Here is a 144,179-nt window from a genome sequence, read left to right as displayed (position 1 = left end):
GGGCATACCAGGAGAGGCGGTCCCGTAGGTACAAGGGTCCCAAGGCGCATAGCACTTTAAAGGTAAGGTGTGAATGTAGCCTGAAAAAGTGTGTCAAATAGTCCACAGCCTGAAACCCAAAAGTTCAGAACTGGTGCACTGGCCCTCTTCCCAGGAGTGGGTGTCACTATCTCTCTTTTATTCCTAATGAATGGAAGGGAAAAAAGATTGAACAGTTTCCCATTGCCACTAATTGCATCCTTAATGAACTTTGATTGCCCACTTCCACCCCCATCTTTGGGAGGCAAGTACCGAACCAAAGCAAGAGGACTTCTCAGGACAGATCTGGATTCGCAGTGGTAATCTTAATAACAAGCAGACTGTCAGGGTAGGGGAGACCTTAAGATCACCCTACTGATACTCCTTCCTTCCTGTACAGCCTGCAATATCCATATTAATGCACCTTAGCAACGTGCTCCTTTTCTTAATTGCTGCTGACAACTTCATCAAGTTGTCCACAGCGAAGTCGGTATTATTTTCCTGAGAGGCTACAATTAATTCAGAAGCCATCAGGGTGTGTGAATAGTTTAATTGTTCCTCCCACTGTGCATTCCCTTTCACTTGTCTGTGTTGAATAACATCTTCTAACATCACACAATTACAGTGCATAACTTGGTTAGCCCTCCCCCTGGGTTTCTCCCAAGTCTCCCATGGTTTGAATAACCTAAATGCATGTAGCTCCTCAGAAAGCTTTCCTTTTTCGTGTGCCTTTCTCCCTTCATCCTCGCTGGCTTGAGCTTTACCAAGAAATAAGGGCATGGGATGATTTAGAGATGAGGGAGGATTCCGATTCAGTTCATATCGAATTTGCTTTTTCCAAAACTATGTGGATCGAAGCACGGCCATCCTTTGCAATTCTCACTTCTCCAAACTTTGCAGTGCGGTTCTCCAGCCAAGTATTGTGTGGAATAATGAAGGCACTAGGGTAAAATGTGTTTAAAAATGCATATATCAATGAAAGTAAAATGCAGAAATGCAGAAAATACAGAAAGGGGCAATTACTTTGCATAGGTGTCAGGGACTGGCAGGGCATCAAGGATTGGGTGGCAGAGGCCATGGGACCAGGGGCTGACCCAGGGGAAGAGGGCAGCAATTTATGGGATTTTGTGCCTCTCGTGAGGCAGAAGCCAGGGTTGAAGGTAGGGCAAGATGCACCAGGAGTGGAGGAATAGACAATGCCTGGGGGGAGGGAGTGGTGTGCAGAATCCCCTCCATTGCCTCCTCCGCTGTCCCCCAGGACAAAGAGCGTATTAAAGAGACAGGCACGATGACAAGTTCCATATAGGAGAAGTCACAGATTGCTTGTGTCAGGAGTATGAGCAGGAGCCAGGCTCTGCGGCCTGCAGCGCTTTGCAGGACTGGGGCCTTCCTCAGCTTGTTCTGGGAAAGCAAGGTGTGGCCGCACAGGTGATGCCACTTGGTATTCGCTGCACCTGGTGGCAAGGGCCGGCAGGGGATATAAGGCCAGCATTTTCCCTCAGCTCTTTGCCAGAGCAACGCACTCCCTGCCTCGCAGTGTGCCTCCTTACCTTTTGACTGTGACTTCGTGCCCTCACCCCCGGACTGTGACTTTGTGCTTAGACCCTCGGACTGTGACTTTGTGCTTTGACCTTCGGACTGTGCTTGTGCCTACCATCTTGCCCCTGGTCCCGACGCTCCTTGCTGGGACTTCGCTCGTAAGCTTGTGTGCGGCCCATAAGACGAGGGTACTTAAGTTTGGGTGGAGACGCAGTCATGCTGTTGCTCCAACAGTCCAGCTCAGAGCAACAAGCCCAGGAAGAGAAGGCCAGCTACTTAGTCACCAGAAGCATGTGTGCATGTTTGCCACCGTAGGAGCCACCATAAGGGTATGCCAGTAAAGTCTTAAACTACCAGCTGCTTTGTCCTCCTTGGGCTTAGTGTGCTTAGGAGGGACTCAGGCTTTGGACCTATTGAGTAAAGTCAAGCGCATATTTCTACATGTTGGCCCAGGGCAATGCATGACTGTCAAGGGTGGGGCATCAGACACGATAGAGAGGTTGGCAATGGGCAGGAAACACCTGCAAAAAGGTGAAGACTCACCCTGACTACCAGGAACAGGTAGAAGTCCCCAGCCTGGTTCACCTTTCTATCTGTTGTGAAGGAGCAGAATCGGCACCTCCACTGAGCAGCAGGGGAGGCACCAATCCTGTGTTGTGCAGGATGCTCCTTTGCAAGCATCTTCCATTCAGAGAAGCCACGTGCAAAGGGTCAGGATCAGTGTCTCTGATGAGCAGAGGTCCTGCATCCTTTGTTTGCCTGCAGAGAAGCTGCTTCCAAAGGAGCCCTATGCAGCTGTTCAGCAGAGGTGCTGATCCTCCTTGGTGCAAAGGGCTTCTTTGGAAGCAGTTTCTCAAAGAAGCATCTAGCAAAATCCACCCCTGTATAATTAAATAGGTTTTAAAAAACAAAAACAAAACTCTCCTAAATTACTTTAGGAATGGATCCAGGACAGGGCGGTTGTCTCCAGGTTGGCCCAGGATGAGTCTCTATGATTTGAGACCCCCATATCAAGGTCACAGGGAGGAAGGGGGGCTTGTTATATTTATTTCTATCCAAACTCTCTGCTTCCTGCCTTTGCCCCAACAGCCGCCTTTGCCTTCCCACATCTAACCTGCATCTTCCCCAGGCTTTCTATGTGTTTAGATGAAAGCAGCAAGCCTCTGTGCCTCACTCTAGGTTCTTGACACTTACCTTTCAAACGTCGCATTCCCTGCTGAGTAATGAGCAGGTGGATCCTGCTGTGTTGAAAAGATTGAGGCCCTACCACCCGCCCATCCAAACCTTCCATGCCCTCAGAGAAACCAGGGTGAGGATGGCAGGATCAAAGACGGGAACAGGCCCTTTATCATCCTCGGGTGCAGAAAGGTGGAGGTGGGCTGGATCTGCTTGTACCCATAGCGCAAGGTGCACATAATGAGGAGGCTGCTTTAAGAAGCTGCTCTTTAAATAGAGACAACGGAAGAGACATGAGTGACACCTGAGCATCTAAAGCTGCCGGTGTCGCCACATTACATTACAAAGATAAGGAAGACCCATCAGAAATGGCTGCCCATTTTCAATTAAGTAATAATGACAGCAGTTGCTGCCATAATTGTAGTGAATATTATTACTGTTTATGAAGTGCCTTAAGAAACTGATCCTATAAAACATGAGTGGAGGGTATGCATACATTTTTAAACATATTCTCTCAAAATATGCATTTCTGAACTATCTTATATCAAAATACACTTTCTGAGATATAGGCCACATCTGCACTATACATTTAAAGCTGCATCATGCCACTTTAAACAGCCATGGCTTCACCCAAATAATCCTAGGTACTGTCATTTGTTAGGGGCGCTGAGAGTTGTTAGGAGGGTGATATTTATTAGGGGGGTCCTATTTCCCCTCACAGAGCTACAGTTCCCTAGGAAGAGGGATTGACTGCTTAACCATGCTGAGAACTCTAGCTCTGTAAGGGCCCCCCTAACAAATATCAGCACCCTTCACAAACTACAGTTCCCAGAGTTCTTCGGGGGAACCTGAGATAGTTTAAACTGCAGCTGGGACCCTTAGGAGGTAGGTAGATACTGCTATATGTCACACCATTCAGAGGACTGCAAAATTGGATGTTGCATTCCAATGTACTAGTCTCGGAGGTGCAGATCAAGTCAGTTCTTCTTATAATTTACAAATACCAAATACCTCAAGCAGCCCTGTAAACACAATCACTCCTGGGTCTCATCTCAAGCAAACGATATTTCTTCAAATCTGCTGCCTGACTGTTAAACGGAGACACCACCAGTGATCAAAACTGCCACCTTCTGAGTATTCACTCAGATCTGTGAATACAAATACAAATGTGAACAAGTTTGCAAAGCTAGCACTCAGAAGTGAAGAAAATCCATGTATATTTTATAGGGCTACTAGAGTTGTTGTCCAACTCTTCCTACAGCAATTATTATTGTTTGGCTAAACATTTGAGTTACTTCAAACAGTAAAAGTGCTCTGAAATCAAAAGTATACCCACCCAAACTCACTTTGCTTTCGGGCATGCTCATTCAGGTAATGAGCTATTGATTTCAACACGCAAACCCTTTCACAGGAAGCCAAGAAACATCAATGAAGTTCCTCCCACCCCACAAGTAATTGTTCTTAGTTTCAGAAACCAACTCCCTTTGCTCCTTCCTAAAATGCAGTGGAACCATGGGGAATGCACACATGCTTGAAAAAGTGCTGTTTGAGATTATGAAACTCATGGTGAAATGTAACTATGTAATATATACATGGAGTGGGGGAGATGATATATTACCAAAGCAAGCAATTGAAATTATAGTTTCTATAGCTGTTATATGTTGATCAGCATTTCAAAAGTGTTTTGTTTTTTTTGCTTTTTTTTGGAAAGGAGCAAGTTCAAGTTCAAGGAACAGTTCACAAGCACCCCTTTACAAAATGAACTAACTAGGTTGGTTCACATTCAGGTCAATCCAAGTTCATCAGAATTTTTATTGGCAAATTTTCTTCGGCATTTAGTTACAAGCTTCTGTGCTGAAGCATAAAATATACCCCCCAAAACAAAGGAAACATAAAAAAAACAGTGGAATGTGGGTTGTTTTATTTATTTTTTCAAAAATTATGGCCCTGAAGAGTCTAAAGGGTTTCCTTAAAATTAAAGCCCTGAAGAGTCTAAAGAGTTGTTGTTGTTTTTTTAAAAGTAAGAGAAAGCCCATTGTGCTCATAGAGTGCAGTGGGGATTGCGGATGAGCTCAAAAGAAATCTGGGAGGGGGTGGGCTGTAGTTAGGCTGAATGATGGGGCGTGCCATTGATTTTGATTGACAGCACTTTTCTATTTAAAGCCTATGTTACTTTCACTTTTCTTACTCTTGGAAAAAGCCTTCGAATCTCCCGCCCGCCCGCCGCTGCATTTAGGCTTAGTCGACACTGCTTGCCCGTTCGCGGGGGGCGCCTGTATTCAGGGGCCTAGTAGGAATTTTGCCACTTGGCTGATTGGCTCTTGCCATTTGGTTTTTGCCTACTGTCAAGCAAATTGTCACAACTTGTTAGGTTGGCCGTTAGGCTTTGGTTAAAAATTGGTATAGGTGGGGCATGGCATAAAAATGCCTACCCCCCTTACTTGCTCCTTATAGAAGTATTCTGTTAAAGGAATCCTGGGGCTCAGGGACTCTAGTCCATTCATCCTGCCATAGGCAAGGATGGTGCGGCCATTACAGAGCCGAGCCTTGGGGAACACTCCTTGGGGGAGGAGAGTGCCTGAGAACAGTACCTCCAATCCCTTGGGGTGTTCACTTGACTTACCTACCATTAGGTAAGTCGGAGCTGGTCCTGACCCAAAGGGGGTCAGATGGAATTGGTCCTGCCCAACCAGGGCAGATGGAATGGTCCTGACCCAACGGGGGTCAGATGGAAATGGTCATGTCCCTTAGAGGGGACAGATGGATTAACCAAAGCCTAAGCCAACACTCAGAATTAATATGTATTTTTTAATAAAGTTGTGGCCAAAATAATGCCAAAAACCCAAACCTAAAATATCGTGTCAGTTGTGAGTTATTTTGGGATTTCTGGGAGCTTTGTCACGCAACGAACCTGAAGATGAACTGGAACCCATTCAAAGTTCTACCCTGATTAATTTACATTCAGTTCACTTGGCAATTATGGGAACTACTTTCAGGTGTGGTTTAGAGATTTTCGGACTAAATCGGTGAACTTTGTTAAATCGAATTAGTTCGTTCCAAGCACTGGATTTGACCTATGTGTAAGATTTGGGATGCCAACTTTGGGTATTTTATTTTATTTTTTACATATTGCTATAGTAATGGAAAAGAAAGGCAACCCACTTGAACATCTTTCTCCTTTTCTCTATGATATTTGGAGCAGCTCTCAGATGAAATAGAATACACAGTACTAGCAGTAACAGAGCATTGGAATTTTTGTTTTTTTAAAAAAGTATTATGCATGTTTTCTGGAAAGATTCAAGCTCTTCAACAGGTCTTTCAACAAGTGGACTCCACAATACAGACATGGCCCTTGATCTCAAGTGTCCTTTATGGCTGTTGCTGCTTTGGAGTTTTTTACAAGAGAAGGAAAAAGAGAAGGGAGGAAGCGAGAAGGAGAAGTGGGAGGCAAAGACAGTGAAAGAATAAAACTGAGAGAGAGGATGAATTTTAGGTTGCTGGTTTATCCAGGGACTGAAAGGATTGAAGACTGCCTATAGAAAAACTCAGACTGTTTGCAAAACTTTTGTCACCCCCCCTCACCCTAAAAAAAAACCCAAACCAATAGTGTATTTATTCTCCAAGAGACTGGGGGAAAGAGTCAGATTTTTGTGTTATTTGATTATTATTTTTCAGGAAACACTAGCAAACTTGGAAGAGATATAAATGCAACAGTCAAGTCAAATTACTCGCATTACAGCTGTAATGCTTTCTCCATGATTTGTGTGGTCATGGAGAAGATGGCGGAATGCCACCGTTTGGCACTAAGAAAACACTCTTATAATGCTACCAACTGCATATCTAGGCAGGGGGTAAGTTGGCTTTGGCGAGGTTTGCTCAAAAACTGTTTTGATCACACATGTTTTGCAGAGAGAACGGTTCCAAAATACAGTACCTTCACCAAGCCATCTCTCAGCATGCAACGATATAATATGAAGACATTTGGGCAGAGATACTGCAACAGCTCCCTAGATTAGAAATTTATATGGGGCTAATTGATTTTCCTGATGATGTCTAATAAAAATAATAATGAAAGTCTCTTTCCCTTTGTGGAGTATTTGCAAAGCACATTATTCATGATGTTATTCTTGCGGCGTAATGGGCAGAGGGTTCTCTCTGAACCGAGGGAGTCATCGGTGCAAATTGCCATGCAGAGCTGCTTTTCACTTAATGTAGCAAGCACTGTCAGTCCTTACCCACCACAGTAGTAAACCTATAAATAATTGTGTCCAGAGTAGGCCCACAGAAATGAATCGATATGACTAACTTCACTCAATCCACTTCAATGTGTCTGCTCTGAGGAGAACTTAACTGAATGCCACCCAAAGTGTCAAAGCCAAGCGCCCATTCTTGATGAGTAGACACAGGGCAAACACAGCAGCATGAGAATTGGCACAAATGAGCATTCAACATCTTTTTATTAAAAAACAAACAAAAAACCTTTCTTTCTTTTTTTTAAAAAACAAACAAACCCAAATGTTAAACGTGGCTAAAATAAAAACTGATTGAGCAACCCATCTAAATTTTAGAAGGGCTAGTCCCCTCTGTAGGGGCTACCATGTTTCCAAATTATATGCATCTATATTTTAAAAACTATATTAAAAGGGACTCAGGTGGTGCTGTGGGTTAAACCACAGAGTCTAGGGCTTGCTGATCAGAAGGTCGGCGGTTCGAATCCCTGCAATGGGGTGAGCTCCCATTGCTTGGTCCCAGCTCCTGCCCACCTAGCAGTTCGAAAGCACATCAAAGTGCAAGTAGAAAAATAGGGACTGCTCTGGCAGGAAGGTAAACGGTGTTTCCGTGTGCTGCTCTGGTTTGCCAGAAGCAGCATTGTCATGCTGGCCACATGACCCGGAAGCTGTCTGCGGACAAACGCTGGCTCCCTCGGCCTATAGAGCGAGATGAGTGCCGCAACCCCAGAGTCGGACATGACTGGACCTGATGGTCAGGGGCCCCTTTACCTTTTTATATTAAAAAACAAACCCCCACACAGTGAAATTATGGCAATTTTTCGTTTCTCAGTGCAAGTCAATGGGATTTCCAAAGATTTGTAATTTGGGTTGGAAGAGGTCCAAATTGGTCTGGACTGAGCCGAGTCTCATACAGATTTGCAAATCAGGATCACAAATCGGATGGGGTGGGGGTGGGGGTTCTGTGCACAGGCCTGCAAATTAAAAATTGGCTGCATTACAATTGGGAAAAGAAAACAGTGGTGGAATTTTATGTCACGACTCCCAGAGAGAGAGAGAATCATTTTGTGGTTTTTGCTATTTTGTTTTTTTTACAGAAACTGTAATACGTTCTAAGCCTGCCCTATGCCTGAGTGGGGAACAACAATGGTTGTGAAATAGTCCACTAAATTTCCCCTGAGGCGGAATCAACCTCTTTGTATTTTTCTTCCCAATGAGAAGAATTACACAACAGCAAAACTTTTTTAGTTCTTGTTGATATGATTTAATAAGTGTCAGTCATCCAAAAGCCCCTGGTGGAGCACTCTCTATTTCATATGTTATAGTCCTTAGTCTTCTGGGTATGTAAATGTTTTGTTTGTTTTCTCCTCTTCATACTGAACAAAAATGTGGTTTTTTAGATGGGGAATTTGAACTATAGGCTGGCCGCTTCTATAATCCTACTAGGAATACATAATCAGAAAAGTATTTGTACTCCTATTTACATAAAAAGGGGCTTCTGCAGACATGAGAGTTATTGGTAATGCAGTGGGGACAGAATTTCCCTCTGCTGAGGGCACAAGGGACAATATCAGTAATCAAAAGAAGCATTGGTGTGGGGCGCTCATGTAAACCACATTGGGCAAACAGAAAGCGGAGCACTATGTGTGTACTTCAGGAAGAATGGAGTTAATAATATAAAAAATTGCAACTTATGATTGTGCCTGGTAGGTCTTCCTAATTATTATTTTTCTAGAACCTTTTGTTCTGTATTACTGGAATTGTTTGATATTTCTTGATTACTGGGGGAAATGCTTTTATCTGTTCATTTTTCTATAATGAAAATGGACGGGAACTGAGGATGGGATAGTATCCTCCATCACAAGAGGTGGCAGGCTAGTTTAGGGCTCCAGGACCAGGGCCAGCTCTAGGTAGACTCCCGGTGGCGCGGTGCGCCGGGCTGGTAGGCTGGGCACTGCATGGCGAAGCCGTGCGGAAACCATGCTGCACCCTGCGAGGGCGGGGGCGCCGGAGCGATCTCCTTTCTCAGCGCTAGGGCGCCCGACCTGCTCGAGACTGCCCTGTCCAGGACAAGCTGTGTGGCATATACAGCTCTATCCTTCAGTGTAGGTTAATGGCTAGGGGCTCAGAAGTTGCACTGCTGCCCTGGACTCAGCATCTATCACTTGGAATGGTCATCTCACTCTGCCCAGTGGTAGGGCCAGGAGAGGGCTAATGTCAAGATGTAATCTAGCAGATTGTGAGGTAAAGCAGAGTTGGAAGCTAGTAGATCATGGCTGTAGCAGGATAGAATGCAGTTTGTCCTACCACTTTTAACAGCATCCTGATTTTGAGGCTGGCATAATGCCCATGCACAGAAGGAACAGCATCGTGCTCAACTATTTCTAAAAAAAAACAAAAAAAAAACAGGAAACTCTTCTCAGCTCTAACACTGACCTCCTCAAGCCCCGTTTTGACAAGCTGCTAGCAGATTTGGGATCTCACTTTTAATCCAAGCAGGTTTCCTTAAATTAATTTTCATTGCGCCGCACAATTCATTAGCCCCGCTCTTGGAATGAAGTGCTAACGTTTCCTGTCACCTCCTGCTCTTCTCTGGCTGCAGTTTCTTAAAGCTGTTGCAATCAGGAACATCAAAAGCTAATCAAATAAGACAAAATGTATGCCGAGTTTGGGAGCTTGCAAGTGCCCTGTGAAGATTCAAATTCCTCATTATTGCTCTCACCAAGCTCCTGCTGTTGAGGGGGGAGGCAGGGACACCCCCTCTGCCTGAACCTTTTTTTGCAAGTGACTTGTGATCCTATTAACTAGAGCAGCTTTGTTATTCTGAAACAATTCTCCATCATCTTTGGACTTTATAGAAGTCTGTGGAACATAAAGGACATCCTTTATTCCAGGGCATGTAAAGTCAGAATGTTTCAAAGGCAGCCACTTGAGAGATCTGATGTGGTGAGGATTACCAAGAAGTCAGTATTTTACCTTTTTATTTCCAATATTTATAGGCTGTTTAGTGGCACAAATGGTCACAAAGCAGTTCACACAACCATCAGTAAAACAAATGATGACGGTGATGATGATGACGACGATGTTTGCCCATCTTTTTCCCTGACAGGGACTCAAGACATCTTACAGATAAAACAAGAACAGGTGTGTGTGTGTGTGTGTGTGTGTGTGTGTGTGTGTGTGTGACACAGGTGCTGCTGTGGTCTAAACCACAGAGCCTAGAGCTTGCCCATCAGAAGGTCGGTGGTTCGAATCCCTGAAACGGGGAGAGCTCCCGTTGATTGGTCCCAGCTCCTGCCCACTTAGCAGTTTGAAACCATCCCCAAAAGTGCAAGTAGATTAATACCGTAGGTACTGCTCTGGCAGGAAGGTAAACGGCATTTCAGTGCGCTGCTCTGGCTCACCAGAAGCGGCTTAGCCATGCTAGCCACATGATCTGGAAGCTGTACACCGGCTCCCTCGGCCAGTAAAACAAGATGAGTGCTGCAACCCTAGAGTTGTTTGCGACTGGACCTAACGGTCATGGGTCCCTTTACACACACACACACACACACACACACACACACACACACACACACAATGAATTGAAAACATAGAAATATATGAGATCTATGGAAAAAACACACATAATTACAATAAAAACAGCAAGGCTCCAGCCCTTTCATTAAAAATGGTCATTTTGCAATTATATGGTGTTCAACAGAAACAAAAGCACTACTGAAAACATGCATGTTCCATAAATAGGTATAACATGACCTGTATTCCATCAGGAAACCAGATAAGAGAATCCCCAGAGGTTTTCCACAGTGCCTGGCCCCAATAAATGCATTTTGAACTGTGAAGCAACCCAGTCCCATTCTAAAGGCTGAATTATATCGCAGGATCTGGTAGGGGTTTTGCAGGCGGTGAACTAAAACTCCAATCACCTCCAGACCTCTTAGCCACCACTGGGCAGAGGTGATGGATATTGTATTACAGCAACATCTGGAGGGGCAACAGCTGAAAATCACTGCACAGAGAAGAAAAGTGCCAGCTGTGAGGCAAGACGTCCCAAGTTTAAATAACATCTCAGCCACAAATTCACTAGGTTAGTTAAACCAGAAACTAAAGAAAAGGCACTATCTCTCACTTTCACATACAATAAAAAGGTAAAGGGACCCCTGACCATTAGGTCCAGTCGTGACCGACTCTGGGGTTGCACACTCATCTCGCATTATTGGCCGAGTGAGCCGGCGTATAGCTTCCAGGTCATGTGGCCAGCATGATAAAGCCACTTCTGGCAAACCAGAGCAGCACATGGAAACGCCGTTTACCTTCCCGCTGTAGCGGTTCCTATTTATCTACTTGCATTTTGACATGCTTTCGAACTGCTAGGTTGGCAGGAGCTGGGACCAAGCAATGGGAGCTCACCCCGTCACAGGGATTCGAACCACCGACCTTCTGATCAGCAAGCCCTAGGCTCAGTGGTTTAACCACAGTGCCACCTGGGTCCCTTCACATACAATATGAGGGCAAAATTACTGGTCTGAAGCAGGGCTGACTCCAGCAGATGGCAAGACTGGGCATTTGGCAGGCATCCAAGACTAGCATAGGGCCCACTGTCCTCAGAGGTCTACCATTTTCACCTAGCACAGAGTACCCCAGGAGGTCAGATACAGCCTAAGAGAATGCTTGTATGTTTCACTTCTTCTGGGACAGGGTGCAGAAATGGTCAGCATGCTTGGGGGGCGGGTTGCACCTTGACTCCTGGAAATGGTGTGACTGTGTGCCCCTCTTTTAACCCAACTGCTGGAACTCACACCTTCATTCCAGGCTACAAAAGACACAGGACAACTGGGCAGTTGAACAAAAACAAATAAATATGGCATTGTTACTTGCTGATAGAAATATTGACATTGTAAAGAGAGCCGTGCCAAAATTGCAACCATAGCACTTTGGAAATTTGAAGCAGAACATGTAATTGATTGTTTTTTATGATGCATGATACTGCAATTTATGGAATTTTCCATTTATTTTATACTTTTACATATTTATGGATGCTTGGGGATTTGAAATATATATTTTTCAGTCTATCTCTGGGCAAGAGAAGAACAGAAGAATCCAGAATTATCATTCAGTGTCAAGGAGCTTCACATTTTTTAGTTAGTTGGAGCTTTGGGGGGTCTCGTAAAAGCCCCACCTCAAAGGAGAGGGAAGCTTTACAAGAACTCGGCTTCTTTTGTTGCCACAGGACTGGCATCAGCGTTGCTTCTTCAGCAGTTGCTAAGGGTCCCAAGGTGCTATGCCTGGCCAGGATCATGCTCACTTACTCCCTTACTCAGTTTTCACCTGGTGCTTTGGTGCTGTGAGCTTCCTGTGTAAAATTTCCAGCAATGCCCCACAGCAATGCTCAAGCTCAGTGGCAGATCATCTGCTTTACACGAAGAAGGTCCTAGGTTCAATCCCTGGCATCTCCTGGTATGACTGAGAGACATCTGAATCATTGGAGAACCACTACCAGTCAGAGTTGGCAATACTGATGTCAGGGACTGGACTGGACTGGAGAGTAAGGCTGAGAATCACCCCCTCCTTCTCCTCTGCTTCCCTCGGAGGGGGAGGGGGAGTGGGGGGATCACACACCCTTCTCCAGTCGTTTCAAGAGAAGAGGGAGACAGGATTGAATTGCAGCAGAACTCAGAGCTGCCAAGTTATGAGGTGTTAGGAGAAGGAGTGGGAGAATTGCCAGCAGAGATGTCCTTGGAAAGCACAGAAGAGCCACCATCCCCGCATACTCGCCATTCGCTTATAATTCAAGAGCAAAGGGCTCAAAGGTGTTAGACTCCTGAGACCACCCATAGGGTCACAGGCTGTTGCTGGGGAAGGAAGGGGAGGATATCAGAGTAAGCAACGTCAATATGGAGTTAAGGACTGGATTCTTTGTCTTGCACCACTGAATAAAATCATAAATATGAACTTTCTTGTTCCTTCCTTGATCCTTGATGCTGCCGGGGGAGGATAGAATCCCCCAAGCCTTACAACTGAGAGAGACAGTCCACTGGTTTGACTTCCTATGTCCGTAAGATCATGACACTGCTGCTGCCCACCATCAAAACCAGCAAGTCAAGTGCAAAAGAGGGCTCCCAGCTGATGCCAGAGGACCCCATCAGATGGCCGTTTACCAGAGACCCTCTTGAACAGGGAGCCACCTCAGATTTATTTCTTTTTGTTGTTGTCAATAGCTCTATTCTCATGTCACTTTTCCTTTAGTAAAATGCTTCGAGCTGCTAGGAAAAATGGTGAAGAAGTCATTCAAATACGTATAGCAAGTGTGTGCTCTCAAAGGCTAGAATGACCAGGTGGACAGGAATACTGTGTTCCTGCAGAGCAAGTGTAGGGAACCTTTGGCTGGCCAAATGCTGTTGAACCACAATTCCCATCAGCTCCAGAAACCATAGTTAATAGCCATGTGTGAGTTCAGCAGTGCCTGGAGGGCCATAGGTCCCCTACACCTGACATACAGGATGTATTGGAAACTTGGCTCTTGCCCCATACTTGGCTGAGAAAAATGCATCACCCTCCTTGTCTTCATCTCTCTTATTATGGCAGTATTTTTCTATGATTTGAGCCCACCATCAAGGAATGAATTGCCCTGATGATTCCCGCTGGAACGCTGGATTTCACAGAGCAAGTCAGCATGGAGTCAGCCTCGTCTCTACCTGACATCTCTGAGATTTAGAGCTATCTTGGAAAGCCTTTGCTTTATACATACATAACCCACCCCATTTTATGTACTGATGTTACTTATGTTCTCCTCTGCCACATCGCTCCGCATCTGGAAGCCTCAAATTCTCAGAATGGCCATTGAGAGTTTCAAAATGTCATTTTATTTCCCCCTGACATCTTTATTTCCCTCTACAACCCAGGTTATGTTCCCGAGCCGCGCTTTGCAATGAAAGCAAGTGCTTCTCTAAAATATAGCTTTGAAGTCCGTTTATTATTATTCACTGCAGAGTTAACTGGAGCAGGATGTTACCTTCCCTCTGTACCTTACAGGAGGAAAAGAGCAGCAGGAAAGCTGCAGCAACAGCTGAATTCCAGAGTTTTGTAATGATGAGATGCAGGCATGAATAGCCCTGTCCTCTAAATTACCAATATACTAGGGAAAGGAGAGTTTTGTTTCAATTACATTTCAAAGCCACTGGGCTCAGCAACCCCTGGCCTGCCACAATTAAATATTAATATTCTGCCAAGTCTCAAGTAATTCTGGGGCTGTTTTCTCTGTTGGTCTGGTGTTTTCAGAGACTGTCAAGGAAAGCTGTCCCCTAGACCATTTTATGGAGGAAATCAAATCAATTTGGGGACCTCCTGAAAGTGTACTGAGGGAGCTTAATTGTGTGTGAAATAACTGGGGCAGGGGAGTTGTGTGCATACCTAAGAAAAGCATAAATACAAGAGACAAATAGCCACCTTTCCCCAGGCTCGATTCCTGTGCTTTTTGAACAACTCTTGTGGTAGGCAGAAACCAAACAGGATAAGCATTTCATCACTTGGGCCTCTGTTGTAGGAAAGAGCCAGATTTCTATTTTCTACTGAGCAGCATGACATGACCCTGGCATCCTGTTCCTATCTTTCAGAACAGGGGTGAAACTTATAGAGCTGCATGAGCTCTATGCGGCTTGGGACCCTCGTACCTACGGGACCGCCTCTCCTGGTATGCCCCGCGGAGGACCTTAAGATCCACAAACAACAATATTCTGGAGATCCCGAGCCATAAGGTGGCTAGATTGGCCTCAACTAGGGCCAGGGCCTTTTTGGTATTGGCCTCAACTTGGTGGAACACTCTTTCACAGGAGACCAGGGCCCTGCGGGATTTGTCATCTTTCCGCAGGGCCTGCAAGACAGAGCTGTTCCGCCTGGCCTTTGGGTTGGATTCAGTCTGACCCCTGCGTTTTCCTCCCTCATGGTTTTGATTTATGGACTACTTAAAATGAGGCTGCATTTTAAATTTTAATATTGTATTTTAATCTGTATTTTAATTAATTCTTTTCTTTTCTTTTATGTCTTATTGTAATTTTATTGTTGTTAGCCGCCCTGAGCCCGGTTTTGACTGGGGAGGGCGGGGTATAAATAAAATTATTATTATTATTATTATTATTATTATTATTATTATTATTATTATTACCACCACTAAAGGGGGTGGCTATGTTGGGGAGCTTGTATTGCTTCCTTTGACCCTGAGGACCCCTGTCCAGAAGCTCCAGTGGAAGTATGGTGAGACAAGATTCCAAGGTCCCCAGACTGCTTAGAGCCCCAGACTGTATCATATCTCCTGACACCCCTGGGTTAGCTTCTTACTATGAAAGTTTAGGTACTCTTTTCATCACCAGATCTTGTGTTTGTAATACTATACAGTACCCCCACTCCCAAGTCTCCCCCTCCCCTACACTGCTCTTAGCTCACCACCAGAGTTGCAAGCCCCAGATCCTACTTTTTGCCTTACCTTGGCCTCAAACCACCAACTTATTTGTACTCAAGCTACTCTCCTTATTTCTCCCTTCTCTTCCTGCCTTCTGTCCCCGCAGCTCCAGGTCCCATCCTCTTTGACCAGGACTTGACTTAGCTATGTGAGCAGCTTACCTTTTCTTCTGCTGACCGTCTTGAGTCTCCTCCACCACAACCCATCAGTTTCTGGTCCATTCAGCTTTTTATCTAGTAGTGTTACTAGAGGGCAGCTGCTATCTCCTGACACATGGTCTCCCCTGCACTGTCAGAGTCAATGGCTGTTGAACCACATTATGCCCCATTAACTGGGGGTGGTGCTAGCCTCCCAGACTGAGCTTCAGCTCTACTTAAAGCTCATTTTGGGAGTTATGTGTTCTTGCAGCATTATTTAAGCTTTGTTTTTATGAGTAAGTACAGTCATACCTTGGAAGTCAAATGGAATCTGTTCCGGAAGTCCATTCAATTTCCAAAATGTTCGGAAACCAAATCATGGCTTCTGATTGGCTGCAGGAAGCTCCTGTAGCTGATCGGAAGCTGCAGAAGCCCCGTCGGATGTTTGGGTTCTAAAGAACATTCACAAACCGGAACAATCACTTCCAGGTATGCGGCGTATGGGAGCCAAAACGTCCGAGTACTAAAGCATTCAGGATCCAAGGTAGGACTGTATTTTGCTTGAGTGCCACAGGGAGCTGTCCAGGGTGCTACCCACATCCTGAAGCTTTGCCTTGCAAGAACCTGGAGTTTATTTTACCTTGCATTCCTTTGCTTTAACCTGTTCTGCCTTGTTGAAACCTGGACTTTGCTCTGCTTTGCCTCACCTGATTCTGGTTTGCAGGACCCTGCACTCTTACTGTGTACCCTTGCTTGGGCCAGAACCTTCACACCTTCACACCAACCCCATCACTTTGAACAGAACAAGAAGCTTCCTACCTGCAAAGAACCTCTTTAAGGCAACTCAGGAAGGTGTCCCTCTCATTACTGTTCTGGTAAGAATAAAAAGGGATGTGTATTTAGAAGCACATGGAGATTATAATTAAATCCCAAAATAAACAGAATCTTAAATTAGAATTTTAATTAAGGCTGCAATCCTAAAATACTTACTTAGATATACATCTTATTGAAATCCAATGGAACTTATTTGTGAGAAAAACAAGCTTAGGAAAGAGTGTTAATATAGGTTGTGTACAAAACATTTAATTTTTAAATCAAAACGGGATTTTTCAGTACTTACTTTGATTGACCTACAGTCTAGGTAAAAGGTAGAGGGGCTTTGCAGGGTGAAAAATCCCTCCCATTGTTCCACAAATAAACACCCTTGCCTGTGGGTTGCTAGCCAGGGATAATGTCAGTGAAACCTGTGCTTAAAGGGTTCAAACACCTACCCAGATGCATACACCTACACAGTGCTGTTAGCACAGTAAGGCTCTGACACTCCCCCACCCCTCTTTTTAAAACACTGAATGGAAACTTGATCAAATAAATATGCCAGACCTTCGCACATGAATTAAAATATGAACAACTCATCTGAAGTGGTGTGGGGGAGCGGGGGAGACAGATAGAGATACTGAAAATTTACTCCACAGCCTGTATGTGTGTCTTCACAGAAGCAAAAGGGAACCAGAGCACTGCTAAAACTGTTTAGATGGAGGAAATGAGTAGTGTTTGTTGGTCCCAATGCAGCCAGTTCTCTTCAAAGGTGCATGCTTGAAATCTCATGCTGGAGAGAAACAGCAGTGCTAGGGGGTTGTTGAGAACTGGAGAATTTAATGCACAGACTCCTCAGTGGAGCGATTAGACACCAGCCCCCAATTCTGTTAATGTCTGGTTGATGGCTTACTAGGGTGCCCTGCTGCTAATCTCCTATGCAGCTGCAGTATTAATGGGCCAAGTGTGTTATCACACATTTGCCTGTTAGAGACAATAATGCCCAGATGAACTGTGGTGGTAGTGGAATGTGTGTGTTTGATATTGATAGAGGAACCAGGGAAACATGGCCACAGGTTGGCAGCTGTCTGTTTGGATAGTGCTGAAGTGTGTCCTCTTGGTTATCACTTTGCTTACAGCTGCTGCATCCTGGCTGTCTTGGCTCAGGGGATGAATGGGGAAAGATGGAAAGAGCCTTTCTGGCACAGTTAATTGGGAAGAAGGGTCAGTGAAGATTTCTCACTGGACAGTAGTTAGCGTACAAGGCATAGGTTGGCTAAAACATTATGGAAGCAATCCATAAAAGGTCAACTTTTATAGGAGTGTGTACCATTAAATGATATGCTCTGTAACCCACCCTATTATCTGTATAGATGAAGGATGAGCTATACATATTTCAAATCAGGTGTGGGGAGCTTTTGGCCCTCCAGATGTTGCTGGACTGCAATTCCCATAATCCCTGCCTATTGGCCATCAACATCTGGCAGGCCAAAGGTTCCCTACACTGATTTTAAATAAATATTCAAAAGAATACGGAAGCATCAAAGCAGTGTCAATTTTTTTTCACAACACAGGGGACAGAACAAGGGAAAAGAAGTCCTTTGCAACGCCATGCTTTTCACAAAGCCATGTTCTCTGCTAAGCCATAGTCCCACATGCTACCCTTTCATGTCTGGCTCTGCCCCTCCACCACCCTTCCTTTGTTGAGTGGGAAGATCTGAAAGAGGACTGTTAATGTTTTCAGCATACAACCCTCCTTCATGCTTAGAAGCCCTGATTACTCTGGATTCCCTCTGTAGGGAGACTTCTAAGTGTGCTCAGTTGAAGAGACTTAGAATTCCACTTCAGACTTTTCTGCCCAATGCAGGAAAGACAAGATGGAGGTAGTAGAACCAGCACTTATGTCCCTGCAACTCCTCTACTAATAGATTAAACAAATGCCTGCATGGAGTTAGTGAGGTATAACTCCAAATATTGAATGATGTTATATATTATGACTGGTAAGAGCATAGGAATGTGTGAAACCACTCTAAGAAATTTCAGTAGTATTGACAAATCACAACTGGCTTCCTTGACAATTCCTCTGAAGTTTCTCCTTTGGAGGAACCGGCAATTTAGCTTTGAATGTTGCTTTAGTCTGGGGATGTCCAGATGTCATTGGACTCCAGTATCCACTATACCTATTCCATTGGCCATACTACCTGGGGCTGGTTGGAGCTAGGGTCCAAAGATATTGGAGGGGGGCACAGTTTTTCTATCTTTGCTTTAGTCAAAATGTAAGGTAGCTGGATCTGCAGCATTGGCTCTAATGTTCGAGTGCACCTGTGACATGTGCTAAACTGCTCACTATGCTACACTATCTAAAACACACATGCCTTGTGGTAACTATTGTGCATATAACTCTAAGAGGTTTCCTAAATTAGTAGGGCACAGGAGTAATGGATTGCCCTGGTCATAAAGTTGCTAATTTGCTGGACAGAGAAGCATGTGGAGCTTGGGGGGGGGGGGTTAAAAAGACTCATCATTCATAAGAGTTTTCCCATTTTCTTTCTCTCATCTCCTCCCTCCCCCCCAAAAAAATATCGACTCCTGTATCATTTTTCTGGACCTGAAACTCATTTGCTTAGAGTTGCCAGCTCTCCAGGGGTTACCTGAAATCTTCAGCTTTGCCTGCCAACCCCCAAATGGCAGAGGTAGGGCTTGAATCTTCAGGGGAGTGACTGCATCTACTGCTGAAGGTGGCATGCCTAATAATAATAATACTACTACTAATAATAATAATAATAATAATAATAATTTATTATTTATACCCCACCCATCTGGCTGGGTTTCCCCAGCCACTCGGGGCGGCTTCCAACAGAATATTAAAATACTGTACAATAATCTATTAAACATTAAAAGCTTCCCTAAACATGGCTGCCTTCAGATGTCTTCTAAAAGCCTGGTAGTTGTTTTTCTCTTTGGCATCTTGTGGGAGGGCATTCCACAGGGCGGGTGCCACTACCAAGAAGGCCCTCTGCCTGGTTCCCTGTAACTTGGCTTCTCGCAGCGAGGGAACCGCCAGAAGGCCCTCGGCACTGGACCTCAGTGTCCGGGTAGAATGGGGGTGGGGTGGGGTGGAGACGCTCCTTCAAGTATACTGGACTGAGGCTGTTTAGGGTCCTTCCTGCTGTGACATCACCTGTGCTCATCCCATTACATCACATGGGGCTGCCCCTCAGTCTCAGGTTTCAGCCCTGATATCTCAGGGTCTGTGGTGTTCCTCTCCTGACAACCCTCATTTAGCTCTAAATTGTTGTTGTTGTTACTAATTAGATTCCTTTCCCACTCTTTAGCATTGGGCCATATTCTGAGGCCCAGTCTATGCATCAGCTTGTTTCCTCCTTCAGTTTGAAGAATTGGTAAGCCTGTGACACCACCAGACTCTGCCTCATGACATTGCCAAGCCTAGCTGTTAGATGCCAGAAATCTGACAAGCCTGCTGAAATCTTTGTGGCAACCCTAATCTGGCCTAAGACAAAGAAGGCAATATACATGAAAAGCAAGCCCAGGGGAGGTTGTGTGAATCAGTCCTTAAATGATAGTCTTTGGTTCTTGCCTGCCTTTCTGCAAATTGTCTCTCAAACCTCATCTCCATTCGTCCAAGTAATTTAATTTTAATGGACCACTCATATCCTTTGGGACAGCATTCTGTTAAATGAAAATGGGTCAGGAGTGGGATTCAGCCCACAAGTGCCCCATCTAGGCCCTGGAAAGAAAATGCTGCTTGCATCCCACTTTATTCAGTTGCTAATTAAAGGCAAGGAATTCATTAATGCGAGTGCTTTCTTCCAATGAGTGCTTTAAAAAAGGGGGAAAAGAATGCTGATTTCTAAAAAAAAAAACTTAAGAGACAAAAATACAAGTGTCAATTAATGCAATCAGCTATAATGAGGAAAGGGAAGATGACTCTGAGAGAGAGTATTCCTGTTTGGATTTATTTCTGTGACATGTTTGCCTGGTGTTCATGGAGTCCCATGAAAAGTTGACTGTTTACAGAGTTTACACTAGTGCACTGCTTGAACAATTGTTATGGACACTTGAATGGTCCTGGTTTACAGTCCGTATTACCTGGTACCTGTGCCAAGTAAAATTCTGTGGGTTGTCTCCAGTTAAGGTCTACTCAGAGTTGACCTATTAAAATGAATTAACTTCACTGGATCTACTCTGAGCAGGGCTAGCATTGTATACAACCCTGTGGGCTGTATTCAATTGCCTGTGCTAGGACTCCCACTAGTGGAATAGAGCTTCCTCCCTTCTCCTCCCCTCGTGCTTCCCCCCAGATCTACTCTGGAGGGTTGGTAAAAACCCCAGAACCCCACATAGTGGGTGGAAAGGGAACATCATTCTGACGGGTGAGCAGAAATGCTTGCACTGACAGAATGATCTCCTGATCATTGAATTCCACTGTGTATTTCCATTCTGTGAATGCTTCTTCTTCCCAGTGCACATTAAGGATTGGCCAAAAATTCAAATCAGGAGTGCTTGACTGTGTTACTGAGAACCCTGAAATTAATCCCTGCAAACAGAATCGAGGGGACCACACCTTGCTGTTAGTAGCCACCCTCCCCACCTTGATTCTGCTTCTAACCCTGGAGCATCCTCCTCTTATCCCCCACTGCAGAAGATCATAACCCCAGGCAGAGGCAGATTTAGGGGAGCACAACCGGTTCACCAGCACTGGGTGGTATGCTGCAGGGGGCACCGTAACAATGAAAGGTGAGAGACGGGGGCACCAAATTTTGGCATTGCATAGATTGCTGCTGAAATGTTTAAGCCTAAGATCTGCCACTGCCTCAGGGGATGGGTTAGGAGATGGTGCACCATCCTCCCCTACCAGGGACCCAAGAGTTGGCCACAGAAGATGCTCAGTGTGGCTGTTCTGTTGGTAAATGATTACAGAGCCTCCTGAAACTTGTAGTCAAGCCCCAGATCACCAATAGATACCATTCTTCTTGTCAATGGGGGTGCATGCTGCCTCCACCTTCCCCAGCATGAGTTTCTTTTGCCTTGGAGGAAGGAAGTGAGGAAGTTGGCTCAGGCCAATAGCCTATCTAGTGCAGCATCCTAGTGTAGCCTTCTAGAAGTCTGCAAGTAGCACCTGTGATCCCCAGCAATTAGCAGTAGAGGTAGAACATAGCCATTGGTTGGATTCCTTCCAAGCAATCATTCACAGACTGCTGAGCATCTCTAGTGCATGGGTGTATAGATGAGGCAGTGCATGAACATGAAGGCACCAGGCAGTGGTGAAATTTTGGCGAGCAGACAATATCAGCCTGAGATGCCCCCCTAGGCATGCGCTAAGGAGAATTCAAACACCCAAGCAGGTGTGCAATGCAATGCAGCCATGTACTTACTTTCATATGTGAAATGTTGGGAATGCAATGTTCCTAACTCTGGGTTTCCCTTGGGAGCCAAGGCTTCCTATCACATAAGCACAGTTTCTATTTGGGGTGGAGGGTGGGATTCAGTTGGTGGCAAATCTCTCATTCCTGGTAATAGATGCAAAACAACCTACAATTCTTCCCCATCACACCTCTTTCTCACATGATCCTCATACTGCAACCTTTGTATTATGAAGCATGGATGGGGGGGGGTTGTCTTCCTTTCTATTTGGCACAACAACAACAACAACAACAACAACAACAACAACAACAACAACAACTTCTTTTATGGTGATGACAACAACAACAAATCAGTTTCCCCTTCCTTTGCATTTCTGAGTTTCTCTGTCTGCTTATTAATCATTTGGATGTGGGGAATGCAAAGCATTTGACTTGAGCTCAAGCTGTTGTAAAACAAATATCCCTGCAGCACATTTGGTATTAAAACCATTTTTCACGGATTAAAATCTTCCAAGTGGAACCCTCCATGTCGCAGTTCCTCTGGGGCTGGGGAAGCTCTAAAAAAATAGAGTCTGAGAATTCTTTTCCTTCCCCCAGGTCTTTGTTGGTATGCTATGATTCAGAATGGGGTGGGGGGACAAATTACAGGACTTAAATGCCCCTGGTGCATAAAATATTGGTCCTGACACCTCAATTGCTGACCAGGGCAAGATGTATGTTGTTAGTACTTTTCTGTGAGCTGCTGGTTATGGAACATGGCTGTATCTGGCTCTTATTAACTTTGGCTTGTATCCAACTTGGCATAGATCAGGCATCCCCAAACTGCGGCCCTCCAGATGTTTTCGCCTACAACTCCCTTGATCCCTAGCTAACAGGACCAGTGGTCGGGGAAGATGGGAATTGTAGTCCAAAACATCTGGAGGGCTGAAGTTTGGGGGTGCCTGGCATAGATCCATTGAAATTAATGAACCTCACTTAATCATGCCCTTTAACTTCAATGTGTCTACTCTGAGTAGGACTAACATTGGATACAACCCTTCATTCCCAGTCTTGACAAACTAAATAAGGTGTCATTGCTGGAGGTATTTATGCAAAGGCTGGAGAGACAGGAGGGCTCCAGTTGCCTCTTCCAAGTGGAACCATATGCGAGAAAGGAACATGGATCAGTGGTAGAGTATCTGCCTTGCATGCAGAAGGACCCAGGTTCAATCCCTGGCATATCTGGGGTAGGACAAGAGAGACTCTTGTCTGAAACAAAGGAGAGCCTCTGCCAATCAGTGTAGATGAGCAAGACAGACTGATGGTCTGACTCAGCATTAGATAGCTTCCAATGTCCCCACAACTTGCCCTGAAGATCCAGCCCTGAGCAGGGGGGTTGACCAGTTGACCTTGAAGATACCGTCCAGATTTATTGATTCTATAATTCAAAGATCCTAGATCAGAAGCAATGATTTCCAGGCAGATTTTAAGCTGTGTTTAATTGTTCCATTGCCACAATAACTTTGGTTATGGGGCTGACTTACTGCGCAATCTAACAAGGGATAGGATGGTAGACCCAAAGGTAAAAGAAATAATTTTTCCATTGCTCTGAAGGGCTCATGCCAGCAAGGTAGAAAGTGTGCATGGGAGAGATTGTTTTCCCATTTCCTCCCTGCGCTGGGTGCAAACCTTTCTGCAGCCTTCCAGCAGTTGGTCACAAGGTCAGGTCTCTCTCTCAAAGTGAATCTTTCTCTCCACCCTCAGAGTTGAGGATCCAAAAAATACTCTTTCCCCTGGGACACTCCCTGCTCTTGGACTATAACAGGGAACTTGTGGCCCTCCAGATGTTGCTGCACTGTGTCCCCAGTCAGCATGGCCAGTGGTCAGAGATGATGGGAATGGGGTTCAAAAGTGCAGGCTAGCTGCTCCTGACCTGTGCAAGCGCCCCTCCCATGTGCATAAGTGAAATTGCATAAAGTGGGGGGCACCCTCTACAAAGTCTCTAAATGCCTATTTCCCCTGCTCTCCAACTCTCTCTCCTGCTCTCTCTCCACACAACTCTTCCTTCAGCTAAACATGAAACTCTGGGGTTGACTGGAGGCTGGAGGGAACATAAGAAAGTGGCTGTGGCTGCTGTGCTACCCTGCACATCAGCTGTTAGGCAGGGAGGCTGAGCCCTGCTGCACCTGACGTCTCTTTGGGGCTTCCTCCACCCTCACTGACGTCCTTGTGAGCCAGGGGAGGATGCCTGTACTACTACCATAGCTGTCAAGTTCTCCCTTTTTTAAGGGAAATTCCATTATGCTGAATAGGCTTCCTCGCGAGAAAAGGGAAAAATTGGCAGCTTTGACTACTACAGCTTAAAAAAATTAATAAATAAAGCAAGGAAGCATTTAATAAATCATTAATGTTGGAATGCCTCTGAACTACTAGATCTGGCTATTTAGGTTTCTCCTTGTTCCTATCTTACATTCGGCTCTCCACATTTCTGCAGCAATTTACAAATGTATGCATGTATGTATATGTATATATAATGAACATTTATCAACATTCTGTTGCAAATTTCTACCGAATACACATTTTTGGATGGAGTTTTGCCTAATATTCACATTTCTGCAAGAAATTCCCCCCTCACATAATTCATTTTTGTCTGTTATCTTCACTACTGTGTGCCTTATATGCACACTTTCCCCTAGTTGATGCATTTCTGAATACATTTGAAGAACTGCATTGCAAAATCTGAAGAGGTGTGCATTTCTAAGAATGGCTGTGTTTCCGTTTCAAGAAGTGCAAATTAGGTAGTTCCTCATTAAAATGCAAACAGAATAATTTTTTCCCATCCCTAGCCTCTACTAAGTGAGCCTAAAACACAGGCAGTCAATATTTTGCCCTCCAGGTGCTGTAGGCTACAGCTCCCATCATCCCTTACCATTGATTATACTGGATGGGACTAATGGGAGTTGTAGTCTGCAATGTTTGGATGCCCCGAGTCTAAAGATTTAATTGTTTCTATAACAGATATACTCTCTCCACCTCTATGTTTTAGGAGCTGGTAATTTTGAGACATGTAAAGTCAACCAAGGATGTATCCTATCTGACAATGATGGATGCTAATTTATGAAGGATGAGGGTGAGGATGGGGACATCCAAAGGAAACTCCCTATTTACAGCTACCTGAACAGCACAAGAAATCCATCATAATTAATGCTGTTCCTTTGAACACTGTGGCAAGGATGAGGGTCTTTCATTTGCTGTCCGTGCTGAGTCAGTTATTTCTCCTCACGTAATAATTACCCTGTCTACTCAGGATAATAGATGCCAGCTGGGGATGCAGGGAAATATGCAAACACCTGTGTGTAGGCTGCAACTCCCCAGAGGCAGCTCAGAATGGCTTGGAGCGACGCATGCATCTCGCTGTGATCCAAAGCCTGTGGAAGATAATGAGAAACTGTCCATTAACTTTCAAGGGCATTGTGGCCAAGTCCCTTAAGCAATGTAGAGCTTGGAAATGGTCAGGTAAGGGGTGAGGGGAGAGAAGGAAAGAAAGTGATTCCTTCTTGGTCAAAATGAAATTAGAGCTGAATGAATATTCAAAGCAATGTTTGAATATTCAAAGCAATGTTTGGATTCAGCGCATATAATGAGCTGGTGCTGTCCATCAACTGTAGCCTCCGGAGGAACAGGTTGCTAGCTACCCCAGGCAATCTGTTTCTTGGTCCAATCGGGTTTAGGGGGGGGGTGTACCACCAGGACTCTCTCTGCCCCTGAACTGCAAGGGAAAGGAAAGCTTTAAAAAGCAGGGGAAAGGAAGGCTCTACTCTTGCAATTCCTCCTTGAGCAGTCATTTCCCCACCTGACTCCCAATCTATAGTGAACACAGGATGGAGCCAACAAGGGCTAGAGATCAGTGCAGTGAAGGCTGTAACTATGAGATCCTGCTTGCCTATTTAACCCCTCTGTACCTGTTAAAGTTCATTTCAGCCCTATAGAGCATTATGCAATTGGACCACCCCAGTTGCATTTTATCCATGCAGGCTGGATAAAAAAGAACAACTATGCAATGAGTGGTAAATGCCTCCCTTGGCGGGATGTTGATGTTCTTCCTCCACCCTGAAGTGAGAGCAGTGGGAGTCAAATACAGGATAAACTTTTGGCACAGCACTTCTGAATTCCAGTGCAATGGCTAGGTTGTGATCTGGAGATATCACCAGTTTGTTTTACAGCTCCAAAGCTTGAAGGGTCCCCACCCTATTCCCATTTAGCAACTGACAGTTGCCATCGCCTAGACTATAGGTGGGTGGGTGGGGGAGAACTCTGAAGAACAATGCAGTAGAGCAGAGGTTTTCAACCTTTTTGAGTCCATAGCTCCCTTTACCAACTACATTCTTTTGGTGGTACCCCTCTGGGGCTCAGGAGCCCAGTTATGTCACTCCTTGCCTGCAGAGCCAACAGCCTCTCACCCTTTTTTGAACACCCTCCCTTGTGGACTGTTCCCTCAGCCTCCTCCTCTCCCCTCTTATTGGGAGTCCTCTGGGCAGCCACTGCTGCTGCTCCTGGCCTCTGATCTGCCCCCCCCCCCGCCCCAAAGAGAGGTGCCTCCTCACACTGCCACACAGGGGCCTGGGACTTATCTGTCCATTCCCAACAGCAAGGGCTGACAGACTGGCTGTCTGGGCTCTCTTGTTTGCTAGCTAGCTTGCTTGCTCCATGGCCACCTCAGCTTCTGGCAACCAGCACCCCCTGGCCAGCCCCAGAGGCACCATTCACCTGCGGAGCTTGTAGCCAGGGCTGCTGCAAGAAACAGCTGTGCAAGCCTTTGGGAGGCAGAGATGCAAGGGGGCATCAGAGGATGGAGAGAAGGAAAGATGGACAGAGGCTAGTGTTGCCTGCAGCACCCCATACCATCATTCAAGGCATCCTAGGGTGCCACGGCACACTGGTTGAAAACCACTTCAGTTGAGTGTCATCAGGTTGCAGTCTGGAGATCCTGACTTCCTTTTACCATCATAAGCAGATGCAGCCATGGGTTCTCCCATCCTGTTTCTTCTTGTCCCTGCTATGGGATGGAAGGATGGGCACTGGAATTCAAGGAGGAGGGATACAGCAGAAGTCATGGCTTTCTTAGCTGTTCAATGGTTGGTGACCCACAGTGACTTTTTATCAATGAGGTGTATACTATAAGAAATAATGGTGTGCATAGTGATTAACTAAACCAAACACTGTTGTTTACTAGCAAAATATATAAATCCCCTCTTTATACAAGGGTGATTAATCATTTAAATCTGAAATCTATTCCCTGTTTCCAAGGACATTCTTCTATGAGCAAGTCTGTGGGAATTGGGAAAGATCCCAGAGCAATCTCAATTTCAATGGAAATTATTGCTAGCCTGGACTTAGGGATGGATGGATGGCTAGATGGATAGACCTGTCAATTTTGGTTCCTCTTTATTTCGTTCTTGCCAACTGCTACGAGGTGCAACCCATCTCTTCCCAGAAGTCCTTCCTCAAGGGAACAGAGATCATGATCCAAGAAGCCAAACCTTTCCTGATGACACCACCTGCACAGCCAGTGGTTTACTTCCAGCATTTTCCTTCCTTCCTGGGCCACAGGAAGGAGTGATGAAAAAACCACCTGTGCCCTCAAGGCCCTTCAGCTTCCTGGCCAGAGTCTTATAGTCCCTTGCTATACGTCAAAGGCTGTGTCTGGAAGTATTGTTTGTACCCACATGAATCAGAAAGAAGGGGTTGTGGTCTGTGGCAACAACTTGGCAACAACATGAATGTAGAGGCTTTGCCACATGACTAGGAAATCTAGTCATGGAGGAGAAGGCCGTTGATGGCCTCCATTAGGCACACTGCTGAAGAATTCCCTTTACTTTGGGACAGGGGAATCTGTGGAAGGCTGAAGCATATGCTTTGTATGGATGCAATCTCTGGTTCAATCCTGGTATCTCCAGTGAAAAAGGATCACAGGTAAGGATCACCCACTTGCTTTGGGTTATGGGAATCTGCTGCCAGCCATATTAGATCATCCCAGTCTAGGTACAGCAATGATTAGCTAGATAGCTCAGGTGGTTAGAGTGTGGTGCTGAGAATGCCAAGGTTGCAGGTCCAATCCCTGTAAGGGACAGCTGCATATTCCTGCATTGCAAGGGGTTGGACTAGATGATCCCCAGGCTCCCTTCCAACTGTGTGATTCTATTATTCTATTAAATGAAAGCATCTTCAGGTATTTGCCCTAGCTAACTAGTTCCTCACATACCTGCATCCATTTAGAAATATCTACACTCTTCTCCCTACTTACAGTCCCCCCCCCAACTCCCCTTTGCAATTATAGTGGCCATTGATTTGGGGGGGGAAGGGGCAATATTGAAAATGGTTGGAGTTTGTTTGCCCATAAACCTTTTTTAAACCAATATCCACTAAAGGATATTGATCGATGCGTAATTTATCATGTTGTCTCCCACACAGAAACATTGATTGTTTAAGGCTTACATTTAATACAAGTGAGAACAGATACTTGTCCTTGCAGTTATCAGCTATTTAAGTAGCACGCTCTATTGAGCTCCACTATGAGCCAGGGACTTTGCAACCCCAACAGCACTTGCTCTGTCGTTAACTTGGTTCCTTGACTCTTAGCTTCTTCTTTTTCTTTCTCGTACCAGGGGAATAAGAAGAAAAGATGGAATTGCCCTGCACACAATCAGGCTTGGGAGATTCACAAATGATTGGTTGTAAAGTGTGGAGCCTTGGAGCAAAAGGGTTTGGGAAAGCAAGTATGGATTTGAAAAATACAAAAGAGGAATACCGGTACCTATCAACCCAAGAACTGCATCCTAATCTGGTGTAAAAAGAAAGATTGGTGAATCAGCCTGCTTCCAGCCTATGTCTCTTTTGTATGTGTTCAACATAAATCTGTCCTGTCCTGTTTCTGCGTTCATCTGCAGTTTTCTTACACACACACACACACACACACACTTCATTTAAATACACATTTTCTAACACTGCAGTCTTCACTGTGATTATTCAGAAATAAGTCCTCTTTAATTCAATGAGGCTTACTCCCAAATTAGTGGGGTTAGGATTTCAGCCTGAATATATTTCCTGTTCTAAATAAACATGCACTTTTCAAATGATTTTTTGTACAGCGTTTTTTTGAGCCAAGAAACATGTTGACAAATTCAGGAGGTATGAAAGCCAGTAGATAATTATGTCCTGGCCCACACATTAGTCCAGGAGATTTGGTCAGTTCATAACAGAATTTGCAACAATTGCATCCCTATTTTAAAGCTCCATTTTTTACTTTGGCATTAATGTCATGCTAGTATACGAGAATGTGCTATTTTGTTGCCCAAACATTTAGCCTAGAGCAAAATATTCCTGAGACATATAAAGGTAAAGGTAAAGGGACCCCTGATCATTAGGTCCAGTCGTGACCGACTCTGGGGTTGAGCGCTCATCTCGCATTATTGGCCGAGGGAGCCGGCGTATAGCTTCCAGGTCATGTGACCAGCATGACAAAGCCATTTCTGGCAAACCAGAGCAGCACATGGAAACACCGTTTACCTTCCCGCAATACATAGCTGCCAAGTTTTCCCTTTTCTCACGAGGAAGCCTATTCAACATAAGAGAATTTCCCTTTAAAAAAGGGAGAACTTGGCAGCTATGCCGCTATAGCGGTTCCTATTTATCTACTTGCATTTTGACGTGCTTTCGAACTGCTAGGTTGGCAGGAGCTGGGACCAAGCAACGGGAGTTCACCCCGTCACAGGGATTCGAACCGCCGACCTTCTGATCAGCAAGCCCTAGGCTCAGTGGTTTAGCCCACAGTGCCACCTGGGTCCCTTCCTGAGATATATAGTCCCTCCTAATTCAATTTTATGAAAATACATGTTTTGCTTTCATCCATATTCCTCTGAAAATTTCTCCAAGCGGGAATCTTCGGACTTGCCTTGAATTCTCGGTTGATGCAAAATTCAGTGGTGACTCAAGCCAGAGAAGTCTAATCAACTGCATGGTGAGTTTCTTTCTTCAAAACCCTACCAGAGGCAAATTCTGAGTAAAGATTATGGACTGGTTTTGTTTTTTAAGGCAAGTGTTTCCTTTTACCTTTAAAGAGAAACAAAAAACTTTTACCCTGAGGTGAAAGAAAGAAAGAAAGAGAAAGAGAGAGAGAGAGAGAGAGAGAGAGAGAGAGAGAGAGAGAGAGAGGAAACAGACCGTCAGGCACATGGTATGGTGCCCCCCCCACCCCACCCCACTGTTCCTGTGATTACAGGGAACTCCAACTGAGGTCATCATGGGGCTTTCAGGAAGTTCAGGCACCTGGAAAGCCAGCAGGATGCAGACCACTGGAGAGATGACTTGAAGCATGAATGACCAAGTCCTTGGCCACCTTGAAAGCAAGATAAGCACAACAAAAGCCTTATATCCCATCCAAAAAGTTCTCTCCCCTTTGATAATATTGGAATACAATTCTTTTTCTCATCAATTGATGGGGAAGGGTAACAAAGACATGGGTGAAAACTTTGGCACAGCACTAGTTGCTGTTGTTGTTTTTTGACTCCCCTAGCTCTGATGAGCTGGAAAGTGAGACAGCTTAAAGAAACCAATGCCCAAGGAAACAGATGCTTCATATTTAATTAAAATATATATAGTTATCTTTCTGCAAAAAAATATTAGAAGTGATATGGACTATGCAAAAAAAAAAAAGCAAGAAGATCAAATCAGACAACAGAACAGCAAGCAGCCCTGAAATCTTCAACCAAAGGCCCACAGAAATATGTCATGCAGTTCTTATGGAAAAGAGACACCTCCACCCCATATCTAAAGGAAAGTTGTTCAAAAACCTGTTGGCCACCATGGAAAAAAGCCCTTCTTCTGGGTTTTGGCTTGGTTTGGGAATGATTCTTATGATAAGAACTTCTCACAATAAGGGCACATATACAGGGCACAAACTATACATTCTGCTGCCAGAGGCAAAGGACAAGATGGCACCATTACCCATTCCATGTACAAAAGCTGACTGGGATTTTTATTTTAGATCTCGTGGTTTATGTGGAAATTGTTCAGTCCTGGTTGCTGATGATCATGCCTTCTTTTCAGTGTAGAAGAAGCAAATAAATATTCATCCTGGTAGCTCAGATGGAAGCAGCCAGAAATTAAGCATTTCATTTTGGGTTTTCTGTTGCTGTATTTTACCAGCAAAACAATATTTCATTTGGCCTTTATGAACTAGCTCAGGGACTGTCCCCTTGTTCTCATGCCTCAGGAGGTTTCCCTTAGCACATGTATCCCGGTGGGATAGCACAGAGACCGCATAACTCCCCAGAGTTTAAAGAAAATGTTTTGTTAAACCCTTGGGGGTATCTCTTACAGCTTGTTTTTTTGAGCACTGCAATGTCTCCAGGATTGGGGTGAACAACAGCAAAACAAGTTTCAATTTGTCACATTGGGAGTACACATGCTCAATGGAATATTGAAATAAATTTAAAAAATGCAAACTTAAGGCACTATGGTCCTATTTCAGAACCATTGGCTTTTTTATTTGTTGGCTGCTGGCATGAAAACTTACCAACTTCAGGTACAGTGAATTAAAAAACATCGTCATCATATTGATTCTGTCAACAACCATAGTGCATCGTAGGCAAACACAATGTACGATAGGAAGTACTTCCTGTTAGGAGGGCATAGCACTGGGATATAGCACCCCTGCAGGCCCAGGGATCCAAACCTCTTTGTTTGAACTTTGGGAGTCTCCCCAAACCACAAAGGCACACTCTGGCCTTGCTTTGCATCCAGAGCACTTTTGCCTTGCTGGAATCATAGAATCATAGAGTTTGGAAGAGACCACAAGGGCCATCCAGTCCAACCCCCTGCCAAGCAGGAAACACCATCAAAGCATTCCTGACAGATGGCTGTCCAGCCTCTGCTTAAAGACCTCCAAAGAAGGAGAGTCCACCACACTCCTTGGCAGCAAATTCCACTGCCGAACAGCTCTTACTGTCAGGAAGTTCTTCCTAATGTTCAGGTGGAATCTTCTTTCTTGTAGCTTGAATCCATTGCTCCGTGTCCGCTTCTCTGGAGCAGCAGAAAACAATCTTTCTCCCTCCTCTATATGGCATTCTTTAATATGTTTGAACATGGCTATCACATCACCCTTTAACCTTCTCTTCTCCAGGCTAAACATATGCCCTTGTACTCTGATAATGCTTTGTACTTGCCTGGAAGGAGGATAGACAGAAATGATCCTACTGTACAGAGGCAAAACTTACATTTCTTGCTCCACCCACCTTTGCCTCTAAGCCCTGCCCACCACTGTCATGTGGCCCTGGAAGATTTTCCAGAAAGGAATGCATCCCTCAGGAGAAAAGTGGTTCCACAGCCAGGGGTGCCAACTTGAATAAAATATTGGGGAGACAGGTAAGCCCCACACTGCATAATATGACACGGCATGCACACACATCATTTGAATGGCAATGCCCATTAACTTTGGTGGGGCCTGGCCCCTCAATTTTTTTTGGGGGGGGCGAAGGGGCCTCTGTCCCTAGGAGTTGGTTCCTATGTCCACACCCCAGGCATAGCACCTGGTGCTTTTTTGTTTGTGATGACGGTCATGTTTCCCAATCCCATTCCTAGAAGTTTATCTAGAGTAGTGATGATCAAACAAGGATCACCTTCTTGAATTAGAATTGTAAGTGATATTGGAAATGGTCTACTCCTTCATTTGATAAATGTGGAGTACATCAATTCCTGGTCAAATACCATGACACATAAGACCTCTTCGATAGGTCATTCACCATTCTTTCTTATCCACCTGGGGTATGATATTGCACTCAAAACTGTGAAACAGAGGTAATGGGATGTTGCCCTCAATGATTTATGATCTCGCTCATATGTGACCTGTAGCCCATCTGTGTTAGAAATACAATATCTGCAGGGGTTTTTGTTTTGTTTTCTCCCTACCTTAAGAATCTGACTTCATCAAACTATTGCCGTCTGTTTTCTAAAGCCAAATTAAAAGTCTTTCCATCTGAAGGGTTGAGTGGAAGATTGGCTGGCATTGCATACCATGATAGGCTGTGCCCATGTTCCCAGGATGTTGAATGTATGCAACACATTTTATTATATTGTAGTCTGTATAAACGGGTTAGACAGCATCTAATCAAACCAATTACAGTATTAGCAAAACAACCTGGAATTGCTTACTTCTTTTATGTTAAGCTTCTCCTTGAGAATAAGACTAATACTATTAACTGGCTGTAGCAAAATTTCTCTTGGAGGCAGTAAGAACAGAAATCAGTATATACTGGCTAAAGCTCCTCTTTTGGCTAGCAAGTCTGCTCTTATGCCTTAATAACTGTTGATATATACCATTGCTGCACTGTGTGTTTTGGGTCTATGGACCACAATAAAGCTCTGTTTGTGTAAGTGATGGGTACACTTGAAGCAAAATGCCAAGCCCTTTCAAACCCATCCTGACCTCTTGAAATGAGTTTGCATGGAAAGAACCTTCCAAACACCACCTCAGAGCAGTGTGACAGTTCAAGGATTTGTTCTTCATCCTTCCATGGCCAAGCCCGTCTTACTAACCAGTGCATAATGCAAAGAATGGGAGATGTTTCAATCTCCTACAAGCTCTCTTCTTTGCCCCAATAGCCGCGGATAGTGAATAGCTGAAGATTTATCCTGTGCATTTTCCGTTAATTTCTCCTCTCTTTTTTTAGCTCCTCTCCTAAGTACAAATAAGTATCTTTGGATTTTCTCCTTTAATGCCCTTGTTCAAAAAATGTTAATAACTGGTCAGTGACAGCCTGATTAAGCCTTCCCTTCTCCCTTATTTAGATTGGTGTCACTGCGCCAGCTTTAACAGAGCCGTAAAGAACATTAACACCCAGGCCGCAATGACAGGGCAAACCATTCCCTGAAAATTGATAAGGGCTTTTTCTGGAAACGAATTTGGCACTGGCAAAACAAACGGATGCCTTGGGCTTCATTCATCTCCCTTTCCTTTAATAACTTTCATTTGTTTGGCGCTATCTCCAGCACCGATGGGTGTAACAAATGCCTTTGTCTCTGAAGGATGTTTTGTATGGAGTTTGGAGTCACTCAGGTGAATCTCTTCTGGCTTGCTTCTCACTACTTCTCCTCTTTAACTTCTGCATTATGTTATGGGTGTTTCACATTTTTTACCAATTGGAGGTCTCAAACAGTTCCCTGTTTATTAGGATCTGGACTGCCATGGAATGAAAAGGGATATACTGCTTTAGAAAAGAAGGAAGGGATCTTAACCAGTGGCCTAGTAATGGGGGGCGGGGGGGTGCCGCCCCAGGCGGCAGGCTGGACGGGAGGCAGCAGGCTGGACGGGGCTGACCACCTCTGGCGGCCACTGCCACCACTGCTGTGCGATGCGGCCGCCGCCATCGAGGAGAAGCCCCGATGCAAGCGAGACTGCCTCACTCCGTGGCTTGTTCATGGGGTTTGCCGCGCCACCACGTCGTTATGCCTCCTGTGCGTGCATGCATTGTGCGTTGTGGCATGTGCATCGTGACGTGCGATGCATGCACGTGACGGACACCCCACCCCACCCCAGCAGGGTGCCTTCGGGTCTGCCGACCCGGGCAGCCAGGTGGCTAGCTACGCCACTGATCTTAATCATGCATATTAGAATTGTGTGCCCTTTCCCTTCTGGTTCAGAGTCCTCAGCTCCATCACCTGGAGAGAAATATGGCTCCTAGTTCCTGGCACGCTTATTGTCTTTTTGTCTTTCATCCAGGAACTCAACTTTGCATCTCTCATGTTAGCATCATACATGACCAATAAACAGTGTACAGGATGGATAGGCTTTATTTAAGAGAGCACACACATCAAGCACACACACACACACACACACAGTTTTAACAACTTTTAATAGTTTTGTATAAAAGTGATTTCCCAACTTTCTATCAAATTATTCCACCAGCCTGTCCCAGGATGGGTCCATGCACAGAGGAAAGGAGTAGGGTTGATTCTCAAAGACTGCATTGGAGCATCAACAGGGGTAGGAAGGCAGCAGAACTTCCCATAACAATGCCCCCAAATGCACTCTCTGTCATATCACAAAATGTCTGCTGCTCATACCTATGGAGAGAAGCTAAGTACTATGTCTGAGGTCAAACTAGAAGAGAAGCGAGAGATCCCCAAAATTTATGGAGGTTTTGGCAAAGGTGGAAGAGCAATGTAATCTCTACATTGCTATTTATCTGATCTAAATCCCCACCCCACCCCCATGGTATCTGCACTGCTTGGAAAAACAGTACATGCATCACTGTAAGTTTCCCTCACTGGGCAAATAACAGCTTTGTGAGATTATTCAGATAAGGGAAATGACGCATGTGGAATGTAATGTACAGTGGTGCCTTGCAAGACAAATTTAATTCATTCCGCGAGTCAATTCGTTTTGTGAAAAATTCGTCTTGCCAATCGCGGTTTCCCATAGGAATGCATTTGAATTTCTTTTCTTGCCCATAGGAACACATTAATTAAATTCCAATGCATTCCTATGGGAAACTGTGATTTGCAAGACGAATTTTTCACAAAATTAATTCGTCTTGCGAGTCACCATCAGATCGCAAGATGCATTCATCTTGCGAAAAATTCGTCTTGCAGGGCATTCATCTTGCGAGGTCCCACTGTAATTCAAAGAGAACTCCATGACAATTCCTTTTAAAGTTAGCAATGGCAGATCTCATCATGGATCTGTTCCATCTCATTGATGTGTAGGGGAAATATTTAGGTTCAATAACCAATGCCCTGTGGATTCAGTCTGGACAGCCAATAAGATCCAGATGCCAACTGCCAGTCAAACAGTACATTTCACAACCTCCACCAGCAAATAGTTGAGGGATAGCACACCAAATATGAAAAAAGCACAAGCATTTATACACTTGCAAGGAAAGGGAGAGTTATATACAAATATGACAATACTTGCTTCTACTAGCTTCTACTAGTTGATTCATGAGGCATAGCAACTTTCTAATCTTTCCCTCCTTCCTTTGTCCTTAACAGTTATAGTCATACCTCGGGTTAAGTATGCTTCAGGTTGAGTACTTTCAATATAAGTACTCTGCAGACCCATCTGGAAAGGATTAATCCATTTTCCATTACTTTCAATGGGAAAGTTTGCTTCAGGTTAAGTATGCTTCAGGTTAAGTACGGACTTCCAGAACCAATTACAGTCATACCTCGGGTTAAGTACACTTTGGTTTGAGTACTTTCAATTTAAGTACTCCACGGACCCATCTGGAACGGATTAATCCACTTTCCATTACTTTCAATGGGAAAGTTCGCTTCAGGTTAAGTACAGACTTCCAGAACCAATTAAGTACTTAACCTGAGGTACCACTGTATAGCAATAGCTCCTGCAAACATGCTATTCCATCCATAGGAGCCAACTCCTAGGGGCCAAGGTTCCTTTGACCTACCAATAAAATATTTGAGGGGGTCACCCTCCCCCAAGTTGATGGACATTGCCATTCAAATGCTGTACATGTGCCATCTTGTCATCGATTATGTGGGGTGAGGCTTACCTGGTGCCCCTCCAATATTTTATTCATGTTGGCACCCCTGATTCCATTCTTCTCTCATGGTTCTCTTCCAAACACAACCTTCGTATTCCAACCTTCACTTGCTCAGCCTTTCTCACAAGCACGTCAACTTTTAATGTTATTATTTCTATAGTTTCTATGACAGGTGCTTGGGGACACACTTTGAAATCAGTAGAGCCTGGTGTCCACCAGTAATGCCAAGTAGCTGGGTCATGTCCTTGCTCTCACAATGAAGAACTATAACTCATTGCAGGCTCCATGGCCAGCATCTCCTGTTTAGAGAGTCAGACAGAAGGTGGTTTGAAAGACTTCTGCTTGAGACCCTGGTGAGCCATTGCCAGGCAGAAGAGGCCAGGGATGGAGAGCTTGTCATCCTCCAGATGATGTTAGACTCCAGTCCCCACCTGACCCAGCCACCCCAGCCAATGATTAGGGATGATGGCAGTTATAGTCTGGAGGGTCAATAATTCTCCATCCCTAGAATAATGGGGTGGATGGGCAAATACTCTGAACTGGTATAAAACTGCACTCTATATTCTTGTGATTTGCAGGCTTTTCTTTCCTGCCCACTCTACCCATCATTTGGATGGCAACGATGGTGATGCAATTATGATAGTGCTATTTAATTGCATCTTTCCTTTTCCTTAAGTTCAACATCAGCCACAACCTTCTCCTCAAAGAGCTCCATTTAATTTCTTTATCCTGTCACTGCTTCTTTTCCTTGTCCTCTCCGATGATTTCCACTTTGCCTACTTGGGCTGTAACACCTTTAACAGATGAGGAATTTATTCCACGAGGCAATAGGGAGCTTTTAGTTTTATGGGTTTTATCATACTGTTTGAAAATAATCTCCTATTTAATGAGAAATAAATGTCACCATGAGACAAACTCTGATGAGCTTTTTCTTTTATGGTGCCTGATCATATGCTCTTAGAATGTCTCCTTGCCTTAAGCCAACATTTCTTCTAACCTAGTGCAGCAAAGAGAATCTCAGAGCCTCTAGAGTGGCCTTCTGAAGCTGGGTGGCCATGGTAACTGCTTTTGCTGACCAAAGTTGGAGGGCATGTGTAGATGGGAGATTTTGTTTGCATTTTAATGAGAGGGTACCTAGTGTGCATTCAGGGTGGCCAATAAAACACCAATAAAATTACAATAAAACATAAAAAGCAATTAATTAAAATACAGATTAAAATACAATATTAAAATTTAAAATGCAGCCTCATTTTAAGTAGTCCATAAATCCAAGCCACGAATGGGGTCACGAAGAGTCGGACACGACTAAACGACTAAACAACAACAAATCCAAGCCACGAGGGAGGAAAACACAGGGGTCAGACTAAGGCCAGCCCAAAGGCCAGGCGGAACAGCTCTGTCTTGCAGGCCCTGCGGAAAGATGACAAATCCCGAAGGGCCCTGGTCTCCTGTGAAAGAGCGTTCCACCAAGTTGGGGCCAATACTGAAAAGGCCCTGGCCCAAGTAGAGGCCAATCTAGCCACCTTATGGCTCGGGATCTCCAGAGTATTGTTGTTTGTGGACCTTAAGGTCCTCCGCGGGGCATACCAGGAGAGGTGGTCCCGTAGGTACGAGGGCTTTAAAGGTCAAAACCAGCACCTTAAACCTGATTCTGTACTCCACCGGGAGCCAGTGCAGCTGGTAAAGCACTAGATGAATATGATCCCACAGCCGGGACCTCATAAGGAGCCTCGCCGCTGCATTCTGCACCCGCTGGAGTTTCTGGGTCAGCTTCAAGGGCAGCCCCACGTAGAGTGAGTTACAATAATTAAGCCTGGAGGTGACCGCCACATGGATCACTATGGCCAGATCAGGGCGAGAGAGGTAAGGGACCAACTGCTTGATACAGCGGTGATGGAAAAATGCCACCTTAGCTGTGGCTGCAACCTGCGCCTCCATGGAGTCGTGATGATGCTAGCACCGCCGTCCAGTTTTCTAACATTCCTTTCACACTGCAGTATCTGTTGTGTTATGGAAATGTGGGCTTTTGATGGATGGACCAGCTTGTTGTGCTAAATTTCACTCACACGAATGGGTGTGGTGTGACACAACAGCAAACATCTCCGGACAACTGTGCATGCTTCTGTTCCCACTCATGAAACAGTAGAAAAGAACTATATGCCAGTATGTCACCCTAAATTTAATCACTTTACTCCCATGATTTTCCAGGTGAAGGTGACTGCAAAGAGATTTTTTTTCTTTAATCAAATGGAAATGAGTGTTATACATGAGCTATATTAACAGTTAGGGAAACATCAGGGAAATGGGATAAACTGTTGTGTGAATGCAACCCTAATTTCCATTATTAAACCACTGTGTGAACCAAGACGGCTATCCTTCAAAATTTGCACTGCTTTGAATTTTGTGATGCAGTTCTTCAACCAAGCAACGTGTACATTAAAATACAGTTGTACCTCGGGTTACGAACACCTCGGGTTACGAGCACCTCGGATTGCGAACTGCACAAACCCGGAAGTATTTTTCGTCGCACGCACGTTCTGCGCGTGCGCAAAATGGCGGATTCGGGTTACGAACTTTTCGGGTTACGAACTGCGACCCGGAACGGATCGCGTTCGTAACCTGAGGTACCACTGTACATATATTGGGGAAAAGTATACATTAAATGCATGTATTAGTAAAAAGAACATACAGAAATGCATCACATATGGGGAAATTGCTTGCTAAAAGATGGTTATTACAAGAAAGCAGCACTAAAAATTCTGATGAGTAAGAGAGAGGGTGGGGTGGGGGGGAGAGAGAAAATGCTGCAGAAATTTGGAGAACTAAATTTAAGATTGCAAAAATGAGAAAAAGAAAGAAACCCAAATTGAGAGATTTTCCCACCCCTACTCTCTGCCAGGATGGTTGCATGCCAGTGAGAAGAACATGAAGGACAAGTGGGATCTGAAAAAAATCAAAACATGTGGGGTGGGGAGTGTTGCTGCTCTGGATTCCATCCATCCATGCATCCATCCATCCATCCATCCATCCATGCCCCATTCCAGGTTGGTGCATTCCATATCCAGGTTTTCCCTCCCACATCCTCAACCGTCAGCCAACATTTTCACCCACTGAGTATGCTCAGTTTTCATTGGGCTATTCTGATCATACTTACCTTTGTGCCATGAGAAAGCTTCATTGGTTAATGCCACAAGTGAAGTACAGGCACACATACTGTACACACAGCAAATTAGTGGACCTACATTAGGTAGAATTAGGCAGACAACCCACCTTTTCAGTGGGGCTAATTATTGCAGTACCATATTCCTGGGTTATCCCTTCCCTTTCCCCCATGGGGTCATTCTACCACAAACTGTCCTGTAGGAAAGATATTAATGACTTATATGTTGATATTGGGTTATATTCAATGCTAGCCCTACTCAGAGCAGACCCATTGACGTTAATGGGCACAGCTAGTTTGGGATTGTCAATTTCAATGGGTCTACTCTGGTTCAATTCAACCCACATTTATTGTAGCTTTTAAAAATAGTTACCTGTGGGGGTTGGGGGTGAGCTGTCTTGGAAGGATTTTTCTCCTGAACGGCAGGATATAAATAATTAAAATAGATAGATATTAGAGTTATACCAATGAAGTTGGTGGGAAGTTGACAGTATCTGAATTGTTTTTGCTCCAGGCACCAAAATATCTTGGACCTGCTGTGGACTCCCACGCAGGAAAGGATCAAAGAACATTTGCGGATTTGAGGGTTAGTTTGGTGTAAACCTTTTGTTTTGTTTTCCCCTTAAAAGAAATGGAGACTGTCACTCTCCAGACTTCTTAATGTAATCAGATGCCAAGGCAGGCAATTTTCTCTCCCTCCAGGTCCTGCACTTGTTTAATGTCAATCCCTCTTCATTTGAAGGGGGTGACTGACAGGTTGCTCAAAAAGTTCATTAGCTTGGGAGACGTGGACCTTTGAGACAGACCCAACGAAATGCATTGTGTTTCGAATGGAGAGTGCATGTGAATTGCAAGGAATTTGAGGGAAATGACAATCAAAGAGGTTGTGGGGGAAGGCCTAGTCTCCACACAAACAGTCCCATCATGTGGGGAAATGGTTCTTAGCCTGTGCCATTTGCTACAAGGAGCTGCATGAATAATGCTTATCGGTGGAACTTTGGTCCTCGAGGTCTGTCTGCCTGGCCCTTGGAATTCTCTTCAGGCCACACTCCTCACCAGTCCTGCTCCTGGTTGTGCTGGGTTATTAAATCACAGTATAATCCAGGGGTCCCCAAACTAAGGCCCGGGGGCTGGAAGCAGCCCAATCGCCTTCTAAATCTGGCCCGTGGACGGTCCGGGAATCAGCATGTTTTTACATGAGTAGAATGTGTCCTTTTATTTAAAATGCATCTCTGGGTTATTTGGGGGCATAGGAATTCATTCATTTCCCCCCCAAAATATAGTCTGCCCCCCCACAAGGTCTGAGGGACAGTGGACCGGCCCCCTGCTGAAAAAGTTTGCTGACCCCTGCTATTATCTTTTGCTTATCTGGGTGGAAGTTGGGGAGGGCATACCCTCCAACATTTCTGCAATGGAAATAGAGATGTCCTATTCCACGACCACAACGATGACAACAACGATGATATTTATACACCACCCATCTGACTGGGTTGCTCCAGCTACTCTGGGTGGCTTCCAACACATAAAGGTAAAGAGACCCCTGACCATTAGGTCCAGTCGTGACTGACTCTGGGGTTGCGGCGCTCATCTCGCGTTATTGGCCAAGGGAGCCGGTGTACAGCTTCCAGGTCATGTGGCCAGCATGACAAAGCCGCTTCTGCCGAACCAGAGCAGCACATGGAAACGCCGTTTACCTTCCCGCTGTAGTGGTACCTATTTATCTACTTGCACTTTGACGTGCTTTCAAACTGCTAGGTGGGCAGGAGCTGGGACCGAGCAACGGGAGCTCACCCTGTCTTGGGGATTCGAACCACTGACCTTCTGATCGGCAAGCCCTAGGCTAAAAACATAATAAAATATATTTAAAAAATTAAAAACCCTTCCCTATACAAGGCTGCCTTCAGATGCCTTGGGGGTCAGATAACTCCATACCCTCCAACATTTTCCCAATGAAAATAGGGACATCCTAAGGAAAATCAGGACATTCCATGATCAGATCAGAAACTGGGGTGTGTTTTTTTTGTAAATCTGAGACTGTCCCTGGAAAATAGGGACACTTGGACGGTCTGGGAGGGGTGTGTAGAAAGCTCTGCCTTTTGCATGGCCTGAATGTAGCCTACTGTACAAAGGCTAGAGTTACCCTCTTTTCTGTCCCCACCCACTACCTACATGTGGCCCCTGGAAGGCCATCCACAAGGGAATATGACCCTCAGGTTCAGAAAGCTTCCTCACCCGGGTTGACACCTTACATAGGTGTAAGTAATGAAGTAATGAAGAGCCCATCTTCCTGATCCAGTTCCTTTTCAACATAAAAGTTTTTGTTTTGTTTTGTTTCTTTCTTTCCCTCCCTCCCACCCACCACCTCTCCTCTCCTCTCCTTATTTGGCTGTTCTTCAAAGGCTCTATCCCAGCTCTGGCTCCCCAACCCTTGTCAAAATTTTATGTGCTAACTAGGGGCTGATAGGAGTTGTATTCCACATCTGGAGGGTGCCAGCTTGAAGAAGCCTGGCTTAGACGATCAAGTGGAGGAGGGACTGGAAAGGTAAGGAAGAATTTCAGGTCAGTAATAAGGCAGAGGAAGGTTCAAGAGGCTCTTTGCAGAAATAAATCCCATATTCTAAACACAATCCTCCAGGAAGTGCCTGAGCCTGGAGAAAGGGAAGTGTCTGAAAGAAAGCCTTTAAGGCAGAGGAGTCCTGAAGATAGAAATCTCCCATCCATAACAGAGACGAAAATCAACTGCTAGCTCAACTGATACTCCAAAGGAAAGGAAGTGGCTACTTGATCTCTCTGTGTCACCTTTCTGTGACCTCATTTTCCCCGTTGTGGTTGAAAGACTTTTGTTGTCCTCTCTCCCCTCCCCACACACTGTGGTTTCACAGTTCAGGCACATAAAGAATCAGGTTTTGAACCTACCAGAGAAACAAATGGAACTTGTTAACTATGTATGAAAGATGGTCACACAGTTTTCCTCATTCACACATTTTTAAATCTCAGGGGTCCAACTTACATTTCCCAGTCTTGGTGTCCTATGGAACAGCCATCTAAACCTGCAGCAGCAAAATATATAAGTAAGTAAGTAAGTAAGTAAGTAAGTAAGTAAATAAATAGGCAAAGATCCGTAAGATCTTGTGCTACATGCCCTGAAATGAAATGAAAATTTAAACAGGAAAAATTTGTATAAATAAGCAGAAGGATGTACCATTAGACATGTGCCAAAACCATATTTTCAACCATTCTACATCAATTAAATTAGAAAAGTAATTGCATTTGAAAATTATTACTCACCAGTTAATGAGAAAATAAATGACATTTGAAAATTATCAAGCGGGGAGGAGATTGTGACAAAACTCTCATTGGGAGGGTGTCAGGATTTTTTTTTACATTTTTGTCTTACTTTTTAGGTGATGTTTCAATGAACTCCCAGGGAAGGAAAGCATGAGATAACTCTTTCCATGTGGCTTTCCATGTGATCAGGAAGTGCAGGCAGATAGGGAGGTTGCAGAGTGCTGGAGAAATGTTTACTGGGAAGGAAAATATATGCACCATCCTTGGCAACGACTTGGCAATAAGGTAAACTCAAAACAACACACCCAGTGAACTTCTAAAGTGCCCTTAGAATGAGGCAAATACATATTTTAGGCTTCCCAGTGCCACAGGAACTCTTCAGGGCTACCTCATTCACAATGCCTCACTCTGATCCTTCCTCAGAGAATTAAGAATATAGGAAGCTGCCTTATACTGAGTGAGACCATTGACCCATCTGATTCACTGACTGGCAGCAATCATGGTTTCACAAAGGGGTCTCCCCCAGCATTTTCTGGAACTTGACCTTGGACCTTCTGCATGCAAACTAGAGGATTGACCTACAGCCATATTTGGAGGCTAGACGGCCCTGGGAAGTGTAGTAATGTTTGTGATGCTGTCTCGAATGTAGCAGCAGCAATTACCAGAATGAAAACTCAGGGGCGGAAGACACAGCGCCAACTGCTGTAGGTCCATTTGACTCAGGAAACACAATGTCTTGTACTGGCCCTTTCTGCAGGTGGCTGACAGGGTTAACCATAGACTCTGACCATGGCAATAGGCACAGAAGACTGCAACAACTTTTTTTAAAATAAAATTATGCATGGCATGGAGAAAGTGGATAGAGAAAAGTCTTCACTGTCCCACTCCCATGGACGTCCAAAGCTCATGGACGTCCAAAGAAACTTTATGTTGGAAGATTCAGGACAGATAAAAGAAAGTACTTCTTTTAACATAGTTAAGCTATGGAACTTGCTCCCATAGGAAGCAATGATGTCCACCAACCAAGATGGCTCTAAAAGAGCATTAGACAAATTCCTGGAAGGGAGGGCTTTCAAAGGCTACTAGCTATGATGGTTATGCTCTGCCGCCACAGTTGGAAGCAGTAATGCTTCTGAATGCCAATTTGCTGGAAACCACAGGAAGGAAGAGTGGTCTTGACCTTGAATCCTGCTTGTGGGTTTCCCACAGGCATCTGGTCAACCACTGTGAGAACAGGATGCTGGACTAGATGGGCCACTGGCTGATCCAACAGGCTCTTGTGTTGAGAACCAGTGTGGTGTAGTGGTTAAGAGCGGTAGACTCCTAATCTGGGGAATCGGGTTCGCATCTCCGCTCCTCCACATGCAGCTGCTTGGGCTAGTCACACTTCTCTGAAGTCTCTCAGCCCCACCCACAGGGTGTCTGTTGTGGGGGAGAAGGGGAAAGGAGACTGTTAGCCGCTTTGAGACTCCTTCGGATAGTGATAAAGCAGGATATCAAATCCAAACTCTTCTCTTCTTATGTTCTTAAGACTGTCTGTTTTGAAACTACACAGAAGACAATTTTGTTCTTAATTGTTGTCTCTGGCTTTGCTGACGGTATGTAAAAAAGATGAAAGCAAAGGAAAAAGCTAACATGAAGTTGAATCCTTGATACAGGTAGGTAGCCGTGTTGGTCTGCCGTAGTCGAAACAAAATAAAATAAAAATAATTTTTTAAAAATTCTTCCAGTAGCACCTTAGAGACCAACTAAGTTTGTCATTGGTATTTTTCTGAAGAAGTGTGCATGCACACGAAAGCTCATACCAATGACAAACTTAGTTGGTCTTTAAGGTGCTACTGGAAGGAATTTTTTTATTTTATTTTTTTGAATCCCTGAGTGCTTGAGAAAATGCTCCTTTACCCAAAAAAGGAGTCTTTCCCATCCACCTGTTCATCAGTCAACCCTCTTTGGAGCAGCATCCTCTGAGGGATGCTTCTCACCTGAAGACTCCTTAATGATGCCGCATGCAAGCTCCTTTTCTCTGATTAAGTGCAAAGAGGAGCACCTAAGATCGTTCCTTTAGGCTGCTGGCAGAGGAAATGAATAAGCAAATGTGTCTCATCCCATCGCCCTGTCACCACAGAGTGACAGGAGCAGGGATGTCAGAAGCAAGCAAAGAGATGATGCACTGATGGGCTATTTCGGTCCCAGTGATTTGTGTTTCCTGAGCCCCGGAGCACACAATTGGACTGATTGAATTGGGGGGGGGACTGGGCACTTTCCTCTCAGCAAAAGGAGAGATGGGAAGGCATTAGAGGGTGTATTATACTGTGTTCATTGAGTCCAGTACAGCCTGCTCTGGCAGGCAGTGGTTCTCCGGGGTCTTTGGCAGAGGTTGTTGCCATATGTGTCATTATAGATCTTTTCACTGAAGGTACTGCAGATAGATTGAGGATTGTGAGCATATACTTCAAATTAATGAATTATGCATGTTTTATAGGGATATATGATATGAACTGGGACGCAGGTGGCGCTGTGGGTTAAACCACAGAGCCTAGGGCTTGCTGATCAAAAAGTCGGTGGTTCGAATCCCTGCAACAGGGTGAGCTCCCATTGCTTGGTCCCATCTCCTGCCAACCTAGCAGTTCAAAAGCACGTCAAAGTGCAAGTAGATAAATAGGAACCGCTACAGACAGCGGGAAGGTAAACGGCGTTTCCGTGCGCTGCTCTGGTTTGCCAGAAGCGGCTTTGTCATGCTGGCCACATGACCTGGAAGATGTACACCGGCTCCGTTGGCCAATAACGTGAGATGAGCGTCACAACCCCAGAGTCGGTCACGACTGGACCTAATGGTCAGGGGTCCCTTTACTTTTATGATATGAACTGCTTCATAACAAATGAAGTGAAGGATCCATCCAGCGGAGTGTTATAATCAAATTGTGCAAGCAACAATTTGGGGTTTCAGCATACAGTATTGCAGAACTGTGAAATCTGTGATGCCAGGGGTGGGGATATTAGTGTGACATGGGAGGCGGGGCTAACAATAGCTCAAAAGATCGCAGAACAGGAATTTGAAATGATGAAGGAGTTGGGACAGCTTCCCAACAATGAAAGACCTAAAATATTTAGGGGCATTTTTAGATTTTACTTTATTTACGAGTTCTGTATTTAAAAGGGGGGAGGTTTGGATATATTCATCCCACTGCATATCCCCAAAATATTATTTTTTCACTAAAAAGTGGCTATGTTTTCTGATACTTTCTTTGGCAGCAGTGGGAGAGAAATTCCTTAGAAATTTTGGGAGGAGTTTCCACTTAGAATCATAGAATTGGAAGATTTATCATCAGGAAGTGCAGCCTGCAGAAAGCTGTGGAGAAATGCCTTGCGCTGCTCTCCACAGACCCATGCTTCCCATAATGCCTTAATGTAGGCATTGCTTGTGTGTAAAGTGTAATTGTATATACAGGAGCAGCAGGGTTTCCCGTTTCACCACCTGAAGCAAAATGGGAACATGTTGCTGCACCACTGCACCCTCCAACTAAGCCCTCCAATGTTTCCACAATGCAACATCCAATCTTCTCCAGTTCTCCATCTGTGGCTAAGCTATTCCATTTGCAGAATGTTTTCAGAATTTGGCTTTCTCTAGCTTGCAGAATCTTTAATTTTTTTGGCAATAAATCAGTCTGTAACCCTGCTAATGAGCTTGTGTCAAGCATTCAGCATGTTGAAATGAGTGAGAATTTGTTAATTCAAGGCATATGCGCAGGGACCTTGTCACCCTGTGGTCTAGAGAAACTTTTCCTGGGCCACCCAAAGAGCTGCTAATTATATGCCCAAACTGGTTGGTAAACGAAGGAACAACAGCAGATCTGTAAATAATATGCAATGCAAAGCAGGGACAAAAGTCACCACAATTATTGTTAGCAAATAAACAGTTTGACCATGCTTAGTAACCAGAAACAGCAAGCAGCACTGCATCTCCAGAGGACTGGCAGCGATAAGCATAACACAGCCTACACAAAATTGTAGCATGTCTGCTACATACCAATGTTCCAGCTCCACACCCAGCCTGGTAACATGGCCCCCATCCCAATTAGTCAGGCAAAAGTCTATACCAGCATCACTCTAATAATGTCACACACCCCACACTAACAACCCCTTGGGGATGTCCCACACAAACACCAAGCCTTCTGCCCAGAAATCTTGCTTCTGCTGGCATCCAATTTGCATTAGCCCTTTTCCATGTTCGGGCTCAAACTCACCGGGAGGGTTTCTTAAACACATATCTGACAATATTAAGTGAATTATTCTGACAGCTGAGTGACTTCCACCAACTGAGTGGGAAAGAAAAATCCACAGAGATAAGTTGCCTGCAGCAACTTATTGCTATTATTAAGCTTGTGTGTGTGTTTGTGTGTAAGAGAGCTGGAATAATATGTACAGTTGCACCTAGCTACATAGGTTGCTGTTATGTAGAAGCATATGGGCTTGTTCAGGATGCATGGGCATATGTATAGAGAAATAAGCACTTTAATATTGCAGTCAAGACAAGCAGGATTTCAGTTAGTATACATTGTGAATATGAGTGCCTCATATTCCAGCACTAGAAAAGGAAAAGCTTTAAAGATGTCATTTTCAGAAAACCTCCATTATCTTGCATCAAAAACCAAAACATTGTTTGGTCTACTGGATCAAACCAAAGACCCGTCTAGTCTAGCATTCCATTTTCAGAGTGCCCAACTGTGCTCACAAGCAGGACATGAATGCAGCAGCACTTTCTCCATTCTCCTTAGAATCATAGAATTGTAGAGTTGAAAGGGACCATAAGCATCATCTAGTAGTCCAACCGCCTGCAATGCAGGAATCTCAACTAAAGCATCCATGACCGATGACCATCCAACCCCTGCTTAAAGACCTCCAAGGAAGGAGAGTCCACAACCTCCAGAGGAAGACTGTTCCACTGTTGAACAGCTCTGTCAGTAAGTTCTTCCTCGTGTTTAGTTGAAATATCCTTTCTTGTAACTTGAATCCATTGGCTTGAGTCCTACACACCAGAACAGGAGAAAACAAGTATGTTCCATCTCCCATGTGACAGCCCTTGAGATATTTGAAAAAAGGCTATCATATCAGTCTCCTGTTTCCCAGACTAAACATACCCAGCTCCTTCAACCGTTCCTCATAAGGCTTGGTTTCCAGACCCTTGATCATATTGGTTGCCCTCCATCTTTGGTTGCCAGATGTGACCCTCCAGGCCTCTCAGCCTAGCCCCTGTGACCAATGCCACAGTCCTTCTTTCCAAGCATCCACCTTAAGAGATTTTTGCATGGCTGGAATGTGTCTTTGAACTCTGATGATGTTCTTTGTTTGAGAGGTGTGTGTCAGAGTGTGTACTAACTAGCACACTTTGCATTGGTAAAGTTTGCTGCATTCAAACAGGAAGAGTTCCAAATGCAATATTTTGCAGTGGCAAGTTTCTCCTGGCTCCCTTTCAACCTGCAGCTGTGAATCTTTTAGCAACCTGTTGAAACAATGCTTGTGCCTCTGCTCAGCACCAAGCAGGTTTGAGGCTGCAGGCTGTTGACAAAAGGCCTCACATCGGAAAGTAGGCCTTTTCTACCTCAGGCTCTAAAGCCTTTTGTAATAAGTAGCTGTCCACAATGATGCCCCGCACTGAGAGTTACCGACCGGTTGTGCTTGCTGTCAACTACCAGACGCTTTGAACATTTCATACTGGATAAGGCTACCCATGGTTACTAGTCATAATGACTATGTTCTGTCTCCACTGTTGAAGGCAGCATTCCTCTGAATGCCAGTTGTTGGGACTCACATGTGCGGAGGGAACAGTTGCATTCATGTTCTGTTTGCAGGTCCCATAGGCAACTGGTTGGCTACTGTGATAACCTGATGGTATACGAGATGGGCCTTTGGCCTGATCCAGCACGACTCCTACCTTTTCTTATCTTTTGCTCTTACGGTAAGGTGGGCCATGGAAATGTACCAAGATGAATTTTCAACCTCCAACTTCAATCAATCAATCTCCTTTATTGGCATAGAAAAAGTGGATCGTATACAGTGGTACCTCAACTTACGAACGACTCAACAACCGAATTTTTCGACTTACAAATGGGGGTAATGGCCACGCGCTTATGAATGTCTCGACATCCGGAAAAAACACGACGGTTTTAGATAGGGATTTTTCAACTTACGAATTTTTCGGTTTCCAATGCATTCCTATGGGAAATCAAGCTTCCAATGGCGTTTTTCGACTTAGGAATTTTTCAACTTACGAAGGTGCCTTCGGAAACGGATTAAATTCGTAAGTCGAGGCACCACTGTACATGGATCAGAACACAAGGCAGTTAACGAAACATAGTAGGAAATACTTTAGTATGAAACTGTCGAGGTATCGTGAGGTACCAAAATGGCTCTTAGGACCTATGGTGATGTAATTTGATAGCATCACTCAAAAATCTTGCCACATTCTCCACAACATCACTACTACAATTGTTTACCAGATAAAACACATTGGAAGAGTCAGTGCGATAAATCCCCACCTTCAAAAAGAAGTCCAAACACTTACCATATATTTTTGCACAAAAAGGGGCAATAAAATGTGTGTGATGGATTTGACCAGTTTTGTGTCACAAGGACAGCATCTTTCAGAGTAGGGGATTTTGAAGAATCCACCTTGCAAAACTGCAGATGGCAAGACGTTAAATCTTGCTCTGCGTAGGTGGGGATCGTAAAGCTGGTGTAAATAGGCAGTGTCCTGGCCACATGAGGGTGGAATTCCCAACCCCAATGGGGAACAGGTTTTATTGGCTGCACCGCAAAGGGTTTGGAATCCAGTCTCTAGGATTCTGCACTTGATTGTCTGGAATGCTTCCGATTGTGGAAGCATAGGCAGCAGCTTGAGTAATAGGCCACAGGTTCTGATTTTGCTCTCAATGCAAGCTAGCCACTTTGAGTGGTGGGATTCTGCCAACATGTGGAAAGTTAAAAAACTTACAATGCAAGCACAAGGTTTCTCACCATAGTAGGAAAGATGGTGACCTGGTGACTAGTGTGACAGCTCAGTGTGCTGTCCAGGTGCTTATGGGCCCCTGACACTCTCCCTTCTTAGCATACTTTATCTTTTACCTGGACCTGGCCCAGACAGTTCTTCAAGTGGAGATTTGTCTTCTATAAAGTAGGACACCTGGCCACCCTACGCTCTAACCTCGATGTGAGACTGTTGATGTAGGGCTATGCTTCCCAAACTTGGGTCTCCAGCTGTTTTTGGACTACAACTCCCATCATCCCTAGCTAGCAGGACCAGTGGTCAGAGATGATGGGCACTGTAGTCCAAAAACAGCTGGAGACCCAAGTTTGGGAAACACTGCTGTAGAGCAAGAGTGGGCAAATTTTCTCAGCTCAAGGACTGCACTCTCTTTTAGATAACTCATACTAGTGGTGAGTGGGGCCAGATGTAGAAGTGGGTGGATAAAGTCATGCAAATGTTACATTTGTACAAGACATTAAAGGTAAAGGTAAAGGGACCCCTGACCATTAGGTCCAGTCGTGACCGACTCTGGGGTTGCACGCTCATCTCGCATTATTGGCCGAGGGAGCCGGCGTATAGCTTCCAGGTTATGTGGCCAGCATGACAAAGCCGCTTCTGGCAAACCAGAGCAGCACATGGAAACGCCGTTTACCTTCCCGCTGTAGCGGTTCCTATTTATCTACTTGCATTTTGACGTGCTTTCGAACTGCTAGGTTGGCAGGAGCTGGGACCAAGCAACGGGAGCTCACCCCGTCACAGGGATTCGAACCGCCGACCTTCTGATCAGCAAGCCCTAGGCTCAGTGGTTTAACCACAGCGCCACCTGGGTCCCTGTACAAGACATTAGCTTCTGCCAAAGTTGGATGGCCACCTGTCATGGATGCTTTAGTTGAGATTCCTGCATTGGAGGAAGTTGGACAAGATGGCCGTCAGGGTCTCTCCCAACTCTACAATTCTATGATTCTGCACACATACTCACACATTCCTCCCTACCCTGTATGCAGCCAAGCAAGCCAGTCATAATTCAAGGATACTTTCCATCCAGGCAAAAACATACAAAGAGCCAGTGAGGGGTGTGGCCTGAGGAAAGAGGGGGTGGGTGAACTGAAAAGAGTCCCAAAGTCCAGAAAATGAATAAAGGGTTGCATTTTGCCCCTGGGCCTGACTTAAAACTATATATAAATACAAAAAGCTATTAAAAACCTACACATAATTGCAATAAAGAACAGCACAGCACTAGCCCTTTCATTAAAAGCCACTTAAGTTTGAATCAAAATGATTTCTGTTTTCATCCTCCTTCTTGTCTTATCCTTTCACTCCTTTACGTTAATAAAGTTCTCAAGTGCAGTTTGTATGCCTTCAGTTGCTTCTTGGGCTTCAATAGATATTGGTTCATTCACATCATCAGTCAGAAACAACCTCTTTCAAGCCTAAAATTGTATTCAGCAATTCGACTGAGGGTAGGGAGGAGGGGACACACACACACACACACACACACACACACACCCTGGACTGCAGTTGTTGCATTTGAAGGCGACCAGAGATTAATTCCTACTTCGTTCATTCCGGGAAACACAGCATCAAGATCACCTCGATATGACATTTCTTAAATTAGAAAATGGCAACACTGCATCTGACAAGTTGATGATGTGTGTGTGCGTGCGTGCGTGCGTGCGTGCGTGCATGCGCGCTGCTCGGAGAATTTAGAGGTGAGCCTTTGGCCAGTAAGAAGCAGCACTGAGATTATGTATGCTGAGATATCTCCAAATGTGTTCACTGAATATAAGCTTCACCTGAGGTTGCAGGGTTAACAGAATTATGTACAGCAGGAGTTGGCAGGTAGAAGGTGGGAATCTACTGGAAAATGTGGGTAATTTGCAGTAGATCCAGCAAATGTTTCTGACTCTCTGTTGGTTAGCAATAATGAAAACAAAACGACTTTTCTCCAGCTAAATTAGAAGACCCTCCAAGTGTCCCTATTTTCCAGGTACGTCCGTGATTTAATGAAGCAAATTTGGTTTTTGTCTGATCCCAGAATGTCTCACTTTTCCTTAGGGTGGGTAACCCTATTTTCATTGGAGAAATATTGGAGGGTATGGAGTTATTTGACCCCTGAGCAGTCGGAAGGCAATCCTGTATAGGGAAGTTGTTTTTTTAATTTTTACTGGGACAACCATGTAAGATGTGTATAAATAGCAAAATTATCGTTATGGAATGGGGCGTCTCTATTTTCATTGGAGAAATGTTGGAGGGTGTGAATTAAGCCACTGGAATGAAGAAAGCTAAGCAGTTGAAGACTTTTGTGTGAAGGGACCAGGAGGTCAGCTCCCGTACTGCTGCTGCAAACAGATGTGCTCGGGATATGCTCAGAGGCACTCTGTTATTTAGTTCTTTAAAATGGGACGTATTTGGAACTCTTTGTAGTAGTGGAAGCTCTAATAAGTCTCACTCTGCCCCCTCCTTGCTGTAGGGATGGGAAAAATTGCGCCCACCTGTCCACCGTGCTGGGAAATGGGGCGGGAAGGCGCCCCTCCCGTACTGCTGCTGCAAACAGATGTGCTCGGGATATGCTCAGAGGCACTCTGTTATTTAGTTCTTTAAAATGGGACGTATTTGGAACTCTTTGTAGTAGTGGAAGCTCTAATAAGTCTCACTCTGCCCCCTCCTTGCTGTAGGGATGGGAAAAATTGTGCCCACCTGTCCACCGTGCTGGGAAATGGGGCGGGAGGGCGCCAGGGGCGCTTAAGACGGCCCTGCAGGAAATTGCATTTTTGTATGTGGGTGGTTTGTTTGTTTTTAACATAAAATATGGGTTGTATCTAATGTAGTATTCAGGCCTCATTCAAACTTCATTTTGTGTTTTGTTTCTAGGCACAGGTCCACACTTTAAAGCAGGCATCCCCAAACATCGGCCCTCCAGATGTTTTGGACTACAGTTTGGGGATGCCTGCTTTAAAGCCCTGTGTTATCTGAGAGTTCTTTTGTTTTTTTGGGTTTTTTTTTTTGGGGGGGGGGTTATGCCCTGGCACTTTCCCCTCAAAAAAAGCTGCCCTTTACCACTGAAAATGATTCCAGGAGAAACTCAATTTGCCATTTGTTCCAGTTCAGCATTAAAGAGTGGATTTTCCTGGGTAAAGTAGTGGGGCAAAATAAATAAATAAAATGCTCAGGCACAGACCTGGAAAGAGCAGACCCGTGGTTAGAAAGTGTGGGGCATTGTCCAGAATGTATAATTTGTTGCTAGAATGGCATTTGAAAGATGAGCAAACAAAATCAGTTATGATTGAATGGGCCAAGGATTTGGGTCATAATGTGATGATGTCGGAGTGGGAAAAATTGTGGAAGAAGGGTATGAAATTTACGGCTTGTACTGTGTTGAAGGAAAATTTGATGAAAATGATGTATAGATCTTATTTGACGCCGGTCAAGTTAGCTAAAATGTACCACAAAAGTGACAACAAATGTTGGAAATGTAAGCAGGATGTTGGCTCATTCTATCACATGTGGTGGACATGCCCTAAGATGAAAGGCTTCTGGGAAATGATTTATAATGAATTGAAAAAGATGTTTAAAAACACATTTTTGAAAAAACCGGAAGCCTTTTTGCTTGGAATAATCGGGGAAGAAATTCCTAAGGACGATGTTAATTTGTTTATGTATGCCACCACAGCTGCTAGGATCTTAATAGCAAAATACTGGAAAAAAGAAGAATTGCCTTCGATGCAGGAATGGCAAATGAAAATGATGGACTATATGGAATTGGCAGAATTGACAGGAAGACTCCGGGACCAAACAAATGATAAAGTTTTAAAAGATTGGAAGAAATTTAAAATATATATAGGGAATGTATTTGATAATTAGACTTTGAATATCCAGGAATATAAAGAAGTTAAGGCAATAGGGAGATAATAGGAGATTGAAAGGGAGAAATTTTGGTAGATGATATGAAGATGAAATTTTGAAGTGTTAAAGGGATTATATGATGGGTAAGAAAGATGATTTAGAAACTGCTACAGAAGTTCATAAAAATGAAAATCAGATAGTAGGGAATTGGGGAAGCCAGAAGACAATGAATATTAAAACGGATTGGAGATGATATATTTTTTATGTTGTATTTTTGTATTTTTGTATTTTTATGTTTTTTTTTGTATTTGTATTCTTGTATTTTGTATTGTGTATTTTTTCTTTGATGTGTGTTGATAAAATGTTCAATAAAAAATATAATGAAAAAAAAGAAAGAAAGTGTGGGGCATTACCATTGTTCCACTAGCAAAATGTTTTTCACAATGTTGTTTCACAAGTGAATGCATAAGCAGGTTTCTGGTAGCGTTCTCGCACATTGGATTGCACGATCTGATGCACAATGAGTTTATGCAAGAACGTATGTGGTGATGGATTCTTCTGTTGTGCCACCTTAGAACTCTCTTGCCAGCGCAAGTCCTTGCGTACAGTCCTATGTACTCTGAGCAGGGGCGAAGGAAGCTTAACCACTTCCTTCGGGGTGCAGGGTGTCAGGGTGTAGGGCAAACCGCCTGGAGGTTCATGCATGTGTGCCGTATGTACAGCCCATGCGCAGTGCATGGCGGTGTCACAGTTTGCCGATGGCACCACTCAAGTGCCGTATTGGCGGCAGCGGGATCCTCTGAATGTGGCTTCGGTGGCGCAATGGCAGCAGCTCGTGCCTCCATGTCCAGGGGCAGCAGGGTGAGCCCCCTGTGAGGTGCCTTCTTGTCACCCCCCTTAGAGATGGCATCCACTGTCATCCACCACTGACTGTGCACATTTGAGGGACCAAACCTGTATCCAGAGGTGCATAAATCTGCAGTCCATTCCTCATGCAAGGTGTGAGGGAGGGAGGGAGGGAGGGAGGGAGGGATGGTGGGCGAGAGGGAAGGAGAGAAGGAGAGAGAGAGAGAGAGAGAGAGAGAGAGAGAGAGAGAGAGAGAGAGAGAGAGAGAGAGAGAGAGAGAGAGAGAGAATAATGCCAAAGCAAGGTATGCTTTGAATAATCTATGTCTACATGAGTGTTTGTTCATCCATAATTGGGGCTTGTTGCTTCTTGTCATGCTAACCATTCCACCACCACCTCTTCAGTCCTGGATAGTCCATCTGTCCTCTGCCTCTTGCTGCGGCTAATTTTTCATTCAAGCTGGTGGTATAAAAGAGAAAGTGTGGGATACATACAGTTGGGAGCAGGGGGGTGGGGAATGTGCACTTGCTATCTTTTGTCCCATGCTGAATAGTGATCATTACACGAACAAAGGATGTTTAAATAGACCATTGTACATAGAGGATACAATTGTCGTTTCTGTCTAATTGTTCCACCTGTATTTAAAACCATTGATTATGCCTGCTACTTGTATGATGGAGGGAGGACAGCAGCGGACTGTAAAAAATAAAATAAAAGTACAAAGCCATCATAAAAACTGTTTCTTTTTAAAAAAGCAAAATGTACATGGGGAAGAAAATAATAAAAACACTTTGGATTAGGGTACAATCTGCTAATCAGTTCTACCTTCAGAAGAGACAGACTTGATTGTTGTATTGAAGCCTGTATGAAATGAGTTCATTGTCAAAATTTGGAATTCAAAGGCTTCAAGAACCTGAAGTCCACCCTTTCCAGTTCCCTCCTCAGTCAGGATTGTACATATCAGCCTGTTTTGGTATGCAGATATTTTGTACTATACCTGTTTCGTGCCAATATCCAGACAAATATGGAGTAAAGCAGGGATAGGGGAGCCTATAGCCTTACAGATTTTGTCAGACTCTTAATTCCCATCAATCCCAGACAGCAGTGTCAATGGTCAAGGTGATGGAAGTTCTAGTCCAGCAACATCAGGAAGGGCAGAATTTCACCAGACCTGCTTTCAGGGAAAGAGAAAGGACAAAGTGCTTCATAGCAGAAAAAAGTTTGCAATATTCAGTGCATCTTCACTGCATCGCAATAGAATCAATGCAAAATCTCCCATTTACTGAAATCTTTAAGGTTTGCATCAATGCCTAATAAATCAATCTAGAAGTCTGAAAGAAGTGTCAAATCACACAGTCAAGAGAATAATACTTTCTTGCTCCACCCTATAAGTCATTAGCTACAAGGAGAAAATGCCTTCTTGACTGCAGATATAGTCACCAAAGATCACTGCTATACCCCCCTTTATATTTCAGAGCGGTAGCCATGTTAGAATACTGCAGCAAAAAACAACAAAAACACTTGACTTGGGATAGATTAGCTGATTTATTATGGCATAAGCTTTCAATAACCCACTTTGTGCATATTACTATATAATAAAATTGTAAGGTTGTCATCATGCTGTTGTTTGCATGTCTCCCAGTAAGTAGCCCTGGCAACTCCAGTGTGATGATAGAACAGCAGGCAAGCAGGCAGGCAAGTAGCACAGGTGGCCCAGGCAAGCTGCTTTAAGAAGGGTGGAGGCATTTCAGAGAGCCATAAACATCACTGGAGTGGCATTTCAAGAAAGGGAAGGTGTTTCAGAGAGTGGTTTGCCAAACCACTCTCCGAAGCTCCCCCCACCCACCGTTAAACACCATTGCATTTGTTTTTAAAGGAGGATGGGAGGTGTTTCAGAGAAGAAAGAGGATTTTTTCTTCTGCAATCGTCAGTGAAGTCCCTTCAAACATAAGTTTACAATGATATAATCTACTATGGGATGCTGGATGTACAAACTGTCACAGCTGGATGTGAAATATCCCAGTCAGTCAAGCTCTGCACTTTCTTTACCTTTCTTATCGGTGAAGAGGGTGGCAGTTTTGATGTCACCCACCGACAGCTGTTCTCATTTGTTAACAGATTGTTCCATATGCTGGCTCAGATTGTTCACCGAACTGTTATCGTGTTGCTCACACATATCTGGCACCATCAAATCCAGTGGCAATAGCCCTCACCTATTATAATATCCGTGTAATAAAACTGTAGATTTTATGCCAAACTCTGTTATGTCGTTAAGTGTGCCCATTATTAGATAAATCTGGCAGAAATCAGAATCTTAGCATAAATGCAGCGCTTCACAAACAATATTTGCAGGTAATTCTCTCCTGAGAAACTAATTGGTGTTTATGTGTGCGTGGGGGGGGGGGGAGAGAGAAAGAGAGACCATACTAGATTCTAGCTGTAAGAGATAATTATTCTGACATGCTACTTTAATTACAGTAGTGAAATGCAAAGTGTGTTATAAGCCTCTGCTGAAAGCGGAGGGGCATAGAGAATGCTTCCCTCAATCCTTACGTCCATGTCAGTACAAATTGACTTTGCAATGCACTCTGGGAACTGCTGATTCCATTCCTTCTCCTCTCTATTGTGTTGGCAATGCTAGTTCATTGGTAAGCAGGTTAGCTACACAATCTTCTCTCTTTTTTATGGAGTGTTTAGCTGAACTATTTGGAAATCTCTCAAAGGGGACTGCCTGCAGTTCAACAGACATAAACTGGCACTCATAAAGTTGAGTGTGTGGCATGTGACAAGGATCCAGCAAGCAGATAAAATTGGTTATCAGTTGAATAATTCAGTCAGTAGACCCCCCCCTTCCCTTTCTTTCTTCCTCTCTCTCGTTCTTATTCTTTCTTTCCCTCTCCTTCCTTCCTTCTTTATCTCTGTCTTCTCTCCCTCTTTCTTTTTCTTTCCTTCTTTATTCCTTCTTTCCTACTCTTCTTTCTCTCACCTCTTTCCTTCCTCTCTCCCTCCTGCTCCTTCTTTTCTTTCTTTCTTTCTTTCTTTCTTCCTTCCTTCCTTCCCTCCTTCCTTTCTTCCTTCCGTCCTTCCCATCTTTCTTCCTCTCCCTCATTCTTATTCTTTCTTTCCCTCTACTTCCTTCCTTCTTTCTCCCTTTCTGTCTTCTCTCCCTCTTTCTTTTTCTTTCCTTCTTTATTCCCTTCCTTATTTCCTACTCTTCTTTCTCTCCCTCTTTCCTTCCTTCCTCTCTCCCTCCCACTCCCTCTTTTCTTCCTTCCTTCCTTCCTTCCTCCCCTCCCCTCCCTCTCCCTCTCCTCAGAAACATAGGATGCTGCTTTATACTTCTGGCCCTTAAACCCTGGAACCAGGAGAGCAGCTCCAATGAGTCAACCTCAGCCAGTCCCTTTGGTGAAGGGTGGTGGCTCACTGGCAGAACATCTGTCCTGCATGCAGAAGGACCCCAGCATCTCCAGGTACTAGTAGCTCTGCAAAGGTCCTGCATGAAACCCCAGCGAGCCTCCACCACCCAGTGCAGTTACCAAAAATCATTTTTCAATAAATTGTACAATAATTGTACATTTGAATATCTACTTGCCATTATTCTGACTATGTTTCTGCTTTCAGAGCTAGTTATTACTTACATTATTACAAAAAACAGTAATAATTGAATGCAGTGACAATAATTTATGATAATAAAGAGTGGACACATAGTCCTACAGATACAACCGGCCCTTTGAGGGTGACCAAACTGCTGATGCGGCCCCCGATGAATTTGAGTTTGACACCCCTGCAGTAGAGCATGAGACTCTTAATCTCAGGGTTGTGGGTTTGAGACTCCTGTTGGGTGAAAGATTAGACTAGATGATCCTCGTAGTCCCTTCTATAGTTCTATGATTCGATGAATTTTGTAGCTACGGTAACTAACTCTCATCATACTTTCCACAAGACACATTTGAAGGAGGGGGCGCTTCTTTTTGATACTTTGACAAAAAGGCTCTTACAGCAAAATTCTAACTCTGCTTGAGAGAAACTCCTCCAAATTTCCACGTAGGTGTGCATGGAATTAAAGCCTTAATCTAATGGACGGGGAACCGGCGGCCCTCCAACTGTTGTTAGACACCAGCTCCCATCAACCCACACCAACATGACCAATGATGGGGGAATGATGGGAGTTGGAGACCTCAAGTTCCCCAGCCCTAGTTTAATCCCTTCGTTGTATTTCCTTATTCTGTGCAATGACATCACACCAACAAATATGTGCATTGCTATACCTTGTCCTCCTTGACTTCAAGAGCAGATTGCTGCAACACACTCTATGTGGGGTTCCCTTGTGCTTGAACAAAAACTGCAGTTAGTGCAGAATGCTGTTGGGTTTTTGGTGTAATTTAGTAAAAGGAGAGTTCCCTGGATGCCTAAATCCAGGTTTGGGGCTAGAGCTCTTTGGTGAGAGAGAGCCACAGCAGATATTTTAAATCACAAAGTATGCAGCAAAGCAAAGCAAGAAAATATAGGCTGCTACACCTTTAAAGTATCCCTTCTGTTTCTTCCAAAGTTCCCCACTTCCCCTTAGCATATAAAGATGCCACACATTGGAATCTTTTTCCAGGACACATCTTATTTTTCATGGGTAGAGTCTGCACAGTGATCCCTAGTTAAAAGTAGAAGTTGGCAAATGTGTCCTCTTTTTTGCTCTTCAAAATATGGCAACCCTAGAAGTTAAAGATGGTTTACTTACAAACTCTTCAAAGGTCAGATTCATGTGCTTTTCCATACAGCATCAGTAACAAGGAAAGACATGTAGTTTACAAAATATGGCAAGTTTTTCCATGTTATTTGTAAAGAAACACAAAGATGGCTTGCAGTAACCAGCTCAGACATCCTTACTGGTCGGTTCACATGGTGGAGAAAAAAGAGAGAGAGAGAACAAAGAGTTTGATAATCCTTACTCCCAAGGTGAGGGGTGTGAACTAGCTCTGCCTAGCATAGCAGCTTACTCCATGGTATTAACCCCTTCATGCATTAATTAGAGTTAAGCATGCTGTCGATATGAGGCTGCATATATCCCACAAATGCTGCTGCATAGTTGCTGACAGTACAGTATATAACACCTCTGCTCAGAGATGCTGCCTATTTGTCACTGGATGAAGTTCAAGCTTTTACTATCAGGCTATGAAGTCCTTATAGCCTTTTGATCAGTTTACTTGTGGGGCTGCCTTATCCCATGTGTTCCCACTCAGCTGCTTCTATCTGCAGAACTGGAACTGTTACAGCTGCTATACAATGCTCATTCCACAGTTGTAAAGAAATCAGTCTTTTAGTGGGGCACTACTTACACTTTGGAATGCCCTGTCTATTGACTGCATTCAGAAAGTGTGAGCACTAGTTGATCTCTAAGTTCTCTGGTGCATATTTAAAAACATAGGAATATAGGGAACTCCCTTATACTGAGTCAGACCATTGGACCATCAACCTTAATACTGTCTACATTGCAAGAGTGTCTCCCAGTTCTGCCTGAGGGTGCCAGAGGTGGAGTATGGATAATAGAGAAATGTATTTATGTATTTAATTTAAAATATATGCCATGTATATATGTCTTTTATTTAATATATATACCATGCTCCCCCCGAACTTCCTCCACAAAGCAGTTTACAATCTCCAGTAAAAACCAGCTCTGTCTTACAATAAAATATGATAATACAAAATGCAGTACAACTAAACAATAAACCAGCATAAAAAGTGGAGTACAGAAGCAGAATATAAAACATAACACAGACCATAAGAACAGTATTAAGTCATTAAAACACCCTGGCAAGAACTAAAAACTGCAGCAATAAAATATGCTATTTTGGGAAAGCTTGAGAGAAACGTTTTCACCAAGATGTCAAAAACCTGAAAATGTTAGGACTTGCTTCACTTCTGGAGGAACAGAATTTCAAAGAATTGGTGCCACAATGCTAAAAGCACAGGTCAAGACATAGCATCCTATATTGTAGGAGTGTGTGGCACCATAAACAGATCTCCATCCATGGGTCTAAATGACTAGAGTGGGATGTGTTGAAGGCAAAGAAGAAGCTTTTTGGAAAGTTGGGTGGTGGTGAAGATTTATTTTTAATCACACTATCAGCTCTGCCTCTGGTTGCAGGAGTCCTCAGAACCACAACTGGTCTTTTGTTCTCAGAGAGACCCCTAGTGGGGTTCTTACTCAAAGAGTTTGGTGGCCTTCTTTAAGAACACATAAATCATGGATCAGGCCAGCGGCCCATCTAGTCCAGCCTCCTACTCTCACAGTGGCCAGCCAGATGCCTGTGGGAAACTCACAAGTAGGATCTGAGTGCAGGAGCACTCTCGTCTCTTGTGGTTTCTAGTAACTGTTTTTAAGAAGCAACGCTTCCTACAACTGTGGAGTCAGAAACTAGCCATCATGACTAGTAGCCACCAAGAGCCCTCTCCACCTCTTTCACCATAGCAGACCCTCCAAGTGTTCCTATTTTCCAGGGACAGTCCTGGATTTACAGAAGCCACCTTGATTTCTGATTTGATCCCAGAATGTCCTGCTTTTCCTTAAAAGGAAAAGGTGAAGGGACCCCTGACCATTAGGCCCAGTCGCTGTTCCTTAGGACGTCCCTAATTTTATCAGAGAAATGTCAAAAGTATGGAGCTTTGCAACCCCTGAACCAAGGAGTTGTGTAGCAATGCCCTCCGATCAGTGTAATAATGACCCGTGACACAGAATTTAAAGGTTAATTGGGTGGTTCAGGCCACAACTTTATTAAATATGCATGTTGAGCGGAATTGGCTTAGGCGTTGGAACCTATCAGACTAAATCCGACTCCAACCCGTGTGTTGAAGTCCGTGAGAAGTTAACCACCAGTAAGGAACCCGGCGATGCCGATCAACCGGAACTCCTTCTGTGGCCACCGTACGGGGCGTGCCTTACGGCCCTGGCGACTCCAGGCTCTGGACCAAGCCTCGCCCCCGGAATCCTTTAACGGAATTACTTCTCCAATATTTGGGCAGGTGATGACGCAATCTGCCCCTCCTCCATCTTATTGTTATGCAAATTTCCAACGCCTAACCGCCTAACCTAAGTTGTGACGACATGCTACGAGGTAGGCGAAAAACCCATCATGGCTAGCCCACTATGGGAAAAGTCCTACCCGGTCCACTGACTAACCAGGCAACCGACCAGGTCCGCAGCAGCGCCCCCTATTCTCTTTTTAAGGGGCGGGTGGGCGGGTGCTTCTGTTCGCTCCGGCGAACTGGGAGAAAAGGGAGCGAGCTCCGGGCGTGCGGTGGGGTTTTACCGCTGCGGCCCCGCCCCCTCCTCCTTATTGGTCAAGGGCGCGGGTGACGCAGGCGGGAACTTCCATTGCGCAGGGGGCTGACACTGCAGCCCCCACGCAATGGGCTCGTCGGGCTGCCCACAACTCCACCTCCGGCAAAGGCACGGAAGTGGTTATAAGTAACTATACAACCTTGGGCTTGGGACCCTCGTACCTACGGGACCGCCTCTCCTGGTATGCCCCGCGGAGGACCTTAAAGTCCACAAACAACAATATTCTGGAGATCCCGAGCCATAAAATGGCTAGATTGGCCTCTACTAGAGCCAGGGCCTTTTCAGTACTGGCCCCAACTTGGTGGAACGCTCTTTCCCAGGAGACCAGGGCCCTGCGGGATTTATCATATTTCCGCAGGGCCTGCAAGACAGAGCTGTTCCGCCTGGCCTTTGGGTTAGACTCAGCCTGACCCCTGTGTTTTCCTCCCTCGTGGCTTGGATTTATGGACTACTTGAAATGAGGCTGCACTTTAAATTTTAATACTGTATTTTAATCTGTATTCTAATTAATTGTTTTATGTTTTATTGTAATTCTGTTGGTGTGAGCCGCCCTGAGCCCGGTTTTTGACTTGGGAGGGCAGGGTATAAATAAAAAATTATTTATTTATTTATATTATTTAGAAGACATCTGAAGGCAGCCCTGTATGGGAAAGTTTCTTAAGGTTCAATGTTTCATTATATTTTTATACATGTTGGAAGCTGCTCAGAGTGGCTGGGGCAACCCAGTCAAATGGGTGGACTATTGTTGTTGTTATTGTTGTTGTTGAATAGGATATCCCTATTTTCCTCGAAGAAATACTCTGTTTGTGTTGCTTTATGTGGAAATGGCCCAGAACAGATCAAAGGAGGGAGAAATGTGAAAGAACAGAATGAAAATAGACTGGCCCACCCATCTCTAGTACCACGTTAGGCAAACAGACAGTGTAACTCAGTATAAGAGAGCTTTATATGTTCATACAATCTTTTGTGTCTTTATTAATAATATACAAAAACAGTCTCCACCACTTCTCCTCTCCCACTGCCTTCCCCCCCCCCTTCCCACTTATAGCTCTCAACCTGGAGCCATCTGTTTTTTCCAGATGCTGGCAGTTAAACTGGACCAAGATGTTCATTTGCAGATGCGTTACAGCGTTGAACTCTTGTCACTTTTCAGAATGCTCACACGCAGCTGGCTTTTGTCACTCACTAAAGATTCAAGCATATCTTTGAATTTGCTATTATCATACCCAGCCAATTTAAAGTTATTCAGGGATGTAGAGGCTGAAAAGAATTTGTGTTAGCTTACCACCACCACCACTTCTATCTGTGTTGGCCTTTCTTACCAATCTTCTTCCTCTTTCCCCCACAGAAAACCTATGGATAAAGAAGAGAAGACAGCAGCCTGGTACAAGGGTCATCAATGTGGTGCCCACTGGCACACATAAGCTCCCAGAGACCTTCTCTGGCACTCATAGTGTCCACACCTTTTGCAGAAATTAGGCTGCAAAGAAGCATTATGTTATACCCAATAATGGAGGATGCCAAGTATGTGGTGTCCATGAAAGAAAATTTGTCCACCCAGTCTCTACATTAGCCATGGGGCCCTTTTAGACTGGAAGCACTATAAAAGTCTTCCTGTTTCAGCTAGGATCTTCTTTGAGCAACAAGCATCACCCCAGGTCTGATTCTTGTTTTGCTTCTTCATCTCTAGTTCCGGGGCACAATTCTTGACTCCTTGTTTCCACATGCTGGTTCACTGCTGAGTGCAATCTATATCTTAGATTTTGAATGGCTTTTACAGCCCTCCCTCTCTCCCTCACTCTTCCTGCATCCTAAAAAATCTAAACAAAATGGAGAAATAGCCGTACAGTATTGGTATTTCTGATATGACCTATCTTATATCAGTGAAAACTACTTTGTAGGTCCCAATGCATTAGCTGAAGACTACATTTTATAGTTGCTAAAAAGGCTCCATTTCCCTGTATCAGCCTGCTCAGGTCCTTAGATCTCAATCTCAATCTCTCTTCTTCTCCCTCTGTGCTTTTCATAGTTCCACCACCAGTAGCGGTCCATTCAGTGGTGACAGGAGCCAATGGCTTCTCAGTGGTGGTGTCTCAGTTATGGAATGCTCTCCCACTGGAGGTACAATTGTTGCTGGTGTAGTTGACATTTTGGCTACAGATCAAAACCTGTTTCCCCAGGCATATATCAGATGTTAGCCTGCTGGTGCAGTTGGTGTGTCTGGAATGTTTATTTTGTATTTAACTTATATATTTGGCTGTTATTTTGTTTGGATTATTATTGTTTGAATTGATGTCTTAAATCAGGGTCCCCAAACTAAGGCCCGGGAGCCAGATGCGGCCCAATCACCTTCTAAATCCAGCCCATGGACAGTCCGGGAATCAGCATGTTTTTACATGAGTAGAATGTGTCCTTTCATTTAAAATGCATCTCTGGGTTATTTGTGGGGCCTGCCTGGTGTTTTTACATGAGTAGAATGTGTCCTTTTATTGAAAATGCATCTCTGGCTTATTTGTGGGGCATAGGAATTCGTTCATATTATTTTTCAAAATATAGTCCGGCCCCCCACAAGGTCTGAGGGACAGTGGACCGGCCCCCTGCTGAAAAAGTTTGCTGACCCCTGTAAATGATGTTGTGCATGACCCTGGGATCAACTAAAGATCAGTTGATAAAGGGGAGATTAAAGATGTCAACAACAATGCTCTCCATGTCTCAATAAATTCTCTTTAGGATAGGATGTTTGGTACAACAATGTTTTCACAATCAAGTCAAAGGGAAGATGCTAACCATGTTCAGCTGAATGCTGTTAGAATCTCCCTGTGGGCCTTTATGCTAAACTTACAAAGGTCAGGAAAGACATGTCCCCTGAACAGTTTGAGCTCTCATCCATACTTCTGGGCACATTTCATACTGCAGTTGGAATCAAACAGGACTGTCATAAAGAGGGTTGTGTACATTGTATCAGAAGCAGAAAGGTATCAGGAGGTATCAATAGCAGAAAAGGCTTACAGGGTTTAGGGAGCAAGAAGAGGCTGTGGCAGAGAGCAGTTTAGACTCCAAGGCTGAAGCAGAGGCTGAAGAGAAGGGTGGCCAAGAGTTGAGACAGTCTGCTGTAGAATGCAGGGAGTCTCCCCCTCCTGCTGTGACCAGTTGCCCTTCCCCCGGTCTCCTAGAACACAGAGAGAAATGAAAAGAGTAGAGATTGGTTGTGGACAGATGCCGTTTGCAACTGCTTGGGAAAGACCCTGGAGAGAAGGAGCTTTAGAGAGTGGTGGGAAGGGCCTTCAGCCCTCACAACTGCCTCATTGGGGCAATACTGGAAAGAGTTGCTGTGATCACTAGGCCTGTGCTGTTTTTGGTTCCTTGAATAAAGAGTTAACGGCACTGAAACAGTGTTTTTTTTATTGCTGACCTACACTTTCCTCTAGCTCCTGATGCTGCCTCACTAACCTACCAGTCCCCAATGGGAACCAAACACCACTGACTTTAGAGAAAACTTGGCATAGCTGCCAAGTTATCCCTTTTTTAAAGGGAAATTCCCTTATGCTGAATAGGCTTCCTCATGAGAAAAGGGAAAACTTGGCAGCTATGCAACTTGGTGGTGTTACACCCCCACACCCTATAGAAAGTTTTCCAATGTCGTTGAAATGTTCAAGATCTCACAAAATACCTACAAAATTTTCACCTGAGCATGGTCCACTCCATTTGCTTTAGAAGATTTTATAGTTGCTGGCAACTTCATGCATGGATAAATTCTTTAAGCTGTCTTCTTGCAGATAATGTGCTACTCATTGAAGAAGACAAATCAGCTAAGTAGTGAGCACTAAAGCTGTGCTAAATATTCTCCAGTTTCAAGTTTTGGCTTTTATGTTATTAAAAAAACCAGAGCAAAACCTGGTGGCTCTGATGAGACTGTATTTTTTTCTAGAAAAAGCTAAGTACAGCAGTACCTTGGTTCTCAAACGCCTTGGTACTCAAACAGCTTGGAACCCAAACACTGCAAACCCGGAAGTAAGTGTTCTGGTTTTCGAACTCTTTTTCGGAAGCCAAACATGCTCTGTTTTGAGTGCCACACTTCCATTTTGAGTGTTATGCTGAGATCTGTCTGTTTTTGCTATTTATTTGCAGTTTTGTTTTTGAGGCTCGTTTTGTTTTTGTGACTGTGTGGAACCCAGTTCATTTCTGATTGATTGATTGTGTGACTGCAGTACATTGTTTATTGCTATCATTTTATGGGTCAATGGTCTCATTAGATAGTAAAATTCATGTTAAATTGCTGTTTTAGGGGCTGTTTTTAAAAGTCTGGAACAGATTAATCCATTTTACATTATTTTCTATGGGAAAGCATGCCTTGGTTTTGGAACATTTTGGTTCTGGAACGGACTTCTGAACATACCTGCCAAGTTCCTGTGGGAGAAATAAGGGACGTGCATAGCTGCCAAGTTATCCCTTTTTTAAAGGGAAATTCCCTTATGCTGAATAGGCTTCCTCGCGAGAAAAGGGAAAACTTGGCAGCTATGGACGTGACCGGAAGTAGCAGGCCGGAAGTAGCGCTGCCGCCATTTTGGAACTGGGCAGAGCATGCTCAGAAGAGACTTTTGATGCTGCTTTACCCAGTTCCAAAATGGCCACCGTGCCAGAAGTCGCACAGCTCTGCCCAGTTCCAAAATGGCCGCCGCGCCAGAATAAACCGGGGGGAAAATTCCATTTTTTTCAGCTGGGGACAGCTAGAAAAACGGGGGTTTCCCGGGGAATACGGGAGTCTTGGCAGCTATGCTTCTGAAACGGATTAAGTTTGAGAACCAAGGTACTGTACTTCAATCCTGTTCAGTGCCATTGTTTCTTCTTATTACTTGCCCTGTTCCCTGTCTCTGCTGCTTCCATTCTATACTATCTAGGATAATACATTAATCAGGAATCAAACAGAGACGTGAAAACAGTCAGTGCTGGATGGTGTCATCTGATGGTGTGATGACATGCACAGGGGGAGTGAGTGCAACTGAGGGTGAGTACACTATTCACTTCATTAAGTGAGCAATTTCACAAGAAATGCTGAATCATCATTAAAATGAGGGGGGTATTTTGGGGGAGGGGAGCACAGCTGACAACATCTTCTGGGTGTTTTTTTATTTTTTTAAAAAAAACAAATAGACCCAAAGGTGCAGTATAAATACACTAATATAACTTAACACATCCATATTTCCCAAGCTGGTATGGATGGTGAATGTCGGGCGTCTAAATCATAAGAAATGAAATCCCACAAACGGACATAAAAGCATTCCGGATCCTCCATCCCTCTGAAAACACAGAATATATGTGTTATTTTTTCCCACAATAGCCAGGTTCCTTAAGTTCGTATACCGCGAAGACAAATGTAGATTTCTTTTAAACTTTTGGGCTTTGAAATCCCAGCTGCAGCTAACATCCACGTCAAAAGTTATTTGGAGTGTTTGTTTAAATACACTTGTAGAAAACTAGGAATAGTTTTGGATCAGCCCTTTCCTCGACACTTGAACGGGACAAACATTTGGCATCAGCTTGATTTTCACAGTTCTCCATGGCTTGAATTCTACTGAGACTGGGGAGCTTTCTGTACTTGCAGGGGCTCTCTGTGCAATTTCAGAACCCTGATTGTGGATGGTTCTAAGACATATGAGCAGCTCCCAGGAAGAGATGAGCAACCTCCCTGGTTTCAGAAGAAGTGAAGCCAAACACAGCTATCCTCTAAAATTCACACATCCAAATTTTGTAACACCCAAAAGTGTGCCCCAAAAATACATATATAAGTGACAAAGCATACTATGTTAGGTGAAATTGCTTGCTAAAATGCATTTACTGTACTAGGCAAAACTGCAAATGAAAAATTCACATTTGGAGAGAAATGTACACCAGGATTTTCCTCATGGATGTTGAGAGAGAGTAATCCATACTCAGCGATGAGGGGAACAAAATTGACAGATTTGCCAAATGTATATTTTCTCTGATGAGTGTCACTGTGTGGAAGCATAGCTCTGGAAAGCAGCTAATCAGTACTTCAGAATAAATAAATAAAAGCCAGGAGTATCTGGGGTCATTCTGCCAGTTGTATTTCTGCTCTCTGCTCCCCTTGCCCCAGCAACACAGGCATGCTTTCTCCTTGGACAATGGGGGTGTCTCTCCCAGCATGCAAGCTGGAGGCAGTTCTTGCTTCCATATGGCAAATGCAGGGGATGGTAGTGGCTGCCATGCCAAAGGGCTCTCTTTTAAAAGAGAAATATTTCTTTGTATATTTGTGACTGATCCCAGAGGTGCCATATAATCAGAGGAGCACTGTGACAGTCACATGTCTCACCACTTCCCCTGTATCCCAGCTGTAATGCAGCATTGTAGGCAATTAGAGCTCATTTGAGGTTGTTTGTAAGATGATTATTTTAGTCACTGCAGGGATGTTTCCGAACGCTTGTGTTAAGGATGACACTGAATGCCGTGCCTTTTCAGAGGAGCCGCATGGAACCAAAAGAACTAATAATATGTTACTGTTCACTTGCTGCATGATCTTCCTCTCATCTTTGATTGGGGAGACAAAGACATCTGTGTGGGCTACAGCAGGGACCAGGGGAGTGGGGCAAGGAAGGATCTATTTATCTTTGTAACTTTCAAAATTGGAGTATGGCACAATCTGCACAGCTGAAATACCTGCAATCTAAGCAGTGCTGGCTTTAGATTTTTGCAGGGACCCTTGGGCAAGGTACCCTATGAGACTCCCCTCCCTCTGTGAATCTACTCCATGGATGGGGAACCCATGGCCTCCAGATACCCTTGGACTCCAGCTCCCATGAGCCCTCCAGCTCCCATGATCAGGCGCGAGGGATGATAGGAACTGTGGTCCAGAACATTTGGAGGGCCACAGGATGCTCACCCAGGGGCTAACCACTTAGTGTCATCATTGTGAGCCCTTGCTGCACACCATTGTTACCCCCTGAGAGCTTGCCAGACAGAGCCAATGAGCAATTAGGCAGCAGCAGCTACTTTTCCTCCTCATTGGCACCACTGCTGCTGTTGCTTGCACACTAATCTAGTCTGGATGACAGCAGATGAACAACATATCACACTAGAGAAGAGGATGAGAAGGTCCAAGGAGCTCCTCTCATTGGGCTCCCTGATGACTATGGGCCCTCAGAAAGTGCCTACCAATTCCAATCCTTGATACTGACCTTGATTCTGAGAGTTGGGGAGTTAAGCCCTGTCTATGGATATGGAGGGCTTGCTACAGTTTTAATGGAAATGTTGGAAATGGTTGGGAAGGGAAACTGGTATCATTTAAGGTGAGCAAGGAGGCATTACCTCCTTTCCACACCACTAGTGGTTCATATCCTGTACAATACAGTGTGATGTAGTGGTTAGTGAGACAAACTAGGACTGGCAAGAATGAGGTCCAAATTTGATATTGAAAGGTCCAAGGCAGACAAGAAGAAGAAAAAAAGGGGGGTGGAATGGGAGCAAAATGTGCTCCAAGGTTTGGTGGTGGCAGGCAGCAGTGGTGGCCTTTTTAAGAGCCCCAACTGGTTTGTTTATTGTTACATTATTAGCCTGTCAATCTGCCAGGAGCTCAAGGTGGCTTACATGATTCTTCTCCTCCCCATTCTCTCTTTCTCTCCCCCCCCCCCCCAGCAATCCTGTGCGGTAGGTTAGGCAGAGAAACACTGACTGGCCCATGGTCACCCAGAGAGTTTCATGGCTGAATGGCGATTTGAACCCTGGGATCCCAGGCTCTAATCAAACACTCTAACCGTTATGCCACATCAGCTCTCCTGTAAACTGGAGATGCTACAGTTCAACGTAGGACCTTCTCTGCCACTGAGCAATGGGCCCTCCCATAAGGCAGAAGATCTAATAGTCACATTTTGAGAATCCCCTTTCAAAGTACCACCTGCTGATCACTGGTACCTGCAAACCCACTTTTGGCTGAGCCACATTTTTGCCTGCCCCACACCAGACATCAGTTGTAGGATAGATGTGGGTGGTTTGGCCAAGACCTTAGGGGCCAAATGGGAAGCTCTGGTGGGCCTAAGTAGGCCTGAGGGGTGGATGTTCCTCAGGCCTACCCTAGCAAGAATGAAATGGTGACAAACTCATTTGTTACCTCCAATCTTTCTCTCCCCTCTCACATCTATAAATACCAGCCTATATTACAGACTCCTCCAAGTGTCCCTATTTTCCAGGGGTGTCCCTGATTTAGAGAAGCCATGCCAGTTTCTTATTTGATCCCAGAATGTCCCACTTTTCCTTAGGATGTCTCTATTTTCACCGGATAAATGTTGGAGGTTATGGAGGTATGAAGCTGCCCAGAGTGGCTGGGGCAACCCAGTAAGATTTGTGGGGTATAAATAGTAAAATTATCATTATGGAATGGGACGTCCCTATTTTCACCAGAGAAATGTTGGAGGGTGTGATATTATGCAAAGTAATATTATTTGTCCGTTGAATGCATATTCAAAGAAACTTTTATGTGAAGGGGAGGGGGGAGGGAGAATGCTTCCTTCTCTTAATTATCACTGCTTTCTTTTTAACTAATGGGGAAATGGATTAGTCAGCAACTGGGAACTTGCCGAATGCTCAGATGAAAAAAAAAAAGGGAGAGGTACTTTAAGCCGCCTCCGCAGACTGTTCTGCTTCCCTTTGAGGCAGCCTCTGCTGTCTGCTGCTGGTTCCTGGGTGATATTTTATTTATCAAAGGAGAGGCCATCACAAGAAGTAGCTGGAGGGCATGGCACTTAGTTTTGAATGGCTGGCTGCATGTTTAGCTGGAGTGATACACCAGGTAGCAGAGGGGTTACTAGTCCTTACCTCTGTTCCTCTTCATGGGGAATCTTGGTGAGTGGGTTCTTGTTGAGATAAATTAATGCCGCTGCTCTGCAAAGTCCAGGATCTGAAAAGGTAAGTGTGTTGTGAGAAATGTCCCTTGTTTTGAAAGACTGTCACTCTCCCACACACAAAAAAAGCCACAGATCAGTCAAATATAATGAATAACCTGTGTCATTTAAGAGCATCACCAGCTCCAGGGGGAGAACGAGACATCAGAGCCCTGCAGTAAAGCTAATACATTCTTCAGAAAGAACCGAAAAGCCATTTTTAATGATAATAATAATAATAATAATAATAATAATAATAATAATAATAATAATAATTCAGTAAACATGCAGGTCTGGTCGAGCACAAGAACCTGCCTATATTTCGAAAGGCATCCATTTTTGGCCCTTGTTGCAGCTGTGATGTTCGGGAAGTAGCAACACTTTAAAATTAGAAGTGTGCAGTGGAGCCCAAGAATTGGCTGGCTATTTGAAATTAATGTGTGAATTTCACAGCCTTCATCACTTCTGCAGCTCTGTTCCTTGCCCATTTGCATTTATTTATTTATTTATTTATTTATTTATTTATTTATTTATTTATTTGTAAGTAAAAGAGGAATTATTGTCTGTCTTTCACTGTGAAGTCCCTGAGCTTATACCAGGCAGAGGGCCTTCTCGGTAGTGGCACTCGCACTGTGGAATGCCCTCCCATCAGATGTCAAGGAAATAAACAACTCTCTGACTTTTAGAAGACATCTGAAGGCAGCCCTGTTTAGGGAAGTTTTTAATGTTTGATGTTTTATCGTGTTTTTAAATATTCTGTTGGGAGCCGTGCAGAGTGGCTGGGGAAACCCAGCCAGATGGACTGGGTATTATTATTATTATTATTATTATTATTCCATGATTTAGAAAAGTAAAAGAAGTAAAGCAATTATAGACAAAAGCAGCATAGTATTAAACAAAGGAAGAGCCAAGTCCCACAAAAGAAACTGGAACTGTCAAAGGTGTGTCTTTAGCATAAGGTGGAAGTTGAATAATGATGGTGTTTGATAGTTAATGATAGTTAAGGGACGACCACAGAGAAAACCCTGCCCTAGACCTCCATTCCCCAGACTTCTGCCGGTGGTGGAATGATCAGCCGAGCCCCTTTTGCTCATCACAATACCCAGTTGGCTCTTAGAATCTTCCTGCTGGTCTGTCCCCCTCATTCCTCTGGACTAGGGATGGGGTAGAATTTTGTTTGCTCCACATTTCTAAGTGAACGGAGCTAGTGTTGGGTGTCAACAGTGAGGGGGGTGACAAAATACCGGGCTGCTCTCCTGGGAGTGATGTGGTGGCTTGGGGGCCTGCAGGCTCTGCGCTGCCCCAAATGGTCCGCCCACTGCCTCCCCTTCAGCTGTAGGGCGGCTGAGTGGGAGGAGGCAAGCAGACTCCTCGGAGGCCCCACGGAGCGTCCTGTCCCAGCTTGCCCTGCGGGCAGCTGCCCCTGCCCCTGGGCATAGGGCACACGCGCCACCCCAGGAGCCCAACCGGCTTGCTGCGCCGCTAGCTACATCACACCTCTCAGACTATGGCACAGATCAGGACACAATTAATCTTCAGATTTTGCACTTCTCTGAACTCTGTGATATATTGCTGGGCTCAGAAAAAACAATAAAATGCATAAAATGTGTGTATTTTAGATTTCAGTGTATTCTGAACATCACGCATAGAGCTAGAATATGTATTCACCTATATAGTTTGTGATAACATGCATTTTCTTAAAAAAATTTTTTTAAAAAAACTAACTTTTTTACCGTTTCCTTTTAATAAATAAACCCTTAAATAAATTAATGCAGAAAAAATTACAAGGAAGTAGATGGGGAGAAGTTGTTCTTGCACTTGCATAATACTAGAACCTGCATGCCACCTCCAAGGGACGTCTGGTGGGTGGGGATGAGAATCCTAGAGTTGGAGGGGACCTTGAGGATCATCTAGTCTAACCTGCAGGAATAGGCAGCAGGCTTTCTGTGTTGTAGCCCTCCTTTTATCTTCTCCCCATGGAGTCCCACCTGGCACTAACCTTGTCATTGTTTTGGCACCAGGCAAAGGTATTTTTGTTTTCCTGGGCAATTTGCAGCACCAAGAAGATTATTAAATCAGTTTTTAATCTGTTTCTGTAATGCTCCCCCTTTTTTTACCATGGAAAGAACCTTTTGACAATTGGAGTCGGGTGCACAAACTATTTGCTCTTTCAGATTTGGCATCTTTATGTTTCAGGGACCCTGGAATGGCTAGAATCACTTGGGATGCCAGCATCTTTATTCAGCGGTTCCTGATTGGCTGCATGGGGATCGAGAAAAGTCATGGTGATTTGGGGAACTGGCACAAAAGTAGTAAGAACAAGATGTGGAAGATGTGGGGACAATCTCTCAGACCCTCCCCCCTCCTCAAAGCCCTCTGCTTTTCCTTTGAAATGTACATGGGTGGATATTTGGTGTAGACTTTCTACTTTCTCCTGGCAGTAGTGCTCAGGAAAAAACAAAAACAATACTGCTAAATGTACTCAGAATTTGAAAGCTGCTTCAGTCATTTCTTGGAGTGTGAAGCCAGCTATCTACCTCTGGCATCCTTAAAACAGGCATTACCAACCTGATGACCTCCAGATCCTTTGAACTGCATCTCCCAGGAGAGCCAGTGTGGTGTAGTGGTTAAGAGTGGTAGACTCGTAATCTGGTGAACCGGGTTCGTGTCTCCGCTCCTCCACATGCAGCTGCTGGGTGACCTTGGGCTAGTCACACTTCTTTGAAGTCTCTCAGCCCCTCACAGAGTGTTTGTTGTGGAAGAGGAAGGGAAAGGAGAATGTTAGCTGCTTTGAGACTCCATCGGGTAGTTATAAAGCGGGATATCAAATCCAAACCCTTCTTCTTCTCCCAGCAGCCTCAGACAATGACAATGGTCAGAGATGATGGAACCTGCAGTCCAAAGCATTTGGAAGGCACCAAGTTAGGAAAGGATGCCTTGAAGCAATCTTCAGCAGGAGAATAAAAATAACACTTGATCAGTTTTGGGTGTTGTTTGGTGCCATATTATAGCAGAGCACAACTTGCTACCTGCCAACAGCTGGGTGTGAATGCCCACTGGCTAATCTGTGCCAACTGTCTCCAGGCAGCCCAAGTGTTTACTAACCTTCATTAAAGGGCTTTGCCTGGGAGGGGGGGTGTTATGTGTGATTAAGTGTGGATTATTCCACTGTCTGGATGTGACTGCATTCCATTAAACAGCAGAAAACAGGCTGTTAAAGTTGTGATTAATTCCTCTTAGCGGGTCGTCTAATCCTCCCGGATTCCACATAATTGAGGTTGTGGGTAAACCAGCTAAAGCTCTGTTTAGGTAAGGAGTTTTGTTTTGTTTTTTCCTGTTTGGTCAGAACAAAGTACAAGATGGTGAGATGAAGGATGGTTGGCTTGAACAACATTTGTTCAGGTAGCAGATCACAGCTGATTAACATGACCCTAAAAGTGTGTTCAGGTGGGAAGATGATAAAACAGTCATGGGGCTGCTTTAGTGGAAAACAAGTACTGTATTTATATATTTTTCTCAGAGCCAGTTCATACTGTATAATTAGTCATTAGGGATGGGGAAATCTGTCACTTTCAGTTTCTCTGTTTCCCCTTTTCCACTCTTAAATTACTGTCTCCACATTTCCACATCGGTTTCTGTTTCTATTTCTTTCTTTCTTTCTCTTTGTCTCTTTTTTTAAGTTCTCCTGAAAATCCAGCAGCATCCTAGTGCAAACTTATCTTAAAATACACACTTTTGTATGAATTTTTGCCTAATATAAACATTTTTGCAAAGCAATTTCCCCCAAATATATAACTTATTTTTGCATCCTATTCTCACTAGATGCAATTGATGTACACTTTTGTTGTTTGTTGTTGTTTAGTCATTTAGTAGTGACCGACTCTTCATGACCCCGTGGACCAGAGCACGCCAGGCACTCCTGTCTTCCACTGCCTCCCGCAGTTTGGTCAGACTCATCTTGGTAGCTTCGAGAACACTGTCCAACCATCTTGTCCTCTGTCGTCCCCTTCTCCTTGTGCCCTCCATCTTTCCCAACATCAGGGTCTTTTCCAGGGAGTCTTCTCTTCTCATGAGGTGGCCAAAGTATTGGAGCCTCAGCTTCAGGTCTGTCCCTCCAGTGAACACTCAGGGCTGATTTCCTTCAGAATGGATAGGTTTGATCTTCTTGCAGTCCATGGGACTCTCAAGAGTCTCCTCCAGCACCATAATTCAAAAGCATCAATTCTTCGGCGATCAGCCTTATTTATGGTCCAGCTCTCACTTCCATACATCACTACTGGGAAAACCATAGCTTTAACTATATGGACCTTTGTCGGCAAGGTGATGTCTTTGCTTTTTAAGATGCTGTCTAGGCTTGTCATTGCTTTTCTCCCAAGAAGCAGGCGTCTTTTAATTTTGTGACTGCTGTCACCATCTGCGGTGGTCATGGAACTCAAGAAAGTAAAATCTCTCACTGCCTCCATTTCTTCCCCTTCTATTTGCCAGGAGGTGAAGGGACCAGTGGCCATGATCTTAGTTTTTGTGTTTTTTGTTTAGCTTCAGACCATATTTTGCGCTCTCCTCTTTCACCCTCATTAAAAGGTTCTTTAATTCCTCCTCACTTTCTGCCATCAAGGTTGTGTCATCAGCATTTCTGAGGTTGTTGATATTTCTTCCGCCTATCTTAATTCTGGCTTGGGATTCATCCAGTCCAACCTTTCACATGATGAATCCTGCATATAAGTTAAATAAGCAGGGAGACGATATACAGCCTTGTCATACTCCTTTCCCAATTTTGAACCAATCAGTTATTCCATATCCAGTTCTAACTGTAGCTTCTTGTCCCACATAGAGATTTCTCAGGAGACAGATGAGGTGATCAGGCACTCCCATTTCTTTTTTTAAAAAAAATTTTTTTTATTGATTTTATAAAACAAGATATACAATATAACACTGTCCAGTCGTTTTCCCTCCACCCACCGGTCCACTTCTGCCACCAGTAGGACCCGTGTGCTTTAAGAATCAAAGGGGTCCAATTATGAATTGAGTTCTGCTTCCCCCCTCCCTCCTCCCCCCATATCCCCCCCCCTGCCACTGAGAGAACAGGTAGGGAGGAGTTATGGGGATCTGCATCCCCCAACTCTTTCATAATCATATTAACAAACCTGAAAGAAAAAAGAAAAAAAAAGAAAAGACAAAAGAAAAAACAGAAAAAAAAGAAAAAATTGGGAAGAATTCAAACTTCCCAGTTCTTATTATTTTAACATCTTAATTGTGACTCCCTCGGTAGTCTTCCTCATGGTTTTCCAACAAAATCTAATTACTTGTGGCGAATTTTCCAACTCAGCTTCAAATCTTAATCTTATAATATTAACTCAATCCTCCTCCTTTTTCATGCTGTCCCCCCACAGGTCCCCTCCTGCCACAAGAGGAACCTGCAGGGCAGCGGCACTTCCAAGGTTCCATTTTCTCCTCACCCATCTGGGCACCCCCTGCCACTGAGTGCCTCAGAATAAGGAGAGGAGGGTGGGCAGCTTTCTGCCTAAATACCTCACTTAACCTACAATAATTTACAATCACTTGAAAGTTCTTTCCCAACCATTCTTATACTCCCTTAAGGAAACATAACTTTTTTTCTCTTTCTTATTTGTATTCCATCTCCTCTCCCCAAGTCTTTTTCCCCCAATTGGTTCAGCGTTTCCATTATCAAGCCAAGATTTCAAAAACCGTCTTTCAGAGACCAAAACAATACCTTTTAACTAAAATTTTTACCCCACACCCATTCTTTCCCAGATCCATCTCCAGACCTTTGCCCCCCTCTGCCCCTGTCCTTCCCATCCCACAAAAACCCCACTCCACATTTTAACCCCTCCAGGATCTTCAATTCCATTAGACTTTAAGTCTCTTTGTCTCTCATCTTCTTGTTCTGCTTGTTTTTCTCCCTTTTGGAGATCATATTTTGCTTCATCCCAAACAAATTTGTCATAGTCCAAGTCCTCTTCGAGTTGTTTCTTATCACCCACAGTCTCAGAGTCAATAATCTCCAAATTTGGATTAACCTCTAAGTCCTGGACTTGGACTTCAGTCTCAACTGGTGGTGAGTTGGGATGTTGCCGTTCCTTATAAAAATCTTCCCATGACAGCAAGTAGTTCAGCACAGTCTCCTGGAAGGCTCGAGAAAGTTTTGTTTTCATACCTCTCGTAACCGCAGATAAACAGGGTGTAGGGAACAATGGGTACTGGAAAATTCCTTTCTCAGACGATCGACTCCATTTTGGCTGTTCTTTTTCTTAGTTCTTAACTCAGTCCCAAATCCATTCTTACTTCCAATTTAAATAATTCTTTAACAATTTCAAACAATCTTTCCTGTTCACAGCAGTGCAATCAATCCACCCAGTCTTTTGACAGTTTGACAGCTTTTGACAGCTGTCAAAACGCTCCTCACTTTAATACCGCTGTACCTCAAGGGGTGCCGGACTCAGGGGCTGAGATGGTTCCAAAAAGTCTTTTTTCCCTCTCGGGTCCACTGTTTCAAATTCTTTTGTTATTCGGCTTAGGATTTTTTTCCAAACGCCTCCCAGTTTCCCATTAGGAAGAGACCGGCTTCCGTTTCTTTAAAGTCTCTCCTATTTTCCAATCAGCAAATTTAGGGTCCAAATCAAAGTTCCACTTACTTCTTTAGGAATCTTTAGTTTCAAATCGGAAGAATCCGCCGCTTGCCGGGTCAGGACTCGGAGCTTCGCTTCCCGGAGGTAAGATGTGGCCCAAAATGGCTCCCGCGGTTCAACCCCGCCGGCTCACGATCGCTCTATTGAGCTCTCGGGCGGCGGGGGATCCGCCAAACGGAGCGGCCGCTGGCAGGCACTCCCATTTCTTTAAGAACTTGCCATAGTTTGCTGTGGTCAACACAGTCAAATTATTTTGCATAGTCAATGAAGCAGAAGTAGACGTTTTTCTGGAACTCTCTAGCTTTCTCCATAATCCAGCACATGTTTGCAATTTGGTCTCTGGTTCCTCTGCCCCTTCGAAATCCAGCTTGCACTTCTGGGAGTTCTCGATCCACATACTGCTTAAGCCTGCCTTGTAGAATTTTAAGCATAACCTTGCTAGTGTGTGACATGAGCGCAATTGTGTGGTAGTTGGAGCATTGTTTGGCACTGCCCTTCTTTGGGATTGGAATGTAGACTGATCTTCTCCAATCCTCTGGCCACTGCTGAGTTTTCCAGACTTGCTGGCATATTGAGTGTAGCACTTTAACAGCATCATCTTTTAAAATTTCAAATAGTTCAGCTGGAATATCATCACTTGCTTCATGCTGTTAAGAAATCAATATTTTAGTGCGGCAGTACCTATACTTTGGAACTCCCTGTCAATTGATATTTTATACTTTGGAACTCCCTGTCAATATATACTTTGGAACTCCCTGTCAATTGATTTTTAAGCTACTGTTGATTTTAATCATCTTTTGAATATTTCTAGATTGATAATAATGCTAATAATGCTAATAATAATAATAATAATAATAATAATAATAATAATAATAATAATAGATCATTTTAGTGTTTCATTTTATATTTTTGTAAACTACCTAGTAGTTTGGTTTCTGATCATTGGTTCTCATGGGAAACTTACAGATTCTTGCTTCACACAATTAACTCAAGGCAGTGTCAATTTACTCTTGGCAGAAAGCCAAGGTCTGCCTGGCCTGGCAACAACTCTCTCATTGCTTAATGACCAGCACTGAACTCTGTTATCTAGGAATGCTAGCACAATTGTTTCTTGTGGGTGTTAGGAGTAGGAGTGCTGCATATGGTTGAGGAGAGAGAGAGAGTAAGGATTTATTTTGCTTTGCTTTATATGCAGAAACTCTGCTGGTTTTATTTTCTTTTAATAAATCCTGTAAATAGTTATTCTGCGTCTAGCTGACTAGTCATTTCCACCTCAACTAGCTTCTGCGCTGTGCAGGAAAACTCTGCTACGTTTGGGCTAAAGCCACTAGAGCTATGCATGATACTTCAAAATTCTAAGATTTCTTACAGTCAAGTGGAATCTAGATTTTGTTAAACGAATAAAAAAAGGTGCAAGTTTGGTGGATTCACCTTCAAATGCAAGCCGAACCCACTATTTCCCCATCATGACTCATTTTACACTATAATACATATTAGCCATTGGCTACTTCCTACAATCTTAGTTTCTAGAGCTGTCTGAAGATTTATTTATTTATTTATTAGTAGCCCTTGAGGGCTAGGGTATGTTTTTCATATGAGCATTGATTGTTTGTGGATAAGTTATTCAGGCGAGCTGAGCTAAGCCCCAATATGAACCGGGGAAGCAGTTGCCTTTCGCAATGTGACCCTTCAAAGAGCAACAACAAGCCTAGCTTTTGTTTTGACTAGGAAAGAGAGGGCTTTCCAGGGGCTTTCATGGACTGGCTTTCATGGGGAACTGATTCTGCTCAAGAAACTCACATGGTCCTTCTGGGCACTTACCTGCTCCCCCCATTTGCAATGTGAAAGGTAGAGTTACTACCCAGCCAAAAGAGAGAGAAAATGTTCCCAGCAGTCTTATCACAAGGAAACATATCTAGTTGCTGCCTCTAGTATGTTTTACTTCTCAAGGAAGTACTTCTTTTAGAAGTTAGAGAATTGTATTGAATTAGCACCTGGCATATCTTGACTTATTTACTTGCACAAATGACTTATTTACCTGCAATAATGAGTAACCTCACAACTTAAAAAAATATATTAAAAACAAAATCCATTGGTTTTCATGCCCCTGGCCTTGACTATTCTTTCCACTTCACAAGCAACCTCCCTAACCTTTATAAAGAGGCAATGACTCACGGATGGGCCTCCCAGGAACCTTAGCTGCTAACGGCCCTTTGAAGTATTACATCACATTAGAATAAAGGGATTTGTATTTTTATCAAAAGCATCATTCCAGCTTAAGGACAAGGGATGCAGGCAGGTCGATGGTAGGTCTCCCATCTGTTTGTATACCTGGGAGACCTTCTCATGGCCAGTTCACCCACTTCAGAAATTATGGGATGTTTGCTTGTAAAGTAGGGCAGAAAAGGCTAGAGACACAGTGAGAAATGAAACACATTCATGGGCCAGAGTTAAAACGTATACCCTTTTTCAAAGGAGGAGTGGAGTCTGTTTTTGAATCCACCCCATGTCCCTTCCACCTCCACCCATTTGGACTTTGTAGGTATCCCTATTTAGCAGAGCAGCATGACGTTTTCTGCTTCTGTGTGACTACAGTGTTCCAGCTAAACCCAAAATAGAAGAGCCTCTTCCATTCTGAGTAATTAATCTGAATATGGGGAACATGCAAAGTTAACAGGGAAAATGACTGATAAGCCATGATGGAGGTCAATTTCTATCATGGGATTTGTTAAATGAGGCCATCAAATGTATTGTGATAATAAATAAAAACACAAAGAGAAAAACCAAGGGTACAAAATACACCACCATACTTCTAATTCAAGTTGGATTTAGAGTTGTGTCTGTAGTTTTAGAAGCCCTTTTTATTTTTTAAAGATGAAATTGTGTTGTCTCATAGTCAATAATATGGATTAAAAGTACAGAAAAGAAATGGAGTGGGTGGCATTTCCCCCCCTGTACTGCGGATCAGAAGAATTGTCAGTAAGAACCAGCCCATGCTTGGGATTTTATACTTTCACAATGCCAGCTTCGTCTCCTGGAGGGAAGGGGAAAAGGCAGCATCACAGACAATTTGTGCAAGATAACTGAACTATTCAGTTCTGGACCCAAAGGATGCTGCATTGTCTATGTCTTTCCCACCCAGGAATCAGAACTAGGGTGAACTAAGAACAGCTGGAGACCTTTAAATAAATTGCTCCTGAAATTCCCAATGCAGAAAAAAAGTCCAGAAAAAAAATAATTGCTAGGAGCTAAGTCATAGACGGCTGTTGAGAGGGATCCATGAGACAGTTGTTCTGCTGGGAGTGATGAAGGGGCATCAGGTCCAGGGTACCCCCAAGCTGTTTTGTGTGGGGTGGGAACCAACTTGAGAGCCAGCGTGCTGTAGCGGTTAAGAGCGGTGGACTCGTAATCTGGTGAACCAGGTTTGCGTCCCTGCTCCTCCACATGCAGCTGCTGGGTGACCTTGGGCTAGTCACACTTCTCTGAAGTCTCTCAGCCCCACTCACCTCATAGAGTGTTTGTTGTGGGGGAGGAAGGGAAAGGAGAATGTTAGCCGCTTTGAGACTCCTTAGGGTAGTGATAAAGCGGGGTATCAAATCCAAACTCTTCCTCCTCCTCCTCCTCCTCCTCCTCCTCCTCCTCCTCCTCCTCCTCCTCCTCTTCTCCTCCTCCTCCTTCTTCTTCTGAGTGTTCTCAGCCTCTTCTTGCAGTGTCATAAAGGGACATTGGTCAGAGAGAGAGAGTCATTGCAGCAACAAAACTGAAGATAAGACTGGAAGCAAGGCAGAGTGGAGCAGGAACTCACGATGAACTGCTTTTATAGTAGATTATCTACTACAGGTAGGAGGGTGCTTCTTTCTTCCTCAGTATTAAGGTGTTACAGAAATTAATGGAGGAAAGGAGGGCAGTGTCCTCAGAATCACTGAAGAAAACAGTGTTCAATAATACTAGTTACAGGTAGGTAGCCGTGTTGGTCTGACATAGTTGAACCAAACAAACAAACAAAAATCCTTCCAGTAGCACCTTAGAGACCAAATAAGTTTGTCATAAGTATGAGCTTTCGTGTGCATTTAGAGTTCAATAAGTTGGTAATTAGGAGGGTGGAGCCCACCGATTTAATATGGCTGGGAGAAATATAACTTGCAATGCTAACGGTTTGTCCACACTTTTGCTTGCCCTGCCACTCTCCCCTGGGAAAACGTGTGGTTTAGTTCTGAATCAGAACAAATGGCAACCAGATTTTCTGCAAATTGTTGTTTGTTCCAATTTAGTGCTCAAGAGTGGGTATTCTGGGGGAATTGGTGGGGCAAAGGCAAAACTTATCAGATCCATGCCTAGAAAGCACGGGGCAAGCGGAAAACTGCTTGAAGCTTTGTTTTCTAGATGAGGGACAAGCAGAAGTATGGATGATCCTTAAAAGAGAGAAGTCCAGTGATGAAAAGGGCTACTGAGTTAGCTGAGGGCTCTGAGGATCCTCTGTAAAGTCCATCTCAATTGAACTGAAGTAGGCGCTGTGGTTAAACCACTGAGCCTAGGGCTTGCTGATCAGAAGGTCGGCGGTTCGAATCCCTGTGATGGGGTGAGCTCCCGTTGCTTGGTCCCAGCTCCTGCCAACCTAGCAGTTCGAAAGCACGTCAAAATGCAAGTAGATAAATAGGAACCGCTACAGCGGGAAGGTAAACGGCGTTTCCATGTGCTGCTCTGGTTTGCCAGAAGCGGCTTTGTCATGCTGGCCACATGACCTGGAAGCTATACGCTGGCTCCCTCGGCCAATAATGCGAGATGAGCGCCGCAACCCCAGAGTCGGTCACGACTGGATCTAATGGTCAGGGGTCCCTTTACCTTTTAGTGAAGATGTGCCACTGGGGGTTAGAACCAGGAAACAATCCATAACTCAGAACCTGGGAAGCAAGGGGAGCCAGTGAGGCACTCTCCAGAAGTTTTTGAATTGCACCTTCCATCATCCTTGAGCATTGGCCATTTAGGCTGGGGCTGGCGGAAGTTCAAATCCAACATGGGGGCAGGGCAGGGGCACCTCACAGGCTGCCTTTCCATTTAAGCCCAGTCAAAATCCCAGCCTCTACAGAATGCCCTTATATCCCTTCCTGTTGAGAAGAGTCAGGGTGATTGCCTTATTGCCCTGCTTGTGGGATTTTTTTAGAAACAATGTGGGAGGCAGGATGTTGGTTTAGATGGCTCCTGGGTCTCATTCAGCAAGGCTGTTCTTAATACACCCCATACACAGCTCAGTCCTAAAAAGTGTTGGCCATTTCCCCAGACTCACCTCTTCAACACTGGAATGGTAATAAAGAATGGGACATCTTTCGCACAGTCTGGAATCACAACAGTCACTATTTAGCTAAGGGTTATACCCAATAAAATTATGTACTATGGTAATCTTATGCTATGGGACGTCACCTCCCTTTCCTCCTGCAAGGCCACCATCACCCCCTGGTTCTCCTCTGGAGTTTCCTCCAGTCCTCTGGAGCAGATCCTGCTCATGAAATAACTTCACTGGATTTGACTCTAGGTATGGATAGGGATTTGGGGGCAGATAATGCAATTGAGAGTTGGCTCATTTAATTCTAGAAATGATCCCTTCGTTGTTCTTTCAAGAATGGAGACCAAACTATGTTTTTTTTTCCTTGACTTGGTTGATCATGAAATTGTTCCAAGACATGCAGCTCCAAAGGAATTGCAAAGTGCACACACAGAGCACAGTTACTATGAGAAATATAACAAAGCTAATTCTCAATGAGATTCATTGACGGGCTGAGGTCAAAGAAGAAGCCGCAGACAATCACCAAGTCAATTGCACTGGGATTTGGTAATGCTAATGAAGAGAAAAGAGACATTAGGATAATGCTGACAAGCTTATTGAAACCTGAGGATATTTGAACTTAGGAACTGGGAGTAGAAAAATTCATTGTTGAGCAAAAAATGCAGAGGAACTTTGAAGATGTAAACTGACAGGTCAATCAAATCTTTCTTTGCTGTTATGAAAATGAAACTGCTTCCTGTTTTCACATCTACCCCACCTCCCAAGCAATAGATTCCTCCAGAGAATATTCAAACTAGCGCGTGCACACACACACACACACACACACACACCGACACCATTTGGAACAAGGCAGAATCAACTACTCGCAAACCACTATCACCACCAGATGAGCCTATAAAACCAAATTGCAACAGTCCACAAGCAGAGAGTAAGCAGCCGATGATGGCTCAAGTGACAGAAGGCAGGTGAAGGCAGATGCTTCCAGGCCACAATCTCACCCAACAGTGCAGTGTCTTTTACAGTCCGTTGGCCACATTCCCTTCCGAGAGCCATGCGCATTGTGAGTGGAGCCAGAGGCAAAAGAGGGTAGAACAATGAATGTAAACTTTACAGCAGGCTAGTTTATACACACACTCACACTCACCTCTCTGTCTTCCATCTGGACAAGCAAGAGGCATTGTCAGAGTTCAAGGATGCATTCCAGCCAAGCAAAAGCACTCAAGGTGAGGGTGGAACAGGGCCAGAAAGGGGTAAGGCCCAGGGACAGGAGAGGTGGTCTTGAAGGCTGCATTTTGCCTTCTGAGCCTGAGCTTCCCCACCCCTGATTTAACCCAATATAGAATCAAATTTCCAGCAGCAAATATTGTAACCAGCAGGTTCTAAAGCCCTATTCATTCAATAATTCTGCTCAGCAGGAAACAGGGCCCGTGTCCACTGAACCCATTCCCCTCCATTGTAAAAAAAAAAAAAAAAAAAAACACCACCCGCCCGCTCTCCTCCATAGATGGAGGAAATGTCTGTGATGAGAGTGTATTCTGTAAGCATGAAAGCTCCCTCCCCAATGGCAAATGACTTAGGCCGCAGGTATCTAAAATGCCACCTCTTGGGGGTTAAGATTGGCAAAGGGGGCCCTCATAAGTTCAGGTTGAGGACATTCCCTAAGTCAGCCCCCAGCTGTGGAACTCCTTTCTTACAGATGTGTACATGACACCTTTTTTGTCTACTTTTCATTGTTTGCTGAAAATGCACCCCTTTATCCTGGTCTTTGACATCCGAGAGACAGCGAGAGAGAGAGGACTACCCTGCTCATCAGATTGTAAATCATTTTAACTGATTTTAATATTTAATATTCTGTTGTAAATGCTTTTAACTTATTTTAATATTGTATTATTATATTGTCATAACTCATAACCCAGTCTGGGACCTTATGGTGAAGGGCAGGTAAGAAATCTTGTAAATAAAAATCAATGATATGCAACTCTGAGCCCTAAAAATAACTCTTCTGGATTCTTCCCTGTTTTTCACCTCTCTTTTTTCTCTTCAGCTGGCTTCAAAACTGGAAATAAGAACAGAAAGTACTGGAAGTGACCATGAGAAGATGATGTTAGGATGAGACCTCCCAGCCCACCCTTCGGTTATCTGCACACAGTGGCGGAAGAAGCCACATGGGCACCCGAAGTGGCAAACACGATGTGCACCTGGGGGCGGGGCATCACTATGTAGTGCGCATTTGCGGTGTCTCTACGTACGATGTATGTGCTGTACATAGCAATGCCGCACATGCGCTCTACGTAGCGGTTTGCCGGCGGCGCTGCTCCAGCGCTGTATGGACGGTGCCGGGATCCTCTGCTTGTGGCTGCAGCCGTGAACAGGGGATCCTCTACATGCGGCTGTAGCCACGAGCAGTGGCGTGATGGCTGCTCACGCCGCCGCGGTGGGGCACCGCCTTGTCACCCCGAGGCATGGCACCAGAAGTGCACTGCCCCCATCACTGCCCCTTTGCGACACCACTGTCTGCACATATCCTTCCTCTCCCTAAAAGTTTGTTAACTTTGCATACATCATTTGGGGGACATAATTTACAGCACAATCCTAACCATAGGTATCCCATCAAAACAAGGATTTCTGCTTGTGGAATGGAACTTTCTGGGCCTCTACTCCTCATGCACAGTGCTGGATTTACATATAAGCTAAACAAACTATAGGGCCCCATTCTCTTGCCCCCCCCAAAAAAAGTTAAAGGGAAAAAAACCCTGGATGAACATTTCCAAAATATAAGATAAAAAGCAAATAAAATAAAACCTACATACAGCCACAGTGTTTTGTTTTGTGTTGTGTTGTGTTGTGTAGGCTCCTATGATATAAGTAATGGGCCCCGCCTGCTAGCCTGCTCCCTAAAATATCACTGGTTTGCTCATTTCTATATATGGAGTGCCTACATTCTGCATGTACTGGTTGCAGGGCAACATGTGCAAATGGCTTTAGATACCTATTAGGTCCATAAATTATCATACAACATATATTCGACACAAAAAAGTGGCAATTTGTTGTTGACAAAGGACAGCTGGACATATAAAGGGCATAGCTGCCAAGTCTCCCATTTTTTGCGGGAAACCCCTGTATTTTAAACCGTTTCCCGCTGGCAGCCCAGATTGGAAAAAATCCCATAAATTCCCCCGGATTTCCTATCTGCCAGGGAGGCTCCATTTTGGGTCCTGGCGCCGCCCGATTTCCGGTGCCCATACATGGGTAGCGCGGCACCGGAATTCGCTTCTACGCATGTCTGGACATGCGTAGAAGCAACTTCCGGTGCTGCTCCCCCCCATGCCTGGGCACCGGAAATCGGGCAGAGCAGCACCAGAAGTTGCCTCTACACATGTCCAGACATGCGTAGAAGCGACTTCCAGTGCCGCGCTGCTGCTGATCCCGCATTTTTCAGCAGGAGACTTGGCAGCTATTATAAAGGGCCCTATTACCTTCAGTAGCTTAGGGTCTCATCAAACCTAAATCTGGCCCTGCTCATCCACACACCCCATGCCCTCCACAAATCCTTTCCAGAGGGTTAGGAGAACTCCTGGAAGAGATTCAGAAGGTGTGTGGTTGGAGAGAAGGGAAAATTTCAGTTGCTCAAGCATAACTCATTGAACTGGCAAGGTGTGTTACCTAGATACTCTGCCCTAAGTACACTCAGAGGTAAGCACAATTGAATTTAATGGTGAAGGCGTAGTATATAATCTTGATGTGTCACAGTTGTATGCAAAAACTGGGTGCTTACCCAGATGTATTATTTGGGTGTTGAAGTGAAACTATTTTCCTTTCCCCATTTTGCCCAGGAAAAGGTCTTTTCTGCAAAACTGAAGGTCTGACACTTCTGTTTCTAGTGTATCTGAAGAAGTGTGCATGCACACGAAAGCTCATACCAAAATAAAAACTTAGTTGGTCTTTAAGGTGCTACTGAAGGAATTTTTTTCTATTTTGCTTCGACTCAGACCAACACGGCTACCTACCTGTAACTGAAGCAGTTCAGAAAGCCTATTAACACTGCGTTGCTTACAAAGGTTAGGGTGTATTGGTGCTCATTTATTCTTTACTTTTGCAGCTTTCCACCTCCAGAGCAGTTGTGTGCATAGCTATTAAAAGGTGAGAATGACTTTGACCGGATTCCCATACAGATATTTGGCTCAGCCAGACCTCTCCAACCCCATACCCCCAGCTTCAGTCTCATAAAGGTAGTGGATGCTGCAATCGTATGTATGTTTACTAGGGAGCAAGTTCCATTGAAATCAGTGAGAGGTAGTTTTGAGTAAACACACAAAGAATTGCTTTGGCAGTGTACTGCTTATTCCGTCGACTTTTATCCTTCAAGTTTTATATTCCACTTAGACCAGGCATGTCAAACCTGCGGCCCTCCAGATGTTTTGGCCTACAACTCCCATGATCCCTAGCTAGCAGGACCAGTGGTTGGGGAAGATGGGAATTGTAGTCCAAAACATCTGGAGGGCCGCAGGTTTGACATGCCTGACTTAGACTGTAATGCTTCAACTCACCATGAGCTACTTATGTGAAAGGAATCCATGCACTGAAAAATGACAGTGGAGCCTTACTGCTGACTCCAGCCTTTGTGTTTCATAGGGTGATCACTTACTAGTCAGACCCATGAGCTTTTAGGTTCCCCACCCCTGACTTACACAGTGTTTTTTAAAAAAGAGGAACCCAAATGCTAAAAAATAGGATAAAATTTGCATAAAATGTTTGTAAGCTAATATGTATGTCTAGATGCAAAATTTAGGAATAATTACTAACAGAGCTTTTATTTAGAAAAAAAGGTGACAGTACTCATCATGAAGTTGTTACAGTAAATGTCACACTTGTAACATTTGGGTGGGTACCCCCAGAAAAAAAAACCCCACTGATTACAATGATTTAAATAATACATCTCATCATCATGGACAGTGGAGGAAGAACATAGCCATCATGGCTACTAGCCATTGGTAGCTTTATCCTCCATGAATTTATTTGATCCTCTTTTGAAACCATCCCAATTCCTACTGAGCTTTTCAATGCTCCACTAGCAGCATTCCGCACAGTCTCACTTTATAATACTTATTGGAGTTCGTCCCCTCTCTCCAAATACAAACAAGAACCAGAAAATCTCCATAACCTATTTGTCTACACTTTGGTGGGTTTAATTTATTCTGGGAGGGCACGTGTGCCTGCAAATTTCACAACTCCTACCAAAAGTGTGGGGGGGGGAGCTATTGCTGTTTTCATATTCCCTGTAGGTATGCAAGGGGAACACAGCTTAATTTTACACAGAACAGATGGGAACCCAAATCACAGACAGAACACAGAGTGACTCAGAAACAGATCAGGTTTTTTAAAAGCAGAGATACAGATATAAGGTGAATCTTGGGATTGATGCACACCCTGGGTAAATACACAAAACTCCTAGTCATCACACACTTGCAATGTATTTTGGGATACATGGGAATATATAGTCTTATGTCACTTTCACATGTGTTCAGTCATATGCCCATTGTTCTGTGACTTTTAAATTCATTTAAATTCAAGATTTCTGTCAAAACATCAATTTCTAAACATATTTTCTTTCTATATTCTCGTTTTAAACACAGTACATTGGAATTCACAAAGATTGAATTTCTCTGGCACCCCTAATGTTTATTATCTGTTTTACTAACTGGGGCATTTTAAAGCTATTGGTCTCATCTTGTGGAAGACTCAATAATACTCTGGGGTGATTTGGATCATTGAAATGCTGGTAAGCCTAAGATCCTGCCGTGCATTCAGAAAGGAATTCTAACCCATGCGGAATCAAAATATTGAATTATTATTATTTTTGTGGGGATGGATGGACAAAGAAGGTGAAGTAGGGGAAAAGGTAAAGTTAAAAGAAGCCGAACAGCCCCAACTTTTTTCACCCAGTTGTTTTTGCTTAACAGTTTAGGTCAGTTTCAGCTAGGTCACCAGGATGTGTGTGCCTTCTGAATAAAGTCTTTAATCGGCTGATGGATATGAAAAAATAAATTACAGTGGCAAAATGTAATAAACATTAAAGGAAAATGATGAGGGTAATATAAGAACATTGATTTAACGAGGATGATATAGAGGAATTGTCTGTTTTATAGGTTTCTGGATGTCTATTAGGGGCTCTGTATTAAGGGACACGGCTGTTCTCTTGATATACTTAAGAGCTGTCAGTAATTCCTATTTCACAGTCCACTGCTTCAATTCAGAAACCATGTTCCAGCCTTGCCGACCCCATCCTAGGTTCGCTGGAGGGTGACCGTCTCTGCCAGAGGTATGCTTTTAGGGGCCTGTCATAGGAAGCAGCTATATTCTTCACAATTGGGCAGTATTTAAGAAGAGTGGGTGACTGTTGGCTCCCCCCTCCCTTTTCTCCTCGCCCTCTCCTCTACACCCTGTTCTGGGACTGCAGTGCCATTTGTTTCAATAATTCCTGTTCCCACCAGCTCTGTTTATGTATTGATCTTCTACACCGGTGCCTCGCTTTCCTCCCAGGCTAGCCAGACAGTAGGAGATAATGTTTTTGAATGTGTTTTGCTGGATGGGTAAAAGTTTTCCTGAATGTTCTGAGAACTCTATCAAAACTGGCCTCAGAACCCATGGGCCTCAGAACCAGGTCTGTGGGGTTTTCACAGCCATCCCACTGTGGAGGTCCATAGGCCCTCAGATGAGAAATCAACAGGGTAATTCAGTACATGACTACTCCAGAGAAGGAGAGGCTGAGGTGGATTTAGGGCAGTGTGACCACTTCCACCACCCTGGGTGCAGAGCCTAGGGGATGCCACAGGGCATTGCGACTACGACGTAATGAATTAAGCTGAATGTAGGGAGATAGGTGGAGGGTTCTATATTGTGGGCTAGCCACTGAAATTTGATAGACCAAAGATACCTGGGTCCAGGAGCCAAATGCCATCAACACACACCTTTCATGGGGCGGAGGAAGCCTCTCGGGCACTTGGGGCAGTGCGCCCAGGAGCGGTTTCAACCGCCCATAATGCGCCGCGCCACGCGGCGCCCATAGAGACAGGATGCACCGCACCACATGAGTTGAACAGATAAGTGTGCATAGGACTGCAGCCTGATTCCCTCATGTCATGAAAGCAAATGAATTATATTTAGGACCTGCAGCTTTGCAAACCTGTTTGCAGCTATGAACAGGCCCCCACTGTTTGGCAATGTTTGCCAATAGGCCAAAAAAATTCATTCCCCTTTTACCATGCTATCAGTAATGCACCCTGTTGCTTCTTAACACTGCATTTATTAAGGGTTACCCACAAGATGCCAGAGTGTATATAGAAAGCAGCATTGCCTTCACTCTGAGTTTGCTTCACAACAATGCAGCACAACCAATAAGATTAATCAATGCCATGACTTTTGAAGTCAAAGCAGAGTGAGAAACAGGCTTCTTGTCACCATTCTGGCCCCTTGCGCCTAAAAAAAGTACAGTGGTACCTCGGCTTACAAACACAATTGGTTCCGGAAGTCTGTACTTAACCTGAAGTGTACTTAAACTGAAGTGAACTTTCCCATTGAAAGTAATGGAAAGTGGATTAATCTGTTCCAGAAGGGTCCGCGGAGTAATCAACCTGAAGCGTACTTAACCTGAGGTATGAGTGTAATTGGTTCTGGAAGTCCCCATTTGGATTTTATAATTATTATTATTATCATTTTATTTATGTTAAATTTTAAGGAATGAGATTTTTAACTTATTTTTATTTCTTATCCCCTGCTTATTTGGTTATTATTATCTTTCTCTTTGTCCCGACCATCCCCCTGAGGCTATATTCACAATCTTTCAATTTGGCTGGGCTCTACACTTAACCGGCCCGGAACAGTCTACCAGAGAGAAGGTCGTCGCCCATGGGACAGAGGGATATCGATGAATGGTAACCCAGCTTTTACTTTGGGTTTTAATGGGTTTAATGGGCTTTATTGGTAACCATATATGTAATGTATTTTTGTTAGTGTTTGTCCTTTTGATGCTATGGCCTGTCGGCTACGCAAATAAAGTTTGATTTGATTTGATTTGTGCTTATCAGGAGAAATTCACACAAAACTGCTGAAGAATTTTCATGAGGGTTTTTTTTAAATAAGAAAATGAAATAAGAAAATCACAAATTGCTGCAGAAATGTGGAGAACTAGAACTTCAGATTGGAAAAAGGAGAAACTGAGAGAACCACAATTGACAGGTCTTCCCATCTATATTACAGGAGGAGCGAGATGACTGTCCCATAGAAGGATTGTCCCATAGTTTCCTTCCTTTTCTACAATGCTTAGAGTACCTCATGGTCACTTGTGCACTTCTTTCCTCACTGAACTGGCCACCCCTTAAGAAGAGTTTGTTTCTGGAATCTCCCACGAGAAGAACATAGGCTGTGCAAAGCACTGCAACATCAAATCTCATGTCACTACCCCCTCCCCCCCTCTCTTCCTACACATACACTCGATTAGCTGAGCTTCAAAGATTAAGGCTGTATCCCCAAAGTTTCCAGCGAGAGAAAGAAGTTCTAAATTCAAAGGCTGCAGGGGATGGGCGAGTGGGTGAATAACTCCATTTCTCTCCCACAGGCTGAGCTTTAAAGTGCTCATCCATGCTACTTGCTGTCAGTGCTCTTTTCTGCATTGCCATGCTGTGTTTCTCTGATCGGAGTTCTCCCCCACCCCCACCCCCTTGTCCATCAGCAGAGGCAGCTCAAGGGAACCTGCTCCTGGCAAAAGATATAAATATATACAATCCAACAGGAACTCAAATGCAAGTTCTTTCTACAACAGTGGGATACCTGATTGAAGGAGTGATGGGTCCTTTGCAAGGGCAGATGCTGTCATTGTATAGTTTAGTAAGTTGTTAGGTGGCACTGGACTTAGCTGCATCTAGGTGGAGCCAGGAGTTTCCTGGTTCTTCCCTGTTCTTTTTCAAGTAAGGCAATAATGTTCTTGTCTAGCTTCTCAACTGATGTGCCTTCAGCCTCCCATTCCTCTGCCCTTTGTGTCTTTGCCTGTGTTTCTTTGTTTGATTTAAATTCTCCCTTTGCAAGAACAGAACAGCTTAATAGCTGCCACCTTTTCCTTATCAAATATAGATAAGAGCACCATCCCGGGATCTATGAAGGAAGCCAAAATGTTAAAATTAAGACTTTGGAAAATTCTTACTCTCAGCAGCATGCTTGACAGTAGGAGGTGGAAAGATTTGTTGCTATCTGAATGGTACCAGGAAACCTTGCATTGATGGGAGCAATTGCATTGATGGGGAAAGTGGCACAGAAAGTGAAAGACAAAAATGATTTAAGCACAAAAGAAAAGTTTCAAGTGACATGGTATCTCTTTCTTAAACATGTAGCACAAAAGGAACGTGCCCGGAATGACTGCATAAGATGACAGTGTAAACAAACAAGGAGAATACCAGTCAAAAGCAAAGAATAACAAATGTTTTGCAGTACAGCAGAGTTTTAACAAATGTCTATTATGTTAACATTGCTTTGTTTTCATCAAATGCTATATATTTACACACACACACACACACACACACACACACACACACAAACACCTCCTATTTCCTCCTTTACTGCTCCCTCCCTTCTCCCACCCTATACGCTCATGTGTTTTTTATGGTCTCCTGCTCAGAGACAAGGTATGAAATGAAAGCAAAGCTATTCTTGTTCAGATCATGACTTTCTTTGCTTGTTAGCTCAATACCAGCAGAAGGAATTGCAACTTAGCCATGCCTGGGGCTTAGCATATATTGTTGGTGCAAATGAAGACGTATGTTGTTGTCCAGAGAGTTGGATGAATCTTGTAACAGCAGCTGATCTGTGAATGTTCTTTGCTTTTCCTTTTTAAAAAAATTTAAACTGATGACTGTTTAGTTTTTTCCTGTATCTCTGTTTGGCATTCATGACTTTGCCTGTACAGAGTGGATGCTCAACAGGCTTTGTTGCTGATGTACACAAACGTACATGTCTCTTGGTAATTTTACCACTTAACAATTTGCAGGTGAATGTGTAAACTGCTCATGCTGAAAAGCATTGTGTCTGAAGCAAAATTATTGCTATGTCTGAGGCATTATTTTATAGCTTTGAGGGCTGTTTCACAAGGCACCAACTGATGCTGCTGTTGCTGAATGCTAAGCATACATGGGTGAACTTGCCTACCAAGTGATCTACAGCTTGAGAAGCACCCCATGGTACAGTGCTTCCCTGATAACTAAGGGTCTATCACAAAGGGAAAGTGGGGTGCTACCTCTGTGCTTCAAGCATAATTAGAAGAACCCAGATCCCTAACATGCTAGATATCCACAGGCAAGGGCTGTTAACAGCAGGGAATAGGACGAAAAGAAGAAGAAGAAGAAGAAGAAGAAGAAGAAGAAGAAGAAGAAGAAGAAGAAGAAGAAGAAGAAGAAGAAGAAGTGGTGTTTGGATTTGATATCCCGCTTTATAACTACCCTAAGGAGTCTCAAAGCAGCTAACAATCTCCTTTCCCTTCCTCCCCCACAACAAACACTCTGTAAGGTGAGTGAGGCTGACAGACTTCAAAGAAGCGTGACTAACCCAAGGTCACCCAACAGCTGCATGTGGAGGAGTGGGGAATTGAACCCGGTTCACCAGATTACGAGTCCATTGCTCCTAACCACTACACCACATTGGCTCTCATAAAGGAGACTGGCTGAAGACCTTTCACTGCCTGTGGTGAAGGACAATATAGCTTTCCCTATCCCAGTCCACCAGACAGTCTTCAGCACTGGTGTCCTCCATTGCACCTAAGAGCAGCAGGCTAGATTAGGGCATGCAAAGCAACTGTGTGACCAGAGGTTTAAGAAGGAGTGGTTGTTGCCCTCCCCACACCCTCCAGCATACACCACCTACGGCAGATGCCTCACTCTGTTTGATGGTAGGGTTGGACCTAGTTGGTGGGACAATCTGTCATTCAGTCCTCTATATATACTCTGAAATGGTACGATTCCAGAGAGTCTGAAATATCTCTCCTCCTCCTCCTCTGGCGATCACTTGTAGCTGAGTAAGATTGTCTTCCATAAACACATGTTTAGGTTTGAGATGGGTTTTTGGAAGATGCCTGTGCATGAAATTGTTTTATGTTTGATCAGTGCATGCTGACCAATGCACAGTCTTCACAGTAAGATTCTATTCCGATGGCATGAGTAATCATGGTGACCGGTAGATTATAATCTGCTGCAGCCTTCATCTGCCTTCACAGCCATTGTAACATACAGTATTGCTTGTTATCTTCCGCCTGTTCTGCCACTGAGGACTTTTTGGATCATTCTTTGTCTAGCTCCTCCCCTTTGACCTTGCCACCTTGGGTGACCCTGCTGGGAGTATGAGACTCCCAATGGCTTCGCTCACAAGGGTCATAGGAACATGCAAGCCCACTCACCCCCCCTCTCTCTCTCACACACAGTGATCTGTACTGGCCCATATTCCTGTCTACTTTACTCTGAGTTCTGGGTCTACAGTTTTAGTTTATTGGCACCCTCCTCCCCAAAAGAAATGGTACCAGCTGCTCTGACAGTTAAGAGAACCACACCCAAACTCTTAGCCAGCAATAGTAAATCTGCCCATGCACAATTTCACTTTCTGGATTTCCCCATCCCTTCATTAGTACTGTTATTTTCTTCAAAAATCTTCATCCCCAGCTGTTTTTTCCTCTCTTTAATAAAGGAGCACAGAATCGTTGAACATGGAGCACAGTGAAACCACAGAACAGTAAAGGAAGGAACAAGAGAAAGTGTCTCATCCCTTAATTATTAGGAGACAGATCACATTAGTCCAAGCAGTAGCAGCCTCACAAGCCAGCCTGGATGGAAAATCTCTAGTGCACTACCACAAGCTTACAGTGGTGATGAAACTCGATTGTTTCATTCTCATGGACCCTGGTTCAGCACCTCCCTGTTCAGAACCATCTTGATACATCATCTTGTCACTCATCCTCCCTGCTGAGATGCCTGGCTTGCATTGGCCTTTTAACTGTGGTGACCCTCAGATCTGCTGTAACCTTGCTTCTTCCCCTGACTATTCTATCAAACAGAAGCATTCAAATTGGTTACAAAAATCTCAGTGTTATGTCTGCTGCTGATAGTAAATTCTGGAAATTAGCTTGCCTCTCTCCGGGGAAATTGCAAACAAAGGGAGAGAAAGCACTCCATTAACAGGGAAAGAGGTGAATGCCGACAGCTCCTCAGAAGGCATCCTATATTGGCACATTTCTCAGTGTACTGATAATTCTTGATCAGGGTTTAGGAAGAGGGTTGGGGTTGGCGGCACAGTTCATGCCTTTCTGTTGACATTCCTCCCAGAGCTTCACAGGGCAGACGTAAGGCTTTGGTGAAATGACAAATGTCAACACAAGCAGCTGGTAGCACAGTAGAAGTCTTCACACATTATGAGATGTGCTTATAGCAGGATCGGTTCCATTGGCCATACACATGCTTAGCATATCCCGGAAAATATCCTAAGTACATAATTTCTCTGTGCACATTAGTGCTTGCTGTATAAAAATCTGTACTCCAGTTTCTCAAACATTTTCTTCCTCTGTCAAAGAGGCTTCCATTTTTCTCTTTCATTCTCAGGGCACTTTAGAATTTCTTCAGTATTTGGTGAGTGGTGGCATGCACAGTTATTGAGAGTTATTGGTTGTGGGGTTGCCAACAGTGGAGTATGTGTTTTCCTTCCCAGTAAACATTTTCTCAGCATTCTGCAGCCTCCCCAGCTGCCCACACTTTCTGATCTGAAAAAGCCAATAGGAGGCTTTGATTGAATGTCATTAAGCTTTGACTGAAGTGCAGGCACCCAGGGAGGCTGCATTGAGCAGAATGCTGGTGAGATGACTTGCAGGATGAAAGAAAGGACACTCACAGACATCCTTCAGAAGGGAAATGCCAAAAAACCACAAACTCAAATCCTGCACCCCACCTATGATAATTGCATCATAACTTTCTATCACTTTTTTTTTGTTAACAGCATTAATGTTCATTCCTTCCAGTCTGCAATCTGGGCTTAGTTACCTTGGGAACTAGATATATCACATCCCTCTCACACACTTAGCACAGTACATCACAGTGAGAGCCCTTTTAATAACCAATTGAAGCAGAATTGAATGTATAAATTATGCATCTTTTGCCCTGCTATACCTCATTGTGTGAGTCATGGCATATATCTTTCTCATGGAGAGCTGTAGTCATAATGTCAGCCGTCAAAGGAGATAGCCTTGGTTTGAGAGGACCAGTTTTTCTTTACAATACAAGACAATACAATATTAGATATTGCTGACCCCTTTTCTAGTCTCTTCACAATGGGAGTTTCAGATGGTCACATTTTATAACACTCCATTGACTTCTATTAGGACACTACAAGTAGACCCTAGGCCAGGCTTCCTCAGCCTTGCCCCTCCAGATGTTTTGAGACTACAATTCCCATCATCCCTGACCACTGGTCCTGCTAGCTAGGGACCATGGGAGTTGTAGGCCAAAAACATCTGGAGGGCCAAGGTTGAGGAAGCCTGCACTAAGCACTATAAGTGAGGAAGTGGGGAAATTCTAACAAAATCAGGAGCAGAAATTGCCAATGTTCACTAGTTCGTCTCATAGTCCAGAACAGAAAACAGTCCAGTGAATATGATCAGTATTCACTGATGCTGTTTCTTTCTGTCCGCAAACAATATGTAATTGATTATGTCGCCTCTCCCAATTTCCCTTGTGTTTGCCTTGCATTGAAATGAATGGGGTGGAATAATGTAATGACAATGTAAATTACATAACTTACGTACTTTCACCGCAATGGAAAGGAGAAGAAATGCAGTGGAATGGAAACAGTGTCTATAGAAAATAACTTATAATAGAATGGTGCTAACAAAATAAGTTATCAGACACATCACTACAAATCTGGAAGTTGTGACCACATATACTTGTTGATAATTTAGTTGGAGAAGTTGGTCTTGCTGGGTATGGTTGTTTCCATACAACCCAGATAGGATGACCTGAGAAAAGCTAAATAGAGAAATAAATATTATAAAGACATGAATACTTACTTGGTTGGTGGCAAGATTGGAGGGGAGAGGGATATTTTTGCTTATGTTCATTTTTAGTTTGCCTAGTTACAGCTTGTTATATATCTATGAAAAGCAATTAAAATTAATTCCAAAAGAAAAAAATCAGTGGTTATTTTATGACTCGGGAACTGTCAGGATCCTCTAGTTCTGCAGCAATCATGACACAGAGTCGGAGGCTGCAGAGTCTCCAGCTAAGGTAGGGTTGCCATATGTCCATTTGTTCCTGGCCATGTCTGGGATTCCAAGGGTTAAATTACCATCCAGGTGAAATGTTTAGAAATCAGTAAAATGACCGGGGTATTTGCAAACAGAACCAGGAAGTGTATGCCCAAAAAAGTTGCTCAACAACTTTTTGTGTCAGGATTTTTACTGGCAACTATAAAGGACCTTTGTCCATGGAGTTTTCTTGGCAGGGATACTGGAGTGGCTTGCCAGTTCCTTCTCCAGGTGGATCACGTTTAGTCAAAACTCTCCACTATGACCTGTCCATCTTGGGTGGCCCTGCATGGCATAGCTCATAGCTTCTCTGAGTTATTCAAGCCCCTTCGCCACGACAAGGCATTGATCCATGAAGGGGTCAGCATCTTAAAAAGAAGAGACATCACCTAGACAGCATCTTAAAAAGCAGAGACACCACCTTGCCGACAAAGGTCCGTATAGTTAAAGCTATGGTTTTCCCAGTAGTGATGTATGGAAGTGAGAGCTGGACCATAGAGAAGGCTGATCGCCAAAGAATTGATGCTTTTGAATTATGGTGCTGGAGGAGACTCTTGAGAGTCCCATGGACTGCAAGAAGATCAAACCTATCCATTCTTAAGGAAATCAGCCCTGAGTGCTCACTGGAAGGACAGATCGTGAAGCTGAGGCTCCAATACTTTGGCCACCTCATGAGAAGAGAAGAATCCTTGGAAAAGACCCTGATGTTGGGAAAGATTGAGGGCACAAAGAGAAGGGGACGACAGAGGACGAGATGGTTGGACAGTGTTCTCGAAGCTACGAACATGAGTTTGACCAAACTGCGGGAGGCAGTGGAAGACAGGAGTGCCTGGCGTGCTATGGTCCATGGAGTCACGAAGAGTCGGACACGACTAAACGACTAAACAACAACAACAATAAAGGACCTGGACGAGTTCTGAGCCTGATGTTGGGGTTCAGGAGACCACTGACCCCTAACAGATGGAAGCCCACAAAACACCCTCCCAAAGAAGCCAGAGTCAGAACTCATGCAGATGCCTTTGCCAGAGCCTGAGGGACCAAATCCCTTCCATAGTTGCTCACCAATCTACAGTGATATCTTGGTTTACAAACAGCCCTGTTAACGAACTATCCAGTTTATGAACTCTGCAAAACCGGAAGTAGTGTTCTGGTTTGCGAACTTTACCTCAGTCTATGAACGGAAGCCAAATGGTGGAAGGGCACCGGTGACAGGAGGCCTCATTAGGGAAAGCGCACCTGGGTTTAAGAGCGGATTTGGTTTAAGACAGACTTCAGGAATGGATTAAGTTTGTAAACCAGGGTACCACTGGAGTAGCACCAGGAGAACCTAGGAGGAGTTTCTGCCTTCAGACCAGGGGGGTGGGCCTTTAAGAAACTAAGTACTCCACAAGCAGGTAGAGTCTGGGAGGTGTGGTTTCCTACGGACCTTTTTTTGGAGCACGTTGCTCACTTGAAACTATATGTGGCTCTGTAACTTATGGTGTACCTTGTTCCATAGACTCCAGGACCAGAGGTTCAGCACTACCATATGTGTGAGCCAATGTCTGCTGCATTTCACCCCATTTTACCATTCACTGGTCCAAGCCATAATTTAGAGTTTCTAAAAAATTCATTCTGCTTAAATATTCATCTACTGTGTTATTAATAACACAGACAATGGACCTGTCTTTCAAGAGATGATTTCCATCATCCTGGTTCCCCTTTAATTTGTGGTTTGTCCTTTTTTCCAAAAGGAAACTGCTCTTTGAACTGAGTCGGAATCTTTCAAAATGCCTAGCCTGAAAATGCCACATGCTATTAAAAGGTTTTGTGGGGATTTTTTAAGGGGGAAAAAGAAAAAATCACACTTTGATAAACCATTATCTGATTTTCATATCACATCATATTTAAAAAAGAAAAAAGAAAGGGGGAAAAACACAGCATCAGTTGAAAGGGAATTGTAACAGATTGTCATGGAGGTCACATCCTTACAACCCCAGAAATTGTTCAGATACAAATCTAATATAAAAGAGGTGTCTTCATATGCTAAATAAATACATTCTTATAAATGCTGCACTTGGCTGATTTGTCTGTGCTTATTCATGACTTAAGACCAAAACCGAAATGTGTAAACCCGAAATGGCAGTTTTTTTGTTTTGTTTTGTTTTGTTTTGTTTTGTTTTTTGTACTTTACTTGATTGTAGAAGTGGATGATGATCAATATTGTAGTGTGCAGCAAAGTGAGGTTTATTCCTCATGAGCTATGCCACCCACCCTTTGGAAACCTCTCCCATTCAATATTACAGGTGCCACCCTCTGTTGTTGTTTGGGTGCATTTTAAATAGAGATCTTCCCCGGTCTGTGACTTTACAGTGGTACCTCGAGTTACAAAGGCCTCAGGTTACAAATAGTTCAGGTTACAAACTCCGCTAACCTGGAAGAGTTACCTCGAGTTGAGAACTTTGCCCCAGGATGAGAATGGAAATTGTGTGCTGGCGGCGTGGCGGCAGCAAGAGCCCCCATTAGCGAAAGCACGCCTCTAGTCAAGAACAGTTTCAGGTTAAGAACAGACCTCCGGACCGAATTAAGTTTGTAACTAGAGGTACCACTGTATTGGAAATGTTTTAAGTTTAAATGGTTTTGCCATTTGCATGTTTGTCACACTGGGCTCCTTGGGGAGGAAAGGGAGGAAACAAATTTCAATAAAAATAATACTCCAGCCATCTTGAAGGGATAACACCCAGCCTTGTCACATTTAAAGTGTGGCTGCTGGAAATGCCATTGTTGTTCTTGAAGAGTCCCATCTGCACTTAGATCTTCGCACAGGGTCTGGGCAGCTTCCTCTCAAATTCATCTCGTGGAAGGGCCAGGAGAAGGTGTTGTACTGTATTCCAGTGGTCCTTTATCTGTCCCTGCTTCTCAGCCCAAACGTTCATGTTTCCCAGCGCAGTAACCACTTTTCCAATTCTTGAAGTGTGGAGTACCACCATCTCACACCAACTATTTTCCATAAGATTTTATTAAAGTGTTTTTTGTAATATAGTAAGTTTTTTTTTATTTTAAAACCCCCTAATCTAGATAAAATGGGACGCAGGTGGCACTGTGGGTTAAACCACAGAGCCTAGGGCTTGCGGATCAGAAGGTCGGCGGTTCGAATCCCACGGCGGGGTGAGCTCCCGTTGCTCGGTCCCAGCTCCTGCCAACCTAGCCGTTCGAAAGCATGTCGAAGTGCAAGTAGATAAATAGGGAAGGTAAACGGCGTTTCCGTGTGCTGCTCTGGTTCACCAGAAACGGCTTTGTCATGCTGGCCACATGACCTGGAAGCTCCCTCGTCCAATAACATGAGATGAGCGCCACAACCCCAGACTGGACCTAATGGTCAGGGGTCCCATTACCTTTTATCTAGATAAAAACAAAAACCAAGAAAGAAAGATCAAAGAAAATGCAGAGTCCTCTCTCAAAGGTAGATCTTAATCTTTGTCTCCCACAGAAGGGGCTGGACCCTCCCAGCTCTCACCTGGGAGCTTCCCTTTCTTCTCCCAGCCTGGGAGATCTTCCCTGTCTCTCACACAGGGTCCTTCACCAGCCAATCTCCACCTTCATCCCCCCCCTACCTATTTTCCAAGCTTACAGTTGGGCCACTGTGTGTGCAGAAAGCTCATTTCCCAAAGCCACAATCGGCAGCTTTGTTAAATATCGAAATATCTTTGTTGCAAAGCCAACAAGGGTAAATGCAGGGGATATGGAAAGGGGCTTATATAATGTGTCTGTTCTTCAGTTTGGGAAATGACAGGATTACATTATATTGGCTTTTATTTTAGGGAGTTTGGGCTTTTGTTTTTATTTTGGTTTCGGGTCTTTTTACATCTTCCTCCTTCTGGTCTGTAGTCCATTTCTCTCTCTCTCTCTCTCTCTCTCTCTCTCTCTCTCTCTCTCTCTCTCTCTCTCTCTCTCTCTCTCTCTCTCTCCACAATTCCTTGAGTAGCTGCCACAATGGGAGCCCACACACCAGCTGTCCTGGTGTTTATCGGGTTTAGTAGAGGAGGAGCTCACAGCTGGAGGATGAGAGAGCTCAAGTCTTGCTCGTGATTAGATGCTGGTTACCAGGCCGACACACACCATATGTGAGACAGTCACCCAGACCATTGCAGGCTGCTAGGTGAATCTGTGCCAAACCCCTGTTTAGCTCTGGGGGAAGAGCCAGAGGACAATACTTCCCAGTCCCTATTTCAAGGGCCTCTCAAGGTGCCTGGGTGTACGCTGAGACGGGGTAGGATTTATTTATTGTGCATTTTTGCTGCTTGCCTTAAGCCAGCACCAGCGCTATGATATTGTAAAGCTGGAAAAGAGTTCAGAATTAAGCAAAGGGACTGAAGCAACTCCCCTGGGAGGAAAGAGATACAGCCTTTGTGGCTTTTTCTAGGCCAAGTAAGGGAGGTATAATTTAAATGATGTATGGTGTAAAGAGAGTGGGTGGAGGAATGTTTTCTCTCTTGAGTGTGTCACGATGCTGCAACTTGGGCCCATCCAATGAACATATCCAATATGACCCTCTAGGACTTTAAAAAAGACCATCGGAACTCTCCCCAAACCACAGCCCTTCGCCATGCCCTTTATTGGTTATGCTTTGCAGCCTCCTTGGGGGTTTCTGTCTAGCTAAAGTGGCATGTGAGTGTGTGTGGTTGTGTGAAGAAAGCTCACATTCATTGCTCAGCCCATTTTTTCTCATGTCTCCACTCACCATTAGCCTGTGGCACCTGGAGTCGGGTTGCCCGGGAGGGAATCCGGTCCTTGAGCCAAATAAAAAGGTTCACTATCCTTGGCGTTACAGAATGCTGAGCTGCTGCTTCAGGGGAAAGGACAAAGCTCAGCCCATTGCCTTTGCTGTTTAGGGGAAGGGCTATAGCTCAGTGGTAGAGCATCATCTTTGCACACAGAAGGTCCCAGGTTCAACTCCCAGCATCTCCAGGAAGGAGTGGGGAAGACTCCTGCCTGAAACCTTAGAAAGCCACTGCCAGGCAGGGCAGACTGTACAGAGCTACATGGACCAATGGTTTGACTAAATTGCCTAACTGCCCGTGGACTGTCTCACTAGAGTGGTGCATGCTCTAGTTATCTCCCGCTTGGACTACTGCAATGAGCTCTATGTGGGGCTACCTTTGAAGGTGACTCAGAAACTTCAGCTAATCCAGAATGTGGCAGCTAGACTGGTGACTGGGAGCGGCTGCCGAGACCATAAAACACCGGTCATACCTGAAGGAGCGTCTCCACCCCCATCGTTCTGCCAGGACACTGAGGTCCAGTGCCAAGGGCCTTCTGACGGTTCCCTCACTGTAAGAATTGAGGTTACAGGGAACCAGGCAGAGGGCCTTCTCGGTAGTGGCGCCCGCCCTGTAGAACGCCCTCCCATCAGATGCCAAGGAAATAAACAACTATCTGACTTTTAGAAGATATCTGAAGGCAGCCCTGTTTAAGGAAGTTTTTAATGTTTGATGTTTTATCCCTTTATTATTATTATTATTATTAATAATCTGTTGGGAGCCGCCCAGAGTGGCTGGGGAAACCCAGCCAGATGGGTAAGGTATAAATAAATAAATAAATGAATATATTATTATTATTATTATTATTATTATTATTAATTATTATTATTATTATTATTTCACCATCTAGGTCTTACAGCAATGTAGAAAAGTATACACACGGAGAGCGAGAGAGACATCCTGTCCCTATGCTGTTTTTTTATATATATAAAAAAATCACCCATGGGGCATCTCTCACACATTCTCCTCCACATGGAGACTTAATATGTGAAAGGAGAGCTTGTGGGGCCATTCTTGCAAAAGATGTGCAACAACAACTCCACATGTACTGGAAGGGGATGAGGGAAATGACAGACCACTCTGGAAAGGCGCCAAGTGAGTTCGTCACTCGGCACTCGCCCGCCATTCCCTTCCTGTCCCCTATTCACAATCATTCTTCACTTGTCAGCTATCAGCCAATCCTTCATAGACAGACTAACTAGGATGTGGCAGGTTTTAGCAGTTGCCTGTACTGCTCTGCCAGTTTGTCAATCCGGGGGGAAGCTTCTCATACTCTGTAAATGTCCAGGGTAGATTCCAGATGGACGCCTTCCTGATTGGCTGGAAGCTATGACAATGCAGGAGGGGGGGCATTTTCCTGTTTGGGGTATTGGGAGACGGCAGAGGTGCGATGGAGGGAAGATCTATTTTGTTTGCATGCTGTGCTGCTCTAGAATGGTTTGCAGGCTTCTCTAGCTAGAAGGCAGGGAGCATTGGTAGCAGGTCAGGGCTAAATCTGAGCCAACGAAAATACTTTTTTCTTTTTAATGTCTAGGCTCTGAAATAAGTGACTCTGATTATTGATTCACTCTACAGTAGAAAAAAAGAATGCCCCAGAGCATGTGCAAAGTGGTTTTCCTCTCTTCATTGAACAACCACTCCTCCTTCCTCCACACATATGAGAAGATGATGAAATTCTTCCTGAGGGTTGACTTCCAGGAAGAATTGTGTTCCAGAACTTCTCTTTCTCGGAGATCAGTCTCTTTTTTTGTTTAAAGTTCAACCTTTTTTAAAAAAACACAAAACAAAATCTACTGTTCATACCGATGGGCTGAGCAGTTCATTCTGTTCCATTTCAGTCTTCTGGGACTCAATCGAAGGTCCTTTCTGCCCTACTCCATCCTTTGGGTGCTGGTATGTCCCACGTCGATCCATTGTATATTATTCTGTTTCACTGTACATAGTTTGTGTCCCCTTTTATGTAAAATATACTCTTCTAACATTTACATAAAATACACAATCTTTGATGCTTTCCAATGCATGCACCAGAGAATAGGCATCTTTTATATAAGCTACATATAATTCTAGTTACAGGTAGGTAGCCGTGTTGGTCTGAGTCGAAGCAAAATAGAAAAAAATACCTTCAGTAGCATCTTAAAGACCAACTAAGTTTTTATTTTGGTATGTGCTTTCGTGTGCATGCACACTTCTTCAGATTCCAATACGTATCTGAAGAAGTGTGCATGCACACGAAAGCTCATACCAAAATAAAAACTTAGTTGGTCTTTAAGGTGCTACTGAAGGTATTTTTTTCTATTCTACATATAATTGTTCTCCTCTTCAGGTCCTCTCTCTGTAGAAAGCTCTCTCTCCAAATAAGTACTGAAGTGGGATGCATGAAACATCTTCCCTCATTGGGAAGCTGCAGATTTCTGTGTCCTAAGCCTCGTGCTTAACTAAGTTGTGTCCCGCTCTGATAGGAACTTGGTGCTTGGGGAACAGGCTCAAGACACTGGTTTAAAGGCACGGCCTGATGCTGCTTGAGAGCTTGTTTTGCTTTGTCCTCCTTGTTTGCCCAGTAGAGAGTCTTGTCTACACTTCTGTGTGTCTCAGAGTGACCTTTAGTGGCTGAATAATATATTGCAGATGCATTCTTGAGTTGCTGGATTGGTGCATTTTCACCATCACATCTCAGCTAATTACCACATCTCTTTCCTTGTAGGGACAAGACTGAAGAGTTGGCAATGGGGAGATTAACTCTTTCTCTCTCTGCCACAATCCTGGGTAGATTCAAATGCAAACAGCACCTTTGCAGAGGGGGTACTTACTTGCCAGGGCCATAGCACCAAGGGAAGGAAGTTAAACTTCCACTCCTCACTATGCATGGCCCTTAATTTAGGTGAGGAACCATCTACAGCCCAGGGTAGGCATAGGCAAACTCGGCCCTCCAAATGTTTTGGGACTACAATTCCCATCATCCCTGACCACTGGTCATGGGAGTTGTAGTCCCAAAACACCTGGAGGGCCAAGTTTGCCTATGCCTGGTCCAGGGGCTGCATTGCTTCATAAGTAACCTTGATGGAGGTAAAAGTGAGTTAAGCAGCAGGTGCGACTCTTGCTTTTGTACAATAGACCACAATCCAGTCACTCAAAAGCCCGAGGTTCCAACATACTCATCTCTCCATGAAGGCAAGCAAGGGGCATTATTACACTTCAAGGGCATTCCTGGGCAGACAAAAGTACTTAAAAAGTGCACAGAGCAGGGCTTGTGAGAGATGCAGCCCGGGAAGAAAGAGTGTGCCTGAGAAGGGAATGTTGCCTAGGGCAAGTCCTGAGGGTTTCATTTCCCCTCCAGGCCTGTGGTTCCCACTGCACGCTACCCCACAGGCACACAGTCTTACCTGTGGCTGCTGGTTATATTGCCAACAAATAAAACTGCATGTGCTTGTTAATTGTATGCACACAATTAATCTTTGTTCACACCAGTTTCAATATATCCCTCATGGTTTGCATTTTTTAAAAAAAAATAACAGGAGGGAAAATGTGGTATTGGATGATTCGGCACCATGACATTTATGGTTTTCCCTCTGAAAGAGATAAATAGAGGCCTGCATCTGAACAGCATTTGATGACCTCCTCCCACCTCTGCACACTATTACAGTGATGGTGGGTATGAAGGGGGCTGTATATGGCAACCATCTTCCCCCTCCCTCCCATCATCTGGCAAGCCAGCCTCTTAAAAGATGTGCAAGATCACATACACACAGCTTCTGCCTTTGGAGCTGGGATCGCAGCAGAAATAGAGGGTTCACTGATGAGTGGAGGGACAGAGGGATAATACAATACTAAATTGCACCTCTTGTGCCTCTTCAAAAAGGGACAACGGCAAGTGAAAAACAGCCCAGAGGTTAGCAAGTCATCGAAGCATGCAGTGCCAGGCAAACAACAGAAGCTGAAGGTGGAATCGAAAACAAATGGATTATACCCATAGCAGTCAGTGCAAATGTCCCCTCAGTCCTAGTGCTCAGTAATTCCCATGACCCAGAGCAGATCTAGACCATACACTTAAACCATAGTTGATGCACATTTAAAGCACATGTCTTCCCCCTAAGGAATCCTGGGTTCTGTAGTTTGTTAAGGAATATGAGAATCGTAGCTCTGGGAGGGCGAAACTACCATTCCCAGGATTCTTTGGGGGAAGTCATGTACTTTGAATGTCCTTTCAATGCCTGGTGTGGATCTGCTCCTAGTGCGGATTGTATGGAAGGAAAAGTTGATTGCATGGACAGCCCTGCCATAACAGGCAGGCCCCATATGAAGGTGTTGCTGGCTTCTTCACAAAAGCCCTGCTGAACTGAAATCTCCCTGTCAATCCTGCAACAGAAATGCTCTCTGATTCTGAACTTGGTTGTTGGTCCAACAAGCTCAACATTCTCTATACCAGGGGTAGCCAACATAGTGCCCTCCACGTGTTCAGCATAAGGGAATTTCCCTTAAAAAAAGGGATAACTTGGCAGCTATGGTCTATAGCTTCCATTAATCTGCAACCATCTTGGCCACACCTGGTGGTCTGTTCTGAATGGCAGCAGGTCTCTGGCATTTCAAACAGGCATTCATCCCTACCTGGGAATCCAAGGGACTGAATAGGGGGACCTTCACCATGCAAAGCATGGAGCTCCATCACTGAGCCATAGCTCTGCAAGCTTCTGTTTACCATTTTGAAAAGGCCTCAAAGTGGGTGAACGGGTTGTGTGATTGCTGTGCATGCAGCTACTCTGCAAGCAGTGCACTCCCGCCGCTGGGGACGTGGTGTACACATGTTACCCACAATCCACCTCTGCCCTGTCATTTCTGTGGTTTGATATGTTTTCCAGCATACCAACTTCGATTCGCTTGGGGGTGGGAGGGAATGACCTAGCTGCATTTTAAGTCGATCATGTGTCTTCAGCCTAAGCAGCAGTGGTGACCACTTCAATTATGAAAACCTGCGTCCATTTCCTCTTCCAGTTCTTTCCCCAGCTCTGCAGATTTCAGCTGCAATCGCTTAAGAACAGCAAAACTCTGCTGTGCTAGGATGCAACATCTGTTAACATTTGAATGTCTACTGTTCCTTTAATCCTCCTGAGAAAAGGAGAGAGAGAGAGAGAACCCAACAGCCATCACCACCCTACAATCTTTCAGCACAGAACCTCTTTGACAATATGCCTTGAAATCGATTAGTTTACGTGAAAAGGTCGGGCCTGCTAGAATGACATTCTCTCTGCTGTGGCTTTGTTCTATTTTTAAAGGCCCTTGCTGACACTCATTTTACAACAGCCCATTCCCTTATGCTGTCCCCTGATTGCAGAGCGGCCATCCACAGCTTGAGTCCGGTTCCCTGGGCACAAGAGTGTGTAAAAGGCGGTCTGGCCAGTAATCACCATTCCGCTTTTTTTTCCTGTAAGGATGATGGAACAAGCTGCTGTTGGCATTTGACCTCAAGGATTAGATAAGGAAAATCTTGAACCACGGGGCATCTCCTCCCACAATGATAGAAAACCTGTTCCGGTAGAAAACCTGTCCTAATGCTTTTGAATAAATGTCTGTTTGGGGGCTGCCAATTTGCAATTCTCTCCTCGGCTGCTTCCCTTCTCTTGCCCTCTATTCATTATGTCTCCAAATAATACACACACCAATGGACTTATTCCTGAAGATCTATCGGAAATCCATTTCCCCTGATGAGGGGTGGGCTCCTTACATGCAACTGTAACAATAATTTTTAATTAAACTTTGCTGCAATAGGCTGTTTATCGCTGGCATCACACAACCTGCCCCTGGCTCTCTATCTTCCTTGCTCTCTCTCTCTGTCTCTGTCTGTCTGTCTCTCTCTTTTAAATAAAAGATGACTTTTTGTCAATAAAAAATCTTTATCAGATGAACAGAACTGCAGCTGCTACTTTGGTGGCCGATCTGTGAGAGTAGGGCAAAAGGGGACTGGGTGGTCCAAGCTTGGGGAAAATGGAATTTCTTACTGGGAGACTGGAGATCTACAGGAATCTAGCTCAGGTTTCAATTTTCATTACCATGAAGTGGTGTGTGTGTGTGTGTGTGTGTGTGTGTGTGTGTGTGTGCATTCACATGACTAATGTGTAGGTCATATTTGAAGATATTTATGGAAACCCTTTTCTCTTAATTTGTGCACCTATCGTCCAGATCATGTGACTTCAGCTTAAAAGTAAAGGGATCCTGACCATTAGGTCCAGTCATGACCGACTCTGGGGTTGCGGCGCTCATCTCGCGTTATTGGCCGAGGGAGCCAGCGTACAGCTTCCAGGTCATGTGGCCAGCATGACAAAGCCGCTTCTGACAAACCAGAGCAACACACGGAAATGCCATTTACCTTCCTATTTATCTACTTGCACTTTGATGTGCTTTCGAACTGCTAGGTTGGCAGGAGCTGGGACCGAGCAACGGAAGCTCACCCCGTTGCAGGGATTCGAACCGCCGACCTTCTGATTGGCAAGCCCTAGGCTCTGTGGTTTAACCCACAGTGCCACCCGCGTCCCTTCAGCTTGGGGCTGGTCAAAAGCAGTGTTAAGAATAGAAAAAGCAGCCTTCTAAACAGTGAGATCTATCAAGAACTAACTGTCTCTCAGAGTTCCTTGTGCATACCCAGGAGTGAGGCTGGTTATATGGACAAAGCACAATAATAATCAGGGACACTGATCTCAGAGACAATGGGAGGCTGCTCAGAAGGTTTTACAGCCAGCACTTGTTTAAAAAACCTGAAGGTGTTCTAGGATGGGGCAAGGTTGGGTTCCCATTATATACTGAGTGTGAACTATATAGTGAGTGTGAACTTGCAAGAGAAGTTGACTTTGGGGTGCTGACTCATGATTTCACAATGCAAAAGGTGGGGGGGGGAAATGAAGCTTTAATGGAAATCAATTTGCTTCAAACAATCTTACAGCCATGCTGGTCAATAAATAAAATAAATCAAAACATTGACAGGATAACACCTTTATTTGGGCCAGAAAAAAAGTTACAAAACAAAACTTCTCAGGATTCTTCCTCAGGCTGAATGTTGCACTGTGGTGTTGGGGTAGAAATTTATCCCATTTCCCCCCCAACCATTTCCATCAATTAATGAGGAAAAATGCATTCAACAATTATCAAAGGGGGTGAGAGAGCATTTTGGTGCAGTTCTCATGGGTGGGTTGCCAGGCGTCTGTCATACTTACTTTACGTTGCAGGTTACTTGTGGGGGGGGGACCTTTAATTCTACAAATAATTCTTCCAGTGTTCTGCCCTCTGCAGCCTCCCCAGGTGTTTGCAAACCAACTGAAACCCAAGGAATATCTCATGGGATAATTTCTCCCACAGGCTTTTTTATGATTATCAGTGTAGGCAAGCAGGGAGGCTGCAATGTGTTGGAGAAATGTGCATAAGATACTTAAACACACACACATACCGTCCACATTGTAATGAAACGTTAGTCTTGAAAACCCTTGCCCCACGAATTCTCAAGAAATTTTAAAGTGCCCTGAGCATGAAGAAGAAAAATTGAAGTTTCTTTTAGAGAAGAAAATGTTTGAGAAACTAGAGAGCAAATTCTGGCATCACCCTAATATTAAGGGAGGTAGGGGGAAAGCAAAGATGTGTGGCTTTGTGTACTTGGGGTGGGGGGTTAATGTCATAAATATGGAAAGTGTCATTCCAAAATTAAAATAGAAACATTTATTGAATGAGATTGTGTGCCTGGGATGGGATTGTAGTCAGGGCCGGTGCTAGGGTTTTTTGAGCTCTAGGTGAGATAACCTTCTCCCCCCCTCCCTGGCCAACCAAAGCAGTGGCAGTCCTGCTGCCACAGAATAATAGTGCAGGGTGGGGATGGAGGGGGAAGAGAGAGAGAAGGAAGGAAGGAAGGAAGGAAGGAAGGAAGGAAGGAAGGAAGGAAGGAAAGAGAGAGGGATGGAGGGAGGGAGGGAGGGAAGGGAGGGAGGGAGGGAGGGAGGGAGGAGGGGTGAGAGGGAAAGAGAGAGAGAGAGAAAGGGAGGGTGAGAGGGTGAGAGGGAAATAGTGAGAGGGAGGGAGGGAGGGAGGGAAGAGAGGGAGGGAGGGAAGGAAGGAAGGAAGGAAGGAAGGAAGGAAGGAAGGAAGGAAGGAAGGAGGGAGGGGGGAGGGAGGGAGGGAGGAAGGAAGGGGTGGGTAAGAGAGGGAGAGAGGGAGGGAGGGAGGGAGGGAGAAGGGAGAGAGAAAAAGAAAGAAGGGAGGGAAGGAAGCCTGCTCTTGCGAGAGGCGGCGGCGGGATGAGTGCCCCGAAATGAGCGCTTTCGGGGCACTGAACCTGTCGCCACCTCTCGCAGGGACGGCTGCGTCTCCCTTCTCCCCGGCTCACTTCAAAGCTGGCTGCTTCAAAGCCTTGAAGGAGGGCTTCAAAGGAAGCTGCGAGGGAGGGAAACGGAGCCCTCCCTCGCCGTTCGCCCCAAAGCAGCAGGGCTGAGCAGGCGGAGGCGGCACAGCCTGGCAGAGCACGAGTTCGACGTTCCCACCTGCCGTGTCGCACCCTCTGGCTTCCCATTGTGCCCTCTGGCAGCCCGCTGCGCTTGGCCTTGCAATGGGGAGCTGCAGGGAGGGCGCGGTGTGGCAGGTGGAACGCCTAACTCGCGCTCCGCTGGGCTGGGCTGCCTCCGCCTGCTCAGCCGAAGCTAGGACAGGACAGGACAACCCTGGGCAGGCAGGCCTGCGCCCCCTCCATTTTGGGGCCCTAGGCAACTGCCTAGTTCACCTAAATGGACACGCCAGCCCTGATTGTAGTATGTGTGCAGAGGATTCATGTAGTAAACTTGTACTGGGACCAAAATATGGTGCCTGAGCCTTAATGGAGACACTCCATTGAACCTTAGCCACAGTGGAAAGTATTGTTTCTTTAAGGCTCCTTAAATGGCTGAGTAACAGTACTTCAAGGACTGCCTCTCCCTATATGAACCAACCAAGACCCTGACATCATCATCTGAGGCCCTTTTTCATGTGCCCCGTCCATGAGACATCCAGAGGTTGGCAACATGAGAATGGGTCTTCTCTGTGGTTGCTCCCCTTTTGTGGAATGCTCTCCTCTGGGAGGTTTGCCTGGTACCTTCATTATATATGTAGCTTTAGGTGCCAAGCAAAAATATTTCTCTATACAGTAAACATGTTTCTGGCTGATTAAACATTATATGGCCTTTTAAATGTGCTTGTGGGAAGGGGGATTATTGGTTTGTTTTTGTTTTTGTTATGTATCATGTGTTCTCATTTTGAATTTTTATGTTGTGAATCACCTGTGAGATATACAAATTTAATAAATAATAATAAAAACAACAACAATAATTTTGAGATACACATGGCATCTTATTCCAAGGGCTAGGGGTGGCTTGTTTCTGAAACAGCCCTGCTACAACATGAATCATTGCAGGGCAGTCTTTCCCAACTTGGTGCTCTCCAGGTGTTTTGTCATCATCCCTGACCATTGGCCATGCTGGCTGGGGCTGGTGGGAGTTTTTGTTCAAAGCATCTGAAAGGCACTAGGCTTTGAGAGGTCGCTGCTGTGTGACCTCCCATGAGTTTCAAATATTATTTACTGAATGTGCAAATTTGAGTTTTACATTTGAAATGATGGCATCTGATGTGTTTCAAATCAGACACCTCCTAATCAAGCGCTACCTGTGTTGACCTGAATTTCTGATGTTTTCTTCAAGCCATTTAGATAAAGGAAGTTGTGCTGCAGCTAAATGCTCATCCCAAATCCTGTTTCATAACTTCTGATAGGGAAATGAGGCACAGATTATGTTCATCAAGCAGAGGAAGTTGAAAATGGCCTCTGTATGATGGAGTCTCCATGCTGGCGCTGGAATGTAAATCATGCTGTGGCCTTGTTTTCACCACTTGCCTCAGAGGGCATGTTCACTTACGACCCATTCATCCATTGAGATAGCAGCACAGAGTGCACAGTGAAGACCTGAAACAGTTGTGGACTTTGGGGTCAGAGCAGTGTCCTGTGTGATGCCCAAAATTCAGTGCTCCATTCCTGCCTCTCGCCTTCCATTCTGCATCATAGTTGTGGCACTGCCATAGTTGTGGCACTGCCTGTCCCAGTGGTCTGGGGCGCCAGGGCGCCGGGCCGGCAGGCGGGGCGCTGCGTGGCGAAGCCGCACGGAAGCCATGCTGTGCACTGCGAGGACGGGGGCGCCGGAGCGATCTCCGCGCATCAGCGCCAGGGCACCCGACCTGCTCGAGACTGCCCTGGCCTGCAGCACCCCTGAGCAGTGGTGGAGGATATGCCCTTACTGCCCAGGGTGAGCGTGCTCCCGTGGGGGGCAGGGCACAGAGAGTGCCCTCCCAAGCGTGGGATAGCTGCTCGGGTGCATGGGGCGGTGTGCACACCCTGCAGCCGGGGGTGGAGTGAGCCGCCAATGGCAGGCATTCGGAGTGCTGCCTGCCCGCGACTCCCAAGCCTCCCCCAGCTGTCAAAACAAAGGGGGAAGGGGAGAATGCTGCTGGCAAAGCTGTGCAGCTCCCCCTTCCCCCGATGGCTTGGGGTAGGCTTGGGAGTCACAGGCAGGCAGAGCACCAAATGTCACCCCCCAGCGAAGACCCCGGGTCAGTCTGCCCCCACCACACACCCCTTCCTCCACCCCTTCCCCTGAGGCTCTGCTCTCAGTGCAATCGAACCAGTAGCGCTCCCCTAAATCCAACTCTGCTGGAAGGAGGTGATCAGGCTTGTGCCTGCTAGCCCCACCTCACTGGCCTGTGTGCATACAGGCTGTACACATGTCGTGTTGTCTGCATGAAGAGGGATCCTGCCTTCACGTATATAGATCATGCATGGGCCCATTTACATTATCCAGCTAAACACTTTTGCCAACACAAGGACTTTCCCCTGTGCAACAGACCTTCCCTACCTTCCTTCTCACCGCCTGTCCCCTAAATCTGTCCTGAGGGTTCCAGCAAGTCTCCAAAGCAGAATTACAGTCCAGGCACGGAGAGGAGATCGTGGGGAAGTTGCAATGCACAGTTAAAAGGTCTTTGCATTCATGGACTTGTTTAGTTAGGAGACCCCTATTCCCCTCACAAAGATACAATTAAATGGAATCATAGAATTTATAGAATTGGAAGGGGGCACAAGGGTCATCTAATCCAGCCCCCTGCAATGCAGGAATCTTAACTAAAGCATCCATGACGGATAGACATCCAACCTCTGCTTAGAAACCTCCAATGAAGGGGAGTCCACCACCTCTCGAGGGAGTTTGTTCCACTGTCAAATTCTCAGGGTAATTTAACAGTCAATCCCTCTTCACAAGGAAACTCCTGGAATTGTAGCTCTGTGAGGGGAACAAGTGTCTCGTAACAATTCTCAGCACCCTTTAAAAACTATAGTTCCTTTAGTTCTTTGTGGGATGGTCTCTAAACCAAGGTGGAGTTCCCTTAATTTCAGCCTGCACTGGGCAGTTAGAAGGTATCCAACTTCTCAAACTCCTCAAAGGCAGTTGCAGTGGGGATGTTAACAAGGCTAAAGTTGGTTTGTTACAGACCCCTTTCTGCCAGATGATGGGAAAGCTGGAAGCATGTTTCTGTAGCCAGATGCTTTCTCTAGTTAGGAAAAGTGGAGTGGGGGGCAGTGCTCGTCTGTGCGGCAGCAGCAGCAGCATCCCTTGCAACATCAGCTCCCTAAGACAAATGTCCAGCTTTTCAGGGGGCTCTCAGCAGGACCTGAGACACCCCTATTCTTCCTCTTGCCAGTCCTTCTTCCTTGCCGTGACTAAGCTCGGTAGATTAGACTGTAATTACCTCCATAGTGTTATGTCCCTCTCTGCTACCAAAAGGTAGTAGGACACCATCAACTCAAACCCCCAACCTCCTCCAGGGATGCTTCCACGAACAAACACGAAGACACCCAAAACAGTAATAGGAATCTTAGTTAGACAATTCCTGTCCTTTCCTTGTGGCTTGTTGCTGTTGTTGTTGTTTTTTGCCCTGGTTTGCGTTTCTTTTGATTCCAGCAAAATCCAGAGAGTGGATCAATAAACCCAAGCTTTCAGCGTTATATTGATTGGCCGGTCCTTTCAGTCCTCCTTATTCTTCTTTTATAAGATTTGATGCCAAAGAATAAATTGGAAATAGGTCATTAGAGAGGAAAGGCTGGTTATTTTTGTCCGCACTTCTGGTTATCAAAGCAGGACGGAAGGGGGTTAACTGCATTGGAAGAGGGTACTGCTGTGCCGGAAAGAATGGCTTTGAGGTCCTTGCAGTGCCCAACACACAAACATACACACAGGAGCCTATGCACTTGAATCACAGCAGCTCTGAATTCTGCCTCTGTTCCAAACTAAATAAGTTGTAAAGCTCTGTTGTTTATTTCATTATATATATATATATATATATATATATATAGAGAGAGAGAGAGAGAGAGAGAGAGAGAGAGAGAGAGAGAGAGAGAGAGATAGGTGTATCTGTCAATTTCAATTTCCCCAGTTTCTTATTCTCCCACTCTTAATACTTTAATGAATTACCTGCCTTCTGCCATAAGGTCCTGGGAGAGGGTTACAATAATTAAAACAAAATATTAACATTAAAACACAATATTATACAATATTAAAAAGAGTTTGAAACAACTTAGTATTACACAAATATAATGCAGTTTTGTATGTTATTGTCACTAATATGTGCATTTTATACACACTTTACCCTACTAAATGATTTTTATACACATCACTTCGCAGGAGAATTGCAGTGTAAATTTTGGGAAAGTGCAAATTTTGAAGGATGGCTTTTTCAGTTTGCATATAGTTTCAGAAAGTGTGAATTAAGTAGACTCACCTTTAAATGTGAACTGATTTAAATTTCTCCCCCATCCTTAGATATGACTTGTTGAAGCCACACGGCAGTAATTTCCATGTTTATTCTAACTGGTCCTTCCCCTGAGAACTGAGGGAGCCCTATTTTGAAAACTATCAAGTGGATTTCCCATTCTGCATGTTCATTGCACCTCTTTAAATGGTCTTCTTAGTGAGTTGTTTTAGACGTATATTTTCAGTTCCCTTATACTTTCCATCTACTCTTCCCCAGATAAAGGGCCACTCCTGCCAGGCTGGTGCAGAAGGGACGTTGCTTAGTGGTAGAGCAATTGCTTTGCATGCAGAAGGTCTCAGGTTCAATCTCTGGCAACTCCAGGAAGGGCTGAGAAAGGCTCCTGTCTGAAACCCCAGAGATCCTCTGCCAGTTAGTTTTTGACAATATAGTGTTAGGTAGACTAATTGTCTCAGTGTAAGTCGGCTCCCTATATTCCAATGATACCTGCTGAAACTGAAAGGTGTGCCAACTCAGGATTTCAAACATGACAATTTAAAAATGTTGCTTTCCTGGTTTTTTTTCTTTTTAAAAAATGGTACAAAATGGTGTTTCGTTTCCAATTTGAGAGAAGCCAGTGAACTAGCCCCAAAGTGAAATTCAAGGCAATTATGCAGACAGTCCTATGAAGTGTCCTTAGAATTGGAAGCATCTGCAGGCACTTTGAAGGAAACCAAACTCAGTTTGGTGATACCAGCAGAATTTATTGATGGTGGTGTTGGGGCCTGGCCATCACTAGAGTTAGCCAGCAAAGTATGACTCAAACGTTATTGGGTTAAAACATTTGTAGGACTCTTACTACCGGTAGGACTCCTTCAAAACTATCATTGAATTCTCTTGGGAGGTGAGTGATAGCATCCAAACAACTCCTATTGCTACTGCTGATAGGCACAGACCTTCCGGACCTCACAAGATGACACATCCTGGTCTCAGATGCATATTCTCAATGTATTCCCAACTAAACTTCCTGATTCAGAACTACCTCCAATATCAAAGGCACTGAGCCTTTGAGTGCCAGTTTCCGAGGAACATCAGTGGGCAGAGGGCTTCTGTGCTCATGCCCTGCTTATGGTCTTCCCATATGTCTATGGTGACCCATTCTGAGAACAGAATGCTGGATTGGGTCTGATGCAGCAAGACACTCCTGAGGTTCTTTTGAGGTTCTGAGTACAGTATTCCCCCCTAAGCAAAACCGATTCTGGCCATCAAATGAAGCACTGGGAGAAACCCCGTCATTCCCACTCCATCCCAGCCGTCACACATATTCATGGCTCCCTAAACCAGAGCAGAGTTGCCCTCATTTATACATTTATTTTTGGCTTATCTTCAAGAGAGAAGCAGCAGGAACTGTGGGAAACTCTTAGAGCACCGAGTCAACTGCTGGCATGTTGCTGTAAAAAAGCAGCATGGAGCACTCAAGAGGAGGAAAAGTGACAGTCAGAGCTGGCAGTTGCCTTGAATGGGGACTTGGAGACTTAAGCTTTTAATGAAGTAATTCATGAGTGAAATTGACAACGCGCTTCTCCATCCCATGCAATTTCCACATGCTGTAGCCCCTGCTGGTTTCCACTTGCCTGTCCAGACTGGCGCAATGTCAAGAGGCAAAGAGATACAGGTGCCTCTTCCTTTCCTGCTGAAGGACTTTCTCAGCAGGAAGCTGGGGAGTTGTTGGAGGGTGGCTGGGGTGGGGGATAGGGATGGAATACCAAGTCCTTTGTGCTCTGGACCTCAGTTCTCCAATATCCCAGTGAGGGCCCACCCATTATCTTAATTTTCTGAAAAACCTACTGATAAATTACCATAGGCAGAATTGTGTCATGGGCTAGTCACATGAGCATCTCACAAAGCCATCTCCAGGAACTTAAGGGGGCATGCCTGGCAATGGTGGGGGGTCTAGCAGAGACCCGAGTCCTTCCTTGCCCAATACACAGACTGTGCATGAAGGCAGATCATCACAGCAGTATCAGACAGATAAAGAAAACATTTTCATATTGTTCACGAGGCATCAGCAAGCATAGGCCACAATCCAATGCACAGGCATGTACTGTTACACCTCCTTTTGATCAAAGAGTTCAAGCACACACAATCCTGTGATGGATTGCAGCTGTGTTGTGTCCAGAAAGTGAATTACCTAGTTTATGTACCCTTAAGTGCAACCTAGCTTCTAGATGCCACCCACCTTCCCTTGAGCTAAGAAGAAGCCTAGTAAATACTAGTCTTGAAAGTCCCACCAGGGAGCAGAATAAATACTTGCTAATGTACCTGTTAAGCTACCAACTCCTGCGTGGAGCCTGAATTCAGTTGTCAAGTTCCAGTGGACAACATAACGGCCATTGCAATTAAGTGGCAAATGATGACTGGTAGATTTTATATATTTACAGGGGGGAAACAACTCCATTAGCTATTAAAAAATAGTTGTGTTTTTAGTCCATGTTTTCAAAATAATATTTGTTATTGAATCCTTATTACTGCCTTTTGTGTCTTTACTGATGTGGACTGGAGTAAATGGATGGAAAACAATTTGTGCCTCTCTCTACTTTAAGAAAATGGAAAGGGGTGATTCAGACCTAAAAAAAAAATCACTTTAATTCCCCAGAACATGGAGAAATAGCTTTATAATGAGAATTTATAACAGGGATTGAAGTCTTAGCCAGCATTGCATCTCCAACTTCAAAATCCTCCCTTTGAGCTGAATGAAAAAGAGAGAGAACATTAAGACAAATCAGAAAAGTAAAGGGAAAAAACAACAACAACTAGAGTAAACAGCAGTAGGCATAAGATGCAGGATTTCAGCCAGGGATGGGGAACTTGTGGCCCTCCAGATGTTATTAGGCAACTCCCATCACCTCTGACCTTTGGCCACGCTGGCTAGAACCGATGGGAGTTGGGATCCAACAACATCAGGATGGCTCCAGTTATGCACCCCAGTATGATCAATGGGACTTGCTGATGTGTTGGGAACTGGCTAATAAGGCTGCAATCATGTGCTCCTTTACCTAGGAATAAATCTCAATGTACACAAAGGGGCTTATTCCCGAGTGAGACATGGCTAAGATTGCACTGCCAGTCTCTTGTCCTTTTACTTGTGGAGTAAATGGGGGTACGTTTGCATCATGGAGTTACAATCTAACAGTGCAAGCCTATGCATGTTTACTCAGAAGTAAGCCCAACTATGATCTGTGAGTCTTATTCCCTAGGAAGTCTGCTTACTTACTTACAGAAAAGTGAGCCCCATTGGATTCAATGGGGCTTAATTCTCATCAGATATGCATCAGATCACACAACCAATGTTTTGACCTTTTACTTGTGGATAATTCTACCCAGTTCTCACTAAGATGTTCATTTCACCTCTACCTTCCAGAGCTCTGGCCAATGAGGGCAAAGACATTAGGATAACCAGAAAATACTGGGGTGGAAATGCATTAGGCCCTTTAAAAAATATTGTATGTTATTTTCTTAATGTTTTTGTAGTCTCTGCATTTCATTTCCCTCTGCCTCGCTGTTTATAATGCCCCCTGCACCACATGTATTTAACCAGCAATTCAGAGAAAAAAATACTTCATTCATCTGATGAAGTGAACTTCAGTCTGTGAAAATTTATGCCTTAATAAAATCTGTTTAAGGTGCCTTGAGAGTTTGTTAAGAGTCTTTATGGTGCCGCAAGACTTTTTGCTGTTTTTGCCGCAACCAGCTAAAACAGCTACGCCTCTGGAACTTGTAAAATTCAGCACATTGGGGTGAATTGATTTATGCCCTATTTCTCAATGGCCGCCTCAACACTACCACCCCCAAATGTCTGGCTACAGGTTCTGCTCACCCATGGTCCTCCTCAGCTATGCACCTGATGCGGGTTGCATCTTAATGGAAACTTACCTAATTTACAATTCCCAAAACAATGCACTGAAATGCAGATCTCTGAAACACACACACACACACACTTACTTCTCTGGGTTTTTTTAATGCAGTTCTCCAACCAACAAATGTAAATAACAGCAAGAACATTTAAATTTCACATTTTCTCCAAGAGCTTAAGGTGATTTACATGGTCCTCCCCCACCCCTAATTTCATCCACAACAATCTTGCAAGGTAGGTTAGGCTGAGAGACAGGGACAGGTCCAAGGTCACCCAAGGTCAACTTTGCAGCTGAGTAGGGGGAAATGTGCATAAAAACTCATGAAAATAACATGCAGAATTGCATTATATTAGGGGGAAATGCCATGCAGAATTGTCTTTATCAGGCAAAACTGCAGACAAAAATGTGTATATTAGGAGAAAATGACACTAAAATACTGATGGGGGGGGACTTTTTTTAAATGCAAAGTTGATGCAAAAATGGAGGGGAGTGTTTCAGAAACTGAGAGAAACCCAAAATGAACTGATCTATTTATCCACAACCCTTTGCATCATCAAAAGTGTCAGTATTATGAAAATAAAAATGGGCACATCTGTTGAGAGCAAAAGAAGAGCCTGTTGGATCTGGCCAATGGTCCATGTAGACTAGGATCCTGTTCTCACAGCAGCCAGACAGACACCTATGAGAAACATGCAAGCAGAACTGGAATACAGAGCACTCTCCCCCATCCCACCCACCCACTCACTCACATGGTTTCCAGCCACTGGTTTTCAGAAGCATGCTGCCTCAGGCAGTAGGGGCAGAACATAGGCATTGCAGCTGGTGGCTGTAGCCTCCATGAATTTGTCAAGTCCTCTTTTCAAGCCATCCAAGCTGATGGTCATCAGTGTCTCTTCTGGGAGTGAGTTCCATCGTTTAACTAAGCACTGCGTGAACAAGTACTTTCTTTTATCTGTCCTGAATCTTGCAGGCAAGGGTCTACTGAGAAGCCATTCTCCCCCCCCCCGAGTTGACCCATCAATGGAGGCTAAACTCCCAGTGAACAGCTGCAGCGGGTGCTCCTTGTAAACTAATAAGAAGGGCGTTTCAAAATAATTCGGTCTTATTCAGCCTGATTTATTTCACAGGACAGGAAGAAAGGGGAGAATCACTGTTTGTTTTTTTCCCTGAGTAAATGGCTAGTGAGTTATGAAAGGATTAATTAGTTAATGTCTGCAAAACACCATACAGGCTGCCAAGTGTTATTAATATTATCCCATTCAAAAACAGAGAGAGAGAGAGAGAGAGAGAGAGAGAGAGAGAGAGAGAGAGAGAGAGAGAGAGAGGGGGTGCTTTGCTTGTGATTAATTATTATTATTACAACCACTTTGGCAACGACAGAGAGGGGGAGAAATCAAGGGTTTATTTAGAAATTAAATGCTTGCCCTCCCACTGGAGCGCTTTGGAGAAATGGATCGTACCATTTGCATAGCGTGAGGACACAGCTAGGCAGAGATAAAGAGTGCCTTGGGAAACTGAGGAGAGAGGAGCAGAGGCCCCTACTGGTAGGGAAATGGAAAACAGTTTGGCATCTGGTAAATGCATCATGCCCCATTCGCCTGTGGTCTCAAAACCTGTCAGAGATTCCTGCCATGTAGTCTGGCTCATTTAGTCTTCTTGTCCTTAGTCCCTTTCTGTGGCTCAGCCTTTTCCCCTCCCCCAATGATGGTATATATCACTGCAGTATTTTCATTGGACAGATTCCTTTATGACATTTGTCATTTACTCTCAAACTAGCAGCAACAATTAGGGTCAGGGTGGCCTACTGCATCCTGGTGCCTTCCAGATTATCTAGATTATGACTCCATTCATCTAAACCACCATGTATTCTTAGAATAGACCCTTAGGGCCCCTCCAAACTGTTGTCAGTATTCTGTGGGTGAAGGCCGCGCCATACATCTAAAGATACTACTTTAAACAGTCATGGCTTTGCCCAAAGCACCCTGGGAAGTGTAGCTCATGAATGGCGCTGAGAGTTGTTAGGAGATCCCCATTTCCCTCATACTTAAAATTCCCAGAGTTCCCCATGAAGAGGGGTTGAATGTGGGTCCCGGGTACATTGAAGCTGTGGGTGGTGGGGGCCAAGCATAGTGAAATTGCAATAAACACAAGACAACCACTTGGGATTTAAACAAGCCACAACTTTGTTGATTATCAGATGCCAACGGGCATTGGGTGTGAATACTGAACCAACCAACTCGTCTGGTGGTTGATTGTTATGGCAGGGGAAATGAAGGTACAGACCACCCTGTGACATACACCAAATCAGGATGACCCCACCCAAGATCACTGTGTTGGAGCTATGGTCCTTCAGCCCCCATCTGGGCATCTGGACAGAAGCACCACCCTGGATCTCTTTAACAGAATACCCTGATTCCTTGGACTGGTAGGGGTTCCGAACCCACTTTCCAACTAGACCAGAGGTAGTCAACCTTTTTATACCTACCACCCACTAATGCATCTTTCTTTATGGTAAAATTTCCCTGCTGCCCACCAGATGGAAGGAGGATTCAGCATGTGCCGTAGAACCCTCTACTGTACCAGCCACCTAGAATCCTGAAACGCCCACTGGTGGGCAGGAGGGACCAGGTTGACAACCCCTGAACTAGACTAAGGATCCACCCCAATGCCTTATCCATCATTCATGTTGGCCTCTCCATGCCAACGCTTCACCAAACTGCAGCCAATCCTTAATGTCATTATACGTGTCAAGCAATCAATACCTGCTGGTGAAAACTACACCCCATCAGGACTGTATAGGGCACCGCTGCCAAATCTAATACTAGGGTGCCGAATCACCCAGCCCCCTAGTGACAGCACCAAGTGCTGTATCGCCCTGTTCTTTTTCTTTCGAGCGCAAATGGCACATCTGGGCTCAAAATGGCCTCGGTCCAGTATACCTGAAGCAGCGTCTCCGCCCCCATCGTTCTGCCCGGACACTGAGGTCCAGTACCGAGGGCCTTCTGGCGGTTCCCTCATTGCGAGAAGCCAAGTTACAGGGAACCAGACAGAGGGCCTTCTCGGTAGTGGCTCCCGCCCTGTGGAACGCCCTCCCACCAGATGCCAAAGAGAAAAACAGCTACCAGATTTTTAGAAGACATCTGTTTAGGGAGGCTTTTAATGTTTAATAGATTATTTTATTTCATTTTTCTGTTGGAAGCCGCCCATAGTGGCTGGAGAAACCCAGCCAGATGGGCGGGGTATAAATAATAAATTATTATTATATTATTCTTATGAAAGCACCCCTCCAGTTCTGCTGCTCCAACAGCTCCAACCATAGAATGGTCATTACGGGGTGCCCTGTGTGCAGTGCCTTGAGGTCTGCGGCTGCTTGGAAGGTGAGGTTGATGCCAGTCCTCCTTCCCATATCAATTTCCCCTAGCTGAACGATCAGGGCATCTGGAGGGCCAAGCACTGCAATACATGACATCAACCCCATGCCATACTCCTCCAGCTGACCTAGCCATGTAATATGGGCTTATGTGCCCAGGCCAAGGTATTGTCCTCAAGGTGTTGATGTTGCATGCACATGCGCGGCCAATGCACAATGCTGTGACTGCAGATCCACACTTCTTTGCGGGCCACACCTGAAAAAGACCATGAACAGGAAGCAATAAGATCTGAGGCTCTACGGGGGCAATTGTAACCTTTGAAGGTGGAGTAGCGCCACCAACCAATAGACTTTATCTAAGCTGGGGGAAGACCTTACCCAGAACCATGGCTGCCCCAACACAATAAGAGTGGGAGGCATAATCCATGGGGTTATGGATGCAGGTGAGGAGGCCATTCCTCAGGATTTGTGTGAATTGACTTCAACAGGCAGACTCTATTGATACAAATGAGGAGGGGCCCCAGGAATGACCCCTTTGCCCAACTGGTCAGTCTTCGAAACACACACACTCTTGGGAAAGATTTCAGCAGTGAACAGGAGTCCCTTGATGGCTGGGGATGTTGAGGAGCTGGTAATGCCCTCCCCAACCCAAAATGCCAGGGAATAGGCCACCCTAAGAAGCCTGGTCTCGTATTTTGACCAACAGATGCTGCTCAAGGTTTCCCATATGTCCCTGAGGATGGTGTCTATGCCAGCCCTCTAGCAGCATGCACAAGTGGAAATAATCACATGGATGTGGGCATAAACACACCTCCTGGCATGTAATGTATACGTGGAAGAGCCTGTAAAATAAGATATCTTATCCATAATTATGAAGGAACATCCAACAATTATCCTATGGTTCCACTCCAGCCCAGCCCACCCAGAAAGAGAATGCATTACCAACACATTGCATTGCAAATTCCCACTTGGCCATTCTTTGCTGTAAATGCAAAACAAGGCAAGTAAATAAACCGGTAAATAATTTAAAGAAAACAGCCATTTAGTCAGTTTTACCTGTTGGCTCATAAAATTAAACCCCTCTACAAACTCCTGGGATTCTGAAGCACATTTTCACGGCTTATCAGGACAAATCCTTTCTCCGAGGAATAACCAATGCTTTCATGCTTGTATTTCATATCTTGGTATCTCACAGCATGTTAAATTATTCAGATAACTTTTAAAAGATGATGGGGATGTTAAGATAGGCAGTTAGGAAGACAGGCATGTTCTGAAATGAGCTGGAGGGAAGAGGAGAGAACTGCCACCAGTGACAATGGAGCCACCCATGCCCAATGCCAACAATCTCTTCCACACCGTACTACTCTGATACCTGAGTCTATTTCAATATCCCCATGGCCACAAGTGGGCAAGCAGGATTCACTGGAGCTGATTTCTTTCTTGGTTGGAAGAAATATAGTTTCTGAGGGCCCAAACCTATTCTTGGCAGCTTGTCTCAAGAAGATCTTCAGAATGCTGTAAAATGTAAGAAGTTGCAAACTTTCTGAAGGTCTGCTCCTAGGCAGGGTTGAGTTGTTGTTGTTTAGTCGTTTAGTCGTGTCGGACTCTTCGTGACCCCATGGACCATAGCACACCAGGCACTCCTGTCTTCCACTGCCTCCCGCAGTTTGGTCAAACTCATGTTCGTAGCTTCGAGAACACTGTCCAACCATCTCATCCTCTGTCATCCCCTTCTCCTTGTGCCCTCCATCTTTCCCAACATCAGGGTCTTTTCCAGGGGAGTCTTCTCTTCTCATGAGGTGGCCAAAGTATTGGAGCCTAAGCTTCAGGATCTGTCCTTCCAGTGAGCACTCAGGGCTGATTTCCTTCAGAATGGATAGGTTTGATCTTCTTGCAGGGTTGGGTAAATGTATCCTTTTCACTTTCTCTAAGGTTTTGTAATGGGTTGGGCAGAAAAGGAGGAATGGTGGAGATCGCCTCCCCATCCTGACCCTTCCAGGGAGTAGGAAAAAGAAGACGGTATAGATTTACAACAGTAGTTTATGGGAGTTCACAGCTGAGAGGCAGACGAGGGGAAAAGTTGAGAAATAATGGAAGAGAAGGAGCAGGCAAAGCTAGAGCAGTAGCTGGCTGGCACATTGTCACTAGAAAGCATTCCAGACCCACCATCTCCGAGAACTTGGCAAGTCTTAAAACTAGAAGAGCAAAGAGCTTGAAGGGCACTTAGTGGCAGCCATAGAGGAGGTGATGATGATGAGGAAGTGAGAGAGAAGGGGGTGGAGATTCACTTGGGACAATGCCATTATCCAAGAAGCTTGGTTCTATAGCCTCTCTGTGTACAGTTTGAAATAAAAAAGGACTGTAAGAAACTTTTCCTTGTCTTTATAATTTCCTGGGCAACCATCTGGGATCTGCTTACAGCACCCTAATAGTTCTCATTTTTTCCATTGTTAAGTTCAGTTGCACATTCCCCACATAAGTTGATGACTGTGTATATATATGTTTTCAGTACTCTTTATCTAGAAAAAGAGGTGCCATAAATCACCAGGAACATCTCCCTCATTCCCTTAGAATGGCGATGACACCCACCTGCATATTCTCATGAAAAGTCATCCATATCTAAGTATACATTTCTCCCAATATCACATGCTTACATGCAATTTTGGCTAATATACACATTCTTCTTAATTGCACATGTTTGCAAATTTTCAGCAAATTTTCTGAATACAATGCATTGTTTTCGCCCATATATGCATTTTTAATGCACACGTTACTCTAGTATATGCATTTTTGTACGCATTGCTTGGCTAGAGAACTGCGCTGCAAAATTTAGAAGACTTCAGATTTTCAGGAATGACAGAGTTTCTTCATCAGTTGTTTAAAAGATTCAGAAATGTGGAATTGAACTTCTGACTATAAAAACAAGGGGGTGAAAACCCACAGATTTGCCCACCCCCAAATCTTATACACATCTACATGTGAGTGAGTATGTGATTATGTTGTAAACTAGCTGGCAGTGAGACATGCTGGAATTAGGCACAGAGAAGCAGCATGTATTTGCTATTCATTTGTTAAAAGATGGTTCGATATAAGTTAGTGTGACATGAGAGACAATGTTCCTCCCCCACCCCCACCCCATCCTTCTGGCACAAATGGGTGATTTAGGTAGCTAAGCAACACAGCACGAATTGCAAATTCGATAATCAGGTATACCTCTTGCACATCATTTTTTTTGCTGAATATTTTAAAAGCCAAGCATAAAATGCGCTTTGTATTCACGATGCTGAGGCACTGGCATTTGAATGTTCACAGGAAGCAAATACAAAGGGGTTGTGAATGTAGTTGAGCCGACATTTGCTTTCAAATTACATAAATAACTTCCTGTTTGTGTTTTCTCCGCTTGCAGCTTACCGCTAATTAGTTAGTGATCCAGATTGAAGTGAGAGTAAGCTGAAAAGGAAGTGCACCAGTTGTCTCTTGGGCAGTGTTAGAAACTGAGATATGAAAGCTAGGAGCTAAATTGCATTTTAAACTTAGGTTATGGGCACCACAATGGAGTGTCGAAGCGCCCTTTTTTATAACAAGAATACAAAGCTGAAAATGAATGAACTGCAGCTTTAATCTTATGTTCATTTTACAAATGGTCTTCTAGCCCTCATCTTAAGACTGCAAAATACAAAGTGATGCTTCCCCTGCCGCCCCCTAATATTTTTATGACGATCCCTTCCCCAGTCTTCAGAGAGTGGCTGGAAGTGGAGCCAGTGTGGTGTAGTGGTTAAGAGCGGTAGACTCGTAATCTGGGGATCCGGGTACGCGTCTCCGCTCCTCCACATGCAGCTGCTGGGTGATCTTGGCTAGTCACACTTCTCTGAAGTGTCTCAGCCTCACTCACCTCACAGAGTGTTTGTTGTGGGGGAGGAAGGGAAAGGAAATTGTTAGCCGCTTTGAGACTCCTTAAGGGGAATGAAAGGTATCAAGTCCAAACTCTTCTTCTTCTGCTTCTTCTGAAATGGAGAGGCAGAAAAAGATCCTCCTTTCCTTCCAGCATTGGTAGTTTTAATCTGAAATCTTGCACTATATAAAACCCTACTCAACAGGAAGAAATATGATTTAGAATTTGATAGACAAAAATGGAGTGAAGAGTTAGGGGTACAGATAACAAATGATATATGGGAGTCAAGTATAAAATCAACAGAAATAGCCTCCATGGATCTAAGACTAAGACTTTTTCAACAGAAAATAATATTCAGAGTCCACTGGACTCCAGCAAAACTATACCAGAAGAAAATAACAAGTGCAGACAACTGCTGGAGATGTGGGAGTAAAAATGCGAACTTGGTACATATGTTGATTAATTGCCCAATGATAAGATCATTTTGGTGTGAGGTGAGGCTATTTATAGCAAGAGTAATAACAAGAAATTGTTATTTAGGGTAACTAAATTTAATTCTAAATTATATTCTGGAAACGTGGGAAATTTCAAGGGGTCAGAAAAAATGGATGCACCATGCTATATTAGAAGCAAAAAAACCTTGTTTTGATGAATTGGAAGAGCCGCAAAAAGATTCCATTGAGCACATGGATTGATAATATGGACACATTAGCCACATACAAATGAATTGTATGTCAACGCAAAATAAGAATGGATAAATATGAAGAAATCTGGAACGAATATTTAAGCGATAAGGCGGATAGTGGTGGAAAGTAGGGGGAGGAGAGAGAAGTGGGAAAATATTGTTTAAAAAGGTGTAGTCATAGGTATATCAGTGTATTCAAATCTGAATTCTCAAATTGTGTTATTATTGTTATTATGTTTTTTGTTGTACAGTCATACCTCAGGTTACGGCCACTTCAGGTTGCGTGCTTTCGTGTTGCACCCCGCCCCGAACCCGGAAGTCCCAGAATGGGTTATTTCTGGGTTTCTGTGCTCACGCATGCACAGAAGCACTAAATCGTGCTTTGCGCATGCGCAGAAGTGCCAAATCGTTACCCACACGTGCGTAGATGCGGCGCTGCGAGTTGCGAACGCTGCAGGTTATGAACGTGCCTCCTACACAAATCACATTCGCAACCCAAGCGTCCACTGTATGTGTCTTTTGCAGTTGATGTTCGTATTGAAAAAAATGATTACATTTTTTAAAAAAACAAACAAACCTATTTGGGGGTCAATCAGTTTGGCAGCATTTCCTGTTAGCATGCAGTCTACCAAGAGGCATCCCACTGGCATGACCGCCACTCATTTTGAAATAGGGTGATGGGAGATCATTTCAAAAGGAAGGACAGAGTAGACATGTATCCTAAAGCCGTGGGTTGCTGACAATTTTTTTGAGTAAGGCAAAGAATAAGAACGATATATAGGGAGACCACAGTGGGTTTTCATGTTCTGGAAAACTGTGTTCACCATCAATAGATTCCACCCTAATGTTTGCATAGCAAAGTACTTTGAGATCTTCTGATGTGCGCATTACTTAGGCAAACTCTTGTTACATCCTAGAGTGTTATTGACAGCAATCCATGGTGCTCTCTTTACCGCTTGGAAAGGATTTTCTTTTACAGTAGACAGCAGATGCAAGTTGAGTCAACACTTACTGGAACTGCAGCTATGAATTTTTTATATAAACAAGGAAATCTGAGACCTAGTTTGGTTGTTTTATTAAACATACAAGCTGGGAACCTTCAGGGAAGACATTCCATGCAATTATGGAGCTGTGATTGGCACCAGGAATAACACGTCTGTACAGATGTTAATACCGAATTTGCTGCAACAATTTGATCTGGCCAGATCATACAACCATGGAAAGGTAATTTCCTTCAAGTTTTGGGACTCAGTTGGGACACCGCCCTGTTGGAAATGGACAAAGCAACCTTGATTAATTTGATCAACTGCCACATTTGTTCTCCAAAGGGAGACTGTATCTCTGTGGAGATCAATGGGAATCTTATGAAAGATTTCTTAATAAGTAAAGCAATTTAACTCCAGCAAATGCTATTATTAGGAGTATTCCTTTTATTTTCCCTTGATTGATATCTGCTCATATATTTGAATTCAGAACTATAGTTAACTGTTGGGGTGGGTGGGTTAGAGACAGAGAAATCCAATATTTGTGTGTACGAACATTCATTTATCCAAAGGGAAGGTCAAATTCATAATAATCACATGTATGCACTGAGTTTTCAATTTTATTTTCAGTATTTCCAATTTTACAATTGTTATATGGTTTAACAGCTTCTGGCAAATTAGCTTGATTAGCTTCTGGTTAATTAATTTGGTGCCCAGTTATTATTGCATATATAAATATAACTCACATATTTCATTTTTATGCTACAATGTAGTTTATTTTATTCATTATTTATCTTCCATTTTTATATGTATAATATTAGGCAAGGTAGAGTACAATATTATATGCAACAAAAAATAAAGCAATATGTTGACAGAAGAGACCATCAATAATAAGGCACTATATTATACAATATTACAAGTGTAAATATAATATCAACAGGTAGCAGTAATAAAACTTCACATGAAGATTTTCAAACACAGCAAGCTTAATCTTCATCACCTCCCATCCAATGGAGGGCTGAACATACGCTACTTTTAAAGGGCTCTGTGCACAAGTTAGAACACTGCTCATGCAGGATTCTAGATTGGGCAGGCCGCCACGGTGAACAGAACTGGGTCCCCTTTGAAGATGAGACTGATAACAGTGAGCCATGCTCTGGTACTCTCATCTTTGATTCATTGAACTGATCTCTCCATTGGCTACTTTGGAAAGTGGTCCAGAAGATGCAACAGATGCAACCATTTTCTGGTACTGCCACCAAGTGTCACTCCAAGCAAGCATCGCATACCACGTTTTTAAAAATTTGCACTAGTCACCTATATGCTTCCTAGATGATTTACGTCCCAATAACTTGACAGCTCAGACCTTGAGGCTTGCAAGGAAGGCTCTGCTTGTGGTCCGGTCTATGAGCATTGCTTATTCAGTAGTGGCCTGGGACAAGTTCTTCTCAGTTATGGCACCCCACCTATGAAACCCCTTGTCCCTTGAACAAGGCTGGCAGCTTCATGCTGAGTGCCCATCCCCAATGACAAAAAAAGGTATCTATTCACCGAGGTCTTTGGTATACATGTTGAGATGGTGGGCTGTAACTTAGAATGTTTCTATTGGATATTCTGTTGTTGTTGTTGTTGTTGTTTTGAGCTGAATAACATTTCCTTTTAAGATGGCTGTGCTGTATGTTTCAGTGTTATGTGTCTAGTTAGCCCCCCAGTGGTTGGTGATCTATAAATAAAGAAATCCATTGATATGATTAATGCACGGATAATAAGACAGGGCCAATTCGTGTGATTCTGATTCCCCTTTCCTATGCAGTTCTGACTGTCTGTGCAATGCTCAACATACATATGTATATCCACCCCATTACATAGTGAGTGGCATGGGTGCAAATAAATCACAGAGGCAGAGCAGCAGGCATTGATGGGTGATAGGCGATGGTGAGAAGCCCTACCCAACCTTGGCTTTTCTATTGTCAGCATGCTCCTGGATTGCAAGGATTTTGCTTTTCTGAAAAATGGGGAGGGCAGGAATCAGATATTGAGACATGGTCCACAACCCGGCAGAACAGAAAATCAACTAAAATGGGAAAACGGAATACTTGATGCTTTATTTTATTTATTTATTTTTCTTTTTGCCTACTGAGCATTACTTGTTGTAATGCTACTCAGGATACCTGGTGGATGGAGATTCTGAATACTGCAAAGGTAAACAGTATAAATAAAGGATTGGTAAGGGGGTGAAAATCAAAGAGAGAAAGCAGAAGAAAGAAAAGGGGAAATTGTGTGTGTGTGTGTGTGTGTGTGTGTGTGTGTGTGTGTGTGTGTGTATCTTATCACCTTGGTTGGTTTTAGTATTACTAAAACCCTCTTTAAAACCTGTTATTAAGGGAAGACGTTGACTTCATTTTGCTCCACTTGTTTTTATGCCAGAATGGAACACACACCAATTGCCCTTATTTATCAAGAGTTCTCCTTGGTTTTTATTTCAGAGCCAGTGTGGTGTAGTGGTTAAGAACGGTGGACCCGTAATCCGGTGAACTGGGTTCGCATCTCCGCTCCTCCAGATGCAGCTGTTGGGTGACCTTGGGCTAGTCACACTTCTCTGAAGTCTCTCAGTCTCACTCACCTCACAGAGTGTTTGTTCTGGGGATGGAGGGGAAAGGAGATTGTTAACCGCTTTGAGACTCCTTAGGGTAGTGATAAAGCAAGATATCAAATCCAAACTCTTCTTGTTTACCTACCCCTGTAGATCATTGCACCCCATTTTCTCCCTGGCTTTGGATTGGTAAGATGCTACATTGCGGTTCCTGTGAACCATTAGGGTTGTATCCAGTGACGTCATTCTGTTCACTGTGAAGTTCCTCAATATCATTTGGGGAACCGGTGGCCCTCCAGATGTTATTGGGCTTTCCAACACTCATCATTCCAAGCCAGCATGGCCAATGGTCTGGGATGATAATCCAGCAGCATATGGAGGGTCATTGATTCCCCATCCATATGCTGTAATAATATGGAAAACTAGAGGGAAATTGTTATTTTTAATGATGGATTGGGGAACCCATTCCCTGCAGCCACAATTGAACTCTACTTTCCATCAGTTCTCTGCCAGCATGGTTGATGGTCAGGGAAGATAAGAGTGATGATTCATCAATATCAGGAAAGTAACATCATTGCAGGCAAAGTCTTCCCAATGGATCTCAACATCCAGGCAGGATGAAATGGAGGATGCCCTCTTTGTGATATTTGGGGCTTGAGTCATTTAGGACTTTATTCATCAGCAAAAACATCTTGAATGAAGCCTTAATTATCATTCCTTCTTCCCAGGGAATCATGGGATCTGTAGTTCTAAAAGGGTGGTATTAGGGATCTCTAAAGGTTAGAAAGCTCTTAATCTTACCAGAGCATAGCCCCCCAGGATTCTTTAGTGGAGTAAAAACCAATATACATTTGTGGCTTACATATTTCTTGTATATTACTTCAACTAGAAAAAAATTAAAAATAAAATAAAACGTGAACTGATAAAGTTATTCCCTAACCTAGTTTTCAACTTTAAAGAGCGAAAAGACAGATAAAGTGAAAAGGCAGGAACAAAGAGTGAATTCAAACTCCCAGAATAAGGTTAACCCGTTTCGTGGAAACCTTTGCAACTTTTAGTTCTATTTAACGATTTTTGCATTTGTCAAAAGACCTAACAGGAGGGTTCACACTGAGCTTTTACCTGCCAGCTCTTTGTGCTGCATTTAGAACTGGAAAATGCCCGTGATCGTGGAGTTTGCATGAATTGAGTGTGTGCTTTGACTTCAAAAGCCCATATTATTCCTTTGGCTGGTAGTCACCAGGTAATAAAGATGGTAATGCTGCCGCTGTTGCAATGTGTATTCATACAGTCAGCTGGGCAAGAAAACTCCAAGGTTGGAATAGGTGCAGTATTTTATCCTCGTTTAAAATTGTCCAATGGATAGCGCTGATGCCAGCTAAGTTAAAAACAAAATGACATGTTTTAAGAAAACAAAGCCATCATCCAAAATAAAGAAAGAGTGAGGGCCAAAGTTGATGCAATAACAGGGTAGGCCCAAGACATTTTGCTGCCTGAGGCAAAGGAGAAGCTGCCTCTCCCTTTGTTTGGTTATAAGAATTTTAAGGTCTTAGATATATAATAAATGTTCCTAAATATACAAGGCAAACACATACATAAATATATAAACCAATGACTGAGAACAGTACAGAAAAGTCTTGAAACCATTTTGACTCTCCCAGATTGACCAAATGGTCTCTCTGAAATGAGGGAGGAAATGGAAAAACCTCCCCATTGTCTCTTTCCTCGCAAATCCTTTCTTAAGGGCACATTTAAGATATGAATAGGGTGTGAGCCTGTGAGCTCAGGAACTAAGTATTTATCATTACAAAATACTGGCCAAGCTGACCAGTAATCCAACATTAACAGGTAAAATGCCAGACAGGAGTTAAACAAGGTGCTCAGCTTTCTGCTGTAGACCACCCTTTTCTATGATGCAGGTATGACCTGTCTGGGGTGGTGGTCTTGGGCTACACCCCTTCTGTGATGTATGTATGGCGCTTCTGGGGGTGGCCTGGAGGGTGGGAAATTTTAAATGTATATATAAGGGCAGGCACGCTTTTGTTCAGGGTCCTTCTTTTCTCCTACGGGAGAGAGAACACCCTGTTGCAACAATCTTCTGTTATTTTAAATAAAAGATCAGACTTTGCTTTCTTGAATCCTGGTGTGGTCTCTGTCATTTTTCCCGACCGGAGAGGAGCCTCAAACACCTGCGCTCCTTCCTAGGGTCCAGTCCTCCCTCCGAGGCTGGGACCCCCTTCTTGGTAGCAATTAATTCCTATTTCAGTTTGTAGAAGCTGACTAGATGGGCAGTTAAATCTTACTTCAACACTGGTGAGGAGACAGAGAAAGGCAAGAGAAGGGCCGTAGCTCAGTGTTAATTTTATAAACTAAAGTGATGCAATAATGACAAGCAACTGGTCTTCTCATTGTGACGCTTTTCTTGAGCTTGCAGACAAAGAAGTCCGAAACGGACTCTATAGTTGCTATGAAACCCAACACTGTACTGAATAGATAGCAAGGTGAGTTTTTAGAAATACCGTTCCTTACATCAGTGGAATCTGGGAGAAATCTGCCCTATTAGTTTTGCAACAAACAAAAGATTTGTTCACATATCCAAGAAGGTGAGAAAAACCTTGCACATCTTTTATATTCATGCACAAAAGCATGACGTGTCTATTAAATTAGGTACATTGGGTGTCAACCACACACAGGGGGAAGAGTGGAGACATTTCTTTCTTTCCTGGGTTTCTGAAGTTTTGTGTTTAGGTAACGTCTGCTGACCTTTATTAACAAACAACATATTACCCCTGCAGTGTAAAGCGGCGTGGGGAGGCCAATGCATTGGCTAATTGGCAACTGAAATGGCCTCAATGTTTATTGATTACAGCTCACAGAGTTTGGTGTGGCCAGCTTTTGTTTTGGAGCTGCTGGACCAATGAGCAATACCATTCAGACTCACATGCTGCAATAAGGCTGATGGGAATATGAAGAATCTCCAGCACTGCATGGCACAAACCAATACAGTGGTACCTCGGTTTATGAACACAATTGGTTCCGGAAGTCTGTTCATAAACTGAAGCGTTCATAAACTGAAGCGAGCTTTCCCATTGAAAGTAATGGAAAGTGAATTAATCCGTTCCAGACGGTCCGCAGAGTACTTAAACTGAAGCGTTCATAAGCTGAAGCGAACTTTCCCATTGAAAGTAATGGAACTTGGATTAATCTGTTCCAGACGGGTCCGCGGAGTACTCAACCTGAAGCGTACTTAACCCGAAGCATGGGTGTAATTGGTTCCGGAAGTCTGTTCATAAACTGAAGCGTTCATAAACTGAAGCGAACTTTCCCATTGAAAGTAATGGAAAGCGAATTAATCCGTTTCAGGTGGGTCAGCGGCGTTCGTAAACTGAAAATTCATAAACCAAGGTGTTCATAAACCGAGGTTCCACTGTACAGTCATACCTTGGTTTTGGAACAGCTTAGTTCCTGAAAGCCGCAAACAGTGACTGTTCCAGTTTGCAAACTATTTTTGGAAGCCAAATGTCCAACAGGGCTCCCATGGCTTTCAATTGGCTGCAGGAGCTTCCTCCAGCCAATCAGAAGCTGTGCTTTGGTTTCTGAACGTTTTGGAAGTCAAACAGACTTCTGGAAGGGATTCCGTTCGACACCCAAGGTACGACAGTACTATGGATTGATCCTGCAACCTGGATGTATACTGGTATGCCAGTCCCTGAGCTGGGATTGGTCCTTGAATCTATATCTCCAGATCCCTTGAAGAGAACCGCCACCAGAGTAGAAAGGCCTGCTGCTCAGTGATGGAGCACATGCTATGTTTTAGCATCTCAAGGTAGGGCTGGAAAGGACTCCTGCGTGAAACCCATAGCTGCTAAGTCTCCCGTTTTCCCTGGGAAAATCTCAGTTTTTCCAGCTGTTCCTAGCTGGAAAAAATGGATTTTTTTGTTTTTCCCCGGTTTATTCTGGCGCGGCGGCCATTTTGCAACTGGGCAAAGCAGCATCAAAGGTCACTTCTGAGCATGCTCCGCCCAGTTCCAAAATGGCGGCAGCGCTACTTCCGGTCTGCTATTTCCAGCCCGGTCCCTTATTTCTCTGACAGCAACTTGGCAGGTATGGTGAAACCCTCTAGAGCCACTGTGGGGCAACGTCAGCAATGCTGAGCTAGATGGATTAATGGACTCACTTGGTATAAGGAAGCTTCCTATGAAGAAAAAATATTCTGGCCTTCAATGATATTTACAATCCAGTGTTGATTGAACAACGCATGCTGTAGAAATGAGAGAAATTCAATCTCTGCAAATTCTGTGTTGAACTTACTCCCTTCTTATTAAATCTTAGATTGGAACTTGCTGCCCAGCTTCTGAATTCTGGTTGCTGGGAATCACAAGGGGGGAGAGTGTTGTTGTGCTCGGGTCCTGCTTTTGGGCTTCCCATAGGTATCTGGTCAGCCACTGTAGGAAGAGGATATTAGATACACCTTCAGCCTGATCTCATGCAGGGCTGAAAAACAGTAGAAGGGGTTAATGAGGAAACAAATGCAAAATTTAAACTGAGCAGATTTAGATAAGATTCATATAACCCTCGCAGATTGCTAGTATAGCTTATCATTTGCAACAGTTTCTGCACAGCAGTATGAAGAGAGATGGTGGAATTGCTTGGGAAGAAATTAGCAGTAAATCCAGAGCCCTTGAGCCTGGGATGAAAGGAAATTAGAGTTGTGTCCAGTTAGGAAATGATTTAAAATAGCCACAAATAGAAAAGAAAGTGTGGGGCAAGAGGAGTTAATAGCTTGCACCCTGCTTCCCCGCAGAGCTAATGAGACACATTCTAGGCCAGCCGAGGTGGACTTTCTTAACGAAATGATGATTAGAGCATATTTTGCACAAGCACTGAGAAGCATTTGCTGCTTTGTAAGAAGAATTCTGTCCAATAAATAGCACTGTTAATGTTCTGCAAATGGCTCTGGTTTTAATACACTGGCAACAGAAAATGATCGTGTACAATTGTCTTCTGAAAGGCAAGATTTTGTCTTGATGGCCAAGTGTTAATGCTAATGCTATTTCCGAGAGCCTTTTCTACCTGGATAAAGGTTAAGATATTATCCCATTTAACAAAGGTAACAAGGAAAATGTTCAGTTCATGACTCCTGGTATGACTCTATCCTTTCTTAAGCAATCCTGTCTCCAGCACACCAACTGGGCTCAGCATGACAGCATGGGCTCAAGCCTGTGCTATGATCATTGGGTCTGGTGGGGTGAAATGCTGGGAGCCCAAACAGTAGGAGGAGCCTGAGCCAATGACAGGCATAGCCAACTCATTTCAGTTGTGCCCCCATCCTGCTCCCTGCTGAGTTCTAGAAGGGCAACACAGAGTCTAAGGAGGAGGAAGTTGAAGGCAGGTTCACCCCCTGGGCTTGATGTAAGCAAGAAGATAGGCAGTTGTGGGGGTAACTGAAAGCAGGATGGTGTTGATGGGGGAAGTGCCCCATTTGCCCTGGTGGGTGAGCCTCCACTGCTATGAGAGAGAGGAGATGCAGTAAATGTGGTCAATTACAATGAAGTCTGAACCACATCTACTCAGAAGTAAGTTCTATTGTATTCAGTGGCACAAACCCTCAGGAAAGTGGAGTTAGGATTGCAGCTAGAGTCCTTCCTGTGGTCTTCTTCACCACTGCCACCAGGAGGACACCATCAGATTTCTTTGCTGCCTTCATTTAAAAAGCTACTTATGTATTTGTTTTAGTGTGCAGAAGTGTGCATGAAGTGTGCATGCACATGAAAGCTGTTCATCAGAAGTGTGCATGAACATGAAAGCTCATACCAAAATAAAAACTTAGTTGGTCTTTAAGGTGCTACTGAAGGAATTTTTTATTATGTATTTGTTTGTTCATATTAACAACATAACTATGGATGGTATCCAATGAATATTGACAATTTGAAACCAATGGGCACGAAAGCTAGGACCTCCCCACCGTCACCAAACAGAAGATAATTATCATTTAAAATACAACATAAAAAGAAAAAGAAATAACACAGGCACAAAAAAAGAAGGGAGCAAAAAGAGCCAAAGATTGGAAACACTTAACCAATCCAAACTGAAGTCCACCTCAGTAAGGCAGCCTTCACAAAACTCTGAAGAACTAAGAGGCAAAGGCTAATCTGTGCATTGGATGTGGTCAAATCCCAGATCCTGAACCCAATTGGGCCATGTCTGGATCATGCTGAGGCAACCCTGGGTTACCCTGGGTCAGATTGCAACCACCCAAAGCTTTCAGGGGCTGTTAGAAGGAAGGAGGGCTCAAGTAGTGAGGTTCAGGCAGCCTGCATGTGTCTCCTTCTCTCCACCACCACCACCAATCACATGTTTAATCAGGGTTTAAAACATGCATGTTTTAAACATAGCTTCCAGAGAGCAGTAGGGAATGTTTTGCGGTTCGAGGACCCGCCCCCCGCAAGAAATAAAGACACAGTGACACGTGGTATTAAGGTTAATGGGTAGAATAAGGCCACAACTTTATTGGTAAAGCAAGTGAGAGGTATTGGCTTAGGCATTGGACTCCCTAGCAAGCGTGACTCCACCCCGCTCGGCAGGGGGTCATATCAGGTTAACACCCCAAGGGAGGAGCCTGTTGATGCAAATACAACTGAAAGCTCCCCCTGGTGCCACCGGGGTCGTGCCATGGCCCTAGCCACTCGCAGGGCGTCGGACGGGATCCACGACCGCCGGATCCCTTAAGGGGATACCCCTATATGAGGAGGGTTGGATGATGGCCACAACCAGTCCTCGAACACACCAGACAACTCCATATTCCAATGCCTACCGCCACCCGAGCCCAAAAGGGGCTCGCCGCCAATACCCTCACCGCTGTAACCAAGCCCTAATGCTTCGTGTGATATCAGCCAGCCAGATGTCGTTTCCTTGATCTGAAAGATGCACGCCATCATCACGGTAGAGAGCCACCTCACTGAACTTGATTTCAGGGTGCTCCACAACATTGCCCTCCATGCTACGCAGTTTGCATGCCAAAACACGATTCAGCAGTTTCCTGGATTTTTCCAAGGCCCGTGGGTTATGACTGTCGCGCCACACTCTCCTCTTGAGCAGTGTGGACCAAAACAAGGTAGTAGCCGGGAACAAGGCAGCAAGTCCATCAAGGTCCTTCATTATATGGAGCAATAAGTCCACGCTCTTTCTGTAAGCAAGATCATTTTCCCCCAGCTGGATAATGAGGATATCAGGGGGACCGCAAGCAGCAGCTCGAGCTGTCACAGCAGGCATCAGCTCTTCCCAACGCATCCCACGCCTTGAGATCCAGGAAACGCACACGTCAGCCGGCAAACCCAGGTTGTTGCCAAGGCCCCGATCGCACGCCCGCACTCGTGCCCAGTGCACGATGCTGTGCCCACAAATCCAGACTCGTACTGAGGGTGAAGCTGCGGAATGAAGGGAGGAGAGGGGGGAGGTAAGTGGCTGCCAGCTAAAGATCCTTACGAATGTACCCCTTATAGGCGTTCGACTTCCAACGGCCCAATTCCTTAATCCTGTCTGTAGGGAGGCCTAAATGTGCTGCAGAGGTAGCAGCCCCTATCCTAAAAGAATGTGCGGCATATTCCTTTGCTGGAAACCCGCATGCGTCGATTGCCATGCGCAAGACCCGCGTGAATTGGTGCCTCATCAGCGGGGAACCGTCCTCATGAATAAATAGTGGGCCAGCGCCAGCAGGTCTCAGGCACAAATAACGCCTAGTGTCCTTCACAGGACATGGACCTCGATGGTCAGAAGCTGTTAACTTTAACCAGGCACCCTTGCCGCGCTGATCAGTTTTCGAACTGCGGATATGTACTAACAGTTCTGCGCTGGACAACTGAATGTCATTCAAAAGAAGGCCACGATATTCATTGTCTGAGTGCTTTTCCACTACTATCTCTCCGACCCTGAGGGCCCCAAAGAAGGAGATGACATAGGCTGCAGAAAATAAACGTGCCTCGTATCTAGACCAACAAATTGACATTAACTTTTGGCGAACCAGGCAGAGCAATTCGTAAGTTATTGGCCTACGCCCTTCGGCTTTCTTGGGCTGAAGCCTGCCCCAACCGTCAATTGCCCTGTGGACGATGAAGTCCGCACAAGGGTCCAAGGAGAACATAGACTTACTGAAGAAAGTAATTGCAGCTGTATGTATTTTTAAAGTTTTTGCTGCCCGCCCCAAAGTGTACTGATGCTCCAAGTATTGTAAAACGTGATCTGTGGTCGGTGGGATATTATGTGCAAGGGCTAGAACTTTGCACCGGTAGTCCAAAAAGTTACCCCAGATTTGATTGTAAGAACGGAGGGTAGAAGGGGCCACGGAGGCCAATACTCCCTTAATCACGTTGCGTTTCCAAGGCTCCAGAGGTGGTCCGGGAAGGGTTCTGGCCACTGCTGAGCTAGAGGTGCCAGTGACCGGAAGCGGTCCATCTGAAATCGAGATAAAGCATCCGCTATGTCATTCTTTATCCCGGGCACAAACTTGGCTGAAAACAGTATGTTACACTCTAGGCAGAGCAGCACAAATGAGCGCAGTAGACTGGAAACCCTGTCAGAACGTGAGGACTGCTTGGCCAATACGTTTACCACAGCTTGATTGTCGGTCCTGAAGCAAACCCGGCGGTTCCGGAATTCGGCTGTCCACAGGTGCACTGCAACCACTATTGGGAAAAACTCAAGAAAAGTGAGATCCCTAGTGATGGCCTTGCCTTGCCAGCTCTTTGGCCAACGCTGAGCGCACCAGCGCCCTCGGAAGTAGACGCCGAACCCAAGGGACCCCGCCGCATCAGATTGGACCTGAAAGTCTGCATGTAACGTCAAGGTGTCCTGCCACAATGAGATACCATTATAATGCTCCAAAAATTTTAACCACATTTCCAAATCCGCTTTGACGGACTTTGGGAGGCGGACCCTGTGATGAGGCAGCTTGAGGCCGGCGGACAATCTAGACAGCCGCGAGCAAAAGGGGCGGCCAGGGGAGACTACCCTACACGCGAAATTAAGATGGCCAAGGAGGGATTGGATCTGCCTAAGAGTAAGCTTTTTAAGTGGAAGGACCTCACGTATGGTATCACTAAGGGTGCGGATTTTATCTCGGGGAAGGCGGGAAGACTGAGTAATGGTATCTAGCTCAATGCCAAGAAAGGTGAGGGAGTGAACTGGACCCTCCGTTTTATCGGCAGCCAGGGGAACGCCTAATTCATGAGCTAGGGACGCAAATGCATTTAAAAGAAAAGCACATTCTGCTGTGTCTGGTTTACCCACGAGTAAATAATCATCCAGATAATGACACACCCCTGACAGGCCGGTCCTAAAACGCAGGGCCCATTCCAGGAAGGTGCTGAAGGTCTCAAATGCAGCACAGGAAACCGAACAACCCATCGGCATGGCCTTGTCATAGTAAAAATTTCCTTGGAACTTGAAACCTAATAAATGAAAATCCCTAGGATGAACTGGCAAGAGCCGGAAGGCGGACTCAATGTCACACTTTGCCAGGAGGGCACCCGGCCCATGTCCCCTAACTAGCTTTACTGCCTGATCAAAAGATGCATATTTGACTGAGCATAACTCGGGTGGTATCGCATCGTTAACGGAGCCCCCTTTTGGATAGGAAAGGTTGTGAATTAACCGATATTCTCCCGGGGACTTCTTGGGGACAATGCCTAAAGGGGAGATGTGTAGGTTTTGAAGTGGGGGGTCAGGGAAGGGGCCTGCCACCCTACCCGCTGCAATCTCTTTTCCAATTTTTTTGATGGCGACCTCGGGCATTTCCCTGACGGATTTCTGATTTGGGGAATCCTTGGCTGTAAGTGAACCCGCTACAGGAATCCTGAAACCCTGTGAAAAACCTAGCCAGAGATAATTAGCGGCTTTCTTGCTAGGATAGATATCTAGAAGGAGACGCAATGGGGCAAGCTTAATGGGGGAACACGCCAGCCCCAGTTCCCTGTTGGTTTCCTGCGGTCTCATGTCAATTGCGGTTCCCTGCTGTTGCATTGGTGGGACCTCTAGGCCCTTGTTGGTAGTGTCCCCGGCCCCCACGAAAGGGCTGCCTACCCTTGTGGCATGACGTTGCTGGGTGAGCTCCTGCGCACTTTTCGCATTCATGCGAGTACCTGCAGACAGATCTGTTACAAACACCTTTATTGTACTCCCAACACAGCAGTTTTCGCCTTACCTCCTTCCTGGCATCCGAACGGCCCGAGCGGTAGGCCTCCTGCGGTTTCTTTTCCACATACGGGCCAACCACAACGTTCCAGATGCCACTCTCAATTTTGTCCCAGCGCGCATTAGGAATGCGAGAAGCCTTCCTGCGGAACTTCTCGTCATATCTAATAGCCGCCGCTTCACCGGCTAGGGAAAAGGCTGTCCTAATATTGGTCAGATAGGCCACCAGATGCAGGGCCCGCTTGGGGTATGCGGCCACTACGGCCCCCATGAATGCCTGGTAGCCGTCCAACCAGTTCTCGAAGGTCCTAGGTACCCTCGGCTTGCCCCTACGCCTCAAGTAAGAAGGCTTTTTCTCTCCCTTACCCAGCTCCTCAGCAGGTGGGACCAAATCGAACATATCTACGTACTCCCCATTCAATACTTTTCCCCTCAGTTTAGGGGAAAGGTGGTCACCAGGAACTGTGTCCGATTCAGTGTGCGTGGAGGAAGTAACATCCGCTACTAGGGCCCCATCCTTCCATTCCAACGCACCCCCAAATTTTTTACGGTGGGAATTAGCCCTCCTTCGCCAGGCCCAGTCCGGAAGGCCAGAAATCCCTTCAGCCTTCCCCCAGTAAGACTCCAGAGATGCATCGCTATCATAATCGGATGACGTACCTGATTCTGAACTGTGAGAACACGACTTCCTGCAGGCATGTTTCTTCTTATGATGTCTCTTTCGCGCTGGCTTGTCCCTGTGATCCTCATCATCTCCAGAAGAGGCATAGGAGTCCTGTACGTGCTTACCCCCGGAACTGCCTGTTCGCCTTGCCTGGTGTTTTTTCCGGACCTGACGCCGCTCATCCTCCCCATCAGAAGAGGTGTGGGACTCCTGGATATGCTTTGACTTGGCACGCCGCTTTCCACCCGGCTGCTGGCTCCTCGGGGCATGAGGCTGCGCTTCCTCGCCTCCGGAAGAGATATCGGCCCTGGGATGCTGAACGCTATGCCGCTGACCCTGTGGAATGCTCAAGGAAGACTGGGGCAAAGATGAGTCACGGAGGGAGGCCTGCACCGTTTGGTCCCTAGCCACAGATGCTGCAGATATTAAGGCAGCGACCGGGGACCTGTCCAGCCTACCTGACTGTGGACCGTGACACAAAGACGCTGACGTGCCCGGCCGATCGTCCTGCTGCGTATCAGGAATAATATCGGGCGATGAAGACCTAGATTCCTTAGAAGAAGGGTTAGTCATGCGGTCCTCGAAACTCAACATAAAGGTTTTTAGTTCGCTAAAGAATTGAGTCACCACCTTTGGGGTAGCACTCTTCTTACGACGAGCCCGCGGCTTGCTGCCTACCTGTCCTCTCGCGTTAGAGGCAGTGTCAACATGGGCGGGCTTCTTTCCCGACTCCACATCCTTTGGTGGCTGCACGTCCATGGTGACTTTGTTCCCCGACTCCATGTGGAAACCAACCAACAACAATGACAACAGTATATGTCCAAACAATCTATTAATTAATTATGTTATAATTATTTTATTATATATATTTTGGTTATTTTTATTTGTTTATTTATTTGTTTTTATTTCAACTTCTTCTATTTTATTTATTTATTTATTTATTTATTTATTATTATTATTATTATTATTATTATTATTATTATTATTTACTATTTATTAAAGGAGGAGACCGGCAAATGCAAGCTAATTTAGCGAAGGCAAGCTAAAATGTATTATTCTTACTACTATGTGCAGGGGCTTGGCCTTATCACAAGCAAAACCAAGCAGGGTCCAAGTCAGCAGGCACCCGCAAAGGCCAGCTGAATCTCAGATCAGGGAAGGCAAGCTAAAATGTAGGAGCGGGCCAGATAAAACACACCAAGGAAGCAATTACCTGTGCTAGAGGACAAAAAGGTATACTATGTATCTATTTGAGGCCCAAGAAAAAAAACCTCAACTAAGTAACTTTGAAATTAAAGCCAAGATTCCTAAATTAGTTCGCATATAAAGGTGCCCAGGCAACTCACTGCCTTATTATTATTATTATTATTATATTATTATTATTATTACTATTATTATTTAGTAAAAGGAAAATGGCAGGGAAACAAAACAGAGCACCAGGAGACACACTCAAAATGGCTGCCCGGGGCTGCACACGTGGGGACACTCAAAATGGCGCCGGGCGGGTTTGCAAAACAAAAACACCAAGGGGCACACTCAAAATGGCTGCCAGGGGCTGCACACGTGGGGACACTCAAAATGGCGCCGGGCGGGTTTGCAAAACAAAACACCAAGGGGCACACTCAAAATGGCTGCCAGGGGCTGCACACGTGGGGACACTCAAGATGGCGCCGGAGTAAAGGAGCCACTGGTTCACAATGACCACACACAAGCTGGCGTCCACAACACACTCAGAATGGCTGCTTGGAGCTGTGCACGTGGGCACTCTCAAGATGGCGACACTACAGGGCCACTGGTGTAGAAGAATGTGGCCGCTCTGGCCTGCACAAGCAGCCACACACAAGATGGCGACAAAAAACAACTAGGTCCCACGTGTGCCTCACGGCCGATGTAAACAACCACCCACAAAACTCGTTAGCACCCCACCAAGGCCCTAGCGTATAAGCAGACAAATGTATAGGGAATCCAACTCAAAGGTAACCAAAATAAAGCAAACACGATCACCCTCCTCCCCTTAGGTCAAGTTCCAGGAGGGGCAGAAACTAGCGGCCGCGGCGGCGGTGTTTTAAAGCGCTACGCCGTCCCCTGCAGGCACAGGGTCCAACAGGACCGACCACAGAAGCGCTAGGGGCCGTGAGGAAGGGGGGGCAAAGGAGAGTATTCACCGCGATCACGGAAGCGCTAGGGGCCGTGAGGAAGGGGGGGCAAAGGAGAGTACTCACTGCGACGTCTCGGGGCAGACCTCAGTAAGCAGGCACAAGGAACAGTGCAGCAAAGAAACGGCAAAAGCGCTATGATGTTGAGAGCGCTGGAGTCAGCGGCGGGAGACACAGCGCTGCTAAGGACCAGCGACGTCACAGGCGTTCCTGGGGACGACCACGGCTCAGCTCGGCAAGCAGGCTCAAGGGAACGAGAGCGTCAAGGAGAGCGCTCCAAAGCGCGGGGGGGGGGACCTGTTGAGGGGTGGCTGGCCAAGCGCAGGCACCAGAGAGGCTGCTGTGTGTCAGAGCCTGTCTGCTTTCCCGCTGATCAGCTGATAGGCGGGAGCGTGGGGGCAGGCAGGCGGAGGAAAGAAGGCGCTTCCCTTGGAGCCGGCACGGAAGCGCTAAGCACACGGAGGAGCGCGATCAGCAGCGCTCGAAGCAGCCACCCGCTGGTCCGCTTGCGGTAGAGGGCTGAGGGCAGCACGTGGTCACTTCTGACGAAGATCCAACGACGATCCAACACAATCCCACGACGATCCAGCGAAGATCCAGATCCGATGTGGTGCAGGGGCAAAGAGGGGCGATCTGGAGCCTGCCGCGCTATTTTAAAGACCTGTTAGCTCCGCCCCCTCAGCTGGCCCTATTGGCCAGCCCTGAGCGCGGCAGGTAAAGGTGGAGCAGGGGGCGGATCCCGCCCCCTGCCTGTTGCGTAGAGCAGGTCCCGTCCGCAAATCCCCCCCTCTCTGAAGAGGAGGGGTCTTATCCCATATTGATGGCCTTTCAGATGACTCCCTGGTGGTGTGCTGGAATGTGGAGTTAACCAGGGCTATTGACTGCCTGGTTTGAAATTACCCAGATGGCCCTGTGGTTTTCCCTGGAGCTGAGGGCAATGAAATGATCACTGAGATGGCTAGAAGGCCGGTGAAGGAAAACTCATTCTGAATTGGACCGAACACAGGTTAGAGCTCAATGCTGAGCCTACCAAGTGGCAAAAGCAACGGTGAAAAGGATCTTCTTCACCGCCTCTATTGCATCTGCTGAAAACAACAGCAGGAGAGATTTTCAGGTGATTCACAATCTAACAGAATCACATTCGCCTTCAGGGCCTGGTGAGGACCCCAAGATCTGCAGTGATTTAGCAAAGTTTTTTGCAGATAAAGTTAATCAGATTCAGAAAGAGGT

Source organism: Zootoca vivipara, chromosome 15, assembly GCF_963506605.1.
Source record: "Zootoca vivipara chromosome 15, rZooViv1.1, whole genome shotgun sequence".
Lineage (NCBI taxonomy): Eukaryota > Metazoa > Chordata > Lepidosauria > Squamata > Lacertidae > Zootoca > Zootoca vivipara.
Note: the sequence above shows the minus strand (reverse complement) of the source record.